At 32.6% G+C, this 132,994-nt stretch overlaps 6 protein-coding genes across 8 annotated transcripts; 3 read left to right on the forward strand and 3 right to left on the reverse strand.

Moving 5' to 3' along the window:
* Positions 1–25,850: 25,850 nt before the first annotated feature.
* Positions 25,851–55,929, reverse strand: LOC134717762 (protein RFT1 homolog). 3 transcript variants are annotated; one of them, XM_063580266.1, is made up of 16 exons: positions 55,790–55,929; positions 52,526–52,639; positions 50,219–50,339; positions 49,549–49,634; positions 44,243–44,359; positions 43,120–43,309; positions 41,171–41,272; positions 38,975–39,109; positions 36,732–36,810; positions 35,562–35,612; positions 34,796–34,926; positions 33,640–33,784; positions 31,579–31,684; positions 30,719–30,847; positions 29,670–29,790; positions 25,851–28,815 (listed from the first exon to the last, which is right to left on the reverse strand). In XM_063580266.1, the coding sequence occupies exons 3-16, from the start codon at positions 50,285–50,287 to the stop codon at positions 28,570–28,572; spliced, it is 1,707 nt and encodes a 568-aa protein (XP_063436336.1). In that variant the 5' UTR covers positions 50,288–50,339; positions 52,526–52,639; positions 55,790–55,929; the 3' UTR covers positions 25,851–28,569. The 3 variants fall into 3 exon arrangements, with proteins under 3 accessions (XP_063436336.1, XP_063436342.1, XP_063436329.1); XM_063580272.1 differs by lacking the exon at positions 55,790–55,929 and adding an exon at positions 55,117–55,216; XM_063580259.1 differs by lacking the exon at positions 55,790–55,929 and adding an exon at positions 54,957–55,210.
* On the forward strand, positions 55,504–75,367 carry LOC134717797 (non-structural maintenance of chromosomes element 3 homolog). The gene is made up of 8 exons (XM_063580292.1): positions 55,504–55,612; positions 67,704–67,887; positions 70,032–70,111; positions 71,128–71,258; positions 71,481–71,563; positions 72,636–72,678; positions 73,323–73,500; positions 75,023–75,367. Exons 1-8 carry the CDS (start codon positions 55,595–55,597, stop codon positions 75,110–75,112), a joined length of 807 nt encoding a protein of 268 aa, XP_063436362.1. The 5' UTR covers positions 55,504–55,594; the 3' UTR covers positions 75,113–75,367.
* LOC134717786 (zinc finger protein 862-like) lies at positions 57,279–62,091 on the forward strand. The gene is made up of 7 exons (XM_063580282.1): positions 57,279–58,398; positions 58,672–58,904; positions 59,452–59,541; positions 59,856–60,021; positions 60,269–60,492; positions 61,697–61,817; positions 61,990–62,091. The coding sequence occupies exons 1-6, from the start codon at positions 57,730–57,732 to the stop codon at positions 61,716–61,718; spliced, it is 1,404 nt and encodes a 467-aa protein (XP_063436352.1). The 5' UTR covers positions 57,279–57,729; the 3' UTR covers positions 61,719–61,817; positions 61,990–62,091.
* Positions 75,368–86,364: 10,997 nt separating the features above from the next.
* Positions 86,365–88,953, reverse strand: LOC134717805 (mitochondrial potassium channel-like). Its single transcript, XM_063580301.1, has 2 exons — positions 88,740–88,953; positions 86,365–87,331 (listed from the first exon to the last, which is right to left on the reverse strand). Exons 1-2 carry the CDS (start codon positions 88,935–88,937, stop codon positions 86,504–86,506), a joined length of 1,026 nt encoding a protein of 341 aa, XP_063436371.1. The 5' UTR covers positions 88,938–88,953; the 3' UTR covers positions 86,365–86,503.
* Positions 88,954–91,049: 2,096 nt separating this feature from the next.
* On the forward strand, positions 91,050–109,375 carry LOC134717813 (calcium-activated chloride channel regulator 1-like). Its single transcript, XM_063580310.1, has 13 exons — positions 91,050–91,322; positions 93,095–93,383; positions 94,405–94,534; positions 94,891–95,047; positions 100,770–100,908; positions 103,466–103,572; positions 103,825–104,052; positions 104,507–104,794; positions 105,338–105,550; positions 105,758–106,028; positions 106,976–107,140; positions 107,447–107,656; positions 108,695–109,375. Exons 1-13 carry the CDS (start codon positions 91,152–91,154, stop codon positions 109,180–109,182), a joined length of 2,856 nt encoding a protein of 951 aa, XP_063436380.1. The 5' UTR covers positions 91,050–91,151; the 3' UTR covers positions 109,183–109,375.
* An 18,978-nt stretch (positions 109,376–128,353) lies between these two features.
* LOC134706936 (uncharacterized) lies at positions 128,354–130,167 on the reverse strand. The gene is made up of 2 exons (XM_063566315.1): positions 129,648–130,167; positions 128,354–128,986 (listed from the first exon to the last, which is right to left on the reverse strand). The coding sequence occupies exons 1-2, from the start codon at positions 130,157–130,159 to the stop codon at positions 128,416–128,418; spliced, it is 1,083 nt and encodes a 360-aa protein (XP_063422385.1). The 5' UTR covers positions 130,160–130,167; the 3' UTR covers positions 128,354–128,415.
* Between the last annotated feature and the right edge of the window lie 2,827 nt (positions 130,168–132,994).

Genomic DNA, 132,994 nt, shown 5'->3' on the forward strand with positions numbered 1-132,994 from the left:
AAATAAGGGGAGACAACTTAAATGCAAGGGCAGATAATTCAGATCGTGTTACTTTTACAATAGAATGTGTTAGGAATTTACCCATGTTGTTATGTAGCAAGAAAACGAGTCCGGTGACCCAATTTTTTCTTCTTCTTATCTGAAAGAATAATATTTGAGCTATCTTCTAATATTTTATCTCAAAAATTCTATGGTGTAGTTTTCGTTTTATGACCGAAAATTGGGTTTTCATGCATACTCTATACAAAATTTGACAATTTTGCACAACCTGTTGTGTGAAAAGAAGTCCGGTGACCCATTCTTTTTATTAATGTTCTTAAACAATCAGGATATAAACTACATTTTGGCAAATTATTAAGAAATGCTATGGATTTTAATTTAGACACCCCGTCTATCTTAAGAATGAACATCCATCAGACCACCAGAGATTAGTGAGTATGTATCGCTTGTAGTCCTTGGTTCTGACAGATGTGAGACTAGTAAGTATGTTCATTCATCAGACCACCAGTAATATTATTAACTAATGAAGTGAGTTTATATCGCCTGTAGCGCTTAATGTTGACCGGCAATATTTACCACCGTAGTGAATATATCGTCTGTTTCCCTTGAAGTTGACAGGGTTTACATGCTTCCCAAATTTAGGTATATAATTTTCAAGTGTTTTAGTACTGTTAAAGACATACAAATAAAATGCGGGGTACGTAAGAAATACAGTTACTAGTATTGTCTTGTATTGATTAGTTCCAAGAAATATTTTATCGGTTTTAGTCTGTAACCCAGATTAATTTTCTCTCAATCGATTTCAAAGTTTGTGGTACCTGTAACCCTATAAAACTAAATATCTTGATTATGTTAAGTTGGGTTCATTGACATCACTATCGTAAGAACAAATAAAATAAGGAACAAGTTTTCAACTGCACACGTACACATGAGCAACATCGTCAATTCAAACACGTCGGAGTTTTTCATTGCAAAATTGAAATCCTTTCTTGTAATAATGTTTCAATTCTGTTCTTATACAGTTCTGTCTTTAACTGGAAATAACCTCATCATAGACACCAGGACTAAAAGTTTTGCCAAAAAGAGTTCTCGAGCTTAAATTATTTTTATGATTGCATTTAGCATGATGTTGAATAAACAGGGATTATTTAAATGAAGATGATTATTAAAGAAAAAAGATTCATTACAGTTACGAAGAAGATAGGAATTCCGATAAGTTAACAGTATACTATTTTACTATAACGAGTGAAAACAGTCAATCCAGAAATTTAAGCATAAATCAAGTCTGTGGACTCATAGTCCAAGGGACCTATATATCGTTTAAGAATAGAAAGACCGTTGATTATCACAACAGATGAAATAATGACTTGAATTCTCGATTCGCGTCCTAACACTTATAAAACGCAACATCAGACAGAACGAAACATTTTTACATACGCTTTTATGAAAACATAAGTAATTTTGGGACCCTTTATAGCTTGCTGATCGGTGTGAGCCAAGGCTCCGTGTTGAAGGTCGTGCCTTGACATATTATGGTTTACTTTTATAAATTGTAAGTTGGATGGAGAGTTGCCTCATTGACACTGATACCACATCTTCCAACATCTATTGTGACGACATGTTAAAATGTTAATATATAATTCTACAATAGTTTGGTTGATTTAACAATTGTATTGAATGAACAATTTTGATCCAAATCATGAGATAGAACAAGTGAAGTTCGAATATTCCCTTTAAACACAAAACGATGTCAAAAGATATTCTGAAAATTTTCGAATATCCCCTTAAAACACAACAAATGTAAAAAAAAATCTGAAATAAGTTGATATATATATTATATAAAACGTCTGGATGGTAGAATAGGAATGCATACATCTTTCGATGACCACTTAAGAGTTTAACAGTTTGAGTATTATATTCCGTTAATGTACTCTAAATTGTACAAAATATGTAAAACAACACGTTTATTGCGTCCAACGCGCTTTTCTATTCGCATAAATTATTTGCGGTTATGAACCGCTTGACCAGTGGTGAAGGATAAACTATATTTTAAAAAAAATCTCAAATCTTCTATGTGACGTCATTTTTATGATTTATTGCGTTGAGGCCTGGCCTGAGTCGGGTATGTCTATTCTGTGTTGGTCTTAGCATTATGTATTCGGGTTTAGTATTCTGTAATTAGTTAATACTTTAGTTTCATTATGTATGTCTCTTTTATATTCATTTGATAAAATTTACTGTTTGCAATAGCATTAATTGTTCTAAATAATAAGGATGTTCTTATCCTTTTTCAACTTTTGATCTTCAGTGCTGAACAACTTTGTACTTTTTTCACTTTCGATCTTTTATATCTGGACGTCACTGGTGAGTCTTATGTGGACAAGGCGCGTTTTGGCGTATTGAATTTTAAACCTGATGCTTTTTGTTATCTATTAATCATGTGTTTCTTTGTCTAATATGTTCTCCTATTTATTTGTATTGTAGTCCTGTAATATTATGTTGTCATTTTAATGTTATATTTAACATTGCCATTAAAGTGCGAGGTTTGGCATGCTACAAAACCAGGTTCAACCCACCATTTTTTCTCTTTAAAAATGTCCTGTACCAAGTCAGGAAGATGGCCATTGTTATATTATTGTTCTTTTCTGTGTGTGTTACATTTTTACGTTGCGTCGTTTGTTTTCTCTTATTTTTTAGTGTAAATTCACATTGCGATATGACGTGTCACGGTATTTGTCTATCCCAAGTTCATGTGTTTGGTTTTGGTGTTATATTTGTTATTCTCGTGGGATTTTGTCTAATGCTTGGTCCGTTCTGTGTGTGTTACATTTCAGTGTTGTGTCGTTGTTCTCCTCTTATATTTAATGCGTTTCCCTCGGTATTAGTTTGTTGCCCCGATTTTTTCTTTTGTCCATGTATTTATGAGTTTTGAACAGCGGTATACTACTGCTGCCTTTATTTATAAATGCCTCAAATATATCTAATAGACTCTTGTTTTACTTTCTCATTATGTTTTTATTATTTCATAAATTATGTAAGTTATAATGGTATGTCCCTGCACCTATGATCGAATATAGTTCTTTATAAAAAAAAATGAAAGGAAAAAATAAGTAGGTGAGAGGTTGATAGATTTATTACTTAACTATTTTAGTATATGTTGTTGTAACTTGATTACCTTAGTTCACGTAAATTTGTGGTATCTTAATTTGTAACCACGAGAAACAATGGTTTATTACTCTAAATAAAATGTCAAGTTTCTCTGTATAGTATCTCCGTTTTCTTATTTTATCGCTGAACGAAAATCTCATTAATCTTTCGTGGTCAGATCGATGCTTCATTCGTGTTGTACACTCACCCATCAGTGTTACTAATCAGACTGATCCTTTATTGCAGTGTCAGTATTTATTTCAATCAAGATAATGACCATTTTTAGATTTTAATAACTCCTAATTTGTGCGTTTTGTCTTTTTGTTTCTGTGTAATGTCTTTTACTGATGAAAAAAAAACTTTTTCAAGATATTTTTATAATTTGCCCTGATATTGTGTTGTTGCATCAATTTCTTATGTAAGGGTTTAAAAGGGAAAATTGCTTACAATCATGTCAAATCCGCAACATTTTGTATGTACCTGGACTGAGCCATGATATTGTCAGACAAATGTTGTCTTAGATTGGCATTACTAATTTGTTTTGTTAATTGTGGCAGTATAAACACAGTCGTTAGTTTTCTCTTCTGAATCGTTACAAATAGCCTTTTTGTGCATGATTCTTTTGAAGATAACTATGTGGTAAATGCTGAGCCTAATGTGGGAGTTCGTACTGTTATCTGTAGGTGTGACTATATTAAAAATGTACACAAATGGTCTGTTTTATAGCCAACTGTACCACTGTTGATTGTTTCCAACATTTCGTTAGTATCATATGTTGTAAACATTTATGGAATGTTTAATATCATTGGTTCCAAAATTACTGAAAAAAACGGTTTTTGCACGTTATGACATTTTGTAAGCAAATACACAAAATTTTTATATTAGTTTGGGGTGGGTTTTTTTTTGGGGGGGGGGAGTGAGGGATCTACACTTACGAAGGTCATTTGGTATTCATTATAAGGCTACTCCATATCATTTAAAAATCCTTCAATATATTACTTTCAGATCAACGACCTATTACCACATCTCTAACACGAGAGAGAGAGAGAGAGAGAGAGAGAGAGAGAGAGATAATATCAAGGCAATTGATACACGATTTTCATCAGTAATAAGACATAACATAGAAACAAGAAACTTAACATAATTAACATTATTGATAATCCATGAACATGAGATCAAGGTTAAATAGACCATGTCAGGCGAATCCTTAAAATTCATAATCATATTCATAAAAGGAGATATTTGGTTAAAAATGTAAAATCACAAAAATACCGAACTTGAAACGGAAAGTCTCTAATAAAATGGGGAAATCAAACGCTCAAACACATCAAACAAATGGATAACAACTGTTATATTCCTGACTTGCTACAGGCATTTTCTTATGTATAAATTTCTTAATGCATCAGTGAAACAACAAATCAACGGAAAAAGCATTATCCACTATATATCTAGATGGCAACATAAAGCCCTCAACTGCTATTATATATTCTAAATGTTCTCATTCCTTCTATGCATACCAACACATAATAATAATAAATTCATTATTTGCGAATCAAACAAAAATCAATTTTGGTCAAAGCAAATACATAGACAAAACAAACATAAGAAATAATTATCAATTTATCAATAGGTTCCAGGATTATAATTAAGTACGCAAGACGCGCGTTTCGTTTACGTAAGACTCATCAGTGACGCTCATATCGAAATATTTATAGGCCAAACAAGAACAAAGTTGAAGAGCATTTGAAATCCAAATCTCCAAAAAGTTGTGCCAAATACGTCTAAGGTCATCTATGCCTGGGATAAGAAAATCCTTAGTTTTTCGAAAAATTCTAAGTTTTATAAACAGGAAATTTATAAAAATGACCACATTGTTGATATCCATGTCAACACCGAAGTGTTGACTACGAGGCAGGTGAAACCCTCGGGGATGAAACGTCCACCAGCTCGGCAATAAAAATCGGCAATAATAGATACATGTTCAAAACAGTTATCGGTCTCCTTTCCTCAGCTCTAAGGATTCTTTGGTAAAAGAAACAACAGCTTTTAATAATAAACAGTAGCTTTTAATAATAAACAACAGTTTTTAATAATAAACAACTGCTTTTGATAATAACTGCTTTTAATACTAATGTCACAAAGTCCCGAAATAATGAAAACATTAAAAATAACATACCACCAGTGATGAAGATATACAAGAGTTAGGAAAGACACATTAAAATTTGACTAAAAATATTTTCTGAGATCTCAACTTTTCCTTTTTAATCTCTATAAGTAGATAAGGAAACCAAATATAAACTAATGACAATAACAACAAATTAAAAAACAAGAGCACAAAAGAAATATGAAAACTTAATGCCCGGAGCTACAGACCGAAAAGTTTACACTAGTTAACCTACTGATGAGAAATCATGGCGTCATATTGTGTCAGTTGCTGTATTTCGTAGAAAGTTTCATTCAGCAACGTCATTAACCGTCCAAGAAGTCCTTTATGCCTTCAATGAAAATTACATCGACAATCAAATCGGACGATTAGCCTTGTTTGTATAGGAAACCGCTAAGTTTTATACGATTTTGTAACAACAACGGTACATGTCTAGTGCATCTGCATGTTCGAACTAGAGGCTCTAAAGAGCCTGTGTCGCTCACCTTGGTCTATGTGAATATTGAACAAAGGAAGCAGATGGATTCATGACAAAATTGTGTTTTGGTGATGGTGATGTGTTTGTAAATCTTACTTTACTAAACAGTCTTGCTGCTTACAATTATTTCTATCTATAATGAACTTGGACCAGTAGTTTCAGTGGAAAATGTTAATAAAAATTTACAAATTTTATGAAAATTATTAAAAATTGACTATAAAGGACAATTACTCCTTAGTGGGTCAATTGACCATTTTCAGATTTGCTCTAATTGCTTTGTTTTTTGAGTTATAAGCCAAAGACTGCATTTTACCCCCATATTCTAATTTTAGCCGTGGCGGCCATCTTGGTTGGTTGACCGGGTCACGGCATACATTTTTTAAACTAGATAACCAAAAGATGATTGTGGCCAAGTTTGGATTTATTTGGCCAAGTAGTTTCAGGGGAGAAGATTTTTGTAAAAGATAACTATAAAGGGCAATAACTCCTAAAGGGGTCAACTGACCATTTCGATCATGTTGACTTATTTGTAAATCTTACTTTGCTGAACATAATTGCTGTTTACAGTTTATCTCTATCTATAATAATATTCAAGATAATAACCAAAAACAGCAAAATTTCCTCAAAATTACAAATTCAGGTGCAGCAACCCAACAACGGATTGTCTGATTCATCTGAAAATTTCAGGGCAGATAGATCTTTTTACCTCATGTCAGATTTCCTCTAAATGCTTTGGTTTTTAAGTTATAAGCCAAAAACTGCATTTTACCCCTATGTTCTATTTTTAGCCGTGGCGGCCATCTTGGTTGGTTGACCGGGTCACGCCACACATTTTTTAAACTAGATACCCCAATGATGATTGTGGCCAAGTTTGGTTCAATTTGGCCCAGTAGTTTCAGAGGAGAAGATTTTTGTAAAAGTTAACAACGACGACGGACGACGGACGACGGACGCCGGACGACGGACACCGGACGACGGACGCAAAGTGATGGGAAAAGCTCACTTGGCCCTTCGGGCCAGGTGAGCTAAAAAGGAATTGTTCATTAAATTAACTAAATATCTGTCCACAATGAAAGAGTGTCTTCAGAAATACTGTGAAACTGTTGACACGCGTGGTGATATTTAACATATTAGGATTCTAAAAAAATTCAGAACCTCTGAATAATTTCAAATTTCGATCTTTCTCTAATTATAAGTTCTATCAAACACTTTGATTTTTTTTTTTCAACCTTTATACCACCATTCCCAATCTGAAAACTAAAAATCGTATACAAGAAATAATCCACAGCAAAATGGTAACATACGCTATATATTTATGACTTTGGGATACCATATGGCAAATTTTATTAATAGGGAACTAAAGAGATAAAAAAAGTGAAATCACAAAAATACTGTGCTTGTTGTTCGGTGTGAGCCAAGGCTCCGTGTTGAAGGCCGTACTTTAACCTATAATGGTTTAATTTTTAAATTGTTATTTGGATGGAGAGTTGTCTCATTGGCACTCACACCACATCTTCCTATATCTATGAACTCCGAGGAAAATAAGACCGGAAAGTCCCTAATCACATGGCAAAATCAAATGACAAAACACATCAAAAACCAATGGACAACAACTGTCGTATTCCTGACTTAGAACATGCATTTTAAATGTAGAAAATTGTGGATTGAACCTGGTTTTATAGCGCTTAACCTCTCACTTTGTACCACAGTCTCATCAAATTCCATTATATTTACAACGGTGCGTGAACTAAACGGTCATAATAAATAAAATAGTCAAAATATAGGTACATCAGTCATCACCGTGTTACAATTTTACATTAAACAAGAAGCAAGAAACATTATACACAGAGAAACTAGTTATCAGGTTTCCGCAGTTTCTCATTGACACAATATTTCTTGAATTTTGAGGTAGACTTTTTCACCAAAGTAAAGTCATTCGTATGGGAACGAATTGTGCTCTTCTCCTTGTCGTCTTTGTTCCATATTAGTCAAGATTTTTTAGACACTTGACACTAATGTAAGATCAGAGAAGCCGGATCATTTAATTTCACATTCAGATCTATTGATGATGTTCTTTCTCCTTTGACGTTGCTCTTTGGGTTTTGTTCTATGTAGAGTATATATTTGTTTTGAAAGTGATTTAGATTATAACACAATGTATTTACTGCTGTACCCCTATTTTGACATGTTAACCAATTATTTCCGTGTGTTTTGTTTACATTGTGTTGTCGAAATGATATTGATGGGACCGACATACAAGTGTGAGGTTAAGATAGCAATAAACCCAGGTTTAATCAAACCGTTTCCTACATAATAACAGTAAAATCACAAAAATACTGAACTGAAAAGAAAATTCAAAACCAAAAGTCCGTAATCAAATGACAAAATCAAAAGACAAAACACATCAAACAAATGGACAACAATTCGTATGTCAATTCACGAATATTGCAATTGTTATCCGTTTGTTTGATGTCTTTCAGCTTTTGATTTTAAGGACTTTTCGATTTTAATTTGTCTCGGAGGTCGATATTTTTGTTATCTTACTTGATTGTGGTATTATTGAAATAGAAACAAGGAATATACTAGAGAGACATCAACCGACTATATCCTTTATTGATAACTGTGCTTGCGGATGTTACTATTTTGTCTAAGAATATCTTCCACTTGTATTTTTGTAAGTGCAAATTAAAAATTTTGGTTTCCCCATCTTTTTTGTATGTCAGATAACACCAACGAAATGCTTAATTTAGCATTGTTGTTATTTCTAACATGGGATTAGGGCAATGTAAAAACATCTGCACAATCGACGGATCATATTGTTCTTAGGCGTATATATCTTGGTCTTTCTAAATGATAGCAATATGTTGGTCAAAAGCAATTCATCATTTTCAATACTGATCTTTGTCGGCTAAAAAAAGTGACAAATAAATGACAATCTTCTCATCAATAGTCTTCAATATTTTGTACTATATATCAGAAGCCGAATGATATTGCTATATCAATGGGTTAAGTAAAAATTAATAAGAGTAAGAACTACTGTTATCCATCAAATCATTTGCCACCATTTTTAAGCGCCAGAAATAATTATTTAATTTGATAAATTGTTTTCAATGTGCATTTTAGATATTTTCATTCGATAGAATGATTTAAAATATGTTACCTTTTGCAACTGAATTTTACAATTTGTTCTTATTTTGTACTGTTTCGCTAATTTTCAACGTTAGTTTATGATTGGTTAGAACTTACAAACATGTGTAACACTATCACATCCTGTATGTGTCTGTCCTAAGTCGGAAGCCTTTAAATCAGTGGACGTCGTTGTTTCATATTTATTTTTCGTAAATTGTATTATTATGAATATACCGTTTGTATTATCGTTTATATTATCGTTTGAATTAGTTAGCATTTTTTCATGTCGGAGCTTTTTATATCAGACTATATGTATTGAACTTTTCTCATTGTTAAAAGTCGTATAGTGAATAATAAATTCAAGCATTCAACATCTCCTTGTGTTTATATTGTATATTTATCTGGATGGTTTGCAATCATGATATGCAAATACTTTTATTGTCATTCATTAATGCCAAGTCGACATATCTCATTTATGTATAAGGTACATATTGTAATATCGTACTTAATAGTTCAGTTATCATTAGCAGTGTCTACGTATGGAGTATATATACATCTGAGTTGTTACAATATCTAAGGTCTTGTTTTTCCTATTATGATATTTTGAAAGAGTTGCTTTTGACAAGTTTGAGATAGTAAAGTTTATTCATCTTTAGAATCATACCGTCCTTTTTTCTACTGCTGTGGTACCCAAAAATGGTACTTTTCAATATATTTTCACTCGCAATAATGACTTAATGACGTCGTGTTAAGATATCTGTCTTGGTTATCAATTACATTTTACTATGCAAAAAGACCATATGTCTTCTGAAGTCGTCATTGCTGTGTTTTACTGTCAACCATCTCATGAAGGGGTGTCTTAAACTTTACCAATTGAAACCTTTTTAAATAGGTTAAATAGCTCCCTTTTTAGCAGCAAACGTCTTTCAAAGAAATCCTTATAGGTAACGCAAGCTCTGATATATCGTACACATTGAGGGCTAAATTCTACATTTGCAGGTCGTGCTTGACATTTGCTACATAGATAAAGGCAACAGTAGTATACCGCTGTTCAGAACTCGTATATCTATAGACAAAAACAAAATTGGGGTAACAAACTAAAACTGAGGAGAACAAGGACACAACATTAAAATGTAACACACACAGAAACGGACTTAGCATTCGACAAAATCCGATGAGAATAACAAATATATAGACAATAACTGTTTATTGTCTTTAAATATCAGCTGTATTTGTACGAAGCTAGGAAACAAGGTGTATGCGAGTTTTTAGCGAGCTACTACACCTGTTTCGAGCCGAGTACAAATACAGCTGATATTAAAAGACACTAATCAGTTATTGTCTTTATCCTGCAATTGATTATGTATATTATTTGTGTTTTGAAAGACACAAAAACTAACATATTTAGCATTTATTTTTCGATTTGTAATCCCTTGGAGGCCCGCGTAGTAATATCAAAATCACACATAACGCTGAAGAACGGTTTTTTATCGACTGTAAATTTTTAAAAGATTTGTGGAATAAAATAACAGAAAAAATGAATATCATAAACTTCTGTAAGAAAATAAACTTAAAAGATATAGTCTTTGGATATAAAATAGGAGACCAACATTATAATGACATAAATCTTATTATAACGTTGATAGGTTTCTCAATTTACAAATCATTTTACACGTCGGAGCAAAGAACAAAATCCGCCGACATATACAATATCTTTAAAAAAGAATTTGAATTATATTTTGAAGTTAACAGATGTGTAAAAAAAAAGTAAAAGTAATTTAATTCGCAAATTTCAAAAAATTCTTTAAACTGTTAGATTATAAAATATAAAAATCGACACCTCAGCGGCCGTAAAGAAAAACCCTTAAATTACACCTATTCTAAAACTTAAATCAAAACACAATAAGGTACAGATTATGTACAAAGATAATAAATTCATATTTCTATAATAATAAACATAAAATATCTCACCTTTTGATAATAATCCAAAAGCGAAAAGATTAACACGTGAAGTATATTATCCCTCAATCACGTCAAGTTACGATTATCTGATCACATTAAGACATCTGCACGATTTTTCTAAACGAGCAATATGTGTCAGGTAGATTGTATTTAATAATAAGGATGTTAAAGTAAGGGTCAAATACGGTACAAAATTACGTAATTATAAATGTGAATGATTTGCAATTATATATGCTTATATTGTATTTTTTTCTATTTGTAATTGACTAACAATCAGTCAGATTATATTATTAATTAAAAAATGTATGTTTCAAACACAAATTAAACTAACAAATACTAACAAAATTTATTATATACTACTAACGGTTAACGAGGCCGGGATAAGGTACCGGTATTTGATGTATCAACTAACAAATGTGAAAAACTATCAATAAAACATGAGAACTTTAAAAAAAAAAAAAAAAAAAAAAAAAAGAACGGTTCGCAAAAAAAGAATCCCGAATGGTCAACAATAATACATCGTTCAAGGTGAATACTTATCTATTTTAACATAACAACTAATTTCAACAGTAAAAACAAATAACAAAACATTGTCAAATTTGAAACAGAAGTGTACGAGTTGTCCTACGCTTCAGACTTGACATTCACTAAACATGCATGCTGAAAATGACATGGTTGATTTTGTAACACAGTCATACACGTTCAAGTTTTGAAATTGACAATTGTCATCGTCATTGAAATAATTACATTAGATGTTTGTTTCATTATAATCTGTTATTCTGATTAGCTAACTGCACATCACATGTTATTCCGTAAACAATTGCATTAGACAATAAAATTTATCATGCATGATGACACGAGGTCCCACAATAAAGTGCACAGGTGAATTAAATAAAACTGGATAAAAATCGTGTTTTCATGATCCTAGCTAAAAAATGTAATTATAAGTATTGAATGCTTCTTTTTGTAACTTTATAGGGGTGTAAAAGCGTTGACCGTGCGTACATTTTTAGAATGAAGCGCTTCCGCTTTCTTAAATGCAACTGGAATACACGTTCTGAGGTCACAGAGGTTCAAACAATACTCAGTCCGGCAGTGGGCAGAGCTTTAAAGCGATATCTGTATAGTATACAGATACAGCATAGCGATATCTGTAGGGCTGTATCTGTATAGTAGGCCATCCAGTTGCAGGATAAAACATAGAAATAGACCGTTCTCAGTTGTTCTCAAACGATTCTCTTTCTTAATTTATTAACAATGTCAAGATATGAGGTAAACTTAACTGTATATCTCGTATTCTTTACTCCAAGTTAAATGGATTGTCTAATTGAAACTCATACCACATCTTCTTACGACGCTTTTACAAGCCTATGAAATTACAAAAAGAAGCATTCAATAATTATGATTACATATTTAGCTAGAATCATTAAAACACGATTTGTATCAAGTTTTTTTTCAATTTACCTGTGCACTGTGGGACCTATTGTCATCATGCATGATAAATTTTATTGTGAAATGAAGTTGAGTAAGGAATAACGCGCAATTGCAATGTAGCCAATCAGATTAAAGTTTTTTTAATGAAACAAACATCTAATGTAATTATTACAATTTGAAAAAAAAAGATAATGATAATTCTTTTAAAACAAGTTTATAACGAAGAGTACTACTATACTAGTGTAAAGGGAAGAACAGTACATATTGTTTTCATGTTTCATATTGCTGTAAGAGGTCTCTAACAGGTCTTTGAAATTTTTTTAATATCCACATGTGATTCACACCTCCTCAGAGTAGGGAGTTTGACAGTTTGATTACTAATAAAAGTGACGTTAACAGTTTTCCGAAGGTTTCATTGAGCATTTTGCACACCAATCATTATGACGTTGTTTGTAAGTAAAGCTATGTATTTGTAGTGGTCTAATTGCTCATTCTTGTGTAATAAGACCTATGCTTGTATAGTGTGACTGTCCCTTTGGTATCTTTCGTCCCTCTTTTGTAAAGGTTTTCTGTTCTGTAATTTTTGAACCATTATATGTTGAGTTTCGTAATAAATTGGCAATGTCTAATTTCCTTTATGAAGCTGTTTACGTAATGTGATTTACACACAAAATATTTTGCTTTGGGCTTTTATTTCGATGATTTTACATTGAGCACAAGCGTCCAAAATCATGGTTTGTGATTTTTCGTACGTTGTTGTGTTTGATAGTTCTAATTGTATCTTCTGCATTTGTCAAGTACAATTTTGATTTTATGTTATCAATATTTGTGGTTAGAAACAACATGTTTGCTTTACCTGCATATTTAATGTTTTACTGTATATATATTTTCTGTTCTGTAATTTTTGAACCATTATATCTTGAGTTTCGTAGTAAATTGGCAATGTCTAATTTCCTTTATGAAGCTGTTTACGTAATGTGATTTACACACAAAATATAAACAAAAGTTGCCTTGAGATTTTATTTCGGAGGCACATCATATTTGTCCTGGAAGTGAGACAGTTAAGGAGCAACTTTTATGTATATTGTAATAGAAGTAACATACGAGTTCATGATATACATATTCAGGTTTTTTTTTAATACTCATTTCAATCCACTCTTTGACAGCCATAACTCATTTGGTAAGAACAACTACGTCTTCTTGTTTGTATTTTGACAATTGCCTGGTATGATTGATGATTTTTCTTTATGATTGATGTATGAGATTTTTTAAGATCTGAACGTCAGTAAGCTACTGGTGTCTAAACAATCTTGTACTGAATCCATTAGTAGTATAAAATTGTGTTTTTCCATTTATGAATATAGCAAGAGCGACCAGCAAGATACGATTTGAGTGGAATCTAGTTCATGTGAAGCCGATGTACACATTCTGGGTATTGCGTTACTATATATTTCCCAATCAATCATCGGTTAAAACTTTACAATTTGCAGTGCCAATATTGAAAATTGACTAAATGTCTTATAGTTTTGCAAAAATTGAACTACTTGTCCCATTGACAATCATACCACATTTATACTACAAAAAAAGTCTTAGGCTATGGGCTTTGCTCAGTGTTTAAGGCCGTACGATGACATATAGTTGTTAATTTCTGTGTCATTTTGGTCTCTTGTGGAGAGTTGTTTGATTGGCAATCATACCACATCTTCTTTTTCATATTCAACAGCAGAAAACAAGAAAAATGTATTTAAAAATATCAACACCGTTTTAAGGTTTCTTTCAATTACCACCTCAGTGCTTTTTGTGCTAATTTGATCATTCCGCCTGTTAAATCCTTGATGATTCATATGTCTTCTAAATGCGACATAATGGGTTGGACTTTACAATTTTTTTACAATTAGGCAGGTTTTCAAAATAGGTCAGACAATACGTAATTGTGATTTATGAATATGTCCTAGTTATTTATCTAACCTATACATGTACACTACTCTCTCCAGACAATAATAAAAATATAATATTTCAGGTATTAATGATCAAAGGATTTCTATAGAGCCCACACTTATTAATGATTGAAATGTATAATACAATCAGATAGCAGACATAAACCTAAATGAAATTAAATATATGTGGTATGATTTAGTTAGACAATTATCCATTTCAGTCCAAAAATGAGGACGTCAACATTAATCTATAAGTCTTCGTATCGCGTTTAACAAAGAGTAAACCCTATACCCGTGTGAGTTATGAGACATGTCGGTTATGAGACAAAAGTACAACGAGTTTTTTCCATTAATATAATTTGTCAATAATTGATTTAGAACGACACTCGCGAATCATAACCAGCTAGTGTTGGCAGAAAAAAACTACGAAAAACCTGGTTCCGTATAGAGGAAGTGGGTATGTTGTAGAAAATACAATTGTCCTCAGTGATCTTTAATCAGATCATGAAAATAGGCGTAAGATTTCAAAATGATATCCAGACTCATGTCGATAAAAAAAAACTGGCAACACTACGACAATAAAGACAAACAACAGTATACAAAACACAATATGGAAAACTAAAGACTGATCAAAACGATCACCCTGAACAAACAGTGATCAGGAATGGTAAGCTGATCCTGAACCATGTGTTGCACCCATTGTGTTACACATGTAAGTACAAACTCTGTGGTAAGTCAAATTCAATGATGTCAAAAACGAGGAAACATAAAATTTCAGCTATGTCTTTACTCGAGGGATATATTGATAAACAATATGTTGACAGTTTCTTGTTATTATCAACGACAATTATAATATAGAACTAGGAAATGTTAGACTATATGTCTATAATTACATTAAATCCTAGAAATATCTTCGTAATGAACACTAATTATCTTCCTGTCAGTGTTTGTCTCTATCTGAAATAAGATAGATACATAATTGAAAAACACAGTAAGAACATCACTATAAGCTTAATGGATTAAGGATAAAATAGGTCTTTATTGTCTCAAAATTGACAATTCAAGAGTTTATCGCCATCCTAGTAGCTCAGGTCTTTGAAAAATACGAATATTGTTTTAAAGGCAGTTGGTTCTATTGTGTGACGACACAATGTTTACTTGCAAGGGTAAAAAGGTCACTATACCAAACTGGTGAGCTAAATTATACAGTTGATAAGTGAAAAATAAATTGAGGAAATCAAAGCACAGAGAGGTGTGTGTGTGTTAAATAAAGCATAATTTAAGAGACGTTTCAATTCATTGTTGAAAGGTGCGTCTGTTAAATTGGTACAGTAAAAATAGTAGTCTACTCAATGTTTCTGTTACATTTTTTTTCCATTCAGATAATAAAAAAATAATTCAGGAAACTCTACTGCCCAAATAGTTATCAAAGGTACCATATTTATAAATATGTACACCCGGCAGACGCGCAAAATCAGGCGACTTACTTCATAAGAAGATGTGGTATAACTCTCCATCCAAGTCGCAATATGTAAAGGTAAAGCATTATATGTCAAAGTACGGTCTTCAACACGGTGCCTTGGCTAACACCAAACATCAAGCTATAAAGGACCTAGAAAATACTAGTGTTAAACCATTCAAACAGGAAAACCAATTGTCTATAGATATAGGAAGATGTGGTGTGAGTGCCAATGAGACAACTCTCCATCCAAATAACAATTTTAAAAAAGTAAACCATAATAGGTCAATGTACGGCCTTCAACACGGAGCCTTGGCTGACAACGAACGACAAGCTATAAAGGGCCCCAAAATTACTAGTGTAAAACCATTCAAACGGGAAAACCAACGGTCTAATCTATATAAAAAAACGAGAAACGAGAAACACGTATATTTAAACGACAACTACTGTACATCAGATTCCTGACTTAGGACAAGAGCAAACATTTGCAGCGGGATTAAACGTTTAACTTTTCATGGATCCAAACCTTCTCCCTTTTTCTGAAACATAACATCACAACAAAGAAAAACACACGATAAAATATCAATTGGCAGACTTAACTCAATTAAAAACGTGAATACCTATATAAAAACGAGAAACACTTATGAACCATATCAACAAACGTCAAACACCGAACTTCAAGTACCTTTTTAGAAAATGCTATCGACAATTGAGATTCAGATAAAAATCATTTTTATTTATTTTTCGAGAAAAACAAAGATTTATATACAATCCAAACCTTTGCGTTTATGAATTCATCCAACTGCCTTGTTGAACAAGTACACAATTTGGTCTTCAAACACAATTCACGAATTATTTTTATTTAGAACAAAGAGTATTGTCGTAATAAAACACTTTTAGTATATGAAATTAATTTTTAATACACGATTTTAAAACTGTCACTTGGTAGAAGAAGAAACATGGTTATAACAAAATTGAATTAATTTGACATATATGAATGAAGATGTAATCATCCATTCGTTAATTTAACAGATGTTTCACGTGTTTGTTGAACATTGCGGAGGTTTCACAGATGTTGTATAAACTACTGTCCCCTTTTCAAAATGTGACCTACAGAATTAGAATTATTACCTCGTGTGTAAGTACAAACATAGGCAACACAACAGGTTCCTCGTGGGGAGTAGGATCTGCTTTACTTTCCAGAGCACCTAAGATCACTTGAAGTTTTGATGTTGTTAGTTTTAATTTAGTCTTTAGTTTTTTCTGTACTGTTGCTTCTCTATTTGGACATCATGTTGTCAGTTTAGTTTCAAACTATCAGTTTGAATGTCCCTCTGATTTCTATTGCCTCTCCATTATAATCATGTTGAAATTTCCATTATTTACAGTTTTCAACTCAAGTATCATGTAAATATAAGAAATACTTCGATGTGGAATGTTAATGTTACTAATATGAAAACAAACTTTTTTGAAAATAAAAATGAATAAAACTCCCTCATGCATAGCTCTAATATTTTTGTCTTCTATTATGCTTTATTAGTTCTTGAATTTCAAATCTGCCTTGGAGTTTTAAGCACCAGGAAGATTTGTACTGTGTATTATATCTATTTATTCTGGTGAAATATTAGTCCCAGTGTCAGTGTGTATGCCATCTGCCCAGTTCTTCTATACTTGCATGAAAATAGACATTTGCTCTTTTGAAGTTTAAGAAATAATTATTATACATTCAGATTAAGTATTTCCCTCAGGAATAGCTCAGATTCGTCTTGAGGAAACGATGATAGTCTGTCAGAAGGGGATGATAAATGGCTGACCCGTGTTAAGAGAGAGCCATATCTCTTGCACGTTAAAGACACCCTTGTAGATTTCGAAAAAGAGTAGGCTAATGCCGCTACAAGGCAGCACTCGCACCTGCAAAGTGGAAAGGGATTAATATAAGTTGCAAAAGTTTTTTCCCAATCCACTATAAATAAATATGTTTAAACTAATTCCTTTTTGATTTTCTTTTTTGATTTGATCAGATCTTCAAAATTAAGAGTTGGTCCTTTTAAATATTCAAATAAATTGGACTGGAATATCACTAAAGATATTTGTTGTTGAAATGTGAATATGTTGCAGTAAAATTGGTACTTTATACCTTTGCTGGTGAACTGTGGTTCCCAATATTTTGATCATTCTAGCATAAAGTTCTTCAGTACTGGTACTAGCATGAAAATACAGATTGTTTTAAGGTAGTTTGTTGTTATAAAAGTTTTGAATTTAATTTAGTTATCAATTTTGCATAGCTCTTTGCCTGTCTTGGTTTGGCTTTGTTTGGTTCTTTTTGAATTTAACAGCTCTTCAAAATTTGTAATAGTTTGCCCAAACCATCAATAAAGAGACATTTTTTAAGAAAAACACCCTGGGCGCAGTGAAGTTATTAATTTTGTTGTTTTTGTAGTTCATTTATCAAAATCTAGTTAATTTTTTCATCTATAACAAAGATAAATCAGCCGATTTGTTATACAGTTGATTATAACCTATTATAAAGGGACAAACTTTACAATGTATTACCTTCACTGGCGGACATTTTATAAAAGATTCATATGGTGTTGAAAGTTACAGTTATTTAAGTTGTTAAAATCAAGAATATGTGAAAGTACGGCAATCTGGGATGATTCAACATGGACGAGACAGGACTTATTATATCCAGAGAATTCTCTGGTTTTGTTCAACACATTCAAACATATGAAAGGAAAATATGAAAACAAGCATGGATAAAACATTTAATTTCATTTATTATACATTGATGGCAAAAATATAGTATAATGCACCTACATAAGTACAAGGTAGTTAATTATTTAGTACTTTCATGTGCTATATTTGTGCAGATCCACATACTAGTTGGTAATTCAATCAAACTATTTTTTCTTTAAGTATTTAAAAGTAAAATTTCGTTGAAATTATTGAACCATAAAATGCACTGATCACACATCATGTATTAATCAAAAGAATTATTTGATTAATCTAAACTATTTTCCATTTAAGACTTTACCTTTCTCTCTTAATCTTTAATTTTTATTTCTGACAACAAATTTGGATTTTCGTGTTTCTTCATTTCAAAAATGGCACTAGGATATCATACAAATTGTTCAACAGTGACAAATATTTCAAATAGGTCTAAAACAAAATAAGACAAAAATGGTAGGCATATGGATAGGATAACTCAAAAATTGTCAAGTCAAAGTAGACAATAAAATTTGTATCTATAAACAATCAAAATAATTTCCTTACATATATACATTCCAGTATGACATCATAAATAAAACACCTTATTCATAACTTGGAAAGAAATATTTCATTTCATCTGGAATGGTCAACAGGGTAAAAAATAAACAACAAACGCTAATAGATAATTACAATAATAGAGCACTCAAAATGATAGATAGCACTCAAAATCATTACAGTTAAAATAGGAAAACCGGTCGAATAAACCTAAAGTCTCTTTTCTCAATCAATTAAAAAAAATGTTTTACTTTGAAATGAATTAAGAAATTGACACTCTGAAATCTTTCATATTCACAACACAGTAGCTAGAAATCTTTTAAGACTAAGGTAAAATGATAAATACTCAGAGGTTGAGGTCAAAGAAAAATACTAACTAAGATTTTTGGCACAGAAATCAAATGGGAAATTTGAAAATAAAATGAAATGAAAAAAAAAAGATGAAACTGACCTGGATAAAAATCTACATAAATAATTTGATTGATGGAATTGGTCACATGGTATACTACAACAAACTGATAAACACAAAGATATGTCTTGCTTGTCTAAACTAATCACAAACCTAAACATGGATATGAAATGTTGTGTACATCTGTAAACCAAACATTATTGACTTACTACTAAAGATTACCCTTAAACTGACTTAATTAATTTTAAAGTTGATACAGCCTGCTCAGTCAAGAAAAGACTTATATTTTGCTTTTAAGACTCGTGCAGGTGAGACAAAATTTCCACACTAAAATTGGAATACAAAATTGTAAAACCAATCAAAATATATTCCTATTACAAATAGGACAATCCTTTAACAAAATACACAAATAATACCAGTTACCTTAAAATAGTTAATACAAGGAAACTATTGTGTTATATATTGCAAAATAAGAAAAGTTTTTAAATGTTATTATCCTGAATCTCAGTTTGCTTCAACTTTATCCACTTTAATATATCAATCAATGTTTCTTTATTGACTGTAATTGTCAAACAATTGTCAAATAAATTTCTACAATAAAATACTAAATGTACAGATAATCAATCATTTTTGTAGAAACTATATCGTCTTGGGATCCAAATTTAAAGACTGAGACTAGAATGACTTATTATTATCATTATTTTGTTAGGGTTTTCAATTCATCAATCTTTTACACATTTGATCAAAGAATAGAATTCAATTAAAACACATTTAATGTTTTTAAAAACTAATATATAGTAATACTGTAATATGACTTTGAACTGCAATATTTTTTTTTTTTTAAAGAATTCTACTATTTTCAGATTCAAAAATATTTGTACATGAAAAGCTTAAAATATTCAAATTTTAAAGTAAATTTGGATTTTATTAGATAAATACTTACCATCATAAATTCTGAGTGTAACCCCAATTGCGTCATAGGTCAGATGGAAAATCCCAACTAAAAATAAACGTATTCTCACTGGTCCGGACATATACCCCTGTTTGCCCATATTCTTCCATTCAATTTCCTCAAGACAGAAAACATAAGGAAAGGGGATGAAGGGGAGGTGGGTGGGACCTTTAATTTATGATGGTAAGTATTTATCTAATAAAATCCAAATTTACTTTAAAATTTGAATATTTTATAGCTATAAATACGTTACCATCATAAATTCTGAGTAACAGAATCTAACGTAAAGCTGAATCCCCTGTAACAGAAGAAACAGGAGGAAAGTTCAATCTTTGTGCTGAAACTATAGGTCCAAGAGAGTATAAACTCTCAGCAAAAGTAGCCATAGATTGGAGGTAGTGAGATATAAAAGAGTTCTCATTTCTCCAGAAACCTGCAGACAGTACCTCTTCCAAAGATGCACTGTTAAACAGAGCCCAGGATGTAGAGATACCCCTAACATCATGAGCTTTAACATTAAAACTATTTAAAAGTTCTGCCTTAGAAGAACCATAAGCTAAAGATATGCATTTGCATATCCAAGTAGAAATAGTTTTAACAGAAAGATCTGAGATTCCTTTTTTAATAGGAATAAAGAGTCTTGAGTTAGAAACAGAACGTAAACTACACGTTCTTTCCAGATAAATAGAAAGGATTCTTACTGGACATAAAAGTACAGAAATAGAATCGCTAGGGAGTGCAGGAATCACAACTGGTTCTGCACCCTTATCTGGAATCTGATTCTTTGCCAAAAAAGCAGGATCCGTTAAAAGAGTAACAGAAGATTTATCCCTGTTAAATCGAAGGCAAGCATCAGAAATAGAGAAGGCATGGATTTCACTCCTTCTCCGTCCAGAAGCCAAAGCTAAAAGAAAACAGCATTTATAGGAAAGAAACCTTAAATCTATTGTTTCTGCTGGTTCAAAAGGAGGAAGTTTTAAAAAGGATAAAACTAGTCCAAGGTCCCACTTAGGAACTAAAGTTTTTTGTCTTGGTCTTTCAAGACTAAAACTACGAACCAAAAGAGAAATATGTTCATTGATTCCAAAATCTGGGCCACCAGAAATATGAATAGTTCTTGAGATAGCTGATCTATATCCCTTAATAGTAGAGGGACATAATCCTTTGGATTCAAAAAGAAAAACTAGAAAGTCTGCTAATTGTTGTACAGTGACTTGGAAAGGATCAATTTCCCGCTCACTACACCAATCTGAGAAGATTGACCATTTTGCATCATAGACAATGCTAGTGGAGTCTCTGACAGACTTTGTGAGATGCTTGGTTGCTCCTTCAGAAAAACCTCTCTTTCTGAGGCTAACCCTGAGAGAAGCCAGGCGTGTAGATGAAGTTTTTCTGGATTTTGATAAAGAACCTTGCCCTTGATTTGAGACAGAAGGTCTGGTCTCAGAGGTAGAACTAGAGGACAAGCACATGATAGGCGCAGAAGGTCTGGAAACCAAGACTGTTTTGGCCATGCTGGAGCAATAACTATGATCTTGCAATTTTCCCCTGCTATTTTCTGAAGTACTGGGGAGAGAAACCTGAAAGGAGGGAAGGCGTACCCGAACATTCCTTTCCAAGATAGGCTCATTGCGTCTACTGCAAAAGATTTTGGATCTGGAACCGGAGACACAAATGTTAGAAGTTTGTGATTGAGACTGGTCGCAAACAGATCTATCTGAGGTGACCCCCAATGAAGAGTCACAGCTTTGAAAACTACTTGAAGTAGTTCCCACTCCGTGTTTACTGGAGCAAGAGATCTGGATAGAGTGTCGGCTAGAATATTGAGGTGCCCCGCAATATGTCTCACCACTAGATGAACCTGGAGTTGAAAACACAGAAGGAGAATGTCTCTGGCTATCTGATAAAGAGAAGGTGAATGAGTTCCTCCCTGATTCTTGAGATAAGCTACAACTGTTGTGTTGTCCGTGTCCAGAATGACAGACTGATTCTTTAGAGACATTTGGAAATGATTCAGTGCAAACAGAACTGCTTTCATTTCCAATACATTGATATGCTCTTCCAAAAGATCTGGACTCCAGACTCCCGAGATTGTAAGCCCCTCCAGATATGCTCCCCAACCGAGGATGGAGGCATCTGTGAATAAAGTTAGACTGGGAACTTGAGGGGACAGACATAGGCCCCTCATTACATTTTCCCGTACTAACCACCATTGAAGGTGTGGAAATAAAGGCTGAGTGATTGGAATCAATGCTTCCCATTCTTGTGAAGCTGCAATCCATAACTTGTGTAGATAAAACTGAAGCGGACGAATGTGAAGTCGTCCCAATGGAATTACATCTGCCAGAGAGTTCAATAGACCCAGAAGTTGCAAGAATTGACGTGCTGTGACTGATTGAACCGTCAGGAATAAATGTATTTTCTGACATAGTTTTGTAAATTTCTCCTCTGGTGGGAGGACTAGGCCTACACTGGTTAGGAAATGTTCTCCCAGGAAAACAAAGTCTTGAGACGGAATTATCTCTGACTTTTTCCAAGAGATAAGGAAGCCTAGGGACAGAAAACAATTGATGACCAAATCTGTCTGAACCCTCAATTTGATTGGGCAAAATTCCTTGAGAAGGGAATCGTCCAGATAGGAATGGATCTGAATAGACAGGGAATGTAGGTGAGCTATAGCAGCCTGCATGATTTTTGTAAAAGCCAAAGGGGCTGTAGACAGGCCAAAAGGGAGAGCCTTGAACTGGAAAACTTTGTTGTTCCAAACGAAGCGAAGGTATTTCCTGTAAGTTTTGGAAATGGGAATGTGGAAATACGCGTCTGAAAGATCCAGAGAAGTAGTCCACATTCCCGGAAGGATTGAAGCTCTGATGGATCTGTTTGTTTCCATTTTGAAGTGGGGAACAATAAGAATTTGTTCAGAATAGATAGGTCTATGACTGGCCTCATTCCTCCTGTCTTCTTTGGAACCAGAAAAAGACGGGAATAAAATCCCGGAGACAGAGTTAAGATCGACACCTCCTCTATTGCAGCTTTTTGTAACATAGTGTCCACTTCTACTGACAGAAGTTGACACTTGACTGGGTCTTGTGTATGAGACAAACTTATTGGAACTGCAGATAGAGGAGGTGGGTTCTTGAACTGAAGTGTTAATCCCCCTCGAATTATTGACAGCACATAACAGTCTGAGGTAATTTTCTTCCACTGATTTAGGAAAAAACTTAACCTCCCCCCTACTGGTATTGATTTTTGAGGAACTTGTTGTAAATTTTCCCCTGGGGAAGCTGTCAATAACGTACGAGGGGGCAAGAACCTAGGTACTAGACCCAGGTTTCTTGGAACCCTTAAAACCACCAGAAGGCTTACCTGAGCTTTTTCCTGAGTTATTGGGTTTGTTCTGCGGTTTGCCGTAGTTATTCTTCCTTTTCTTAGCAGAAGAAGGAGGACCACCTGAAGCAGAAGTACTATTAGAACTAGATGTAGCATTAACCGACCTCTTGCCATTAGTAACTTGTACACTAACTTTGACTGGAGGAGGATTTTTGCTGAGTTCCTCTTGAACCCGCTGTAAGGGTAAACCAAACATCTTGTCAGAGAGTGGAGATTTCAGTAAAGAATCTTTCAAAGGCTCAGCTATAGAAATGTTTTCAAGAAACTCTGCTCTTTTTGATAGGGTGCAATTAGCAATAGAACCCATTAAAAGCAACTGAGATGAACCTAAAGCTTTATCCAGTTGAAGTAAGAAGGATCGTACTTCTGCTGGAACAACCGAATCTTCGCTGTTAAGCAAATGTCCGGTTGCAGCTAGAAAATGTTCGGCTGTGCCAAGAACTTGAGAAGCACTACGAAGGAGATTCTCAGTCTTTGACCAAACAGGTTGAGTGAGACGAAGACCATCTACTGGCTTTTTTCCCAATAAAGATGACATAGATTTGTCACAAATGGGAACAAGTCTACCCAGTGAAGAATCAAAGATATCAAAATCCTTGTACTTAACCTGATCAGTAAAGGATGACATTCCAAATCCTGAGATATTGTTATTAGAAACCTTTTCACTAGCAGAATTAGCGATACCTTCATTAATAAATTGTAAAGCAAAAGCCATATGGCCAGATTCAGGAAAAGAATTGTGAGAAGTCACAGTATCCTGAGAAATACCACAGGAAGCCTCAAAAGTTGAAGAAGGTTTCTTCGGCTTGGAAGGAGAGAGAAAAGGGATATGTGCTTCATCCCTCATCAAGGTATACACCTTATCCCTAAGATCCTTCAAGGAAGGAGGATCCTCAGTCTCCTTGGTGGGAGGTTGTTGAGCTGACTTAGAAGAAGGCTCAGGGGCCGTCTTCGATACCTTGGGAGAAGAAGAACTTTCAACATCCTCATCAGTGAGGAAAGCCCTTTCATGACTCCCAGGGGAAACAGAAAGCTCGTCATCCTCCCTCTCATCACATTCTACAGACTTAGCTGGAGAAGGTTGATGAGAAGAAACTCTATTTTCCAGTAGAGTCATACGACTGGATAGAGTATGGAATTCTGCCTTGAACGACTCACCAAAGTCTAAAAGTAACTTCTGTAAACCATCCAAAGGTGATGCATGATCAGAAACCTGAGTACCATGTGAAGAACTAGAAGCTTGAGAGTCAGGTACCGTGGTAGAAGGAGCTACTGCAGAAGTCAAAGATACTGCTATGGGTAGAGCAGGAGCTAAAGGTGGTGCAGTAGCTACCCCAGAAGGGGGACCATAGAAATTGTCCCTATAAGGCCAAAAACCAGGTTGGTTTGGAATAAACCCACCATAAGGGTAAGACTGTGGCCAAGGTGGCTGAGACCATGAGGGTAAAGGTTGTGTGCCCGTGTTGGGAAGCATATACCCACAATAGGATAATGGGGGTCTAGAACCTGGCAAGTTCAAGCCCATAGCTGTACCTGGGACAGAACTAACAGTACCCGCTGAATTAACAGACCTAGATAAAGTATGAGTCACCGAAGTTGACGTAGGTACCCCCCCAAAATGCATGGCCGAACCTTGTGAAAGGGTCGGATAGGTAGCATTACCAGACACCGTTGTCGAAACTCCGGTCAATGTACTGGTAGTTTGGGGGGGACTTAAAGGTAGTGACCCATCTAAGAGATAGTCCGAACCAGGAATACTTACATACGGACTATTTAAATTAAAGTCCATAATAAATTTTACTTTAGTCAAAAAAAAAAAAACACAAATAATTTGTTTAGAAATTTAAACAAAACAAGGGAATATATTTCCAATAAAATACACAATATATATGAAAAGCAATTAAGCTATTCAAAAAACTAAACACTTCTCTGTTGAATCTGTTTGATGTGCACGTGTGACCTATGTCGCAGATGGAAATTGAATGGAAGAATATGGGCAAACAGGGGTATATGTCCGGACCAGTGAGAATACGTTTATTTTTAGTTGGGATTTTCCATCTGACCTATGACGCAATTGGGGTTACACTCAGAATTTATGATGGTAACGTATTTATAGCTATAAAATACACAAACATTAAAATTATACCTTATTACACAGTCATGGTTCATTTAATATAGAGTATTTTAAGGCATTAATGAAATAATTTATCTTTACTATCAAGGAAAAACTTTAAATGGAAGTTTTAAAAAGAACAATGCATATCAATCCCCCCATAAACAAGAATGTGTCACAAGTACACAGATGTCCCACTTGCACTATCATTTTCTATGTTCAATGGACTGTGAAATTGGAGTAAAAACTCTAATTTGGCATTAAAATAAGAAAGATCATATCATAGGGAACATATGTACTTAGTGTTTCAAGTTGATTGGACTTTAACTTCATCAAAAACTACCTTGACCAAAAACTTAAACCTGAAGCGGGAAGAACGAATGAACAGAAGGACGTACAAACGGACCCACAGACCACGAAACATAATGCCCCTCTACTATCGTAGGTAGGGCATAAAAATAAAATCAACATTAAATTTCCATCAACATATCACATATCTTTTGGGGCCTCTGCGGCCAAGTGGTCTAGATATTTTAACTACAGTATCACTAGCCTGTCAATAGTTAAGTTTTATTTTGAAACCCTGCAGGTGCTTTATACTCTGTCAAAGATTGCCAGATCCCAACCAAAGAAAAGTGAGTCTCTTTAAACACTCCAGCTTCCTCTATTCAATAAAATCTGACCCCTACTAGATGAGCAAGAGTGCTGATATGACATTAACACCAATCAAAATACTTGATCTGTGAGAATAAAAAAAATCAATTTTGGATCAGAAAGTACAGATACAATACCAAACTTTTGATTATGAAAACATCCACATAAACAATTAATATGTATTGGATATTTGATCACATTTAACACACACTTTTTTGTACACAAGTAGACACAAAAAGGGACGGTAAAGCAAAGGTCATTTCCAGAACAAAATATATGTATAACATAAATGGTGTTTACTTATTGAAGTATGGTATTTACTAACAATATGAAAATAATTTTCATCCTTAACTACCCTGTTCTAAAAAATATCAATACCTGTACCTTTATAGTGAAAACTGAAACCTATTTGCAATTGTAACAGCTTTAGAAACAAACATTGAAATCAATTGTCCTTAAAAAAATAATTTGGGTCAAAACTTGGATTAAATCATGTCTATTTTGGTATTTAACACATTTAATTAAATGTAGAAGAATGTACAAGAGTTTTTTTAGTTGAATTTAAAAGGGCTGAATGGTACTATGTATCGAACAGGTAATGTTATTTAGCATTCAGGAGCCAATTAAATTTCCTACAAACTCTAATTTCCTATAAAAGGAAGAGATTCTAAACCAATCTTTACACAACATTTAATTATGATGCCTGAATAAATTGTAACTTTATATCTGTATCATGATGATGCCGAAACTGATTGAAAACTAACATCGGTTTCACAACGAGGAACAGTCATGCAACTTAAATTTTAACTAAATTTGCCAAACTGACTGTTTAAGGTAGCACAATACAAAGATTTTTTTACTTCCAATCACTAACCTTTGAAATGCTGTAACTTTCTAATAAAAGCATAGAAAGTATATAAGAGGTATATATAGATAGATAAAAGAAGAATCTTTTAAAAGAATGCAATATTTTTATTATGCAATCATTATGTTATCAATTATTATGTAATTAGTGGCAAAATCTGGGTAAGCTCACTTGAATGAATTTAGCTCTATCATCTCTTTAACTATACAGAAAATTTAAAAGAAATCTTAATCAACACATCATGGGCTTCAAAGTGGTGTCTCAGATTATCTCTATGGTATTCCATTCTCTCATAAATCTCTAATTAGTGTAAACAACCTAACCACGTAAAAGAAGATAAAGTTTAATTAGGTTTAAAATTTGTTCTATACATTCTATCTGAAATCTAAGACACACTTTTGTAGATAATGGCCATATGAACAACATATAATAAAATCAACCCTCTAGGGATACCTATGCAGAAGCTAATTTCATTTGAATGTGGAAATTTGGGGGAAAATATTTTAGACACAGTTAACATTATAATTGGTTACATAACTGTTGCTTAATATAAACATTGCATTAATTTGAAAGAATCTGTTAGCTATCCAAAGCTACAACTTTTATAAATTTTCAAACATTATTAAGAAAGTTACAGTTTTTTAAGACTTGTGTGTTGGAGTCCTAAAATCTTTGTATTGTGCTACCTTAATCTATTTCACTGAATTAAAAAAAAAAATTAAGATCACCCACTTTCAAAAACCTAAACATTCTTAGAAATCCAAGGATCTAAGAAAGAATTCACAAAAGAAACTTCTCAAATTCATTTAAATATTTATATGCACCAAAAATATCACATGTCTAACTAACATATCCTCTTCCTTTACAAAAATATTTTTTATGTAAGTTTGATTTATCATGTTTATGCCATTTTGTCTATTTAACATCAACATTAACAACTAAAACTGATGAAAAATTGAAAATCACACAAATTACATTTTGTTTATTACCACAACTTATCTTTATAAAACTTAAACACCGTAAGTGCAAGATATAAAATGTAATATGAAGAATGCTTCTTTTTGTAAGCAACATAGAAAAACTTCAAAAAATTTATACCAAACATAAAGACAGCACTTAAAATGTAAATACTATTTTCTATTTAAATGCAAACAACATTCAATAAATTAGAAAAAGTTAATACATTAGAACTACATAAAACTACGAACAACATTATTCTCTTTTTTTGTCTTCTTCAGACTTTTTTCTTTCTTCTTCCCTCTTTTTAGCTTCTTCTGCCTTCTTTCTTTCCTCTGCCTCCCTCTTTTCTGCTTTTGTCTTTCTATAATGCTTTATAACAAAGTCTGAGACATCAGTCTCTGTGAAGTAGATTACTCCTATAACTCCTAGTAGACTTAGACCTCCTATTCCTACATGTACTAATCGGAATATAAGTCCTTGATCACAGCAGAAAAAACTCTGAAAAAAGCAAGTAACATTATACATAGCATGTTTTATAATTGATAAAATTGCTTGTTTCTGAATACATTTTGTATTACTATTTTCTTCTTTTACAAAACACACAATTTTCATTGGCTTGTTAAATATGGTTAAAACTGTAATCTCACATGTCTGAGAAAGCAACTTTTCTAGCTTTTTCATTACAATTTTTTTCATACGTGTCAAGAATAGTTAATGATTGCCTATCAATAAAATAAGCACAAAATAATCAAAGAAACACTTTCTAACATCAAAATTTGAAATAGTAGTCTTTTTCTTTATGGAAACAAACTTTTTTAGATTTAGGAAAATTGCATCTTGAAGACAGCGTTTGGTAGTTTTGTAACAGTCTGCATACACAGCATACAGGTCTGTAGAACATTTTTACTTTGTTGAACATTTAATCCATCAAACTTAGAAACACGAAAATAATAATAATTCAAAATGTCATCCATTAAATCATCAAGATCCAGCTATGAAAGATTTTATCAAACATTATCTTATTGGGGCCTTTTATAACTGACTATGCGGTATGGGCTTTGCTCGTTGATGAAGGCTGTACGGTGACCTATAGTTGTTTATGTTTGTGTCATTTTGGTCTTTTGTGAATAGTTGTCTCATTGGCAATCACACCACATCTTCTTTTTGATATTAAAATCATTAAATGCACATAGTAGCATACTCATAAGTCTATTTAAAAAAAAAAAAAAAAAAAAAAAAAAAAAAAAACCAACATTAATTATAATCATGATACTTTCAAGTTGAAACTTTCGGATTCTGTTTGAAAGATGTTTTTCAATAAATATGCTAAATTAAAGAGAAGATATTCTTACCTCTGACAGTTTCATTATTAAAGATGAAATGATGAGAGATATACAGAATGGTATAGAAGGTATCAGTGATTTCAATGGCCTATATTCTGTCCCATGATAAAACTCTCTGATAAACAGTAAACTGGAAAAGAAGAAATTGGTATTAAATCATAATGTTTCTATTTAATTTGTGGGTAAATTATATCTCTTGATAAATAAATAGCACATTTTCAAAACTGTGAACAAATACAAAGTGTGATGTAATAAATACTGAATGTGAGGAATTCAAATTCGAATTCTATTAATAAGAAGTTAGTATGTTGAAAATAACATACTAAAAGAGATTTTCTTTGTCCATGAAATTGCAATTTTATGGATCCAAAGGACAACAATTAAAGACAGCCTATCAGATCAGTGTTGTCATGAGATTTTCAAGAAATGGAGAAAGTATGACTTTTTTACCAATTAAAACATACGTTTTAAAATATCTAAATGAGAAAGGGAGACAACTCTACCTCAGAAATTATTTTTCCTGAACCAGTAGGTAATGGAGAGATAACACCATTGTGATAACCTATAGATTAGTCTTTGATAAATTGTCATTTTAAAAAATATGTTCAAAATGTATCGTTGTTTCCATTAAAGAAATACTTGGTATGAGTGAATTGTCCAGTGCTACACAACATGTCATGGCATATAAGAAAATTACAGCTGAAGTAAATCAAGTATAAATATTTCATACTTTTTTCTCTTATTTACTTGTTTACAACTATTAATCTTTTTGATGCAATACACATTGAGATCAGTAAAAAAAAAGTGTTTACTACAAATCTAATATTCATTGTATAATTCAAAATCAATACAATACTTAAATTGGCACAAATTACTTTCAAAAATTTCAAATATGATTTTTTAGGAATCATGCAGGATCAGCCACAAATAGCCAAACCCAAATTCTTTCACAGACTAATTGACTATTAAGAAAACAGAATAGAAGTTTAAAACTGATTGATTTTTTCTTCTTTTCTTTAAATATGTCAATATGCTGCAACAAATTATGAGGTATATACCTGTAGAATATCCTAGTCATCATGGTAAGTATATTGGCTATGATAAATCCTGCTCCTCCAAAGTATTGTGGTATAAGTAGAGTGGACACTAGGGACACTATAGAAAATAACAGCATCTTCTTATTGTAGCTGGAAATGAAGTACAGTTGTAATAACAATTTATTTCTGACACAATTACTTGAGTAAAATTCAAATTCTAAAATTTCATATTGACAGTGACTTGAATTTCAAGGTTTATCTCAAATCAAGAGACCCTAAATCACTTATAAGTATGGTGAAGAAGTTATCCTACCAAACAGCTTATTTTGAATATTTAACAGGAGAAAACTATAAAAGAGGGACCAAAGATACCAAAGGGACAGTCAAACTCCTAAATCTAAAACAAACTGACAACGCCATGGCTAAAAATGAAAAAGACAAACAGAAAAACAATAGTACACATGACACAACATAGAAAAAAACTAAAGAATAAACAACACGAACCCCACCAAAAACTAGGGGTGATCTCAGGTGCTCCAGAAGGGTAAGCAGATCCTGCTCCACATGCGGCACCCGTCGTGTTGCTTAAAAAAATCATTCAAAATAGTCAAACTGATATGTACTGATAGTAATGTAGCTTTATATAAAAATGTTATTGTAACACAAAAGAGTGGTAAAAAATACCAGAGGATCATTTAAACTTGAAAGTCTAAATAAACGGACAAAACAATGACCATGGCTTAAAAAAAAGCACATTTTCATCAAGCAATAAGTTTTTTCCTCCTAAATTTCCTAAGGAAAAAAGAGGCATGTGGAAAATGCACCAGTGCAGCCTTGACAAGGTCAAACTAAGGTACACTTAATTTGGATGAAATAGTTACCTGTCTGTTTCTGCTATATTCATTAATGCAAAGTGGAAACATTCCATTATTCCATTAATAGCCAAGATTAACACATAGACACAGAACCACTTCAATATATATGGCCCTAAAATAAAAAAAAATAAAAATATATTCATAAGATTACAAACATTTTTCAATATACATAATTCAGGGACAAAACTTAAAGGGGGCCCAGTCGCCCATGGCTCCTAGATTTTGAGCTGGGCCCCTAAACTTTCAGTTAAATTTCAGTTGAACATATAGAAACTAATTAATATCTGGTCTGGGCTCCTAGCTTGAAATTCCCAAGTTTAGTCCCTGCATGTGGCCCTACAGTAAAAAACAAAATTAACACCTACACACAAAACTAATTCAATATATATAGCTAAGACATGGGAAAATTATCTCATATCTTATATACAGAAATTTTTGCATTAGAAAGGAAAACACTCAAAACAGCAAAATTACTTTTTTTCTTATAAAATATCTTAATATAAATTATGATGGGGTATCATCACCAATGAGACAACTTTCCACCAGAGTTCAAATCAAGTGGATAAAGGAATTATGTTTCATCGTACGGCTTTCAAAAATGAGAAAATCATGGTCAACTATAAACCTAGTTAATAGCTACATAGTGATAATGATGGGAACCCAATTTTGGACAAGACTGTTTTGAACCTTAGCATGTGTGGCTCACTCTTAGTGTTACAATTTAATTATGATATTAATTAATTCACTGTCCTATGGCCATGACAAAAATCAACAATTCACAATGAAATTGATTAATTATATTTCCTTTCAAAGGTGTATGTTTCATAGATTAATTACGTTTCTTTCTAAAGGTGTAAGTTTCCTTGATTAATAAGTAGGTTAAAGTATGGTCTTATTTCTGTATAGATGTCAAGAATGACTAAAACATCACAAACATGTCATAGTCATGATAATTGACCTATTACTGATCTAGTATTAAAAGTGAAGTCTCAATAGTTGACAAATGTCAATTGTGATCATAAACATCTTGTAATTGATCCATTTTTTCCCCCTGGAGTCACTTCATGTCCATGGAGCAAGGTTTTTCGAGCGCACCTTTTTCCTTTTCACATGAAGTGACTCGAGAGAAGAAAAAAAAGTGTATAACCAGTGTAAAATGAGAAAGATGATTCCATGCAGATAACATAAGCATTGATCATAGAAAGATGGGAAACAAAAGTTTTTACATACAAAATCAAAATAAAGTAATTGATCCCTTTGATAATAAACTAGAGGATCTTAAAGCCTGTGTCTCTCACCTTGGTCTATGTGCATATCATAAACGAATAAAAGTTTACAAAATTTATGAAAATTGTAAAAAATTGACTATAAAGGGCAATAACTCCTTAAGGGGTAAATTGACCATTTTGATCATGTTGACTTATTTGTAGGTCTTACTTTGTTGTTCATTATTGCTGTTTACAGTTTACAAATGTATCTCTATCTATAAAATTCAAGATAATAACCAAAAACGGCAAAAATTTCTGAAAATTACCAATTCTGTTTCAGTAACCCAACAACAGGTTGTCGGATTCATCTGAAAATTTCAGGGAAGATAGATCACAATTTTAACCCATGTCAGATTTGCTCTAAATGCTTTGGATTCAGAGATATAAGCCAAAATCTACATTTACCATTATGGCAGCCATCTCGGTTGGTTGTCCAGGTCACCGTACACATTTTAAAAACTAGATACCCCAATAATGATTGTGGCCAAGATTGGTTATATTTGGCGCCCAGTTGTTTTATAGGAGAAGATTTTGTAAAAGTTAACAACGCTGAAGCCGTACGCCAAGTGAAGAGAAAAGCTCACTTGGTCCTTTGGGCCAGGCGAGTTAAAAATGGATATTTTACACAAATAGTCTCATAAAATTAATTTCAAACAACAGCCTAATGATAAAAACATATTTAAAAAAAATTAGAGTCTGTACATACATCAACAGACAAGTCATAAAATTTAATTTGAAACCAATACAAAAGTTACTTGTGGCGAGGAGTGCAGAATTATCAAAATGTTGCAATCATTACCTGAGCCTTCAGATATATGTTCTCCTCCATATAAATCTAATAACAAGAAAGCGTAGTTGTTCCCAAATACTAATATAATACAGCCAATCACTAGCATCACTCTAAGTAGATGTTTCAGTACTTGATAGGCTAAAACAGCTTCATCCTGGAATACAGATAACATGCATGTCATTTACCAAATCAATTATTGACTATGAATTGTGACCAATCAAATTTTGGAGTAATGCAAAATGTTCTTACAATATTATAGCAATAAACTCAATAAACAAGTGAACATGTGAGCTACTACGCACTGATGAAACCCCCACCAAAATACTTGACACTAAACAGGAATTTGTTGAGTGATGAATCTGAAAACGCATCATATGGTATGGCTGCCTTATATGAACCCTAAAACAAAATTTCAGAAATCCTTGTTAAGTTGTTCCTGAGATAAAAGCCTAAAAAGGTAAAGAAAAATATTCATGGGACGGACAGACTGATGGGCGGAAGGATGCACTGATGGATAAAGGAATGGACAGACAGAGGTAAAACAGTATATCCCCCCTTTTTTTTAGGCACATATCAATATTTTGTTATTTTATTTAAGAACTGAATGCTCTTTTTTGTAAATTTATTGGGGTGTAAAAGCGTTGACCGAAGTACATTTTGTATGAAGCGCCGAAGCGCTTCATACTAAAAATGTGCGCACGGTCAACGCTTTTACAACCCTATAAAGTTACAAAAAAAAGCATTCAATACTTATAATTACATTTTTACCTATAGGATCATGAAAACACGCCTTTAATCATGTTTTTATTTCATTTACCTGTACACTTTATTGTGGGACCTCGTGTCATCATGAATGAAAAGTTGCATTGTGTAATGCAATTGATTAAGGAATATCACGAGATTGCTAGTTAGCCAATCAGAATAACGTATTATAATGAAACATACATCTAATGTAATTATTAGCATTTAGATCATGACTTTTAAATGAGCCTGTGAATGAATCATAAGATGACTCAAGCATGACTTTATAAAATGATTGGTGTTTGCTTACAATATGGCATTTGAAGTTTCTAACCCATAATAAACACTTGTTGAAACAACAAAAATATGGGTAATTCACTTAAAATCAATGAGACTAGGATCAATAAATAAAAGTGATGCTTACTTTTGGTTGCTCTACAAATTTCTTTCCTCTGAGAAGTAACTGGGAAAAAAAGACTCGCCCACTTTCTTCCACTGGTTGAAAAACAAATCTTGGAATCATGGATCCTAAATTATTAACAATGCCATACACACCTGTAAGGTAAAATAAAATGTTATGTTACTGTCATAACAAGAATGTGTCCATAATACATGAATGCCCCACTCCCCCACTCATTTTCTATGTTTACTGGACAGTAAAATTGGGGTCAAAACTCTTAATTTGTCGTTAAAATTAGAAAGATCATATCATAGGGCACATGTGTACTAAGTTTCAAGTTGACTGGACTTCAACTTTATCAAAAATCACCTTGACCAAAAACCAACCTCAACGGATGGACGGAAGGACAGACGGACAAACGGACGCACAGACCAGAAAACATAATGCCCCTCTATCGTAGGTGAGGCATAAAAAATATCAAGTTAAAAATATCTTGTTATTGTTATAATCATAAAAGTGCCATAAACACTTACACTAAATAGAGAATGTGTCCATGGGACACACATGCACACAGATGATGCCCCTAGCTTGCATATAACCCTATAAAGGGGCATAACTCAATTTATATGTTATGTTTACAAATTTATGCTACATGTCTATTTTTCTTCATGGTCAGATGCAGTTCAACAATATAAAAATAATGTTTTCATGGCATTTAAAAGGTATGTCTCATATAATTTTATTAACAAATCCATAAAAAATAATGTTTTCATTCAAATAAAATAAATACCTTGGTCTGCTAAACTTAGAACTCCAAATATAGTCATAACATACTTTTCTCCTGAAAAATAAATTAATTGGCAAATTAACATCATTTTAAAACAACCATGAAAACCACATAAGGCTATGAGGTTGCGGTTGGTTATATCGTTTCTAGTTTGAATTGTTTAACATTTTTTATGTTGGGTCTCTCTGAATTTAAACCAGATTATATGGCATAGGGTTGCTCATTGTTGAAGGTTGTACAGAAATTTATATTTGTCATTGAAATTCAAATCATTTGTTATAAGAAAAAAAACAAGTTGTTAAATGTTGAAAAAAAATCTTTTTTCTTCACTTTTTCATGTTCACATGTTTTCTTCACGTTTTTGAGACATAATTTTTAAAGTACATTTCAGCTATATCGACACATACAGCTTTAAATAGTAAACCATCTATTTTAAGCTATAAATCTTTGATTAAAGAGTAACCAAATCATTCTACATATGAACAACAAGTTTTAGCAAATGAATTTGAAGTTTATGCACCTATATATATTCTTTGATAGTGTTGATAGATATTTCTATCTTGATGCAAGCTCAAATATAACAATGTATACAAATGACAAACAAATATTAGCTTTAAAAACCTTATTCATCATGATGCAATGATATACATGTTATCGCTAATGCCGGCTGACCCGGCCGCTTGAACTTATGACGCATACAATAATCACTTTTTTATTGTGGCGTCAGCTATTTTGTTTTATGATGTCATAATTTTGCGGGAACCTGTGTGATATCCAGTAATATCCAGTAATAGGATATATTCCAAAAGAGTATTTAAACAAGGGTGACTAAAGAGCTTGTGAGGCTCAGGTAAATGTATGTGCATTTTCAACATTCAAAACTAGAAAATAATTCAAGACCAAGATCTCTTTTCCCTCAAGTGCAAGAAGGGCTTGAGTTATTTATTAAAAAACTTATTTCTTCATATGCATTGTATGTCAAGAAAATATCTTGCAAACATTGATAACATCTTCAAAATACTAACATGATAAAATCTTTTGAAAATTATCATAAACAAATACTTCATTGACCTAAATTGTTTTCACATTAAAAACATCAGTTAAGATTTAACATAACCTCCAACTACTGTGCCAGTATGAATGAAATATATAGCAATACAGCAATAATCTTACCTTCTGTGAGAAATATCTTCAGCAAAGACTGTCTAAACACAGACTGTGTGAGCATGGCCATTCTTTCATTTAAAAAGGGCTAAAGAAGAAAACAAATAAATGTAAAACAGTTTTCTATTGAAGTTGAATAGGAAATTATTGTATGAATTTACGAATTTTGTATTATTTTTTTCTTTTTTCATAATAGCATTTTATTAAATCATGTTAATAGTGGGCACGGAAAATAAATTATACATATCCATTTTCAATGTTTTTTTTCCAAAAACAACAAATTTATTCCTATAATAAAAAATTACAACTCAAACTTTTTACATCAGGGTTAGAAAACATATACCATGTTACCATTGTATACTTGAAAATCATTTTTTGTTGAATTCCTTAACACTAATACACATAAAATGGGCTTTTAGTGTCCTGGTTTGAATTATTTTATATTTTCCATTTCAGGGCCTTTTACAGCTGAATATGCAGTATGTTCATTGTTGAAGGCTATGTCATTAAATAACCTATAGTTGCTTATTTCTGTGTAATCTGGTCGCTTGTAGAGAGCTGACTCATTGGCAGGTACATCACAACTTCTTATTTATATACTGGTACATACATCAATAATCTACTATCAGAATAGGGTCAACTGATGAAGCACATGTTCTAAAATCACTAACATTAAAATGTGTGAATGAACTATTACCATTGATATCAAAATAAGATTTGGAAAGTTTAGTTGTTTCATAAATTTATAACACTTGTCAAGAAATCAATAAAGCTGCTTAAACTAAATTGATAATGTTCAAGAATATTGTGGTGCAGAATTGGTAGAACTAATAGTTGGTTTATGGAACATGCTTTATTCTAGGTTATTTGGATGTTCCCTACTCTGTTTAAAAATAACAAGCTTTTTAAAAGACTGTTATAAATGGAAAGTATATAAATAAAGAAATTAAAAAAGCAGAAAAAAATGGAGGGTCCGTGTGCTTGTTTTCGAGATATATGCTGTTGAAAATTTGGCGGGAAATAATTCTCTCTAGATTTTTCTTTCACTTAACATTGGCACCTTTTTTGTTTAAAACACTATGAAAAAATAACAAGGATTTCATAAGATTTTGAAATATGGCTTTTGAAATAATATGTAATAAAAAAATGAAAAGAAAAGGAGGGGTTAGTGGGCAATTTTTTTTTTAATGTTAATACATGGATAAAACCAGAGGATTCCAAAAATATGACAAAATTTCAAAAAGTAGAAGAGCAAACATCCTTAAGTCATTTCTTTATTGAACATGTGCAGGCATAAAATATAAGCATTTACAAACATTAGATTATTAGATGATTGGAAAATGTGGGTTATATGTCAATGGGATTAAGTTTCAATTTACAGCTGATTTTTTTTTTAAATCTGTGCCAAAATAATCAACTTAATGGATATTGAAATTTAGAAAAATGTCCACCAGCGTATATAAAGCAAGTATAATAAACTGTACTGTGCAAAGCTACCTTTTGGGATTAATTAAATCTTGTAATTGGTGAAGCAACACACAAAACATGTCTCCTCAGTTAGATTTTTAGGTTTCTAAAATCAAAAGGAATGTTGAAGTCTGACAGCAATTTAAGAGAGATATATTTGCAATTTGTTAGAATAAAATGGTGACAAAAAGTGACTGTAAAAGAGGGACAAATTAACTTTACAACTTTAACTGTCTCAGCAGCTATGAAAATTTTGAGACTTTATATTAAAAAAAAATTGATATTTTGAAAGTTCATAATATTACGGCAAAATCAACATCAACAATCAAAATAAAACAGTCAAATCAGTGTATAAAGGTCATAATTTGGACCTTAAAATAAAAAACCACTGTGCAAGGGTTTATTAGACAGTAAAGATCTTTAAAATAAACCCATAAAAAGGTACAATAAAACTTTAGAAGTGACCTTATTAATTAGATTCAATATGCATATAGGTATCTATACTATATTGGCACAAAAAGGTGGCATGCCAAGACATGTTTTCGCAGAATAGAGACAGCCTTAATCATGTAAATTCAGAAATTATTGCGAGGTTTTTATTATTGCGAATAATGCGACTGAGTTGTAAACGCAATAATTAAAACTGGCATTTTGTAATATTTTAACTGAATTAAGCATGACTTTTCTCAAAATGGTAAAAATTAAAATCGCATTAAAGTGTAAAATGACAAAATCGCAATAATAAATGCACGCAATAATTTCTGAATTTACAGTAATCAACATACCTTAGTTTCAGACCACTTTGGAAAAAAGTCTCTGGTAGATTGAAAGGCAAATTTTTTATCAACTTCATCTCCAGTATTTACGTAAATCCAAAAGAATGTATAATAGGTTATAACATATAAGATCTCTCCTATAATCTGAAATATAAATATTATACATTTAGAAACACAGCAGTGCACTAAAAATCAACTGTAGATCATTTAACAATTCTGTTATTTTTCAGGAATTTTTTCTTCAGTCAAAGGGAGATGATACCATAAAGTTAGTCACCCAAATCATAAAGCAACCTTAATCAGATGTACCCTTATGTATCCTCATTTTTCTCAAGAACTGCAGGTTTTACCAATTGTTGAAAAATCTGGGAGAGTTAATTTTCATGAAACTTTTTTATGTGCACTAATTCCAAAACTTAGACCATTAAAGAAAAACAAACTGTAACAAGATATTTTACACCTGTGACCTATATACCACAAATCACCTCCAGATCTGCTGATATAAAATCAAAACATTACTGTGAAAAAATCAGCTCCAAATCTGCATGAAATTCTTTAATCTGAACAATTTGATGTTTGATCATTCAGGTATCTATAATACTAAAATAACGAGGTCCAATTTGTCAGCCGTCATCGGATAAAAACGACAATCAAAGAATTCAACTTTATATATAGCTAATATAGGACAATGGTGTAGATTAAAAATTACACCACTCCAGGCCCTTTTGTTTTCCACTTAATTAAGATTGAAAATAATTAACAAGTTCCAGGTCGTATCCGGTACCGATACCAATAGTATATTCACCTGTTACCCATTACCTTATCTGTACGTTCCGCATCTGACAAGACGCACCACCAAACGGTGTATTTAGGATTTCACTATATATACACGGGTCATAATCACAGATTATCACAAGGTTGACACTACTAAATTCAATCTTTGTCAAATTGTTCCCTATTGTTGTATTTTAATCAGTAAGACTTTCTAAGATAACAATACAATTACTAAAAATCTGGACTTAAAAGTAAGGTATATAGGTGTTCCAGACCATACGAGTATTTGAACTGTACGCGTACGGTCCAGACTGTATACGTATACTCATACGGTCCGACCATACGCATAAGTCGGACCGTATGAGTATACACGTACGGTCCAGTACGAGCTGACCATACATGTTATTTGATCCTATCGGTTGAATTGAAACAATCTTTATTTTTAGTTTTACAAATTGTTATTGATAATTTATTACAATTAGATAGATAAAATGAACAAACGAACAATTGAAATTAGGTATTTGTTTAATTGTATATCTGAATCCTATATTGGTACTCTTGCCCAAGGTGACACAATTCAAGTAACGTAATATTTTTAGCATTTTCATGTTTGCAGTTCCCATGTATGTTCTTTTGCATTTGCATTTTTTGGTAAAGTTGCTAAATATTCTAAAACAATTGAACTCCCACTTTATGTTTACTTCTGATATCTTCATTTTCAGCGTTCATAATATAATTAATGTATAACTGACCGACATGGTTAATACAAGAGATTTACATATTTAATTAGCGTGAATAAAAAAAGTTAAAATATAAAGTTTTTGTTTCAATTACAATTGAACTTTTTTATATTAATTTGATAGTTAAGTTATGTTGATCTGCTATCTCCATTTGTATCTAATAAACTTGACGAACTTTTTAATATTAGTCAGACATTACGCGCCGTATGACTATTTTGAAAAGGTATGCATACGGTCCAGAACGTACCAGTACGGTCCAAATACTCATACGGTCTGGAACATAGGTACAGTTTTCAATTTGTTAGCGGGCATAACGTAAAACAGCGAATCAAAGAATTTTTAAAACATTATTTATACCTAATATAGGACAATGATGTTGATTAAAAAATATTCCATTCCAGAAGCTTTTGTTTTCCAAAAAATTAATATCACCAATAATTGATAAGTTCCAGGTTGACGGGTTCAAACAGACAGATTTGAAAGCAGAAAAAACTGTGTATCTTATAATCGGCAGATGACAATACCAACACTAAAATAAGGCTTACGCATAGGTATATACTTAAATTAGTAACGCACCCGCAATATCACAGGTGTGTTCTAGTATCTTTATATATTTTTACATAACATGATTGTCATCAGTAATATTTCTCAAACAGGGGGGAAAAAATATGACTTATAAACTATAACTTGCCAGTCCTACTGCAAAACATGTAATTCCCCACTCTGGCCTCGACCATAAAAGTATGACTGCTATCAAAACTTTAAAGGATTCCCCAACAGCTACAGCACCTACCTACAAATAAACAGAAACACATTACTATGCAAAATACACATGCAGAATCATCAATAGCACACTATGTCATGCTCACACTCTCAATCCATGCATCACGACATTCAGTCCGAGAACTCATTATTTCGTAGTGCATTTCTTTTAAAACATAAATGAAAATAAGAAAATCTCACCTGGGCTTTCTCAAAGAAACTTTTACAGTGTGTTGTACTACTTTTGGGACAAATTATATCAAAATTATTGAAAACTTCATCTGCTCTCACTCAAATATGGACAATTTTATGTTTAGGGCGTCTTGAAACCTTTTGACAGCTTCCAAAGTGCTAATTTCAACCTTTTTCAGCTGGACCAAATCACTACTTTCCTTTAAAATTCTGAACCCAAATTTTGTTAAACTGTAATTTCATCCCCCTACTTGCAATATGAGGCATTAAACATGGAGAAAAAATTTGGAAGGGGTATAAAAATTAATGGCAAGTAACCCACTGTCAACATTAGGGACAATATTTGTGAACAACGAAAATCAAGGGACAACAATGGTGGTCTATGACCTAATTTGAGGCTTTTTATTATTAATGCAGACATATCATGTTACATGAATTTATTTTTGTTTTTAATCATTCTATTTTTTTCTTCTTTAATATTGGCAAAATCACGAAAACTATTCCTGTTTTGAATTTCTTCTAATGAAGTGTCAATTCCTTGACGACACATTTTACATTATGTTTGAAAAATATACACAAGTATTCAGTATACAGGAAGTTGATCAGCTATAGCTGTGAAAACACATCACTCTTATAGCTTGCTCAAATTCATGCTCGATACAAGATTTTATGAAGCTTTGATTTGTAAATTCTGAGAAAAAAGTGGTGACAATTTGATTGGATTGACAGATAGCAATAAACCTCCTTCTTCTGAGCAATGGTATAATAATAACACAGCAGAAGAAAACTGGAAATGTACTGTTAAGACAGAAAGCATGATTTTCTTTGAAATCACTTTTTCAAAGTTTATAGCCATCAAACTTTTTTAACAGGAAACATAAGTTTATGGGGGTATTTTTTGGGCAAAAAAATAGTCTGCAATTTTAAATACAACAAAACTTATACAGTGAAACCTGCCCAAACCGAACACCCACGGGAGTCTGCATTTTGATCTGTTTGCACAGGTGTTTGGATTGAAGAGGTAAACGGAAGTCAACACCAAAATAATTTTGGCGCTTACTGACAATGAATAATAGGTGACACAATGGACAACAATTTATTTTCGTGTTGATTTAGATGTAAATGTAAAAATATAAGTAGATGAAAATACTGCTATATTTTTGTTTAAAAACAAATCAAACGCCAGTCTGTCAATCACGCTCATGTGAAACTGTAAATCGTTCAATGATGTCCAAGTGGACCAATTTTGTTTTATATTTATTTTCTCATCCTATAATACACTGACCAATTCAGATTCCCAGTCATTGTCAACCAACGATTCGTAGTTTAGTTGAGATCGTCATTGTACACATGTGTTCTCGGACTAGAATGGCCACGTGCTGACTGATATTTCTCCACAAGATAAGAGTGAAACAACAGCAGGGGTCCAGTTTATTCTCAGACTTTATCTTTCCTAAATAGCTAATGGAAATCTCCAGGAGCACTGAGAACATGGACACAAAACCATGCTAAATAATTTGTAATAACAACTCACCAGTTAAATTCACATACCCTCAGAAATACTCTGTCATCCTGTGTTTGTTTAATTAAATCACGCAAATAATTAAAAATTAAAAATACTTTTCTGTTTTGATTGCGGTTTTGTCAGGGTTTAGTTTACCCAGGTTTCATTGTACTATAACTCACCCGTAGACCTGTAAAGAAATTAGACACTGCTACAGTGAAATGTGGTCTTGCTAACGTTGCTATTACAGCAGCCATTGCATAAGAGATAACACCAACATAGTAGTTTGGAATGATTTCAGGATCTGGACATTTCCACACATACAACCATACCACTATACATATACAACTTAACAGCCATGTCAGTGGAACTCTGAAATGTAGCATTTTAACTATTTTATATCAAGATTACCAACTAAACTTTGACATATAATTCATTTTATGCACTTTCAATACTTTATACATATTTTATACTTACAAGTTATATACATACATTAGGGGCCAGCTGAAGGACGCCTCCAGGTGCAGGAATTTTTCGCTACATTGAAGACCTGTTGGTGACCTTCTGCTGTTGGTTTTTTTATTTGGTCGGGTTGTTGTCTCTTTGACACATTCCCCATTTCCATTCTCAATTTTATTTTCAAAAACAATTTCCTTGAAACAGTTTACAGTAATTGCAACCTCAGCCATTACTGTTTGATGTGAACTTATGTGATTGGTCAATAATCAGTAAAGTAATGGTAGTACACAATACAAATTTTACAAATGAATACATTAGGTTATTTAGTGTCCCATTTTAGGGGGATAGATGAGCACTGAAAAATATGTTTAAACCAGCAACATTCTATAATGGCCTGTCCCAAGTCAGGATCCTGTAGTTCAGTGGTTGTTGTTTCTTGTCTGTCATATTTGTTTTTATGTAAACTGTTTTGTTCTTAATTAAATAGTTAAGCTTTATTGTTGGAAACTTATCACAAATTTTAATGTAAGGACCTATTTATATAGACAATTATACCGATGTGTTTTGAACATTGTTGAAGGCTGTACTGTGCCTGCCTAAAATAGCTTCCTACCACTTTATTTCAACTTTGGTTGATAGGTGTCTTATCCGCAATCATACCCCATCCTTTCCTTCTTATCTATAATTTTTTCTATTTTCTTAATTCAACAGGAGGCTAGAATTTTTCTGTTTATAAATATTATAATAACTGTAAACCCTCAAGGCTGCTTAAACATATTGTTATGAAAAAATTTACAAAAATAGGTATCCTTATAATACTAATAAACCAGGAGTTCCCAGACTTACGTCAGCCACATTAAGTTGATGACCTGCCTCCAAGTCGTTCCCTCTATTTTACTAAGACTAGCATTATCAAATGCTTCTGTACCCAAAAACAATACTGTAGTATATAACAGGTACAATCTACAATTAAAAGGAAAAATATTGAAATAAAATGTATAGATATCAATAAAGATATAAACTAGAGGCTCTAAAGAGCCTGTGTCGCTCACCTTGGTCTATGTGCATATTAAACAAAGGACACAAATGGATTCATGACAAAATTGTATTTTGGTGATGGTGATGTGTTTGAAGTTCTTACTTTACTGAACGATTTTGCTTCTTACAATTATATCTATAATGAACTTTGCCCATTAGTAACAGAAGACTATATTTGGTAAAAATTTACATAAATTTACCAAATTAATGAAAATTGTTAAAAATTGACTATAAAGGGCAATAACTCCTTAAGGGGTCAATTGACCATTTAGGTCATGTTGACTTATTTGTAGATCTTACTTTGCTGAACATTATTGCTGTTTACAGTTTATCGCTATCTATAATAGTATTCAAGATAACCAAAAACGGCAAAACTTCTTTAAAAATTACCAATTGGAGGGCAGCAACCCAACAACCAGTTGTCCAATTCATCTGAAAAATTCAGGGCAGATAGATATTGACTTGATTAACAATTTAACTTCTTGTCAGATTTGCTCTAGATGCTTTGGTTTCATAGTTATAAGCCAAAAACTGCATTTTACCCCTATGTTCTATTTTTAGCCGTGGCGGCCATCTTGGTTGAATGGCCAGGTCATCGGACACATTTTTCAAACTAGATACCCCAAAGATGATTGTGGCCTAGTAGTTTCAGTGGAGATTTTGTAAAAGATTACTTAGATTTATGAAAAATGGTTAAAGATTGACTATAAAGGGCAATAACTCCTAAAGGGGTCAACTGACCATTTTGGTCATGTTGACTTATTTGTAGATCTTACTTTGCTGAACATTATTGCTGTTTACATTTTATCTCTATCTATAATAATATTCAAGATAATAACCAAAAACAGCAAAATTTCCTCAAAATTACCAATTCAGGGGCAGCAACCCAACAACCGATTGACCGATTCATCTGAAAATTTCAGGGCAGATAGATCTTGACCTGATAAACATTTTTATCCCATGTCAGATTTCCTCAAAATGCTTTGGTTTTTGAGTTATAAGCCAAAAACTGCATTTTACCCCTATGTTCTATTTTTAGCGGTGGCGGCCATCTTGGTTGGTTGACCAGGTCACGCCACACATTTTTTAAACTAGATACCCCAAAGATGATTGTGGCCAAGTTTGAATTAATTTGGCCCAGTAGTTTCAGAGGAGAAGATTTTTGTAAAAGATTACTTTAATTTACGAAAAATGGTTAAAAATTGACTATAAAGGGCAATAACTCCTAAACGGGTCAACTGACCATTTTGGTCATGTTGACTTATTTGTAGATCTTACTTTGCTGAACATTATTGCTGTTTACAGTTTATCTCTATCTATAATAATATTCAAGATAATAACCAAAAACAGCAAAATTTCCTCAAAATTACCAATTCAGGGGCAGCAACCCAACAACCGATTGACTGATTCATCTGAAAATTTCAGGGCAGATAGATCTTGACCTGATAAACATTTTTACCCCATGTCAGATTTGCTCTAAATGCTTTGGTTTCTGAGTTATAAGCCAAAAACTGCATTTTACCCCTATGTTCTATTTTTAGCCGTGGCGGCCATCTTGGTTGGTTGACCGGGTCACGCCACACATTTTTTAAACTAGATACCCCAATGATGATTGTGGCCAAGTTTGGTTTGATTTGGCCCAGTAGTTTCAGAGGAGAAGATTTTTGTAAAAGTTAACGACGACGGACGACGACGGACGACGACGGACGACGGACGACGACGACGACGACGGACGCCGGACGCAAAGTGATGGGAATAGCTCACTTGGCCCTTCGGGCCAGGTGAGCTAATAATATGTATAGATAAACTAGCGGCTCTAAAGAGCCTGTGTTGCTCACCTTGGTCTATGTGAATATTAAACAAAACAAGCAGATGGATTCATGACAAAATTGTGTTTTGATGATGGTGATGTTTTTGTAGATCTTACTCTACTGAACATTCTTGTTGCTACAATTATCTCTATCTATAATGAACTTGGCCCAGTAATTACAGTGGAAAATATTTTCTAAAAATCTACAAAAATTTATGAAAAATGTAAAAAATTGACTATAAAGGGAATGCAATAACTCCTTAGGGGGTCAATTGACCATTTCAGTCATGTTGACTTATTTGTAGATTTTACTTTGCTGAACATTATTGCTGTTAACAGTTTATCTCAATCTATAATAGTATTGAAGATAATAACCAACAACATGAACAAGAGGCTGTCACAACGACAGCAAACCGGATTTATTGACATTTATTCGTGTCCTGGCAATATCACAAGAACCATTACTGATGAATGATGAAAGTGAAAATCATCAATATCAAATTTGATCTCCATTTTGTCATCAGTATCAACATATTAAAATTTGAAAAGCTTAGATTGAATGGTTCATGAGTAAATGCAATAAAGTGAATGGAAAGGCCATTTTACGATCTTTCAAGAACCATAACTCCTGAACGGTCAAAGTCAAAATCGTCATTATTGAACTTGACCTCTATTTTGTCATCAGTAACAACATATAAAAATTCCAAAAGCTTTGGTTGAATGGTTCATGAGAAAATGCACGGACACAACTGGAAACACCATTTTTCAATATTTCAAAAACCATAACTCCTGAAGGGTAAAAGTCAAAATCGTCATTATTGAACTTGACCTCCATTTTGTCATCAGTAACAACATACTAAAATTTGGGAAGCTTTCAAAGAACAGTTCATGTGTAAATACACGGACACGACTGGAAACTCCATTTTTCAATCTTTCAAGAACCATAACTCCTGAACGGTAAAAGTCAAAATCGTCATTATTGAACTTGACCTCCATTTTGTCATCAGTAACAACATATTAAAATTTGGGAAGCTTTGGTAGAACAGTTCATGCCTAAAAGCACTGACACGACTGGAAAAAACATTTTTCAATCTTTCAAATACCATAACTCCTGAACGGTAAGAGTCAAAATCGCCATTATTGAACTTGACCTTCATTTAGTTGTCAGTAACAACATATTAATATTTTAAAAGCTTTAGTTGAACAGTTCATGAGTTAATGCACGGACAACATTTGATTGCTGGCAGGCCGCCTGACTGCCCGGTTGCCCTCCGTACATCCCCAAATCAATAACCAACATTTTTGTCACAAAAATCCGGTTAAAAAGTGCAACATTTCTTTAAAATTACCAATTCAGGGGCAGCAACCCAACAACAGGTTTTCCGATTCATCTGAAAATTTCAGGGCAGATAGATCTTGACCTGATAAACAATTTTACCCCACGTCAGATTTGCTCTAAATTCTTTCATTGGTTTTTGAGTTATTAGCCAAAAATTGCATTTTACCCCCATGTTCCATTTTAAGCCGTGGTGGCCATCTTGGTTGGTTGACCGGGTCACCAGACACATTTTTAAAATAAGATATCCCATAGATGATTGTGGCCAAGTTTGGATTAATTTGGCCCAGCAGTTTCAGAGGAGAAGATCTTTGTAAAAGATTACAAAGATTTACGAAAAATGGTTAAAAATTGACTATATAGGGCAATTACTCCTAAAGGGGTCAACTGACCATTTCGGTCATGTTGACTTATTTGTAAATCTTACTTTGCTGAACATTATTGCTATTTACAGTTTATTTCTATCTTTAATAATATTCAAGATAATAACCAAAAACGGTAAAATTTCCTTAAAATCACCAATTCAGGGGCAGCAACCCATCAACAGGTTGTCCGATTCATCTGAAAATTTCAGGGCAGATGGATCTTTACCTGATAAATGATTATACACATGTCAGATTTGCTCTTAATGCTTTGGTTTTTGAGGTATTAGCAAAAACTCCTTTTTACCCCCATGTTCTATTTTTAGCCATGGCGGCCATCTTGATTGGTTGACCGGGTCACCAGACACATTTTTTAAACAAGATACCCCAATGATTATTGTGGCCAAGTTTGGATTAATTTGGCCCAGCAGTTTGAGAGGAGAAGATTTTTGTAAAAGATTACTAAGATTTACGAAAAATGGTTAAAAATTGACTATAAAGGGCAATAACTCCTAAAGGGGTCAACTGACCATTTCGGTCGTGTTGACTTATTTGTAAATCTTACTTAACTGAACATTATTGCTGTTTAAAGTTTATCTCTATCTATAATAATATTCAAGATAATAACCAAAAACAGTAAAATTTCCTTAAACTGTTTCAGAGAAGATTTTTGTAAAAGTTAACAGACGACGGACGCAAAGTGATGGGAAAAGCTCACTTGGCCTTTCGGGTGAGCTAAAAAAGGATCACAATATGAAATATTTTCTGAATTGCCTAATAATTCTATCCTGTACTATAATGTATGATTGTCATGATTGTATGACTAGAATTAAGTATAACATCAATCAATGGTTGCATGGACATTGTAAATAACTCTCTGCATATGTTTACTTGAAACGATTAGTCTCCAAAATGTTTGTTGTATATATATATATATTTAAAGCAGATTTGTTAAATTCAGGTTACATTAGAATAAGGAAATATGTATAATAAACTTACATCAACTATGGTATCAGAACTAACAAAAAAATATATCTGATATGAGAATGATGCAGTTGTCTTTCTTAGGTCAAATTTAGCTGGATTTTTATCTTATAAAAGTTTTTTCCACAAATATTGAACAAGTGTTAGTTAGACACCACAGGATACTTTTTTCTTTGGGTGGTGGAGGTGGAAGGTAATACAATAGAGGGGAGGGGGTAGCAGTAGTTGTCTCTGTGTCTCTTCATACAAGGATGGGTACCTAGGTTGTACTTAATAAATTCAGTCACACTTTATATTTTGGTTAATATATATAGCAGCATTTAACAACTAGTTGAATTTTTTTTCTTCATCAAAACGTTTTCTATTAATTTTGCTCTAAAGAAAAAAGTCCAAGTGTGCAAAATGTAACTGGTTTCTATCTGTTATGTCACTCTTGTGGAACCTGAACTGCAAACCAATAATTGTGTGTGTTTTGAATGAGTTAATGGTACAGTTTCAAATTTTTGTTCGCTCATATTTCTAAAATATTGACCAGAAGGAAAGGAGCATTGAATTAACTTGTATGTAGATCGCACCTGTACTTCCTATAAATTGAGGGTAAAAGATTACTATGTTTTCTTACCGTATATTCACTACACCCAGCATGTCTTTTGAAGCCAGTCTGATCACAATCATGTTCAAAACAAATGAGATCATCTTTAGAAATAACTGGAAAACACATAAAAAGTAAACATGTAAAAGTATTCTACATATTTTTTATTCAATTTTTGTTTATTTGTACTGAACTATTTCAGACTCATTGTGGGGATTGGTATAAAGTCAACATGTACAAGAGTACCGCAAACTTTTCAGTTTCTTTTAAAATTATAGTTGGCATTAAATGTATTGCATCTGTCTATTCTTTAAAACTGTATATTGACCTCTATAATATATGAATGTGTCTTGTTTAATTGTGTATAATGAATGGAATTGCTGTCTCACTTGTGATTACCTGTTGCCTTGTTTTACTCATATGCATGATATAGTAGTACCTAATATTTTATTTATTTTGCATAAATCAAAATTTGATTTATATTTTCCTGTAACCAACATCACCAAGGGGAGGTAAAATGAAGCGCATGTGCAGAAATTTTCCATTTGGCAGTGCAGAATATGTTTTGTGTGAAATGAGAACTACATGTACCTGTTGATTAATTTAACACCTGTATGAAAATTTTAAGCATTGAAATTGCAAAATAACAACCAGCTGAAGTTTTCAACAATAAAAATTTTGATATTCTAAGATGATTTACCTGTAGAACCATATTATATGTTGCTGCATGAGCAGACTTTCTCAACATCTCGAATCGTGTCAACTTCATGGTGAGATTTCTTTACAACCAACAATACAAACAACTGAGTATTTCACTTCGACTGTACAATAAAAAAAAAAGACCATATAAAATAATCATAATAATATTGTCTGTATATCAATTGCCACAAACATAAATGTTAGACATGTTCAAAATATTCAAAATTCTATATTTTTCTCAAAAGACTACAATGAACCATTGGATACTATGTGTGCAGCCATTTTTTGAAGATACATTTTTGTAACATGGTATTCAAAATTGGCTAATCTTGAGTAGTAGTTGTGTGCAGCTGATAATTTGTTTTTTTACTTCTAGACACTTTGAATGCAGAATTGACAGGCAAGGGAGATAAGTACAAAATGCATTAGAAGCAACTTGCACAAACCTTAATATTTTTTGTTTTGACTAATAAATATGATAAAAAAAAAGACTTTCATCAAATTTCTAACAAATAAACGTTCTAATCTGTATATTGAAAAAAGCTTCTATGATGCCTGTTGGGAAATCATTTGTATTATGCAATCTATAACTCTTCAATTCCAAAATCAAACAATGAAATTATCTAATATGTTATCAGCTTTGATGAAATTTCAAAATATTGACAAACAATTTTTCTTTTCAATTTCGTTTTTTATAAATTGCTTTTATCTTTAAACCAAGTCCATAGAATTTTTTCATAAATCAATACCCAACATCACAAATCTGTTATATTATAGCAAAAGTAGTGTGACCTGTTATAGTAAACAAACAGTTGGTTTTCAAGTAAATCTGTTAATCAAAAATTATCGCTATTTTGTGCATTGTTCCTTTGATTTTTTTTGTGATAATTTTCATATCATGCTTCTCGCTTGAGATGGAAAAATTATCGCTAGAAACTAAGGAGACCACGTGGCGTTGCTAACGAAATTGACAACGTCGTCATAGGTAAAATAGCGATAAACAGATTATCATTGGTCATCTCAACGATAATCTATAATTACCAGTGAAAGTTAATTTCATAATTAAGCTATCTTGTAGCTGCAGTATGAAAATGTAACCACAATTGTTATATGGACATTGGTTATTTCTATTTTTCATCATCTCAAATGCAATTTCATGAATTTCGGATTGTTTTTATATTACATATTAAGTTTTACAAAACACCAAATTTTAGTGGCTACATTTTGAAAATTACACTAATCATAGAGAGGATGTTTCCTAGTATCAAATGTGTATCACGTCTTAGCAAATTTACATTGATGCTAAAAAAAATTATATTCAATCAATATTAATACTATGCAAAAAAAAAGATCTTCCTAACGAGTCTTTTGTGTATTTTTACGTTGGGTCAATCATATGATATAACATCCATAATTACTTCTATCATAGAAAAAGTATTTGTAATTACATTTGTATATATTTGTAAAACTATTCATTGCAACATAAAACTTATAGAATTCAGTTATATTGTGGTTTATTCTGGATAATTTCAGAACAATATTGCACACAAATGTATCTGGAAACTTTCCCTTTAGGCATGATAGACCAAGTTATAGTTATTTTAGTATGAAAGAGTTATGCTTGTGATAGTTTCTTATATTTCTGAAGGAAAAATTTTCCACAAAATTTAATGAGAAATATATTCAGTGATTACTCTATAGAGTTATTCACATCACTGATTTTTAATTGAAGAATGTTTGAACTAATCTGCAGATATATACAACGTTAAATATAATTATTGATTAATTCATAGTTTGTCTATAAAAATAGATTTAAATACAACATAATTATGAATACATTTAAAACATTGTCACTTAACACACTGCATGTAAAAATGTGCTTTGCCACTCATGTAAATGATTTTATGTATATTATACTTAAAACCTTGAAAAAAATCAGTGAATTTCAAAGTACTATTAGGAATGTAGGGTTATTTCATACACGAGGGGAAATATTATCATGAATAGATTTTTATTGAAACACCTTGGAGAGCCATTTATATGCTACAAAGGATACTTGTCCATTTTTGTGCAGAAACCCTTTTATTGTATATACCAAAGCTTGATAAACTCTTTCATTGTCTTCTGAAACATATTTTTGTCCAAGATGCCACATTGCTAATTTGAAGCTTTTTGCATTAGTGCAATATAATCATATAATACATCATGTTCAAACAAACTACAAGTAATGTTCTGTATGAAATATGTTCATTTATGTTTTCGCTATAGAATATATAACAATATGAAGACATTTCAATGTACAACAAACCTGCAAAATTTCTGGCTTTTTCAAGTTTATTCTTGTAAAATTAAGGCATTATCCGAAATATTCAACCAATATTTATTCCAGGAATTCCAGCTAATCTAATTTTTATGTCCACAACTGAAAATATAAATTTGATAACATTGTATTCTAATTGAATGAAACTTTGGTTATACATGTATAATTTAATATTCAACTGATCTCAAATTACAAAATATCAGTTTTTCAGGTGTATTTTTTAAAACTTGTTTGTATACCATCTGTTACCCAGTCAATAAAAAGAATACTAATAATATAACATGCAGTTTCCATGTATGGAATGATATTAAATTATAGTAATTCTAGAACATCCAATCCTTTGTTCAGTTTCTATCCAACCTCCTTTGTTCAGTTTCTAGCCAATCTAGGCAACATCTTTCTATCATTGTTTTAATTACCAGCTCAAATATTTGTTCAAAATTGTGGAAATTCACAGATATAGAAAATAGTGCACAGTTGATTATAAATGGGTGACCTTCATGACCTTTGTGATTGTAAACCTATTGTCTGTTATGTTCTGGTATGTATATACATGTAATTTTCTTTAAAAAAAACCAACTTATCTTCCAAAAAAAGAAGTATTATTATAGACTAAAATAAGCCAATAAACTGCAGGGCAGATATTTAGGTGCAAAATACTGTTACAACAGTCACTCACCGAAAGAAGATATTTAAATATTACTTTTAAAATATTTTCTCTTGATAAACTAACCACCTAAACCAATAACATTTGTGATCAGAAAAAATAGCACTGACATTTGTTCTTGTTACCCTCCACCAGCACATTTTTTTTTTTACTGTTTTTTTTTATGTTTGATGTTTGATGATTAGTTTTGTAAATATTGTAAACAAATGCACATGTCTCACGAATGCACAAGATACATGCAAGAACATGTGCTTAATCAATAGAATCAAATGGATAGTTTTATGAACACTGACCCGCTATTTAATTTTAAACAATGATTTAAGTAACAGTAATGGAAAAAGAGGTCAATCAGGGGTTTATCATGTTTATTGCGTGAAAAAAAGATGAATCCAAATGAAAATAAATAAATAGATCTAATTTTTGATACATATGGTGTGCATCTTCTTTATACAATGTATCTATAATTGCATAGAGGAAATGTTCTTTCTGGACATATTATTGATTTACAATACCGAAGTATCCCCATGATACCTATATCTCAAATGTCTGAATTACATTTAGACCATGATCTAAAGACTATACATTTGTAGTATGCAATATCACTATATCCATTATATAGTCTTCATGCTTAACCACAGGTGCTACAGCATTGGCTTGCTAAATTGCTTTTGGGCTATAGACTAATAAGTATAGAACTAAATTGGAAATTAAAATGTATCCATACCAGAGGGAGGGTAGGAGGGGTCCTGATCCCGAAAAATCCTGAGGTTAAAAACACGAAATCCGGGCTTAAAAAACGAAATCCTGAGGTCCCGAAATTCAAAAAAAGATATCCCGGTTCCCCAATGGATCAATCCCGAAATCCCGAGCTTAAAAACACCCGATCCCGTAGTCCCAATACACCTTATCGCTATTTAGTCCATTCCTGGAAAAACAGTCATTTATACAACTTCCTGTTTAGGTCACGCGGGCTGAAAATGGAGGTCATCAGCAGTGAGCTGAGGGAGGAAAACTTTAGAAAGTGATCATCAAGAAACTTTGATATAGTATGATACACTTTTTTCGAAATTAAAATTGAAGTAAAAAAATATTTTGTTTGAAGTACTTACGGTAGTTTAAACAGGTCTCATTAAAAAGTATCATGCATGGTGAATTGTTTAAACAGGGTCCCAGAGATGAAAAAGTTGTGTAATTTTAGAACTTTTCCGGGATGGAATAAATAGCAATTAGGTGTATAAAGGTCCTATCCCTCCTCATACCAATATCATCTCTTGTCATCATTTTTCAAAAACTAATAATTATAAAAATGTGCAAAATAGAAATTTATTTAAACAAATTCCCATTTTACTATGATTTATATAGAAAACCCCCTTAAACATGTTAAAGAAACAAGGACAATGTTAATGGTTATCCAGTATTTGCCAGTTTTGTCCTGTGTAATTGTAAAGCTAAAGGGAAACTTCCTCCTAAAAAGGAGTACCTCATGTAAAAAGTATTTTTCTCAACAAATACAAATACAAAAGTTAACTTATCCTTATAGTAAAAGTATCATAGAAACACATAATGAATAAATATTCACCAAAAGGTAACAGATCATTTATCCTAACTTTAGAAATGTTACATACATTATCATAAAGATAAAGGTAAAATTCCAGTCAAAGCTGCATTTAAATTGTCATTGAATCAAATTTAAATTATTTCCGTCCATAAAATACGGAACACAAAATAAGCTAATAACCGTAAAATTTATACCTCTGGTTTACAAAACACCGAGGCTGTGTGTAGTTTCCAACCTTCAAACAAAAATATCATCAGACGTCATCGTGCTGAACCATGTGGTGGTTTCTTGCAAATAAAATATTGTCCTTTGAGTTTGAGTGTCAAAGTAACATTCCCTGCATGAGGAGAATACCTTAAATTGAAATCTTCCTGGCACGTAGTTGTGTTTCCTTCGAATTATTTTTTAACATACGAACAAGTTATAATATTCTTGAAAATGTGATCCGTATTTGGACTCGTATTTGACTCCTCCGGAAATATAAATTTGTCAGGGTCATCAAAGTGTTTAAATGCTTGGTTACCAACTCGGCCTATAACAGATCGGCCCCACTGTATTTGTATTGTTTGTCAATATGCCGAATCCAAAGTTATGTATAGTAGTCTCAGATAAAAGTAACTGTAGATCTTATTGAAGTCAAAGTGTTTTTATCAAAGACATAATTTTTCTGTCAATTTCTAAAAGGTCAATTTTCTTATTTGTTTCTCCTTAATGTTATGGGCCGAGTTTGCTATGGGCCGAGTTCATCTGTAAAGTACATTCAAACACCAACAACACCTGGAATAAATGGCGCCATTATCTAACAATTAGAAAATTTCTATAACTGAAAAAAATGCCAAGAACAAAAAATGTAAAGTATTATATGGCATATAAACATGCAGAAATATAATTGTTGAATTGAGTAACTTCAAATTGAAATGACTTCCGAGTTGAAAGTTGATTTCTAATTCTACTGTTCAACCAAAAAGACAGTGGCTGTTTACGCTATGAACACTATAAACTACAACATGTACATGCACACACAAACCTGGAAAACTTGAAATGTTGACGTCCTGGCAGCACATAGATAAATAGAACATGAATCCAATCTGTGCTATGAAATGGTCAAACCTTTTTGGGGGGTAATGTGCTACTTTTTCACAACTGAACAAGATTGGCAAAAACCGGTAAAAACTGGTCCATTCTAGGCTAGTGGTGAATACCATCATACTGGCAAATTCTGGTCAATAGTTTATTAACTTGCTAAGTCACCAGTACTTTCATAGTGGATTAGTACCATAATTTGCATAAATCTTAAAAAAATCACAAATATTGTGTTTGTAATTTATGTGGTTGAAAACAAAGTTTCTGCACTACCCTCAAAAGTCTGAAAACAGACAACCATTTTCAGTGGCGGATCCAGAAATTTTCATAAGTGGTGCCTGTTGACTGCCTAAGAAGGGGTTAGGGGGGCAGCTCCGGTCATGCTTCAGTGATTCTCTATATAAGCAACCAAATTTTCCCCAGAAAAGGGGGCCTGGGCAACCCCTCCCCCTAAATTTGCCTCAGATTTTCAACCAATTTCCTGCCAAATTAGAGTTTTTACCCCAATTTCACGGTCCATTAAACATAGAAAATGATAGTGTGAGTGGGGCATCCGTGTACTGGGGACACATTCTTGTTTCATATTTTCTTTGAGTGTAAATGTCTAATTATGAAACCAAAATATTTTTGTTGAAATATTCTGCTGCTTTATGATGTCTTCCTATATGGACCATAATTTGGTATTCAGCCTTTGGTTTCTTTTTGTATCATTTTTAGCTCACCTGGCCCGAAGGGCCAAGTGGGCTTTTCTCATCACTTGGCGTCCGTCGTCGTCGTCCGTCGTCGTCCTGCGTTAACTTTAACAAAAATCTTCTCCTCTGAAACTACTAGGCCAAATTTAACCAAACTTGGCCACAATCATCATTGGGGTATCTAGTTTAAAAATTGTGTCCGGTGACCCTGCCAACTAACCAAGATGGCCGCCATGGCTATAAATAGAACATAGGGGTAAAATGCAGTTTTTGGCTTATAACTCAAAAACCAAAGCATTTAGGGCAAATCTGACATGGGGGTAATATTGTTAATCAGGTTAAGATCTATCTGCTCTCAAATTTTCAGATGAATCTGACATTCCGTTGTTAGGTTGCTGCCCCTGAATTGGTAATTTTAAGGAAATTTTGTTGTTTTTGGTTATTATCTTGAATATTATTTTAGATAGAGATAAACTGTAAAAAGCAATAATGTTCAGCAAAGTAAGATCTACAAATAAGTCAACATGACCAAAATGATCAGTTGACCACTTTAGGAGTTATTGCCCTTTATAGTCAATTTTTAACCATTTTTCGTAAATCTTAGTAATCTTTTAGAAAAATCTTCTCCTCTGAAACTGCTGGACCAAATTATTTGAAACTTGGCCACAATCATCATTGGGGTATCTAGTTTAAAAATTGTGTCCGGTGACCCCGCCAACTAACCAAGATGACCGCCAGGGTTCGACACTAACGGTAGTCCGGTAGTCCGGTGCCTCCCTAAAAACAAGGCGGACTACCCAAAAATTGTAAATCAGTAGTCCTGTGGACACCCTGAATTTTGTGTATGATCTGGTTATTTCAATGCTAAAATAAGATTAAAGCATTCATGTCACGCTTTCAATTAATAAATTTATTTTACTTCACGATTGACAGGATGTTTACACTTATAATCATATATGTGACTCGACAGCTAGCCTTAAGAACGACCCATTATCTCGCCCCAGGTTATTAGGCCGAATGACGCAAATCGGGCGGAACTCTTCGGACTTTTACCTTATGTTGAATCATGAGGGACGTTTGCGTAAAGTGGCGAATGAACGGAATGAACCGCACATCACGATCTTTCAAGCGCTTTTTAATACCGGGTATCGACAAAGTCAAAATCGCGTAAGATCGACATTGAATAAAAGAAATGTCAACATTAGATTCCTATTTCGGGACCCAACCTCCCCTTAAAAGAACCAAAACATCAGAGGAAAAGAAAGACTCACAGAAAAATTATGAAAAAAGTAAAAGAAAAAGGAGTTATTGTGTCGACTGGGAAAAAGATTTCACCTGGCTTCAAAATTCTGATGATGAAGGCATGACATGTAAGACCTGTAAAAAGTATGAAAAAGAGGGGCAGTGGGTAGAGGGGTCATCAAACTTCAGAATTGAAGCTGTTAGAAAGCATGGAAGCTCAGAAACGCATATGAAAAATGTAAAAAAACAAATGGCCACATCAATACCTCCATCAGAATCAACAGCTGAGAAAACACTATTGATGATGAAGAAGGCTGCATTCAACAAATTGACATTGCTCTTTCGTAATGCACATTATATTGGTAAAAACAATCGTCCCTACACAGACTATATTAGCCTCTGTGCATTGGACAAGGCCAAGGACCTGGACATTGGCGACACATACATGACAGACAAATCCTGCCAAATGTTTATTCATGCCATTTCTTCAGCAAGACAGAATGAACAGGATGACATCATAAAAAACAGTAGTTTTATCTCTGTGATTTCTGATGGGTCCACAGACGTCTCATCCAAGGAAGCGGAGATAATTTATGTGCGCTGTTCCGTAAAATGTAGGGTAAGATATCATAATTTTTGAAGTTTTATTTTTATATGACCTTTATTTCTGATTACAATACTTTCAATAATATGATGAAATCCTGCTATTAAAAGTCAAAAGGTACGCATGACAATAACATTTTAAGAGGACTTCGTCTTGACAGTTGATCATATTTAAATGTTTTGAAAAAAAATATGACTATATATTAACCATGTTAACATAAAAATTATGGAGCCGAGGTCCTTTAAAATTTATAACAATAAAATATAATAAATATTTTTCTGTTAATAGGTGTCAACTCTTTTTATTGGTGTGAAGAATGTTGCCAAAGCTGATGGTAATAACATAAGTATTGCCATTAGTACTTTGTTAACAGAGAGATTCCAGCAATCATGGAAAGACAAGCTTATTGCTATGGGCACTGACGGAGCATCAGTGATGTTAGGAAAGTCTAGTGGAGTGGTAAAGAGAATAAGTGACATGACCAGCAAACCAGTTCATGCAATTCATTGTTCAGCACACAGGTACGTACACTAGTCTATGCACACTTGACTATATAAAAAAGAAGATATAGTATGATTGCCAATGAGACTATCCACAAAAGACCAAAATGACAAAACATTAACAACTATAGGTCACTGTATGGCCTTCAACAATGAGCAACCATATACCGCAAAGTCAGCTATAAGACAATGTAAAACAATGTAAACAGGAAAGCTACAATGTATCGGCCTTATTTATGTAAAAAAAATGAACGAAAAGCAAATATGTAACACATAAACAAACAACAACCACTGAATTACAGGCTCCTGACTTGGGACAGGCACATACATAAATAATGTGGCAGGGTTAAACATGTTAGCGGGATCAAAACCCTCCCCTAACCTGGGACATTGGTATAACAGTACAACATAATGTCTTGTTAAGTACATGTACATATTTTATCTAGTTTTCCTGTCCAACCAATATTTCATCTGATCATTCATTACATCAATCAATCATGTATTAATCAATAGGAGTCTTTCATGTGCAGCTGTTCATGTCTATCATGTGTCCATATGTTTTTTATAGGATTGAATTGGCATACAAAGATGCAATCAAGATGGTGAAAATCTGGCAGCGATGTGATGCGCTGATGCTGAACATCTATCTGTTTTACAAGTATGAATTAAATTTCTTTTTACAATTTCCGTGTATTAGTTTTTAGTATGTGTGTTAAAATTCAAAACGTCAAAAATTCTATGACTTTTAGCATAAACTTGGTTTTATTAAGGACAAATTCATTTATTTATTTATTTGCATTTAATGCACAAATGTTGTTCATGTGTGTCCTTGTTACATGAATGTTTTCTTACAAGCTCTATTCTGTAATTTGTTAATCCCCTTTTCTTCATACTTAAAACAAATCTTGCATAGCACTTTATAATGAAATTAAAAGTTATCACACGTTGAAGTATAAATGTCTGATTTTTTAGATACAGTCCACTGAACAGATCTAACTTGCAGGCTAGCTTCAAAAGCTTAGATCAGAAGATGTTAACACCAACCAGAGTCGGTGGGACACGCTGGGTGCCTCACCATGAGAGAGCTTTGACCACAATACTACAAGGGAAAGAAGCCATTACTCAACATCTTGAACAGGTTTGTTGTTAATTGTAAAAATGTTGTATGAAATAATATAATTATTGGCAATATAGGTTTCATATTAAGTTACATATAATATATATGCATATTAAAGCTGGACCAAGTCTAATTTTGTTATTCAAATAAACTGATGTGAACATGTTAATTATTAACTATATATTAAAATGCAGATAATTAGCAGTGTTTGAGTAGTAAATTTTGCACTTAACACAAAACTTTTAAAACTGAAAGCTTTCTTTTGTAGATGCAAGTACCAGGTGAATCCAGGAAAGATTCCAGTGCAAAGGCACGGAACTTTTTAAAAGCTTTGAAAGATAAGAATGTTTCCTTCTGGTTGCATTTCATGCTAGACGTCATTAAAACTTTGAGTACTGTTTCTAGGACAGTCCAAAGTAAAAACAGCACTGTGGGTGATGTTTATAATGAATTAGAGTCGTGCAAAACCATACTGAACAAGTATATGAAAAGGTAGCTAATATGGAAACACAATGAGTTCATTAAATATGCTTTCACGTCCTATAGTAAAAAATTGTAGTTAACACTATATTAACAAATAATTCTGTAGGTTCTATACATGCATTATGCACATATAATATATAACAATATAATCAACATATAGCTGCATGACCATTTAACAATATAATCAACATATAGCTGCATGACCATTTAACAATATAATCAACATATAGCTGCATGACCATTTAACAATATAATCAACATATAGCTGCATGACCATTTAACAATATAATCAACATATAGCTGCATGACCATCAATATAATCAACATAATGGTGATTTTTTGTACATGTACATTGTATGATAAACTAATGGGTTATTGTGTTGATGATGGCCATCAATATTATAATCCATTTATTTTTTCATCATTTTTCATGAAGGAAAATAAACAAAAACAAAAAGTCATCATTTGCAATAGAAAACATTATATTTTTAACTTTGCTTTCATTCTTACAATGTTTTAGAAACAAGAATCTACCAGTCTTTTGGTTTTAATATAAACTTTTCAAAAATGAATGTATGCATAGTGATTCCATCTTGTTTCTGATTCATTAACTGGTGATGGGGCTAATCCAAAATGCTTTGAATGCTTCTTTTTATTTAGTGATGGACCAAATGTAAGAAAGTATTTGAAAGCTTCTACTAATGGTGATGAAAAAATCCTGGAAACTTCAAGAAACTTATTCCTCAGTAGACTAATTCAAGCCATTTCTACTCGCTTTGAAGGAGATTTGCATTTATTCAAGGGTTGTACAGTTCTTTCATTTAATAAGTGGCCATCCAGTCTTGATGAAGACACAGGTATTTAAGGGCACCCATTAAAGATATTTTGATTTGTCTTTTGAAGAATATCATCAATTGCTTATTTCAAATGTTGAAATACAATGAATTCTGAATAATCATATTTTGTTTGCCTTTTTTTAAGGGGATGTTTTAGTATAGATGCACTATTTGGTTTATTTATTGGAACTGATCATTATGAATTCATGGTAGAATGGTTGATTTCCAGCATCTGTGGTTGTCTTACAGTACTAAGAAAATTATTTTGTCTGTTGAAGCACTTTCTCAAGTTCAAATTACCTCTATACTCTAACCCCAAAATAATTATAAATTTGTTTTCAAATAAAAACTTGACTTTTATATCTATTTCTTCCCAGAGTTTGGGGATACACTTATTAGTGAGCTAGTGGATGTGTGCAGCCCAGGGTTTGACGACACAGTTGATGCTGACTCAATTGAATCAGAGTGGACAAGATTTAAATGTGAACTGTATTCCAGGTAATTATAATTCAAAATTTGTTATAAAAATAATCATTCAGAATCTATGTATTTTAATGTACTTTTCTAATTGGACAGTAACTTCTTTTCATGATTTTGTATGGTTACACTACACCATATAGACACCAATTTTGCAATGAATTAATCATACATTATTTTTTATATGTTTAAGCAAAAAGTCACTGCAGATGTATACATGGGAAGCAGCAGCAGATGCATACATGACAAAATATCCCAATTTGTTCACTATGGTGAACTACCTCCTGACGCTGCCATCATGTTCAGTAGATGCTGAACGTGGCTTTTCAAGGTAACAATAAAAATTGATATGTGTCAGCAACAATAATAATATCTATCATTAAAAGATAACTACAAGTCTAAAAAATAAGCATTCATGATTCACATTTAGTTTAAAGTTGTGATGTAAAACCAATGCAAATTTTAACTTTGACTCCACATGGAACTCAACAACTGTTGTATGTTTTTCTCAAGATAATGATTTAAAGTTAGCATGGAAAAATTATTATAGGCTGTGGTGTCGAAGTATAAATGTTACTGTCTTCTCTCAATTGAGTTGAACATATTGATTAATTCAAGAAATACTTGTTTATTTTAAACAGCATGAAGATGATCAAGAATGATTGGCGGTCAAGGCTTAGCGCCAACAACCTGTCTGACTTGATGCTTGTTTCTTTGGAAACAGAAAATGTTGATGCCTTTGACCCAACAAAAGCCATTCACCTCTGGAGTACTGAGGGTGTAAGATCAAGACGACCCTTCTATAAAGACAACCTGAAAAAGGTATCTATGGCCATAGCCTTCTATTAAAGTTAAAACTTTGTAAAAACAAGTCCTTGACAGTTGTGGGTTAATAGGCTGTTGGGTCGACCTTTGTGTCCTCTCATCATGCTTTTTTTATTGTCACACATTTTTCCATCATAAACTTTAAACTAAACCATGTGAAGTATCCCATATAGACTGTCCTTGTTTAACTTTTCATTTAATACTAGAAATTATTTTTATATCTTTCAGAGTTGTACAGATGACATCCTCATTGATGTTGCAACTTCTGCTGAAGTGGAGATGGAGGTCAATGAGGATGAAGAAATTGAAACTGACAATGATTATAATTTGGTACAAAATGTATATCTTGAGGCAGAAAAGTTGGAGGATGAGGATGATAGCATCAGTGATGATGAGGATGAACTATATTATAATAACAAAGACATTCTATCTCTACAACAGAAATCATATAAACTGTTCCAAGAATTAATGGAAAATTAAAATATTAACTGATTGTTATTCTTTTTTCTAAATAATTCTGGAATAAAAGGTTTAATAACCCCATCAAACAAAGCCTTACAAATCGTCTCCAATTGCAGGCATCTCATTTTTTTCAAAATTTCTTCAGGGACCCAGAGGAAGTTCAGGAAGATTTCAATAAATTGCACTAAATATTAGCTTTTATCTAAAAAAAAAACAAAATATTTTCAAAATTCAAATGAACATTTGTGTGCTTTTGAGGTGCTCAGATGGCAGGAAATTGCATCTAATTTTGAAAAAATTTCTTGGGGGGGCATGCCCCCAAACCCCCCTAGAAATTTCGGGCCGCGTTGCGGCCCTCACCGGTGATAGTAATGGCCTACCAGGACTACCAAATATTTTTTCTTGGTGGTCCTGTGGACTACATAGCATATAATGTTAGTGTCTAACCCTGACCGCCATGGCTATAAATAGAACATAGGGGTAAAATGCAGTTTTTGGCTTGTAACTCAAAAACCAAAGCATTTAGAGCAAATCTGACATTGGATAAAATTGTTAATCAGGTGAAGATCTATCTGCCCTGAAATTTTCAGATGAATTGGACAACCTGTTTTTGGGTTGCGGCCCCTGAATTGTTAATTTTAAGGAAATTTTGCTGTTTTTGGTTATTATATTGAATATTATTATAGATATAGGTAAACTGTAAACAGCAATAATGTTCAGCAAGGTCAGAGTTACAAATAAGTCAACATGACCAAAATGGTCAGTTGACCTCTTTAGGAGTTATTGCCCTTTAAAGTCAATTTTTAACCATTTTTCGTAAATTTTAAATATCTTTTACTAAAATCTTCTTCTCTGAAACTGCTGTGCCAAATTAATCCAAACTTGGCCACAATCGTCTTTGGGGTTTCTTGTTTAAAAAATGTGTCCGGTGACCTGGCCATCAAACCAAGATGGCCGCCACGGCTAAAAATAGAACATAGGGGTAAAATGCAGTTTTTGGCTTATAACTCAAAAACCAAATAATTTAGAGAAAATCTGACATGAAGTAAAATTGTTAATCAGGTCAAGATCTATCTGCCCTGAAATTTTCAGATGAATTGGACAACCTGTTTTTGGGTTGCGGCCCCTGAATTGGTAATTTAAAGGACATTTTGCTGTTTTTGGTTATTATATTGAATATTATTATAGATATAGGTAAACTATAAACAGCAATAATTTTCAGCAAAGTAAGATCTACAAATAAGTCAACATGAACGAAATGGTCAATTGACCCCTGTAGGAGTTATTGACCTTTGTAGTCAATTTTCAATCTGCTTCCTTTGTTTAATATTCACATAGACCAAGGTGAGCGACACAGGCTCTTTAGAGCCTCTAGTTTATAAGTTCTAAAATTTTAACTTTTATTTTGTGGGTTGTGTTGGTGTTAGAATAGTATGAATGGAACAATTGAGTTTTTCGAGAAAAAATTAATACATTTTGATTCACCGTTTACGTGACATGAAACCAAACAGGAAACCAATCTTTATTTTCTTTATTTTGCACAATATAATTCAAAAGGCATAAATAAACACCATTACTCGTGTTATTTGCTTCATGTTAATATTTCAAATCTATTTTCAATGTTATATTAGAGTTTTTTTAAAACCTGACAGGAAACCATAAGAAACCGAAAGCATTTTTTTAGTTTTATTTTATTGCAAAATCTGCTTAAAATAATCTGAACAGTATACTTTTTCTTAAAATCCATCTTAAATGTAACAGTATTATAAAACTCCTAAATATGTGCTTGTTTTGAAAACAATTAGTACAATTTATTCAGAATTTTCCATATTTTCTACATTGATATACAGGATACTATAATCGTTGTATCTTGATGTTTAAGCAAAAAAAATGTATTTATATTTGGTTTTGATATTCCAGTTATATACAATTTATTCCAAATCATTGGCAATGTAACATTCTTTAAATCCAGTAAAGAATTTTTTTTTTAACTTGGAATTAAAATCTTTAAAATAGGCACAATGTGATACTTGTGACCTGTACACCATCTACATGGTTTCCACATTTTAACCTACTTTAGTGGGCTAAAATCAATAAAGTACTTCCTTTCAAGTCATGCATGGTAAAAGTTTACTTCTCCTTTGACAAGTTTATTGCGTTTCTGATAAGTGTTTGCAGAACATGAATAAAAAATATTAATTAAAAACTGTGACAGGATTCCAACTTTGTACATTCTAAGTGTAACGGTATATTAACATGTATTTGTTATTAAATTATATTTATTCACCTAAAATATCCAGTAATATTTACTGCTGAAGTTAAATCAATCCAACGAGCATTGATGCAATGCCAATGATAAGAGACGTAATTTCGATTGATTTTTCCAAGGACTCTTCACGTCATTATCGGGAAACGAAGTGTGTTCTAACGTCTGTCAAATATGAAATCGATTTTGTCAAGTCATTGGGCATTTATTTTCACATAGGATCGTATGTAACATTATGCACATAGGAAAAATAACAGACCACCGGCGCAATCTCTTTGACAATTGTATTTTCCTCTTTTAAACAAGACGAAACAAGTCTACAGATTATGTTTGCTAACATCCTGTTGGAAACAAAAACAATATTTAGACCTAGTATTTCGTACATCCGGCCGTAATGGCGTTATCACATGTTAGTCACGTGTTTCACGTATGACCCGAAATGGTTAGAACTTAAGGACAATAACAATTTTAATAAATAACTGGACTTCTGTTTCGTGTGAAATGTAACGCATAACGACAACGTAATTTTCTTACTTAATTATTACGAAGATCAAAACAAGAAAGTAAATCATCTCGGATTTACCTGTTTGAACATCTCGCGAGAGTTCATATTTGCATATTGTTTTTAAGAATTCTATTACAACAAAGCAGATTACATCATCTAAAAATTGCGTTACGAAATCGGACACAAAAATCACGCCACTGTTCTTACATCTGCTACATAAATACTTATAGTTCTCAGCATTTTCTTCTCACTATTCTTATTGGTCGATGTTCTTTGTTATTTGAAAGCAAAAGTTACGAATTTGCCGGTGACGATTATCTATAAATCAGTCAGCATTATGCTCTTCGGAAGCAATAAGTAACGCGAGAAACGACGCAAAAATACGGTTGTAGAATCTTTGAAATTCGTATATTTTAATTTTTTTTCTAGGGAAGAGTAGCATACACTTGTATGTTGATAAAAATAATGGCATCTTTATATGTAGTTGCAACTTTTCTTGCAGTAATTCACATTTTATCACTTTTCTATAGTTATAGGAAACGGAGCCCAATAGCAAATTATGGTCCATATACATGTATATACTTTTTTGTGAACTAATACAAATTTGTTTAGAGGTCAACTGTTCAAGCCCATCTGCATGATTTTCTTGGTGTTTCTGAAGAACCACTGATGGCGTTGGTCTGTTTTTTGCTCTTTGGTCATGTTGGTTGGGTTGATGTCTCTTAAACACTTTCCTAATTACCATTCTCAATTTTATTATAACCTTCTGAGTACAAGATAGTACAACAAAGCATGATAAGATGGGCCTCAATTCAAGTATTTGGGTTTTTATGAGAAAATAGTGTCAAAGAACACAAATCAGGTTGAGATGCAAATTTGTGTACATGTATCAGAAAACTATATCTATTTATTATCTGATATGATAATCAGTCAGGGGACTTACTTTTAAAAACAAGTGATTTTCTAAATCACTGATTCAAGTAACATTATTTCCATAAAGGTTGGAAGTTAGAGTTGTCTTTCTTTAATAATCACCTATTTAAGTAGTAAAAATTAATCACTAGAAGAAGTGATTTAATATAAGTGTAGCTTTAAATATAGAATACTAATGATCCAGGGACTAATTATGTTTCTAAACTTATCAGAACCAACATCTGTGTTGTCTAGGATGACCAGGTCATTTCAGGTGATGACCTTGTACTGAATCTAGGATTATGACATAAAAATCACTTGTTTAAGTATCAGACCTCAATTTTCTTCCCAAAAATCACTTCTTTAAGTATCATTCTTTTAATAACCCCCACTAATTTCAACACCCCCAAACAGTGAAATTTTTATCGCGAACAGTAGAATTTTATTACATAACCTGAAAGATAAAACCTTGAACTTCACAGGAAAAATACTCCCACTGCTGTGAAAAATCTTTTAAGAAAGTGTCAGTTCATTATGTAAAGCCAATATTATAGCATTTTTTCAACTAAAATAGAATTTTCAGGTAAATGATAGCATCAAAGGCATAAACCTTGCTACTTAAAAGAAGCAAAAAGTTCATATTTTTAATTTTACTAATTAAAAGATGTTAATCCCAATTTGTGACAAAACTTTGAATTCGCTACTCAGATAAGTTATTTAAAAATCACTTATTTCAGTAATTCACCTGACTGATAATGTGCTTAGTCAACTTTAGTGATTTGGTGTCAGAAAATTTACAACAATCTCCCCCATGAACAATATAGGGATTAGAAAAACCCATACTGCCTTCAACAGTGAGAAAAAAACACATACTGTATTTTCTGCTATAAAAGTCCCTGACATAGAAATTATTCATTGATATATTTGTTTTCTTCAGCATGTTGACGATGAAATGCCTTCAGGGTCTCAGATGGCAGCCTCTCAATCCATGACACAATCAATGACCCAGGCAGAAAAGGCTGCACAGAACATGGACCCTGCAGAACAAGAGAAGAGATTAAATGACCTGGTGCAGTACCTACTGATCATGGATCAAAAGAAAATTCCAATTAAAAAAATAGGTGAGACTTAATCATAACATCATGAACATGCTACACGCACTTTATAGTATAGAATTACAATCCTTCCTTTTATAGTACATAGTAGTGCACATTAAAACCCACCACCACATGTGGAGTTTAGGTAACACCTATTTATAGTCATCATATAAAGTGTAGAATAGCAAAATGTATGACTTACAAGTAGTTCTTCTCACTCATGATATTAAACCCCACTCTAGGAATAAGGGCAAAATTGCATTTACCTTGTACATTGTTTGTCCTTTCATTCAACAACTATATGCTAATATGACGTCCTTATTACGCTTTGTTAACAAAGCCCTGTTCTATTGAGCACAAAAAATATGTTTGGCACATGCGCACCTTCTTTTAATATTAACGTTATTTCCATCGTTATCCTTTTGAATATTTGCATTTAAGCAGCTAAAATAAACTTTTATTATACATTTTTATCAAACAACATAACTATATTTACCCTGCTCGTAGTTTTTAAACTTATCCAGTGTTCCAGCTAGGCCGTTTTCAGAGGGCGCGGCGCCCGCCCTTTTCCAAGTGGCGCCCTGTGCCCTTTTTACAGTTTCCAGGGCGCCCTGCCTTTTTTGAAGATCGATTGCATATTAATTTGCGTATTGATATGATACGCTAATTACTAAATTTTTCCTGGGGAAAAGTTTATGACTTTGTTTATGACCCCAAGCTAATCAATGGTTACAACTGGTGTCATAATCTGTTGTTATAGGTAATCCGTTTATCGGATGGGTCATTAATGATCATCAACATTAATTCGTTCAAATAGAATCGATCAGTCGGCAATTATCTTTGAAGAAATGTGCATAAGTTCAACTTGGGCACTATTTGCGCTGTTTACCGTAGTTTCATGGAGGAAACGTAATGACAGAAAGTTGGAAAACCATGATAAACTCGTTGAAGACAATGTTTTACTTGTTTTCTGTAAAATAAACAAGAGGGTCTTAGTAGCAGTGTTGGTAGGGTGCATTGGTCATCTTTTTCTGTATTCTTTATTTTTGATACTATTTTTCACTGTTGCTTTATATCCTAAAATTATGAATTTACTGAGCACAGCTGTTTTGTGCTGTATTGCCATCAAGCACAGCAGGGGTAGAAAGGTGAAACTGGTAAAATGTGGTGGACCATAGAAACAGTATGAAACAGGTCTCCTTTCAAAATATACTGCATATAAAGTTCAACTGTGCCAAGCAATGATAAAAAAAAACTTGTGTGACAAACTGCTTGACAAGTTTTTCAGCCTTAAAAGTAGAAAGATAGAGTTCTATATGGGCTAATGATGTTGTTCTTGTATAACCTGTGATTCAACAAATAAACACAAATGTTTGATTAACATCTTTTATTAAAATATGCCCTTTTCATATTATCATATCGCACGTTAAATGCCCTTTTTCAGGATTGGCACCCTGCCCTTTTGAAAACCTAGCTGGAACACTGTTATCAAATATGAAATGTAATATTCAGACTCCTCGGGGAGGAAAGGGGAACAGCCAAACATTCTTACAATATTTTCGTACGCTTCGTCCTTTAAATATATTGTATTTGTCATGTTAGAATCGAAATAATTCCTTCATGTAATGCTCTATGCTCATTTTAACATGGGTAGGCATTATATTTGATCATATTTTACACCTCGCTAATGCTCAGTGTAAAATATCGACAAATATAATGCCTACCCATGTTAAAATGAGCATAGAGCATGACATGAAGGAATTATTTCTTAATTAGTTAAACTTATCTCTGATACTTCTGAACATATTAAGTCAGAAGCTTGTCAATGGAAACTTAACAATGCCACAACAAAAAATGAAAAACAAAAAATTTAAAACCAAAGACTGAGTATTAACATGATGATGAACCCCACGAAAACAGTTGATTTGAGGTGCCCCAGAAGGTAGAGCATTTGCATTGTAATTTGTTTTACTGTATTTACATTTTTATATGCAGATCTGTTTAAGACATTTACTTCCTGTTTTTTTCTGAATCTATAAATTAATCATGGAGTGATGCTTTTGTTTTGTTTTATAGTTATGATAGGCATTCACATAGATCTAGTTAAATACATATATATATTCAAGCGTTTTGTTACATTACCATAATTTTGTTTTGTTTTGGTACAGATATCAATAAGCAGGTACTGAAAGAATTCAGCAAAACATTCCCATACATGATTAAAAAGGCTGGAGAAAAGCTGCTTAAAGTGAGTACATGCTTTATTTAAAGGCACTTTTCACTAAGTGCTATAAATGATTTATTTCACTTGTCCAGCATTCCAGAAAAGGGATATCTCTGTTAATATGCTGTATTTGTTTGTCCAACAACAAATAGGAAAACATGTGTTACATAACTAACATGGTCGTCCATGCCAAAAGTTCTGATTCCTGATTAATTTAGAAAGAATGAGAAATGATTGGACTGCAATTGAGATAATCCACCAAAAATCAAGGTTATAAACAACTACATGGCATTGTATGAACTTACGCAATGAGAATACTCGATAACCCTAAGACAGACAAAATATGGGCATCGGTGGGATATATTGTTAAGCTATTTTATTATCTTCATATTTAATCATATTACTGTTACCAGCCGTGTATTATCTGCATTTGTGTATAGTCCACATCGCCTTTCCATCCCCAAATATCTCGGAAAAAGTCGTTTGCTGGTCAAACCTTGTTCAATATCGTATCCAACACTGGAAAAAATGTCATCAAATCATATAGTACTGCATAGTCTGCACCCCTTCCATCAATTTCGTTCCCAGGGTTAAAAAAGCAAACTATGCAAGCCTTTCTACTGTAAAACTGATATTGTGATATTGAAATCATTGAAGTCAGAATGTTATGCTCTCAACAGACCTCAAATAATGTAATATGCATGTGAGTGTCCTTATAGTTCTTGCCATAGCATTTAAACTGCTCATAAGCCTTGTCTGTATTCAATCATGCCTCCGTGTGCAGGATTTTCTCACTTCAGTAGAGACCAATTGGTGGCATCTGGCTGTTTTCTGTTCTTGACACAATCCCCTTTTCCATTTTCTATTCTACATGTATCTTTATATTTCAAAAATTCACATTCATTTTTCTACATTGCTGCTTGACTTGGGTCTTATACTGGTTGATTGTTACATGGTAAATGATGATAAATTTATCTACTTATGTGATATTTCTAGTACATGTCTGCTGTTGTGGTTGATATGGCAAATCTTCTCTTTAGGTATTTGGTATAGAACTGATACAGTTGGAGGACAAGCTGAAGGGAACCTACATGTTAGTAAATAGAATCGATACAGATGTAGATGAGTTAGAAGAGGCAGGACATGGGCATATCTTAACACCCATGCAATGGTTGGTTTTACTTGTTTTACACTTCCTGTAGTATACTTGGACCTGTTAATTCAAACTTTATATTGTTGGTATTCACAAAAATAAGATTCTTTTCCATTTTCCAACTATTCCAGTATTTTTAAGCTTAAACCATCATATTTATTTTTCTTGCAACAATTTCATATATCAGGATATAAATGTTATAGCTCTTTTGTTCATGTTGTTTCTGATGTTTTTTTACAGGCCAGAAGAAGATAATTCAAAGACTGGATTACTACTGGTGGTGTTAAGCTTGGTTTTTATGAATGGTGAAGTGATGCAAGACAGTAAGTTATGTTCATATGAACATACACATATATCCAAGTGTTGTAAATGCAATATATGTCAGATAAAGAAATTGTAGCAATAACCATAAATTAATTAAATAGAATTTGTTTTCAATCAGGAAAGCCAACCAAAAGTAATCATACTATTTTCAACAGTTGATGGGTGTCCACATAGTATGTCAAAATAGAAAAGACCTAGACAAATCCAATTGCATGCAGACGCTATCTTTCTTATACCCCACGCAACGAGTTGCGGAGGGTATAATGTTTTTGACCCGTCAGTCCGTCCGTCTGTCTGTCAGTCCTGTTTCTTGTCATCTCAACTCCTCTCAAACCACACAACAGAATTTCACGAATCCTTTTCAGATAATAAGGACATACTATGTAGTTGTGCATATCGACGGGAAATTGCGATTCAACTTTTTTTCTAGGAGTTACGCCCCTTTGAACTTATTAACTTTAATGTACTACTGCAACAGTTTGTCATCGCAACTCCTCTCAAACCACACAACAGAATTTCATGAAATTTTGTAGATAATAAGGACATACTATTTAGATGTGCATATTGGCAGGAAATTTTTTTTTCTTATACAATTTTTTTTTCTTACACTTATTTAATTTCTCCAATGACAATGTGGGGACGTGGGGTATGTGAGCGTGCTCACTAAGGTTCTTTAATTTATATTTATTTTGATTCCAGATTATAAGACCATCTGCAGTCTTCAGAGTTCATTTTGATGGAAATTTTAATACATATTATATAGTCCATTGCATTGTTAATTGTTTATATTAGACTTTTTGTAATTCCATTATAATTTTTTATATATTATAAATCAACTATGTGAATTTGACATCTATTGCTCCCTTGAACTGTCTGAAACACAGGAGAGATGTTAAGAAAGATTCATTGAATATGGAAGAGGAGGATACTTACTTCATTACTTTAACAGGTTGTCACTATTTGGTTTGTCTTTTGGGCCAAATGGTCCAAACTTAAAGTGAGTTGTTCTTTTTGTAATTGGTTCATTGGATCACTACAGTTGTATCTTTCATGTTTTTTTCTTCATTTCAGCTCATTTATGGCACACTCTTAGGAAGCTAGGAATTGATCAAGAGTAAGTATATTTATAAATAAGTTCTTTTTCAGTTCAAAGACCCCATACCTAGCTTTTCAATCTTACTAGGGAATCTTGTAAAAATCTACCAGTACAGAAACCAACAGCTAATAAAAAATTTGGAATTTATCAGGGATATTTGGTCAAACTGTTTGTTCAAACTTTTAGCCACCCAGTTACAAACTGAATGTTAACTCTTGAAGGCCAAAGAACAGTTGAAGGAGGGAATCAGATTATTTTATTTTACAATCTTTCTATGCAGAAAAATAACAATGATAACAGTTTCAAAGAATAATACAGATTTTGATTCATCAATAGATGCAGTCTAGACCTTAAAATCAGTTGATCAGTTATGTTACATTTTAAGAATATATCAGACATTGATAATGTTAAGAATTCTGAACTCCATTAGAGTTATCTCCCATTGACCAGTTTGAAGGCAGACAAATTTACAAAATTTGTGTCATTTGTTTGTTTATACACTGAAATCTGACTGCTGATTTGTTACATATATGTACATATATGCTGCATGTGAGAATCAGAAAATTGATTGCACTTGACCTTAAACTGATATAAACCAGTGCTAGGCTAATGGTGGCAGATAGAGTCTTGTAAAGTATATGTATGACATTTTTTGTTTTCAGTATGCCACATGAGGTATTTGGTGACACAAAGAAACTGTTGACACAAGAGTTTGTGAGACAGGGATATATTGAGTACATCAGACAGCCAAACACAGACCCAGCAGTATATGACTTTAGATGGGGACAGAGAGCTAGACATGAAATATCTAAAAGAACATGTTTAAATTTTGTTTGCCAGGTATGTGTTTTGATCCCAGTGATGGATTAATGTTGAAAATGTTTTTCCAAAAAAAAATTTGAAAAATCTGCAATTTCAACAACACATGTGAACAGAAACATAATGGTAGTCTCACATATACTAAATCTGCTCAAAATCTTAAGGCGTTAAAAAAAACATATAACTGAGATTTTCAACAATATCTCGAAAGTCCAAAGTCCGTAATTTTGACAAAAATTAGTGAAGCGCAACTAAACTTAAACTTGATCTGTAACTCATCATGGTTAACTCACATATCAAAAGTCAGTCCAATAGCTGTAAGCGTTTTGAAAAAAAAGTCTGTATAACTGTGATTTTTAACAAATATCATAGTCCAAAGCCCGTAATTTCGACAAAAAACTGGTGAATCAGAATGAAATTCGTACTTGATCTGTAACTCATCATGGTTAACTCACATACCAAAAATCAGTCAATCAATTGCGGGCCAAAAAAAACAAAGTATTAAACAAATTTCAATAATCATGATAATGGTAAGAAATTCACAGTTCCTATATATAAATCAAATAGATAAAGGAAGATGTGGTATGAGTGCCAATGAGACAACTCTCCATCCAAATAACAGTTTATAAAAGTAAACCATTATAGGTCAAGGTATGACCTTCATCATGGAGCCTTGGCTCACATCGAAACAGCAAGCGATAAAGCGAAAAATTAGTTATGTAAAACCATTCAAACGGGAAAACCAACAGTCTAATCTATATAAAAACGAGAAATTAGAAACATGTATGAACTACATAAACAAACAACAACTACTGTACATCAGATTCCTGAATTAGGACAGGTGCAAACATTTGCAGCAGGATTAAACGTTTTGAGAAACAATAGTATAACATCGCAACATAGAGAAACACATAAATCAAAAAACGCAAATTAACACACAATGAAGAATAAATTTGATCTTTGTTACCTGAATGCAAATTCGTAGTTATTTTTTTTTATAAGGGATAAATAAAGTTTATATAATATTACTCTTTCTCATTTGAAGTAAAAGGGTAAGGTAGGATAAACTATTGGTCGCATCTTACTGCCTTCAACAATGAGCAAACCCCATACCCAATAGTATGCTTTAAAAGACCCTAGAATGACAAAATGTTCAAAACAGGTAAACCAACTGCCTTATTTATTCTTAAACAAACAAAAAAAGAAGTTCAATCATACAAATATTTTAACAAATATCTAAACTTTACAATCTTAAATCTAAAACCTAAACTCTTTTTGCAGTGACAAATTATGAATTACAAATGAAAGTTCATGTTAGTATTTAAGTCATATATTTGTTTTTATTTTATTTTTATAATACTTTGAGTAACTTGGAAAGGTGAATATTTAAAAGCACTCTTGCTTCTTCCATCAATAAATACTGGCCACCAGGAAATAACCAATAATGCTGAAAGTGATGTTAAACACCAATCATTATTCACCGTAGATTGAAGTAAATATCAATGTAATATTAGTTATTATTACTGTACTATTTTTATTTCAGTTGTATGATGATAGAGACCCAGAGCAATGGACCTCTCAGTATGCTGCTGTACTAGAAGATGAAGGAGTTCAAAATGGGGGTCAGACATGATAACTCAAAAGTTCAGTATCTCAAGGGAGGTTACTCTGTGATGAAAATTTGTGCCAAAATGGTCAGTCAGACTAAAAACTGTTCAGAAAGCTGTCTGGTTTCATAAGGAGAAGAAAAGAAACAGACTATTTTAATGAAGTTGTAATGACAGTTATTGCTCCATATGGTATTGGAGGAGTTTTTAACATGTTTATTTTCTTGGAGGAGTTTTTAACATGTTTTATATGTTCAGAATAAAGAAGCAAGTTACATTTACTTTATAATTTTTTGTCGAGCCTGCAACTTTTGTTACAGAAAGCTCGACATAGGGATAATGATCCGGCGGCGGCTACGGCGGCATTAGCTAACTTCTTAAAAGCTTTATATTTTAGAAGGTAGAAGACTGAGATGCTTCATACTATGTATATAGATGCCTCATGTCACGAACTTTCCATCGGTCACATGTCAACCTTGACCTCATTTTCATGGTTCAGTGGTTATAGTTAAGTTTTTGTGTTTTGGTCTGTTCTTATACTATATGCAATAGGTCTACTGTATTTGGTTTATGGAATGATTGTAAGGTGTACATGTCCAACTGGCAGGTGTTATCTGACCTTGACCTCATTTTCATGGTTCAGTGGTTATAGTTAAGTTTTTGTGTTTTGGTCTGTTTTTCTCATACTATATGCCATAGGTCAACTATATTTGGTGTATGGAAATATGTTATGATCTATATGTCATTCGCGCAGATTTTATTTCACCTCGACCACATTTTCACGGTTCATTGCTCAGTGTTAAGTTTTTGTGTTTTGGTCTATTTTTCTTAAACTATAAGTAATAGGTCAACTATATTTGTTGTATGGAAGCATTGTTAGCTGTACATGTCTGCCTGGCATGGTTCATCAGACCTTGACCTCATTTTCATGGTTCACTGGTCTTTGTTTAGTTATCTTAGTTAATGTAAGTTTCTGTGACAGTTTTTAATAAAGCTTTATACTTAAGACTATCAACATAATATCAATGATTAGTAAAGAAGGCTAGACATTTCAGCATGTGCACTCTTGTTTTATTACTGAATATTACTATTATTCTAGGCTCTAGATATTTTAGAGTTTGACATCATTGTACAGACTCTTGTCAATTGTTGAAGACTATAAGTGATCATAAGTTGACCTCGAGTTGTCTTTTGGCTTTTCGTTTTGTGTGGTTGGTCAATGATGTTTATTCTGCATCTTTTACTTTTTTTACATTTCGTTTTTGTCGATATACCGGTAGTCAAAATTAATACATATTGTAAATTATAATGTTGAAATAAAGTAGACCCCCTGCATACAAGCATATATACAGTAACGTGTCATAGAAGGAAAGAAGTGTTGTTATTTATTATAACTTCGGTTTAAACGAAAATAAAAATAGTTGCTTTGATTTTAGTAACATTCTTCCTAAATTTAAGTTCTAAAGAAGACGTATTCATCAGCCATCGTAATTTGTAACACTGTGAAATGTCTAATAAGATGAACATTGAAAAGAGAATGTGGAACAATAAATGGGCTCATCAAACTCAATATAACCAAATAAAACATGATGCAATCGTGAATGTTTTGAGGTAATGGATTGGTGTATTACAACCAGTGGCAAATATTACATACATTTGAGAGCCAGTCTTTCCGTGGAAGTTAAATCAGCAATTGAATTAATTTGGGAACAGTTTATATTTTCCTGAATGAATTGACAGATTCAATGAACCAAAAGGAGTAACATTGAATAGCGGTTGTTCCGTCAGAAAGGAAATACTATACCATATGACTTCAAACAAGATTCCACTGCTCAGACTAAATTTGTCGATCATTGTGATTTAGATGCATTTAGTCCCAAAGACTAACCCATCACTGACGTTTTTGGTGAAGATATTTCATATAGTAACCAAAAAAGTCATGAAATAAATGCTAAGTAGTGCTGATTCCTGATAAGTTTTGAATCAAGACAAAATGACAAATCTTCCCTATGTCAGTCAAAACAATCATTTTTTTATGAAGGAAACTCAAATTACGACCGTTTTCAAAGAATACGTGTATTTGAATCTTTAAATTTGATTAAAATGTAGCATCACAGTTTTGAGGAGGCTATTTAAAGTTTAATCAAATTCCCGTAAAAGATATATCAAAACTGAAATAATTGTCGATTTGTCCAATATTTTGAGTGTAAATATTAAATTTTGAATGTTAATTCTAATATTCAATACAAGAACCTTCTAAGTAAACCTAAAATTCTATTTAAAGAAAATTTATGTATTGTTTAACAGATTTATTAAGTAAAAGATGCCCTTTGATAAAAAAAAAAAATAATTTTGAAATGGTATGTAAAAGAAGAGGGACGAAAGATACCAAAGGGACAGGCAAACTCATAAATCTAAAACAAACTGACAACGCCATGGCTAAAAACGAAAAAGACAAACAGAAAAACAATAGTTCACATGACACAACATAGGTGCTCCGGAAGGGTAAGCAGATCCTGCTCCACATTTGGCACCTGTCGGGTTGCTTATGTGATTACAAATCTGGTAAATAGTCTAATTCGGTAGGTCACATTCATGAAAGGGAAGGGGATTGTAGTTACGACGTAAGGAACATATCCGATATCATTTATGAAACGGTTTTTCCATAACGGTCAACCAACTCAACTTCACCATTTGGAACTCTTGGTTTAATAGCTTCCTTGTGAGCAGCAACCCTCTATCAAGAAAATCATGATAGGAAATGCAAGCACGGAAATATAGTATCAATTGGAAGATATATACCACTGTATGTAGGTGCTGCTGGAATGTTGCTACTTAGAAATGGAAAGTTCACAATTGCGGAAAGCTGAAATCATCTCTTTTGTCGTAAAGTTTTGTTTTCAATCGACACTCATTGTCAATTTCTAGATGTAAGTCAAGATATGAAGCCGACCTAGCTGTATCTGTAGTATCCTTTATCTCTAGTTCGATGGGATAGATGCATTCCACATAGTCACCAAATTTTGAATTGTTTAGTGAAAGAACATCATCTATATAGCGGAAAGTAGAGTTAAAAAAGGATATTGCTAACTTCTTATCTTTCTTCCTAAGAAGTTCCTGCATGAAGTCAGCCTCATAATAATAAAGAAACAAGTCGGCAAGTAGAGGGGCACAGTTTGTTCCCATTAGAATGCCGACAGTCTGTTGAAAAACACGTCCTCCGAACGTAACAAATATGTTGTCAATGAAGAAATCAAGCATCTTGATAATATCAGTTTCAGAGAATATTTTGTTTGAATCAGAGCGATTCTTTACAAAGTAGGATTTATCCCTCCCTAAGACAAGATACTTGTATCTACGTTGGCCATTCTTTTTTATGAAGCAAAGTAATACCAACTCTTTCAATTTGTCTTTTAGTTTGGAATGTAAATTTCACATTGTCAAAAGTGTCTTAAAAAGGAAATTTGTCGAATTTAAAGGAAAATTTAGACTCATTATTATTCACATTCAAGTAAGGTTAAGCTACTTACTAGTTTTACTTTGTAAGTGTTACACACATTTTGGTTTAGATGCATTTAAAAATCTAAAGGCTCTTAAGAGCCTGTGTCGCTCACCTTGGTCTTTGTGCATATTAAAAATATGGTAAACAATGACTATAAAGGGGAATTATTCCTTAAGGGGTCAACTGACCCATTTTGATCATGTTGACTTATTTGTAGATCTTACTTTGCTGAACATTATTGCTGTTTACAGTTTATCTCTATTTATAATAATATTCAAGTTAATAACCAAAAACGTCAAAATTTCCTTAACATTGCCAATTCAGGTGCAGTAACCCAACAACCGGTTGTCTGATTCGTCTGAAAATTTAAGGGTAGATAGATGTTGACTTGATGAATAATTCAAACCATGTCAGATTTGCACTTAATATTTTGGTTTCAGAGTTATAAGCCAAAATCTACATTTAACCCTATGTTCCATTTTTAGCCATAGCGGCCATCCTGGTTGATTGACCGGGTCACCGCACTCTTTTTTATAAATTAAATACCTCAATGATGATTGTGGACAAGTTTGGTAAAATTTGGCCGAGTAGTTTCAGAGAAGATTTTTGTATAGGTTAACGACGACGGACGACGGACGCCAAGTGAAGAGAAAAGCTCACTTGGCCTTTTAGGCCAGGTGAGCTAAAAAATGAATCCACGATTGAGTTGCTTGAAAAACACCAAGCACGATAGCTTAAGCAATCTACATACATACCTGATTTGCTTTATTTTGAACATTGGATATTTTCTTCTGTTTGTCAATCCAGTCTTGACCCTTCAGTGATTAACGTCATTAACCATTAAATGAACAGCATCAACAAAAGCACTGTTTCTTAAATAAAAATACATAATGCATGTACATGCACAATACATAATGGCAGATTCAGGATGGGGATCATAGAGTGCTCACGCCCCCTTAGCATTGCCAAAAGATGCCTCGCTGCGTTCTCTGTATTTTTAATTTGTTACCATTTTTGACAATAACAACCCCCTTTCCACCGGACCTTTGAAATGCTCCCTGATGTCTGTCTTCTCACATTAATACATATATATATATATATATATATATATACTTTTCTAAACTTTTGCAAATGTTGCCAGAGATATATAAATGTATTTAAACTAGAATATATGCTATTGAGACCGACAGATATTCAAAAAAGCATATAGAAAGATCTGAGCGTCTTTGTACTAATTGCTCACTTGGTAAAGTTGAAGATGAGCTTCATTTTTTATTAGAATGTCCTTTTTATGATATTCAAAGGGACGATTTTTTTTCAAGACATTTCTAACAATTGTTATAATTTTATAAACTTAAATAAATCTTCTAAATTTTAATGGCTCTTGACCCGGCAAAAAAATATTACCCTTATGGAAAAACTGGGTTGTTATATTTGTGACTGTTTTGAATTAAGGAGATCAGGCATGAACACTGACATTTAGTCAAGTAAATAATTTGAAAATAAATACATATACATGTATAATGTAATTTTATTATTCTTTTATTCACAATATATATGTGGTTTTTAGCTTGATTCTGACCAATGCTTATATTCCAATTATATATGTATATGCCTCTATTATTGCTGTTGTTACTAATTATGTCAATCAATTGTATCTGATTTTATGCCCTTTATGGGCCCTGTAATTTGGGAAATAAAAATATTCTATTCTATTCTATTCTATTCTATTCTATGCTTAAAAGATACTCACCGTCTCGTATATATTTACCATATTCATACCATTACAATCGTTATTTATTGTTAGAGGGCACATGCATTGAAAAACACACGCGTTTTACTTTCTGAGAATTGAATAATAAATACTCTTGTGTCGAAAACTTTCAAATTAGTAAGAAAAGTGTATATTTGGTTTTATTTCAGTTAAAAAAATGTGTTTATATATATCTGCTGAAATTATTCATTTCAACATTATCAATGACCCCATCCCACACCACACCAATTTCGCCTTTAAAGGCCGAACGGACGGTCAATTATAACTTTTGCTGTATCCATGGAATTGATCAAGCCCATTCTATTGTATGGGTGCGAAGTATGGGGCTTTGGTAATAATGATATCCTGGAAAAGATTCATTTAAAATTTTGTAAAATTCTTTTAAACTTGAAATCCTCAACGCCAAATTATATGGTTTACGGGGAACTAGGTCGTCATCCGATCGAAATAGATATTAAAGTTCGAACAGTACTATTCTGGGCAAATCTGATATCCGGTAAACAAGCAAAGTTTTCCTTCATATTATATCAACTTTCTCGTCATATGAACGATCACCATAATAACCAGATAAAATGGATCCTGTTTATACAAAAAATATTTCAAGATTGTGGTTTCTCATACATATGGGAGTCACAAAATTTCGTTAATAAAAAATGGTTAAAAACTGTTATAAAGCAGAGATTGCTAGATCAATATATTCAGAACTGGAATTCCCTCATTCAAAATTCACCAAAAGGTATAAACTACAAAATTTTTAAGAAAAACTTGGAATTCGAAGAATATTTTAATATTTTGGACTTCAAAGACGCTATTGTTTTTTGTCGATTTAGAACGACTAATACTAAGCTGCCGATTGAAACAGGAAGATGGCAAAACGTGATCAGAGAAAACCGCTTTTGCAGTCTATGTAACAATCTACAAATAGGTGACGAATATCATTTTATATTTGAATGCAATTTTTTCCATCAAAAACGAAAAGAGTTTTTAACTGCATATTTTACAAAACGGCAAAATACAGTTAAATTCTCTGAACTTATGTCAAGTACAAGAAAACCAGTTCTGAAGAAGCTTTGTACTTTTATAAAAAATATAAATACTAGTGTTTGTACTCCTGGCTTGTAACTTTTGTAACCTCTCTCGCTTGTTTTGTACATATTGTAAATATTTATTGTTGTATTTGTTATCTCTGTACCGATGTAATGCATTGGCTTTATGAGAATAAAGATATAGAAAAAGTCCCAAATTTCTCATTAGCGAAGCTCGATGCTAATGTGAACGAAAGTGAACCACACTCAAACGTCGTAGAACTGATAAAACAAATAGGGACTAAATATAAACCAAACATTGACGCGGAATCAGAGCTATATTTGTTTTTAAATTCATAAAATTAAGCAAAATAACATTGATGTAGTAAATACAAATACTAACCTTTTTCCTTTTAGATAAATGTTTTTGATTCTCAAATCTGGAATACCATTTAACTTCTCCCGTGGGACAGATTTGCCCTTGTAGTATGGAACACTTTATTTTTTCTATGACGTCATCAAAACGTCATAAAAAATGCATAAACAATGAAGGAACCTCTTTGTTAAATAATGGAAAAAAACGTTTTTCAATATATTAAATAGTTTAGAAGAAAATTACAGTTTAGTGGTTACAATAAATGAAATATGTTACGCGGGACAGCATAAAAATAGCCGTTTTTCGAAACTGAAGCTTGTCGCATGCAGCATAAAACATAGTTTCAACAAATATTTTTCTTTTTTATTAAAAAAAACCACTTTTGTTCAAAATGCGTACAATAGCAATGAATATGATATCACAAAATAAGATATTTTGGACTTGCATTATGTCAACTACACCGATTTTCTAATGAGGTACGAACATCGCGCGTAACGTCTATGCATGAGCTGGGGTGAAACATTCATTAATCCAAAATCCTTACAACATTTTATGACAGCAAATTAAAAAAAAATCCATATGCTCATGCCAGTACCGGAGTTCTTGTTACTGGGCTGGTGATGCCCTTGGAGGCTTATCAAAAGTACATCAGCAAAGGTATTATCATATTCTCATTTCGCCTTACAATGTAGCTGTCAAAATCTTTATGCAAAATTAATCCCATTTTGCCTTAGTACACATTTTCCATGTTTTCAGGTAAAAGATAATTAACGAAGGCGAAATAGGAACTTGTGTAAACAATGGAATTAAGTTATATTTTGTTTGTATTGCAATTACTAAGTCTTGATATTTGTTATTTTAATGTAAAAACCTTCCATTATACTTGTACTTTTTTTCACTTATGTGATATATTTTGTAAATAAAATAAAGTCTTGTTGTTTCTTATTAGAGATGAAAAATCTGTACACAATATTCTATTAACTGAAAAATCTATTAACTGCATTATGGGTACAAGCCAAAACCTTCCAAATGTCATACTAGGAGGAGATTTTAACCTACCACATATCAACTGGCAAACAACCATGCACTGTAAATCCTAACCCACAGTATGGAAAAGCATTAAATGAAAAGCTTATTGAAATCTCTAATAACAACGACATGAACCAAATGGTAAACGAACCAACTAGAGGACAAAACATACTAGACCTACTCATGACAACCAATCCAGGACTTGTAAGTAAAATCGCAGTACATCCTGGAATGAGTGACCACAAGGTAGTCATAGCAAATATAGATATGAAAGCAAAAACATCAAAAAAGAAACCGAGAATGGTGCACCTCTTTAAAAAGGGCAATATGAATGGACTCAAAGAAAACATCCGAGACAACTTTGAAAACAGAATGAACAACATGGAAGAAAACACTGTAGAAGAAAACTGGACATACTTCAAAAACATCATACTACAAGCAACTAAAGAATTCATCCCACAGAAAACCATAGGTAGTAAACAACACGTGCGATGGATATCCACACATATCAAAAGACTGATACGACGCAGACAGCGAAGATACAATACTGCTAAAAAACACAACACTAAGAAAAATTGGAACAAATATAAACAGGTGAGAGACCTTGTAAAGAAGACAATGAACGAGGCCCACGGCAACTACGTTCGACAAATCCTTAATCAAGAGGACGAAGAAAACACTAAACCAAACCTTGGCAAAAAAATCTGGAAATATATAAAATCAAGGAAAAAAGACATGATGGGAATATCACCACTCCAGAACAACCTTGGGGAGCATGTTATCGACAGCAAAGGAAAATCAGAAATATTGAACACTCAATACGATAGTGTATTCACAACAGACGATACCAAAAATATGCCAAATATGGGAACCAGTACAACTCCAAACATCAAGAAGTTGCATATCAGATGGGAAGGGGTTGAGAAACAGCTGAAACTCCTAGACCCAACAAAAGCAAACGGTCCAGATGAAATACCAACAAGAATCCCGACAGAAGCACACTGCGAGATTGCGCAGTTCCTCACAAAAATCTATGAACAGTCCTAAAACAGTGGAGAAGTTCCAGAAGATTGGCGACAAGCAAATATCACAGCAATCTACAAAAAGGGGGACATCTGAAGAACATCAAATCTTATCCGACTTCCAACACGGGTTCAGATGTAATCGATCATGTGAAACACAACTCATCAACACCATCGAAACAGTTGCCAGAGAACTGGACATTCGAGGACAAATAGACATGCTAATCCTTGATTTCTCGAAAGCAATTGATACAGTTCCTCACCAAAGACTCCTAATGAAAATGTCACACTATGGGATAACATACAACACCCTACTATGGATTTCGGCATGGCTCACTCAGCGACACCGGAGAGTATGTCTAGATGGAGAAGCCAGTGAGAACAAACCAGTACGATCAGGAGTTCCACAGGGTACAGTATTGGGACCACTTTGTTTCCTTATATATATTAACGATATGGGAGAAACAATCTCATCAAAATCAACCATATGTCTATTCGCTGACGACTCACTACTATATAGATCCATCAAGAGTAGTGAGGACAGTTTACAACTTCAACACGATCTGACGGAACTTACCAAATGGGCAGAGAAATGGCAGATGACATTCCATCCAGCTAAATGCTACACACTTAGAGTATCGAGAAAGAAAAACCCAACAATATAAGAGTATGAAATGATGGGACAACAACTATCCACAGTCCATCAATATCTATACCTCGGAGTCGAATTATCAGAAGATCTCAGTTGGGATCCTCACATCAAAAAAGTCATCACAAAATCCAACCGAGTTCTTGGATTCCTAAGGCGCAACATCTGGAAGTGTCTGCAAGACATCAAAGCGCAGGCCTTTACATCTCTAGTGCGCCCACATCTTGAGTACGCCTCCACAGTTTGGGACCCATATCGAAAACACCACATTGACTCACTAGAAATGGTCCAAAGAAGAGCTGCCAGATTTGCGACATCAACATACAGTCGGGAACCAGGGACAGTAACAAACATCATGACAACCCTAGAATGGCAAACGCTAGAATCTAGACGGAAATCTAGTAGACTGAGCATGTTCTACAAAGCCACACATGGAAAGTCAACATATCATCATACGTGAGAAGACCATCTACCTCAACTAGACAATACCATCCAGAAAAATTTACTCAGATCAGTACCTCCACAGATGCCTACAAATACAGCTATATACCACGCACAATCACCGACTGAAACAGTCTGCCTCCTGAAGCCTTCCTAGCTACATCTCTGGAATGCTTCAATGAGCAGCTTCGGAGACTACAGCTGTAAACAGAAACCACCTGATTTTATCAATTTTTAATTGCACTTGTAAATACTGAGCACGCAGGTTGACGTTTGCACAGCAGTAACTGCGTTATGGATTTCCACTGCAGATCAATAGTATAGATGTAGATGTCCATATTTCAATAAATAGAATAAAGACAAATATTTCATTTCTGAATCTGCATTGAATTACAAGCACCATTTTAGATTACTGTAAATTCTGAAATTATTGTGTGCCTTTATTATTGCGATTTTGTCATTTTACACTTGAATGCTATTTTAATTTTTACGATTTTTATCTGTTATGTAGAGTGTTTATATCTTGCTTTAGAATGAAGGCATTTTTTGTAGGTGCATTCTCAAGGGTCTAGGTCATGGTGAACCGTAATTGGTAATTTGGGCCAGTCTTGAAGAAATCAAGACATTGTATACTAGTATCATGGATTTTGCTTATTGTCTATAATTAGCACAATTTTAAATATTTCTTTCGTTTTATACATCAAATTTTCTGTTATATATGAAAACTAGACTGTTGGAAAACATATGTTTTGCTCTATTGATTTTTTTGTGTTGCATATATATATCAGGGATAATTGAAATACATAGATTTTTCAAATTGCATACAATTTCTAAAATTGCAAATTTTATTAAATGAAACAAACAATATTTGAAGAGAAGCAACTTTCCTACTGACAATTGATTTTATTGTAGATTTTTTCTGATTTCACAACAGTTACTGTAAATCATAAAAATTGTCACTTTTATTAAAGGAATATAAAAATAAAAATTCAACACTTCCCTAATTACATGACATTTACATTGTTATAAAAACACTGAGGTTTAATTTGTTTATTTAACATTTTTATCAAAATTCACATTTCGCCTTAGTTCAATTCCCATATCGCCTTAGTATTAGTATTTTTTTACTTTTTTTACCTGGAATTCACAACTAAGGCGAAATGGGAACACACCGGCTTATCACCTCAGTGGTATCAATGTTAATTCTTCAGATGCAAAAGTCGACAATTAAATATCTTTTCAGTGATGCGCAAGGCTAACATATTTAAATGTCTGAAATAAGTTCGAAATAGCATGTGTAAACGGTTGACATCTTTAGATCCAACTCTGGATTAATGGGATCCAAAATGTTCAACGTTATACACGAATAAGAAAAGCATGTGATTTCAATGGAAACGATCGATTCTATATTTATTGTTTTATGCATTCTAAGACAAGAATGCTTGTAAAATACAAACTCATTTGAACTAATAAAGAAACTTTATAAATATGGTATGGTTTTATGCAATTTACAAACAAACATACAATCCATACACTCATTTAAAAATGTCTAGGATTTAAAACTTGTGTGGGGAATCTATTTTTATTGGAATTTTATGGTTAACTTCCTTTAAAGAAACTAAGTACAAAAGGCAAAGTTAATGCTAATGCTCCATATAGAAATGTCACAGTAGCTAGGGAATTCAATTTTATCTTCCATTCTAAATTACGTTCCGTCTGAGACAATAACTCCTCCATTTGTGGGCCGACATAAATGACGCTAGAGGTTGATAACGAGGATTCTTTTAGTCCAAGTAATTCCTTCACACCAGCGATTTCTTTAGTTAATTTAATGTCTTGATGTTTCAATAATTCCACAATATCATTAATTTGTGTAGAAGAATACTTCCCAATTGGTTTTGAACTCGGATTATTTTCACCAATGGCAGTCCTAATGTCTCCCAAAAAGTCTTCATATTTACTGTTTTGTGACTTGACAGCGTCACATAGTTGCATTGCGATTTTTCTATAGTCTTCCGTCGTCCCAGCGGACGTTTGAACAATTCCGCGCAATTCTTTCATTCGTAGATAGTTATTTATAGTAGTTCCTGTTATTCCTATTGCAGCACCGATAATTGATCCAATTATTGACCAGTATTTGGTCCTTTCGCCTTGCGCCCGCTCCTTCTCGTGACTGTCCCTCAAAGCAGATGACAGAATAGCAAAATTTGCTCTGACTTGTTCTTCTAAGAGTCTTACTTCTTCTGCTATTTCATTTTCTTCTTTGATTATTGCATTTTCTTTAGTGACTAGCTCTAAGTAGCGGTCAGTGCCACGGTTTGTTTTTTCCAACTCGACTGCTACATTTTTCAGTTTAGAATTTATCACAGTCAAATCTTTATTTGTATTTCTTCTCTTCTCTTGAACTTCCTCAAACTTTGACTCAGCCTGAATTGATATATATTATTTAATGAGCACATTTGTATAGAAGGCATAAAACAAATAATTTTTCATATAATATCGAGTTTCTATTAAATTACAAATCCATAATTTTTTCTCATGTTTATTAAATTCATATAAACTTTACAGTTTTGAGACATATAACAACAACAAAAACAAATGAAGACAATAACTAAGTAACCGTTAATATATATATACAAATTCAGGTAAATATTAAAGGGTTCCCTGTCCTCAGTTCCATTGACTTTTTTTATAAACCGGGATCCTAGTTTATTCGCTTGTGTTGGCGTTGATGGGTTAAGTAAATATATAACTTTGTCATTGTCAGTGAGTTTCTATGTTAATGCAATTGAATTGTGAGAACAATTTATTAAGAAATATTTCTTTTTTTGCAAAGTCTCTCTTCGCGAGGAATTTTAAAATGCCTTCCTTTTTTAATTAATAATGAATAGTCACTGATTCTAAGTTTTGTAATTAATTTTCTATATTCAAAGTTTGAGTTAGTGGTAATGTTTATTGATAGGCATCATGCACATATTTAAACGATCTTTATTTTAATAGTGTTTGGATAAGAGTAAGACCATTTTTTTTTATATCTGAATAAATATATATCAAAACCGAAAATCGCAAAAAAGTATATTGACCCGTTGCTATCCTCACTGACACACAATATCAGTCTGATCATTGCTAACGATTTCGAAAACTTAAAACGTAAATGGTTAAACATTTTAAAATATATACAGTAACTAAAAGTAATATAAACATGACCGAGAAAAAAATGCAAATTTTCACAGAGATGACATACATATTGATCACATTCCCTGATTTGGATTACTTGATTTAACTAAATTCAATATGCTTTTTTAAAAGATAGATCTTCTAGTGGGCTTTGTAAAGAACCTATCAAAATCACAGGTATTTGGGGAATGGACCCCCCTTTTTTTTTTATCCATACGAGCCCCAAGTGATTTTTCACTTGGGGCTCGTATGGATAGTAAAAAAAATATTGTAATCGACTAGCAATGGATTGTTGAGACTTGATATATGTTTATACATTGTAGAAAATTGTAAATGAATAAAAAAACGCCAAAATTTTATTTTAGTGAGGTCCAAAAAAAAAGGGGGGTCCATTCCCCAAATTATACCTGTGATCAAAATATCAGAATTCAGTTTGTTGTGAAATCTAGTGTTCATATAATATAGCTCTATGAAATTTTCACAGTTGGAACATAAAATATCCAATCTTCCCTTCATCCATTTAAAAAAAAAAATATTTTTTGCCATTCTAAAATACTTCTTAAACATCTTTTATCATGTTTATACCGAGTGTTTATATCTTCAGTCAATATTTCGTCATATTTTTGTTCAACCGGTAAGGGGAGATAACAAAACTTACTTGTAAGACTTGTGCTTGTGCTTCTCGAACCTCTGTAAGCCCCACAAAATCTTCATACTTCTTAATCCATGAATCCAACAATCCTTTGGTAGAGGGTCCAATATAACTGTCTAACGTCTTCTGAGAAAAAGTCTTTTTAGAGCAGGAAAATACAGCAGGAAAACTGCTTTTAAAACGGGACCTTCCCAGTTTGATCATTGTTGTTGTAAGGGAGATAACTCCATCTAGTCATGTTACGGAAATAGATTGATTTTTTTCCACCAATTTTATTTTTAAAGCATATTTTTAATTATGATAAAGTCTATCTAACTGAATACCATCATTAATCTATTTTCAATTAAAAGTATTGATTATACAAACCAATGACCATTTTGTAATTTAAAAAAGGGATGAAATATACTGTTTTGTAGATTAATTACTGAGTAACGTGAGTACTATACATTTTAGACATTTAGACATTATTTTATTAAACCAATCAATGCATGGGCCCTTGTCGGGCAAGATACAAAAACATCATAATACAATGATTATATAAACATTAGTGACAATGATTATATAAACATCTATGTCTCGGGGTAGAGTAATAAATCCCATAATCATATATGATAAGACTTCGTAGGTTCATACCATCTGCGTCCGACAATTGTTGGGGCAAACACTATATTTCACGGAGCGGAGAGATAATCAGACAAAATTAAAAAAAAACACCTTTTGTTTGCCATCATGGCCATATATTGTTATTTTATTAATGTATAAATGTATGTCAATTTTGAGGTGAGACTCTAATAAAGTATTTGTCTTGTCTTGTCTTGTCTTATCTTGTCTTGTCTATATTTTGCTGTTGGGTTAATTTTACTGTAGAGTGATGTTTTGCCTCAAATTTATACTTGTGAGCGTTTTGCTTGATTTCACTGTTTTGGAGAAAAAAAATCAAAGACATCAAAGATACCAAGCTTATAACTTAATCCGGCAGACTGTGTTTCTTCTATACAAGACTCGAAACATTTGGCAGTCAAATCAAATATGAAATTAGGGAAGTTAAATCAAACAAAAACGAAAATTCCTTAAAATTGTGTCAATTACGACTTAAACAATCTATGCCTTTGAATTGACAAGTATAGTCCATAATGTGGACCGTGTATTACTATACGGCAAATGAAATATGTAAACACCTTCCAAATTACTTTCTTTATATTTTATGCATGAAATAGTACGGAAAGGGAAGAGGAAACATGCAAAGAAAAATTTCGGTCATGAATTTTTTAATGTAAAGTAGTGATTCATTCGAGTTGAAAGAGTAAAAAATTAGTAATGTCAAAATGAATTATATCCCTATTACACAATATTGTCCATCTTTTCGGAGTAATAACTTTAAGATTTGTTATAGTTTAGATATAATTTTCCCAAAATGTAGTGTACCACACTGGAAAGGTATTATTGTTAAATGGTAGGTTCGATTTCTGTAATTTGCATGTATTGTTCTACAGTAATGCACTACAAAAAAACTGTGTTATCGGGCGACAAAGAGAATCTTTACCGTGAAGTTATAAGTGTAAACCAAATAACAAATGCATGCATATATATTTTGGCTAAGCATAATTTCCAAATGTACTGTGACCATCTCGTAGCATTCGTTACTGCTAGAATAATAGCTCTGTCTATATAATACTCATAGTTCTTAGTTTTCTTACACGTGATAAGTATGACTGAAATGATAAATCACACAGTTTTATATACATGTTTATATATTCATCAAAACATCTAAATATTATTAAATTTTCACTGTTATTATTCTTATTTGGTATTGAAGAGAAATTGCCCATAAATTCTACATAAACATACTCGTAAAATTTACACCATAAAGGTCTACATACAAAGTTGATATAAAAGTGTGACCAGTTATTGTAATTACACTAAAAAACAGCTCTCAGATTTTTTAATTTCTTCTCTTGAAATTTGAGATACACGATAATGACACGATAAAACTCAGCCACGACATTGTAACTTGTATTTAAATTAAATATACTAAATGCCAACAATTGTTATTTTTATGTGGGTGTCCAGATTGTATGAATTTTACTTTTAGTTTTATGTTGCTTTCGAAACAGTGGTCTGGATCACGCACTGATATAAACTTAATACTTTAATGTATATACAGACGACCTTTTAACCCTGTTTGGTTTTGAAATTTTAATTTTCTTAAGGAGCTTTGTCATACACATTGTACTGATACTTATGGTCTTTACATAAGGGGTATTATATCACAGTTATTTACTTGAGAATTTAAATATCTAAACAATTACACTAAAAAGACAGTTGAAACTAATTAAATGTCCAAGCTTCCCTCTTCTTTGTAGTGGTGGCAAAAAGAATGTTTAAGTTGTTTGTTGACCCAAACTGATACTTTTCAAAATGAGAATTACGATTCAAGGAATTCTAATTTTGATTTCAGTTTTACTTATGTTTGATACAACTGTTGCAACACAACTGCCGATTTCTGTAAGTCAGAACGGATATAGTGGACTAACTGTGGCAATTAGCAATAAAATCGCAGAAAATGTCGCACTAATTCAAAAATTAAAGGTAAGTTTTTTTCTTTTTGCAAATGTAATTGTTTTAAGCTAACATATTGAGAAAGAGCAAAAAGAATTATTTTGAAGATCAATTTCGTAATCTGCTTTATTTATCAATATCAGTTTAAATTTTAAATCGTTTTAGGCCCCCCGAACGATTTTCCAAGTCTAGAAAATGGAAGTTATATCAAATAACTAAATATATAGATATAAGAAGATGTGATATGAGTGCCAATGAGACGACTCTCCGTACATGTTTCTCTATCATATCTTGCTCATCTGCTTTCAAATTGACAATAATTGAAAAAGCCCTACCAATTTTGAAAATGATTCAGGGGCATGTCCGTTCAGATTTTTGTCAGTTACTGTTTACACTACCATGTGAAAAAGTAACACAAAAACAAAATGTTTTGTATATATAAATAAAAGAGATGTGAAGTATATGCAACTTGACCCCCACCACCACCCGGAAAACATTAGATAAAATAAAATCCAACAACAGCTAAACAAACAAAACAAACAAACAAGCAAACAAATAACAAAAAAACAAACAAATTTAATTACAAGAATAAGATAAATGATTAACAGTACATATAAAGTGAACAAATGATAGGTCGACAATAGGCAGGTGTTCATTTAAGTAAACTCACGATTAATATAAGGAATATTAATTAAATGAGAGATGTTGGATATAAGTCCACGAGATAGCAACTCAACGATAAAAATAGCAGCATGACATCTAGATGCAGCATAAGACAACATAGACACGCCACATATATACACAAAATAGTGTGGTGTGACACACTTAAAAACCACTCAGACTGAGCAGCCAAATAGGGCCGATATTATCAAAGAATGGTCCTATTTAACCGAAGAATTATATATTTATATCATAAGACCAATTACCAACGAAAGCGAGCTGTGTCTATAAGAGACATATGGAAATATCAAAGCATATTGGTACTCGACTGTATATTATAGGAGAGAGACTGTGTTTAAGAACTACTATTGTTCGTCCATTTAGTCCATGATGCTCACCAGTATTCAGAGGCGGATTTAGGGGGGGGGGGCAGGGGGCCCGGGCCCCACTTATTGAGAAAAAATTGTTTGCTTATATAGGGAATCATTGAAGCGTGACTGGATCGGGCCCCCTCTTATGTCAGTCAGTGGGCCCCCACTTATGAAAATTTCTGGATCCGCCATTGGTATTGAGCATAGTTTAAAGAGTACCTTGTCAGAAATAATATGGTAAAATCCAAAATATTTTAGATCAGTTCAATATTGATAATTTTTCCCAATTTTATTATCACCGCCCTAAAAGCAAGATAGTTTTGTCTATTAAAAAGTATAACTTAATTCTTTCCTTTTTTTTTTTATCAGTTTTGAACACCTTAAAGTTTGTTTTATTTGTTTAAATGATAATGTTAACGGTCAATACGTTATAAAATAGAGCATAAGACTACAGCTACATTATCACCAATGTAAGCAGGTATGTAAGCAACCTCTTTATTTCAAATGTCTTTACTGAATTGAAAAGTATGTTTTGACATGCATGTTTACCCTTCCGGAGCACCTGCGATCACCCCTAGTTTTTGGTGGGGTTCGTGTTGTTTATTCTTTGGTTATTTTCTATGTTGTGTCATGTGTACTATTGTTTGTCTGTTTGTCTTTTTCATTTTTAGCCATGGCGTTGTCAGTTTTTTTTAGATTTATGAGTTTGACTGTCCCTTTGGTATATTTCGTCCCTCTTTCTCTGACATACTGTTTATCTGTTCACCCTAGGATTGGTTAACTGCAGCATCAAGAGTACTATACAAAGCTTCAAAATATCAATTATATTATAAAGATGTCACCATTGTTTTACCGAAAACATGGTCAATTCAAAGCAGTTACAAAAAGATATCGGGTCTAAAGTTCAACAGGGCGCACGTTAGAATTGACGAAGAAAATCCAGTTGTTGGAAAAGTGCCTTATGTCTTTGGACAAACAGAATGTGGAAAACCAGGACAATATATGCATTTGACGACATACCTTTTATTCGCTGGAGAATTTGCTGGCTTTGGAGAAATTGGTAAGACAATTAGTGATACTATACAAATGTGAAAACATCATGCATGTAACTCAATATGTATTCCGTTTTTGTGATTTGTATACCTGTTATTGGGTTAAGGCATATGGAATAACAGACAATTGAACAATATGAAGAAAAAAAAAAAAAAACAGGAAACATATATTAAGTCTGAATATAAATCTTGCAGGTGTATCTTGTATTTGGTTACTGTATTCGATATTTGTTTTTTTGTTTATAGGTTTAAGATTATTACATCATTCTTTGGAACTAATTCGCATTTTTCTGCCATTTAACGCCCCTTAAATCTCTTCATTGCTTATATTTTTAAGGCCTTCCAGTGTTCCTTATTTATTTACATCCTCTGATGGATAGATGTCCAACTGGCAGTGATATTGTTGGCTTTTTTAAAAACTACCTCTACCCTTTTTTATTGGGAAAATATGCGTCATTTTCATCAAATTGGGAAATTTAAAAAAAAAACATGAATTTGACTGAAACTTTAATTTGCAGACCCATTTTCAAGAGTCAAACCTTGCTTTAAAATAAGACCCCATTTTGTCAGTGATGATACATAAATAGACCCTCAAATGTGCACATATAGTCATTTTAGGCAAGAAAATTGTTTAAATGAGTGGTTTTCAGTTTGTATTCATGCACAATTACTACTGAGACTGCACTGTTTGGGAAAAAAGTTGTCTTTTTGGGAATAATTTTAAGTCATTTTTTTTTCAAATTGGGATTCTTCTCCAGGGGAAAAAGCCTTTATTCTCCGCTAATTTAAGGCAAACAATATCACTGACTGGCAACAATTCCACATCTTCTTTTTACTGTTTCACTATAAGTATATTAAAACCGAATTCAGACGTCATATCCACAATGCTTTTAATAATGTTATCTGTTAATTGTAGGTGTGTATCATTATAATGATGATCTACAATTCTATATATGTATACATGTTGTCAATTAATACAAGCCGTTCGGGTTATTGTCCCATCTAATTCAAAATAAAATAAATTGACAGGCGATGTATTTCTCCATGAATGGGGTCATCTCAGATGGGGACTATTTGACGAGTATGCATCTTTTGAGGAGGCGGGATTAGAATCACCATCAGCATTTTACTTAGACGAAGGAACATGGAAACCAACAAGGTAAGAACATCAACAACAAGACCATCATCACCATTATATTCATACATGTTTTTGATAAATATTTGTAGCCTGTTAGAAAGCAACTATAAATTCAACAAGACAATCATATTAAAACAAATAGATATAAAGCGAAAGACAAAAGAGCTAAATAACACCCGCTGAAACGTCTGTTAACACGATGAAAGGAGGAATTATGCAGCATGTAACCATCTCGGAATTCGTCAAAACCTTTTAAAAAATACAATTAAGGAGCCATATTTAAGAGTTTATAATATAGATTCATATTTCAACTAAAGACATTTTCATTGTTGTTAGTGTCTCAATGTATTCTATTGGAGCCATAATTCTTTTGATAGATGTACAGAAGAAGTGACTGGAAGAAGCATCAATATGTTTACCGGTGCTCCATGTACAGTTACAGAAGATGGTATCCCAGAGAAAGATTGTGTTTTTATTGCTGACAAAGATTCTTCCGCGACAGCTTCATTGATGGGTCAACAGAATGTTCTTAAGGTATATGTAATATACATATTCTAATAATTTTGATATACTAGTAGTGAGAAAGACTCTTCCAGCATAAAGTCATTATTTTTTTTTACATAATTTGATCTTAGTCATTCAAAACAAGGACTACTTGGAATTACGTTAAAAGCAGAACTGCAGAACTCATAGCAGGACCATTTGCATTAAGAACCCTCAACTCCTAGTATTTACCTCGGTATTTAAAAATTAAAAATATGGTTTATTCATAAACATAAATGCCTGATGATAGCCCAGATTCTTAATTTTGACATTTTGTAGCTGTTTAGTAGTATTCCCCTCGAGGAGTGTCGTTATTCAAAGCAGAATTTCTGTTAGAAGTAAAGCTATTCATTGTCCTTCAAATACATATATATATATTCAATTTAGTAATAGGTGTCTGTCGATGCTAATTTTTACGTTTGAATTACCCTGCCTTTAAGTTCAACAGGAAGTTGAATATGTAGATTTTATAACGTATTGCGTGATAAAAGGATTTTTGGTTTATTGAAAACGTGTTATGGTGACCTATAGTTGTTAATGTATGTGACATTTTGGTCTTTTGTGGATAGTTGTCTCATTGACAATCATACCATATGTATAAAGTATAACAATTTTAATATTTAATTTCTAGTAGGATTTGACAACTATTTCAAGAGGAAAATGACACAATCTTGTTTTATTCTACTAACATATCATCTTACTGTTGAAAGAAATTCCTTTCTTCAGTAAAAACATATGTTCGTATTGTCTTTGTCATGTATCTTTTTTATGCCCCACCTACGATAGTAGAGAGGCATTATGTTTTCTGGTCTGTGCGTCCGTTCGTCTGTCCGTCCGTCAGTTCGTCTGTCCGTCCGTCTGTTCGTCCGTCTGTCCCGCTTCAGGTTAAAGTTTTTGGTCAAGGTAGTTTTTGATGAAGTTGAAGTCCAATCAACTTGAAACTTAGTATACATGTTCCCTTTGATACGATCATTCTAATTTTAATGCCAAATTAGAGAATTTATTCCAATCTCACGGTCCACTAAACATAGAAAATAATAGTGCGAGTGGGGCATCCGTGTACTGTGGACACATTCTTGTTCCAAGATTCAAGATTCTTTATTTCTTAAACACCATAAAGATACAATGGTACGAAGAAGTTCATCAAACGTCATATAACATAACACAAACACACATGACAAGATGAGATGAAAATATCAAATAATACATGATAAACAGTATAGTAAAGAGGAGTGGTGATTAACCAGGAAGACTCACTTGAAAAGTTATAACCCTGATAAATTTGCACAGCTTTTTCAACTTATTTTTAATTTTTAACTGAAATAGTTTTTCAAATTTTAGTATGTTACATCTGTGCAAGAAAAACGTATCCAAATATTGTGCTCGAAAATTTGCCAAAGAACTACACTGCAAAGTGTAATGAAATTCATCACCAATCTCGTTACAATGACATAAGTTACAATATCTAAGGTTTCGCTCAATCTTATTCCATCTACCAGTTTCGATGGGTAACTTATGGTTACCCGTACGAAATCTACAATATGTTATTCTATCTTTATCATTTAAAAAATTCAGATATTCCTCAAATTCAAAATTTTGTTTATACAATTTGTAGGCCAAACCTTTTGGCGAACAGTCAATATCAGCTCTCCATTTCTGTTGAAACTGATCAAATAACTTTTGTTTTAAACTAATACCCAACCACTTAGAATTAAAATTTCCTTGTGACAACCATATATTGCTGTATCCACATTTATCTAATATATCTTTAATGCATTTCAACCAATCTGACCTAAATTGGTTGTCCGAATTTTTCAAGAACACGTATTTGTATAGTATTTTAGCAATCCTGTTATCATCCCCATTAACCATTTTTGACCAAAAATTAGCCATACGCAGCTGTATATATAAAGACATGGGATAAATACCAAGTTCACCATAAATCATAAAATTGGGTGTCGACTTCTTAAGGTTTAATAATAATTTACAAAATTTTAGGTGCACTTTTTCTATAATATCAGTATTACTGAAACCCCAAATCTCACACCCATACAGGAGAATTGGCTTCACAATTTTATCAAAAAGATCATATTGTGATTTCACTGACAAGTTGTGCAACCTCCCCTTTTTCAATACTTCATACATTGCTTTATTTGCTTTTCTAACTAAAATCTTCTTAGCACTCATAAAGCTACCTGTTCTTGAAAAATTCAACCCAAGATATGTCAATTCATTGACTATCTCCAATGCATTTCCGTCATATATAAAGTTAATATTTTGGGGTAATCTACCACCAGAAAAAATTATAATCTTAGTTTTACTTGTGTTAACTTTTAATTTCCAGGTACTGCAATATTCAAAGAACATATCTAATTGCAACTGTAGATCGGATGCATTATCCGAAAATAACACTGTATCATCTGCGTATAATAACACAAACAGTTTTAAGTAGATATCAAACTCATTCTCTATTTCATCAGTAATGCAATTTAAACCACATACATTTTTTTCTTCAATAAACTGTTGAAGGTCGTTCAAATACAATGAAAATAAAAAAGGAGACATATTTTCACCCTGTCTTACACCAATATTGCATGAAAAGTATTCTGACATTTCACCATTATACATAATACGAGATTTAATACCAGTGTACATATTAAAAATTACATTATACATTTTACCGTTAATATCATTCACAAGTAATTTATGCCAAAGACCCTTTCTCCAAACAGTATCAAAGGCTTTAGCAAAATCTACGAATGCACAGAATAGTTTCTTTTTCTTATTTTTCATGATACTAATAAGCATGTAGATAACAAATAAATTATCTGTAGTAGAATAACCTTCTCTGAAACCAGCTTGATTCTGACATAGTAAACAAAAATCATCAGAAAATTTATTCAAACGTGAATTCAAAATAGAAGTAAATAATTTCCCAAAGCAGCTTATAACTGTTATAGGTCTAAAATTGCTAGGATCATGTTTGTTACCTTTATTTTTAAATAAAGGTATAATATTTCCAGAAAGCCAATTTTCAGGGATAGTTCCACTGTCAAATATAATATTAAAAAGTTTCACAAACACCTGTGACATAACACTAAAAGAGTTTTTTAAATATTCATTTACAATCATATCATCACCAGAGGATTTATTATTTTTTAACTTTCTCAAAGATTTTTCAATTTCCTCTTCTGTAATAGGTGAATTTAATGTAACATTTAAATCTTTTACATTGTTCAAATTTTCTAAAACAATCTCTTCATCTTCAGAATTTCCTAAATTTAAGTTCTTAAAATAATCAAACAAAATATTAATAGGTACACATGGATTGTTTCCCCTTTTACCACCGTTCAAAATCTTCCAGTATTCTTTCGGGTTAATCGATCTTAAGTTTTCTATCTTGTGTCTAATTTTCTTTCTATGTTTACGAATGCTCTTATCCATTACTCGCTTATAACTCTTTTCTAGTTTCTTTGTTTCATTCACTCTGTCGTCAGTATTGTTTCGCTTAAGTTTTCGTCTACTAGACCGAAACTTTTTTCTAGCTTCCTTACATTCGCTATCGAACCATGGTTTTGATTTTTTTATATTTTGTGTATGCTTACGTCTTTTAGTAAATGTGCCGAATGTAGACTTTGCCGCATTTGTAAGTAAATGACATACATCCTCAACAACTTTATTTATAATTGAGTTTTCACTTGTATTTTCAACCATTTCCGTTAATTGAGCTAGTATTTCATTTACTTTAAGTCTATCAATGTTACTAATAAAGGTGTCTAATTGCTCATTTTCCCATCTCTTAATCTTCTCCTCAGGCATTTCATCATCATGACTGACGTCGTTTTGTTTTTCATAACAAGTAATCTTTAACGACAGTGGATTATGAATATCCGAAAATAAAACGCTAGAATTTAATACTGAAAAATTTTGAACCAGCTTAAGAAAATTTGGGGAAGCAATATTGTAATCCACTACACTAGTGTTTTTACATGTAAAACTACCCAGACCTTTGTCTTCACACATTCTTCCATTTAGGATAAACATATTGTTATTCTTACAAAATTCAAGAAGCAAGTTACCAAAATTGTTTTTTTTGTGATCCATACTTTTCCTTAATCGATTTATATTTAACTCATCTAAAGTACAAACACCCTCATTTTCAATGTCTAACATTCCTGAAAATTCTTCAAAATTTACGACGTCAAAGTCTGGCTCTTCTGCAGTTCGAGCATTAAAATCTCCAAAAAGACATATATTGTCATGACTTGTACTAAAATTCAAAAATTCACTTTCAATTTCGCTAAATGGATCACCAACACAATATACAGAATTTTCAGGCGGAATATACACAATACCACACAAAATATCTTGTTGTAGTTTAACTATATGTTTGTCAATTTTAAACCATAAAATATATTTACTGTCTGTTTCAACAACAGAAATATGATCAGATAATGATTCTTTAAAACCAAGTACAATTCCACCTGATTTTACTCTGTTTAAGTGAGATCTATTTTTCATTACAAATTTATAACCTGGCAAATCTATAACGTCTAAATCATCAGTTTTTGTTTCTACAAAACACAAAATACTAAATTCATTTAACAATTCTAAAAATTCTGGGTATTGTATACGCCTCTTTAAACCACAAACATTAAGGGTAATTATATTTGTTTTGTCTACTAAACATTTATTTACATTATACAAATCATTATCGATTGGTTTATTAATACACTTATGTCTTCCATGGTTATCCTATGAACCGTCTCGTTCAGGAGTAGAGTTCACCCGTGGACGTTTATTCGGTCTGGTGGTTGACCTTTGAGGCTCTTTATGCTCGGTATCGTCTGCGATTTCATCTGGCTTAACAAGTTTGTCGTTAATGTAAAGTTTGTCTCTTTTCATTACAACTTTTAATTTCTCTTTTCTCGCCTGTTTCGCTATTGGATATAGCTTTCGTCGTTGTTCTTCTATTTCTGGTGGAAACTGCTCGTTTACACCGTAAAATGTACCTCTTAGATTTCGTCCTGCTTTTTTCACCATATCAAGGTCAGAATAATACAGGAATCTTGCAATAATTGGTCTCGGTTTCCCTGGCTCACTTTTACCAAATCTGTGAATGTTTCCAAATTCTAACGGTTTTTGGATCTTCATTTCATTGTAAATAAACTGTCTAATCTTCATTTCACAGTTTTCATCCCTTTGCTCTTGAAGTCCCGTGAAAATGAGATTATATTTCATAGACCTACATTGCATGTCCAGTAGTTTTCCTTTTAGCTTCTCACTATAACTTTCTAATTTTCTAAGTTCATCTTTAATACTCTGAGAATCATTACCATCTCCGTTATTTCTCTTAAGTTGTTCGATATCTTTTTCTAAAGGCATTGCAGTTGTTTTAAATAATAACATAACATTGAGTCATTTGCACTATATCTATTTAGACCAATATTATTACCAGTTAAGAATTCTTCTACCTTAGCTGTATTTGTCAAAAACATCTAGAAGTTTGGGTGTTCAGAGGTCTTCAACGTCGTACTGCATTTTGCCTGTTTAACTTTTTTTTATTTGAGCGTCACTAACGAGACTTTTGTAGACGAAACGGGTACCGAATTTTAAGCTGTGTATCTATTTTTATCCCAATTTATTGCCTGATTGTAAAATGCCTATGATTTTACAGTTTGCCACATTTTTAACTGATAAAAAATGATTTTAGATGGAAGAGTTTTGTGATACGGATGAATCAGGTACTGACAGTAAACTGCGTCATAACAGTCAAGCACCGAATAACCAGAATATCAAATGTAACTCTAGAAGTGCATGGGAAGTCATGCATGAACATGATGATTTCAAAGGTTAGATATACAGTTTGCTATGTATTGTGACCAAATTGAAATCGTGAAAATTTGCATAAAATTTGTGTTTAACCCATCAGAAATGAAAACGAACTTTACGAAAATTATGGCCAAATTGACAATAAAACTCAAGACATTTCTACATCTTATGGTATCTATTTACTAATAAAAATCGCTCCGCCATTGGTTTTATTTGTTTAAAAAATACCGATTTATCGATTTTAGTTGAAATGATAGAACATTTTTTGAGTGAGAACTCACTTTTGTCCTATGAGTGTACACATCATTGCATACAACTGCTTTAGGGGGGGGGGGGGGTTGTTGTTAAATGATATCCTGGTGATTTCAAAGGAAAAACATTTATATACATCTGCACATACGCTGGTGATAACATGGATAACACCGGGTACCATTTATATGTTTTCAAAAATGAAACTACAAAAAAAAAAAAATCACAAATTCTCAAGCAATTATACAAACGTCAGAACAGAACTATTTACAATTCAAATTTGTCAAAAGTCTGATGAAGATGATGTGAATCGTGGCTGGTAATTCAAACTACAAGTGAAAACTTTCATTTAATCACAGCAATTATATTTTGTTCTGTACGCGTCAAAGGGCAGCCATTTTTAACCGAATTTGTTTTCATTATTCCGTTCTCAATCAAATTTTAATCCGATTAGTAAAAAAATGACAGAGTCTGTCCACACAGCGTGCCTATTATACTGAATGTGATCTGGCAGAGACCAGACAGTTTCCCCACGCTGACGGAAGATATAATTAGAAAACTGTCAATATATTTGGGATGACCACAAACTGTCACTGACGCAATTCTATCACAGTCTGCTGTACTGTATTGCAAACGGATTTGTCTGGACTCAGTCGTATTGTGTTCTGTAATTGTCGGAACTCCGAAATGGGAATCATTCGCGAATTTCTTATCCATAACGGTTTGGCAACGACAGTTCGCATTCGTCATGATCTGGGTGCAATCTGGACTTACTGTAAAAAAAAAACAGCAATGAAAAATTTCTCCAGATCATACAGTTCCACATGACACCGTCCAGAAATCACAGACCATTGTAACGATTTTGATCCGATGCACCAAAATCTGTCCCAACATGGTCACGATTTTAATACGATTTAGACAAAATCGGATTAGTTTCCTCGTTTGTTACTGTACGCATCTAATGCAGCATTCACACAGTGCCGGTTATGGCTCTGGTTTGAGACCAGACAGCGTTAAGATTTGAAAAGGTAAAAAGTAGGATTACTATCCTTATTTATCTGGAATGTCCTATCATTGTCTTAACGAAGTCGTATTCGTTCGTAACATATTCCTACGGATCGGTAATTGTCCGGAGTGGTCGGATAATCATACCTGACAGTTAGGTGCGTCCCGTAACATTCGGGGAAACTCAACAGATTTTGTTAAGTCGGATTTAAATCGTGAATATGTCGAAACAGATTCTGATGTGTCGGATCGAATCGTAACAAATGTACCTGATCATTTCGATTATGGCGACAGTACTTGTTTTCTCACGGATATCTTTTGTCAGCGTCGGTTAACTGTCTGGTCATTGTCTGATCTCTGTCAGACCATATTTGGTAAACTATGGACGCTGTCAAGATAGATTCAGTCGTTTGCCCAATCCGAAATAAAACACATAGGATTAGAATCGGATTGAGAACGGGATAATCGGGACAAATTCGGTTGGAAACAGCTGAACTTGGACACTTCCTGAACAATATCTGATTGTTGTCGTGATTCAATAAACATTTTAACAAATTTGAATTTCCTGCCACGATTCAGAGGATCTTGATCAGAATTTTGACAAATTGCAACCGGGAATGGTCCTGTAAATAAACTCATCATAGATACAAGGACTAACATTTTATATTTAAGCCAGACGCGCGTTTCGTCTAAAAAAAAGACTCATCAGTGACGTTCAAATCAAAAATTATTTAAAAGGCCATATACATTACGATGTTGAAGAGCATTGATGACCAAAAATTCCTAAGCTAAGGTAATCTATTCCTGAGGTAGAAAAGCCTTATATTTCAAAAATTCAAAGTTTTGTTAACTGTAAATTTATTATTATGAACATATCAATGATAACTCCAGTCAACACAGAAGTGCTGACTACTGGGCTTATGATAACCTCGGGGAAATAAATCTCCACCAGCAGTGGCATCGACCCAGTGGTTGTAAATAAACTCATCCTAGATACCAGGTTGAAAATTTTACACTGACGCCAGACGCGCGTTTCGTCTAAAAAAAAAAGGACTTCAGTAAAAATTGTGAATGTGTGACCCCAGCTTAACTGTCAGGGGTGCTTGGTCGATATTTCCGGACCATTATCGATACATAGCTATCTAATACGAACGTATGCGACTATGATTAGACAATGCATTTTAGGCATTGTTTGAATGCCACATAAAGCAAGTTTTGAATGGAATTTATGATATTTTGCTTATCATCTGTGTCACAATAATTTCACCGTGTCACATTCGTTCTAACAAATAAAAATCACGTTATTTTTTGTTTATCGAACAGGTAATACCCCTGGATCTCCAAGTATTGATACAACACCGGATTTCACAATAGAAGTAGAGACTGACCAACGAATATGTCTGCTTCTTGATATTTCCGGCAGCATGAAAGTTTGTAAATTTTATTATTTCTTATGGTTTTCTTAAATTTACGTAACACGCTTTCATTATACATGTAAATATTTTGTAATATTTGGACTAAGATTTAATTAACCGTGCTTTACGTGAACTTATCAACAATTAGATAGTGTCTGTTTATTTTTATTTGCGAGTAACTCTTCATTTTGCGGAAAATGAAATGTTTTCATTCTTTGAAAAATAAATGCGTTTATAAATTATTGGAACGTTAATTTTGTTTTACAGAAAAACGAAAGAAGTTCTAAAATGTATACAGCAGCATCGAATTTTCTATTAAATATGGTAGCAGACGGAACCTCAGTTGCTGTTGCTACTTTTAATAATAAAGGAAGGATTGTTCATCAAATGTTGACAATATCAAGCCAGTCTGATCGTCAACAACTCGTTGCTAGTTTACCAACAACAACCGGAGGTACTACATCTATTGGTGCAGGACTGTTGGCTTGTATTACGGTCAGTTTTGTCAAGATTATATATACAAACAAAACAACATAATATTTTTATACATGTCATATATATTTTCAGGGTGATTCCTAACTAATATTTTTTTCAGGAAGTAGTAATTGAAATAAATGTACATGAAATCTTTAAACTCAATCTGTTGAATGTGAAGTGATGGTTATTTTAGTCAGGTATTTTTTGTGATTCTGCATTTTTCTATTGTACATTTATTGCATCACAATTTTAATTTGTTACCAAACAGATGCAACACATGCTCAAAATGAGATAAGATGTAAAATAAAAAGGGATGTTTCGTAAATCTTCCTCTCTGATGAAAGATACGAGGAGAGAAAACAGCAAACATTCATTAAAACAAACCAGAAAAAGAACTAAATAAATATCAAAACACATCTCAAATTTATTTTCCTTTTTTGGGAATCAACATAATTATTTTTTTATATAACAGGCCTTAAACTCTACTAGTGATGGTTTAGAAGGCTCGATGATTTATCTTGTTACGGATGGAGAGGAAAGTCGTGCGCCTTTCATTGCTGATGTCCAGCCAGACATCACGACCAATGGAGTTATTGTTAATACATTAGCACTGGGGAATGAGTCAGACACACATTTAGGAGGGATATCACGGGCATCAGGAGGGCAGAGTTTCTACTATTCTGAAGATGAAGACAGTACAGTTCTCACAGACGTGTTTGCTGCTGCAGTTGTAGATACCAGCACTGACATGCTAATTCAGGTCAGAACAGAGTTGTAAAAACACCCAACATTTGAAATGTCAAATTCTATATCTAACATGGATTCGACTTATTGAAAAAATATAGACTTAGATTCCGAGTTTCAATATTATGCAATTTCTGTTATCTCAATCTCAAGAAAAAAATCGCAACAGTATTCGAGACATAAATATATAGGTTTTAATATTTTAATGAATTTGATGCGCTAAAATTATACTGGAATTGACTAATATGATAAAAAGAGGTTTGTTTTCAACAAAAATAATAATGAAGCTATTAGAACGTTAGAAAGACTCTTAATTTCATTTATTTAGAGATGAGCATACAGTAAAACATTATGATACTTTTTGTTAACAGTAAACTTTAGAAAAGAAACCTACATATGTTTGCTCATAGATAGAAGGAGTGAGAAACTCCGGGACCACCTACTGAATCTACCAAAATTAATATTAAGTGAAAGTTATACATATGGTTTTGTTCTATGTTGACTTTAAGTTATTTCATGTTCTTTGTTGACGTCTCTGACAAGTATATACTTTCTACAGATTGAAAGCAAGAGTTGTTCTCTGTCATCAACACAGCCGTTTGAACATTATATAACCATAGATGCAACAGTTGGAAGAGACACTATAGTGCAAATATCTTCAAGTGAAAGTTATGATATTGATCTATCAGTAACCGGCCCGGATCAAACAATATACACAGAAACAAATTCAACTTTTGGAATTACTACCATCAGAATACCTAATATAGCACAGGTAATATATTCAAACAGTTTTTGAGACTTTTAATTAGTCTTTGATTGGTTATATTTCTGCTGCAGTTGATTTTGATTCAGAAAAATAAATGAAAAAAGATATAAATGATAACTAGTAAATGAGAAACAGAGCCAATCAAAAATAGAAAATCTGAAAAACTAATTTTGTTTTCATTAAAAACACTTATTCTAATTTTAACAATTTCAGAGTGGAAGTTATAAAGTTTCTGTAACAACTACATCCAATAGTATGATTCCTGCTGTTTTAAACATACAGTCGAAGGTTAAAGTTCCAGGAGAAACAACAGCCAAACTAAGTGTTTGGTTGTCTGATGATACGCATGTGTACGGTTCAGATGCTACTACTGTTGTTTATGTTGCAGTTTTGAAAGGGATGGCACCCGTATTGAAATGTGATGTAACAGCGAGCGTAGAGGGATATAATGCTAGCTCCATACAGCTCTATGATAATGGAATTGGTACATCATCCTTCTTAATTTCTTTTCATGTAAACTGATTTATTTATACATTCATGTGTCATGTGTGATTCATGTGACCTTTCTGTTTTATGTCTTGCCTTTACGAATTCGTTTAGGCGAGACTGAGAAGTGCTGTGTAATGTGATGGCTTAGGCGGAGGAAAGTTTTTAACAATGCATTAGTTTATGATTGATTTAGGTCAGTTTAAGGGGAACCACTGGTGATATAGTATTTGATATACAGTTTTGTAAGCATTGACAGAATTTGAAACATCTTATTTTCATTGAGACGATTTTGCCCCGTCCCATCAATTGATAATTGATCTATTGACGTTAAGACCTTTGCTTAAGTTACATGTTTAATTTTGAGATTAGACAAGTTTACTTTTATAAAGCACTGGGGTAAGTCGATGGTATTTACCCTGTAGTTCCACTATAAGGTCCAGGTTCATTTTATTGAAATTATATGGCTCTGTCTCCTCATCATGGTTTATTGACTTTGAAACTTTTGCATAGCTAACATGTTAAAGTATTGCTAGTTTAATTTTAACATTTACGTTTTGCTTCAAAATCATACCTGGTCCTTGTACAACAGATTTCAATACTATTGTGTCTACAATAACCATCAGGAATTTAGGCGGAAAAGGTCTTACATAATTCGGAGGACTATTGAACAATACGAGTTGGCCTTTTCGTGCGGTCTATCTTAAAATTAGTACATTCATGTATAACAGTATGAAGAAGTCATGACCTGTTCAGCATTTAAACGATGAATTAAGAGAATAGACGGTAGGGCAAAGTGGTGCCTACACAATTTCTTATTGATTTTTTATGATGGGTTAAATTTATTTAGTTTCATATAAGTCAAAGGTTAACCAATTTTTATATGTGTTAACCAAATCAGTTACTTTTAACTATTGATGTATCTTTTTTTTTTGTTAATTATAGGTTCTGATTCACGAGAAAACGATGGAATATATTCAGCTTATGTATTTTCTAATAATTTTGAACGAAATGGGCGCCACACTCTCAAAATATCTGGCCAAAATACAAACAACAGAGCAGAAATACTAAAATCAAAGCAAAAGAGTAATACATTGCCATATTACTCAGGTAACAATACATTCTATATATAAAGAAAATGTGATATTTGTTGACATAATATTTCTACAGAACTTCTGGAATTTTTCTAACAAACCAAAAATTTTAACGGACTTTTATCATTATATCAAACGTCATTGAAAACATATTAAGAATTTTTTATTTTTGTTTCAAACATCAATAGAAGCGAAATATTGAAATGATATTTCACTAGCAGTCAATTGGCTTTAGTTTTGTCTGAAGTTTATAATTCCACCTTATTTAAATCCGTATTCATTCGTCTTTTGATCAATCTCTGTGCACGTTTTCTGTTTACAGGTTTGACTACCGAATTAGTTGGGAATTTCCAGAGAGTAATTCTATCCAGTGAAATAAGTGTAACCAACTATAGTACTACTCCGTTGACAGATAATATAAAACCATCAAAAGTAACCACGCTTAAGTTAAAGTCTGTTCAGTTAATGGGAGATAAGTTACACATTAATTTACTTTGGAAGGCTATTGGTGATGATCTGGACGTTGGTACAGGTATGCATTTACAAAATCATCGTTTCAACATCTAATACATTCTGGTTAATTTTTTGCAAAAGTGTTCACACATACCTTGTGAAATCGTGATGGTACAAACTATGTGGTCAAAACTGATCAAATATTAATAACTTGATCGTAGATTTTCAAGCAGCATACGAAATTATGCTTTAGCGATAATAAAATATCTAAGCTTTTTGTTTTCTAAGCTTATATGCATTAAATGTTTTCTTTTTGTTGTTTACCTTACTACGTTATAATGAGCTATTATCTTTTCTGAGCTGAGTGTTACGCCTAAAGTGTGTCATGCCTATGGACACATTTATTTTTTTCTATGTGTGTTGTTTTGAAATCAAACATTTTGTTTTGAAAAATCATAGAACACATACAGTAATTTCAATTTTAATTTTCCTATAGTCAACTTTCCATTTCTGGGTAGCAACATTCCAGAGGCACCAGCATATGGAGTATATGTGTCTCAATTGATACGTTAATATAGAGCTATCTCACAGTACGTTGGTTTTTGTTGAACGAGTAAAACTGCATTCTCAAAAGTTGCTAAGACAGGGCTATGAACCAATGAAATAAGGTCATCACTGAAGAAATTTTACGTCGCCATCACGAGCTGTTTGGCGATTATGACAAAAGTGTATCAGAAATCATATATGATATTCCTTCTCAGTCATAATAACCTTCCACTATTACCGAACCGAACAAAAAATAACACGACGGATGCCGTATACGGTACAGGAAATGCTAACCCATCCGGACCACCTGATTTCCCTCCCGGTTTGTAGTGGAGTTCGTATTTTTTCTTGATTATTATTTATAACTGTTTATGTAAATGTCCTTTGGTTTTGTGAGTCTTTGTACATTCATTGGTTTTGATTGTTATTGTCTTCAAAAAGCAGGAAAAACAATAACTGCTCTATATGAGATTTGTTCAACGATACCAATAAAGACATACTCTCAATGATATTATTAACGAAATGTCTTATAGTTTAAACTGACCTATTTAATATTTTTTTTATATTTCAGCATCTGAATATGACTTAAGAATATCAGACAGTTTCTCTAAAATTAAACAACAACCTGAACAGTGTACCAAATTAACTAACAACATTCCAATCCCAAAGTTAGCGGGAAGTACTGAACAACATTTGATTACATTAGACGATGACTCGCTTACTAAATATATAGTTGTCAGAGCTATAGATGACGAAGGAAACAAGGGAGATTATTCTAACATTGTTTCTGTTTCAAAGCTTACCGATCCGGCTTGGAATAGAGAAACTATAAACACAGTTAATCTAACTGGAACATTCGTTTCTGGGGGTTTAGCGATAGCGATATTGTTGGTAATGTTGATATTAGGGCTTTGTTTAAAAGTTAGATTGTCAAAGACAAACGATCAGAAAAGGCTAATTAATGAAAAGAGAAATCAAAAACAGAAATCTGGTAAAAGAGGTTCTTCAAAAAAACACCATAACCGATATGAATACGAGAATAGAAACAATATTGTATAATAGAAGCAATAAAAACAACTTTGAAAAACTTAATCAAACTCATTCATATCAGTGATTGCATATAAGCTTTTTGATGTGAAAGAAAGTCGGTATCAATTAAGTGTTTAATTTGTACAGTTTATGTAAACAAGAATGAATGTCGAGAATTGAGCATGCTTCTTATCACATTTTTATTTATAAAAATAACCGAAAATCAGACGTATCAGAAAAAGAAGTCTTGGTTATTTCATTGTTAAATGAGACATTTTAAAAAGAAAATTCAATTTCAAAATGAATCACACAGTTTCAGTCTGCATGCTCCTAATCATAGCTAGTTCTATAAACAAATAAAAAATAATGAATACAACCAACCACATTAAACAATGATCAAACACAGTAAAGATTAACTTGATGCTGCTCACAAGAAAGCTGTCAAACCAAGAATTCCAAATGGTAAAATTGAAATTATCCCTTCGTAAATTTTACGGACACCATCACGAGTTAGTTGACCGTTATGAAATAACCGTTTTACAGATGATATCGGATATGTTCCTTATGTCTTAACTACAATACCCTTCCCTTTTCACAATTCTGACCTACCGAATAAGACTTTTTAACGGATTTGTAATAAAATAAGCAATACCACGGGTGTCACATGTGGAGCAGAACTGCTAACCCTTCCGGAGCACCTGAGATTACTCCCAGTTTTTGGTGGGGTTCATGTTGTTTATAATAGTCCTTTTTTGTCTTCTCTCCTTTTATTTGTCTGTTTATCTTTTTATTTTTATCCATGGCGTTGTTTATTTTATTTTTAATGTCTGAGTTTGACTGTCCTTCTGGTATCGTGTGTCCCTCCTTGATGATTATCTATTCTTGTTTTTACAGTAAAAAAAAATCCCTCAATTTTCATTTATATAGTATTTGTAATTGGGAAGTAATCACGATTACAATCGGTTGTATTTGTATAGAAATTACCATTACTTGAAATCAGAAAATGCATGATAACTGACTATACGGGAGTAAATTGCGAACTGTAACCAATACCATATGATTTTGAATACTGATCACGATTAACTCATATCTGGTTCCAACATCTTACTTTAGCTTATACCCTCTAGTATATACTTTTCTTCTTTTTTACTCCACATAACTAGTTTCAACAAAAGGACGATGTGTCATTCAATATACATTGTTAACTTCTTGCTGAACTGTAGAAAAACAGTAATATAGCAAAGATACCGAACTCCAAGTGAAATGACAAACGAAAAGCTCAAACATATTAAACTAATAGAAATCTACTGTCGTTTCGTGACTTGTATAGGAAGATGTCTATTTGCCTATACATGTAGATATCTACTCATGTTGCCTCTCATGATTCTGAATATTGTTTTGTTTACCAAAAACTGATTGAAAATCTAAACGGAGTCGTTTTTTCTAGAATCATATTGTTTCGTTTCTTGAATTAATTGACAGAATCTATACAAATGCCTACGTGAACGGCAACGGTGATTCCATTGTGGTTTCGACACAAATGATTTCAAAAGTTCATTCATTGATTTCGTGATTTCATAACTGAACAAGTTTTGATAGCAGAATTTAAAATGTCAGACAAAGAACCAAGTTTTGAGAGTTAACATGACATGGTTTTCAATTTGTGTTCCAAAATGTTTATCTTCAAACGTTTATCATGAGTAATTGTACACTCATTATCAATAAATGAAGTCACGATGTTGCTTTAAACACACTTACTATAAGTCAATTTTTCAACTCTGTGGAGAACATAGACTTATAGTAGTTATAAAAAGTACCAGGATTATAATTCAGTAAGCCAGACGCGCTTTATAGGCTTGGAGGTAGAATAATCTGTGCGAGCTGGATACTAATTTTCGTGGATTTTAAAAAACTTACATGTTCGTGTTAATTGATTTTGTTGTGTTTCCGGAGCCTGTTTACAAAACTTTGAATTTTTCGAAAAACTAATGACTTTTTTATCCCAGGCATAGATTACCTTAGCCGTATTTGGCACATTTTTTAGAATTTTGAATTCGCAATGCTCCTCAACTTTGTACATGTTTGGCTTATTTATAAATACTAGAACACACCCGTGATATCGCGGATCTGTGACTGAATTAAAGAATATAACTATGCGTAAGGCCGTAAGCCTTATTTTAGTATTGGTAATGTCATCTGATCAAGTCATGCCGATTATAAGATGCACAGTTTTCTCTGCTTTCAACATCTTTCTGTTTGAACCCGTTGACCTTGAACTTATCAATTATTGGCATTGTTAATTTTATTGCGAAAACAAAAGGGCCTGCATGAAAGGAGTACTTTTTAATCAACAGCATTGTCCTGTATGAGTTATAAATAAAGTTGAATTCTTTGATTCGCTGTTTTACGTCATTCCGGCTAACAAATTGAAAACTGTACATACTGTACTACCTATACGCCTTATTTTAAGTCCAGATTTTTATTATTCGTATTGTCATCTTAGAAAGTCATACTGATTAAAATACTACATTCGGGAACAATGTGACAATGATTGAATTTAGTAGTGATTACGACACGTGTAAATAGCAAAATCCTAAATACAGCGTTTGGTGGTGCGCCTGTCCGATGCGGAACGTACTGATAAGATAATAGGTAACAGGTGAATATACTATTGGTATCGGTAGCGGATTCGACCCGGAACTTCTTAATTATTGGCAATATTAATTATGTGGAAAACAAAAGGGTCTGGAGTGGTGTAATTTTTAATCAACAGCATTGTACTATATTAGTTATATATAAAGTTGAATTCCTCGTTTTTACGTGATGACGGCTGACAAATTGGACCTCGTAATTTTAGTATTATAGATTTTGATATGAGCGTCACTGATGAGTTTTATGTAGACGAAACGCGCTTACTAAATTATAATCCTGGTACCTTTGATAACTCTTTACACCTTTGGGTCGATGCCACTGCTGGTGGACGTTTCGTCACCGAGGGTATCACCAACCCAGTACTCAACACTTCGATGTTGACATGAATATCCATAATGTGGTCATTTTCATAAATTTCATGTTTACAAAACTTTGAATTTTTCGAAAAACTAAGGATTTTCGTATCACAGGCATAGATTACCTTAGCCGTATATGGCCAAACTTTTCGGAATTTTGAATTCGCAATGCTTCTTAACTTTGTACATGTTTGGCTTTATAAATTTTTTACAAAACTTGGAATTTTTCGAAAAACTAAGGGTTTTCTTAGCCCAGGCATAGATTACCTTAGTCGTATTTGGCACAACTATTTGGAATTTTGAATTCGCAATGCTCTTCAACTTTGTACATGTTTGGCTGTATAAATATTTTAATATGAGCGTCACTGATGTGTCGTATGTAAATGAAATGCGCGTCTGGCGTACTAAATTATAATCGTGGTACATTTGATGCACGGTATTACAAATAATAAAATTGAGAATGGCAATGGGGAATGTGTCAAAGAGACAACAACCCGACCATAGAGCAGACACCAGCAGAAGGTCATACTCATTTTGCATCAAAATATTATCAAAATATTATTTTGCTGAATTATTTGTCGTTGAACTTTAAACACTCATTCATCATCATCATGAAAATTCACTGATGTTGTTATAAACATGTTCTCTTCTAGTTGTCAGTCTATAAAGGTTTTATTTTACATTAATTGTACTAGCAACCATTCTTATAAATCCTGTTGTTCGTTATACACGTGTTGTGCTAGTCATGTTGTTAAATTTACATACGTTTTGTTCTAGTTGTCAGCGCATGTTTTTCCCTGTTTTTGTTGTTTCATACATGTTGTTTTAGTCCTCCTAATTTTGTTTTATATATACTGAATATACTAGTTATTAACACCCATTCTCTGTAACCGTCAACCAAAGTTGGGCACGGATGGTCACCGATTTTGTTGAAACTTTCTGACAACAAACATTTATATAAAATATGAAAAAAAGTCTGTACATGCCACCCTCAATTATGTATGGTTACCATGGCAACGGGCTTTAAAATGTTGAAAATAGCTGATTTTTGCTATTCTCGACTTACAGTGACTTATATACAGCATAATATGTTTGATGAAGTTTATTTCATATCAGTTTCTTTTAAATACTTGTTCAGGGACATTTTTTTCACTTTTTCTGATATTAAACTCAAATTGAAATTTTTAATCTAGGTTATTAGTATGAATTTTGGCATATTCTAATGCAATTATGAACCAATTTTCCTCCTAATTTATGTAAAAACGCATCCATTCCTGAAAAAACTAAAAAATAGCTTTTATTCCAAAAGATTTATATTTCTCATTTCTGCAAAAACATTTTTGGGGCTCATTAGATTTTATTTATAAAAATTGGATAAAAATGCCAAAAATTGCCTGAAATCTACAAGAGTTATTTCCCTTTTTAGAACTCACCAAAGTTTGAAAATAGAAAAAGTCATTTGTTTATCTACAGAAAAATGGATACAGACGTCTGCAACATGTTTTGCTTGTTTAAATCAGCATATTTTACACTTTACATCTAATATAAATATATCTGTATACATTCCTCATAATGGCTGGTCAGTTTCATAACAATGATAAGCATTTACTATGACAATGTATGTTCAGAGGACATAAAAGTCATAGCAAACTTGAGAGAACATCAACATGTTAAAATCGTGATGAAGACCATGATGAACAGGATGCTGTTTGTACAGAATGTGATTTGCTCCCGCCACCTCCATCAAATTCACAAATATGTTCAAGCCATTGTTCAATGTACGTGGACACAATGAAAAAAGAAAAAAGGGGGAAACTAATGTGAAGTTCTGTTTTTATCAACACCTGTGACATGAACAGTCTGCTGCTACAAAAATGACTGTCACTGTCTAATGTGGAAACTATACATACACTTCATGGATTATTCCGTCAACTTGAAACAGGTAAACATATTTTAAACTAAATTATAAATTTCTATTTTTTGCAAAGACATGTGTTCCTTTAGGAATAAGGGGGCTGTCCCATTTTTTTGCATGTACACTGGACCAAAAGTGTGGAATGCTCTTCCTAATTCAATACAGAAATCAAATACAGTATCTGAATTTAAACATAAATACAAATCTATGTACTTTTAACTTTACCATCATATTTGTACTGTAATGCTATATATCGTAATTGTTTATTGTACTTTAAATTGTATTTAATTTTTATTTATCATTATTATTGATGAATTGTTTATTTTTAATGTAATTATCATTGTATTAAGAGAGCCTTATTGAAAATTGGTGTAATCCAAATGAGTTACTCTCTCTAAATAGATATTATTATTATTATTATTATTATTATTATTGAAATATGAAGATAGGTAAATAGATTTCTTTGTTCAAATTGTATAGACCTTGCTCATGATCTAGGAAAGTTGTAAAAAGCTTGTTTTAATACCAGGTGGAAATGATGACCAACTTTGTCAGTTACTTTTAATCTATTTCCATGACCAAAATTATTTTATTCAAAGTGTATGTTTGCTTTGTATACAGTTCCAAGAAAGAACATTTTATCTAATATCTAACAGCCACAAGTTTAAAATTCTAAAAGAATCTTTATGTCAGAGTGGGGTTTAAGTCGCTTTCTTTAAGAAGGCAAATGTGAAAAGTGTCTACATATGGAGCACATTTATACATGATACTTTTATAATTCCAGGTACATGTATTTGCAGAGACTGTAGTCTAGACATGGTAGACAAATGTTACTAGATTGCCAAAGCAAAGCAATGCAACATTAAAAAAAATAATGTAAATAAGGTTTGTATTAAATACAGTAAGATAGGGTAATGATTTTACATTTGATGCATGTATGTTTATTTCTTAAAAAAAAAATCTGAAGAAGACATACAAATGAATTAATTTTGTTTAAATCTATGCAACTGAACAACAGTGTATCTCCTTAGTTGCATACATGTACATGCATGTTGTCTTTTAAATATTTAAAGTTAGAAAAAAAGTTCTGATATAAATGTGGCTTGTGCATGCTTATTTTAGGCACATACATGTATACTAGTTTTGGTAATTAATTTTTTTAGGATTTTAATAAGAAATACAGACTAATTTATAATTATGATCTTCACTGTCCAAATATGCATTTTATGTTTTAATTCCTGACATTTTATATTTTTGTGTTCTACTCTTGTGGTTATTTTGTACTCTCGCTGTAGTAGTTTTCAATCAGAATGATGTATAATACCCTTGACCTTTTCCTAGTAGATAGTTCATTAAACAATGATAAATTCTGTTAACCCGTCCCGCGAATTCTTTTTTTATAACTACTTGTTGAAAACGTTATTTTCTGACATGCTGACGGTGACTGCCGTATTGTAATTGGAGTCTTCTAATCGTTTGATTTAACTGTCTCTATTTATGGTATATATATCTATGGTATCTATGATGAGTTTGTTTCCAGCGTTTGTGTAACTTGTGTTCCGGACGGAGCTATATAATTGCTTCTCTTTCCTGATTGGATAAAACGCTAAACCATCGGCAACCCCGCTTGTGCTGCCTATTATTGTTATCAGGATATGAACCCAGTTAGGTGGTGTTGCGATGGCTCGCCATATTCCGGATAATATGAAGACTCCAAATTGAAAGAATATTGATATAAAAAGTGATGATTGCTTTGCAATAGATAATATTCTATTCTTTGCTTATGATTCCTGTTTGGTAATAATTTCAAATTTTTTAGATTGTTTATACATGTTATATGTCTTTCATTCTCCATCTTTATCTCTAACAAAAATTTATAAACCTGTGTGTTTTTACATTGTTATCCACGGAATTAAATAATAAGCATCAATAAGAGGTTCATGTCAGAGAGTTTTATGTAGAGTATGTATGTGTCAAGTCAGTACGAGTAAGTACATGCACATGTCATTATTATAATTAATTTTTATCACATTCGTTTTCTATACGAATTTCCATAGTAACGAGTGAAAATGACATAACACTTTTTAGTGACTAATACCAATGTTTTAACTAATTAGATATAAGCAGATGTGGTATGAGTGCCAATGAGACACATCTCCATCCAAGTCACAATTTGTGAAAGTAAACCATTATCGGTCAAAGTACGGTCTTGAACATGGATCATTGACTCACATCGAACAGCAAGCTATAAAAGGGCCCCAAAAATGACAAGTGTAAAACCTTCTTATAGGTCAACCAGAGGTCTTATCTATATAGAAAAGCAAGAAAACGAGAAACACTCATGAACCACACATAAAAAAGAACAGAAACTGAACATCAGGTTTGTGCAAACAAAAACAGCGGGATTAAAGGTTTTAATATGTACCAACCGTAACCTTTACCTGAAACATTAGCGTAACATCACAATTGACAAAGAACGACATATTATTTGCAATAATTATTTACAAAATTATAATGGGTTATGACTGCTGGCTGCCTGCCTGCTTTTTTTATTTTTTTTTACAGGCAGCATATAAGATGATATGTTTATTATTGTAATATCAAAACAATCGAATTGCTGCTTGAAATCATCAATAAACATAACAAATATGAAACATTTCTTTTATATAAGCTTTGGATTTCAAATATTTTGGCCACGAGCATCACTGAAGAGACATGTATTGTCGAAATGCGCATCTGGTGCAAGGAAATTGGCACCATTAATTTTATTTTTTAGTTTTAAACATATTTGTTTATAGTGGATTGGGAAACAAGTTTTACAACTTATATTAATCCCTTTCCACTGTGCGGGTGCGAGTGCTGCCTTGTAGCGGCATTAGCCTACTCTTTTTCGAAATCTACAAGGGTGTCTTTAACGTGCAAGAGATATGGCACTCTCTTAACACGGGTCAGCCATTTATCGTCCCCGTCCGACGGACTATCATCGTTTCCTCAAGACCATACTCGCAAATGGTGTCAAGGGAGAGCCGAAAATTGAGTTCCTGAAATTTTCATCCCAAACGGGAATCGAACCAGGAACCTTTGTGTTAGTAGTCCGATGCACTAACCACTACACCACGGCTCTCTGTTATATATTAATTTTATTGTAAAAACGAAAGCAAACAAAATAAATCTATGTATGTAAATAGTTGTGGTATGAGTGCCAATTAGACTACTCCCCTCAAGAGACTAAATGACACAGAAATTAATTACTATATGTCACCGTACGGCCTTTAACAATGCAGAGCTCATACCGCATAGTCAGTTATGAAAGGTCTCATAAGTTTGTTTTTTTCTTTATTTTATAAATGCTTGACAACATTCCACTCCTCAAATTAGCTTATAGTATTATATGAATAACCACAAAATTAATAAATGATGCTAACATTGGTTTACATATTTGTTAACATATAAGGTAAAACTGAATACAAACAAATCAATACAAAACCATAAAGTAAAATCATTAGTTCACGAACAACTACTTCTGATATTTCTGTAAAAAAAAAAAAAAAATAACTGAACTGCGAGGAATAAATTAAAACGGAAAGTTCGTTATCAAATGGCAAAATTATATTTTCAAAACCTAAAACAAATGGATATCAACTGTCGTCATTACTGACTTGGTTCAGGTATTTTATGTGTTAAAAATGGTGGATTAATCCTAGTTTTACAGCTAGGTAAACCTCTCACTTGTATGACAGTCATAAATTGACAACGATGTGTGAACAAAACAAACAGACATAAAAGGTAAAACTGTCAAAAATTGGGATACAGCCGTTAACATTATGTTATTCCAATTTATTGACATCTATGTGTTATCTCACATGTGTCGTTTATCATTATAAACAATATACTCTTTACAAGAAAACAATTGGTTGAAATTAGACTAGAAATATTGTCTTTTAATATTTCATTCTAAAGTTATTGAGAAATGCACACGTTATTGTTAAACGGCATGCATTATCCTCCTTTAATATATATAAGGGGTAGATTCTACTAAAACAATGATTTATTATAGCTAACATGCTCTATTTTAGTATTAATTTTCTATAAGTTCTTAATTTATTTTCATTAATCGAATTGTCATTCCTATTTAAATAATGTATTGTCTTTTTCTTTAGCTTCTTTTTTGTTTAAAACAAACATAAAACTGTGGGTGATCTCATGTGCTCCAGAAGGTTAAGCAGATGTGGAACCTCGCGTGTTGCTCATGTTAGTTCAAACCCAGTAAAAAGTATAAGTTGATAGGTTACATTAGGGAAAAGTAGACGGAATTATTGTTACGACATTTGGAACATATCCATTATTATCTGTGACCAGTACAAAAAAGAAGCCTTTGAGTTTAAATATGCAGTTCGAATACTATAGGAGATTTTGGAGCCTAAACAATAACAGTGAACTTTTATTCAGCGCTAATACAAATCGAGTATTTTTCTCTCTTCATCATGTATTTTAACTTCTTTTGTATTAAAATATATTTAGAGGTAATGTTACTGCTGAGAATTTGGAAATAGATAATTTGGAAGTTGAGAATTATCCCGTCGTCCTTCTGCGTCAATATTGTGGAAAAGATTTAGGTATGTAGCAGTCCTTCTGAAAGTGTCCGAATAAGTATATTGAGAGATCTGAATAATGAAAGTAGAGGATATGAAAACAGTACAGGTAATTTTAATGGGTTGTGGTCTCTTTGACAAATTCCCCATTTCCATTTTTAATTCTATTAAAAATATAATCAACGTACTCAAGTGAGAGAAAAAATGTTAGCAATGATAATACCGATGCGATTGTTCGGAGTCTTCCTTTGGTCATCTGATGAAATCATATATTTGGATAAAAGTTTACAGCAATGCAAACTTTTTATGTCTGTTTGTTTTGTTCACACCTTGTTGTCAATATAATGAAATTTTATGCGACTATCATACAGGTACTAGTTTAAGATAACTATACAAACAGCTCTAATCCAACATTTTCTGCATTAGGAAACCTGCACCAAGTCAATAATATGACACTTGATTTTCATTTGTTTGGTGTGTTTGAACTTTTGATTTTGCCATTTGATTAGGGACTATCTGTTTTTTTTACCTTTGGATTTAAGTATTTTTGAATTATGTGAAATTGGTATCATTACCGTTATGGAACAGAATTATCACTAGGTCGCTTACACAATGAAATAGACTTTTAACATATACGCTGGGTGTTTTTCCATAACAGTACTACTTGAATATAACCATATAAGTTTTTTTTAATCTAGTCTTGAAAAGGTTTTGTAGTAAACAAAAACAAAAAAAAACCTCTTGACGTTGAAATGAAGATATAACACGTTTCAATTGATTTAAGTTCGTCAATTGGCAAGTCTGATTTTCTGACAAAAAGAAAAAAAAAGATGTAAGACTATTACGCATCGAAGACTAAAGTCGGATGATGTAAGCACAAGGTAACCATACGGTATTCCACAATAAACAAACCATATACAATCTGATCTTTACAAGAATTACTTTGAATATCAAAATAACACGTTGCCTGATCTTTTACGATATTTTATGAAGAAAACATCAATACTTATTTCAATCATAGATTTTCAAAGTGATCCATGCTTCCATGTTACTACACTATCTGACACACAAAAGTTTTAAATACAAATATATACATTGATTCATTGAAATAGTTAAAGGTACCAGGCTTATGTGATCATTATAGATTCAAAATGTGTTTTCTTTCTTTGAAGGGAAACTGGCTACGAGATATATAAAAAATCTAATATATTATTTGTTTTGCTCAATCATTAATGAAATGCAAATTGTGAAATAATAATTCGCTTTTAGCTGCCAGTATGGTTCAATTTTGTCAAATAAGCGAAAAAAAAACCCATTCATTATGGATTATTAGTTATTCACTTTCAATTGAATTCGTATTCATGTGAACTTCAATTCAACCCCTTAGTTTGAGATGGATAACACATCAATTGTATGTGTAGAGCTATTTAAAGGAAATAATGTCATTAATTAAAGTGAAACAAAGGTAAATCATTTGCTTGACTGATTCGATCAACAGATCGATCATTCTTATACAGGTAAAAACGATGATAAACATTTATTTTTCATTTATAATATGAAATTATATAGACCTTGAAAAGTCCAACAGCGCGAGTTTGCTTAACCTATTTAAAACTATATTTATGTTTACATCGCTTATATGGTCATCGGATGACTTTAGAGGTCAACTCGATAGTTAATTAGATGGCGTTTAGAGTAAGATACACACGAAACAAAGCTACGTATTTCTATGTATGTGCCCTGTAAATCAAAATTGAGAATGGAAATTGGGAATGTGTCAAAGAGACAACAATCCGATCATAGAACAGTTCTGGACTTTTAAAAGTTTTGAGAAATGTTTAACATTGTTATAAATACAATATGAGCATTTGATAAAAATCGATGATCATGAATTTGACAGCTAGTGCCCTTAAATGATTCGCATAGAGTTATTTTCCCGCCTTTTTTGTTTTGGGTTTTCTTAAAATTTACTGCATTTTGTTTTTGGACCTTGGTGCATAGCATTACTGAGGAAGTGTGAATCATTTTATGGACATACTTGTTTTTCGTCTATTGATAATAAAAAAAGATTATTTTACAGATTTTGAAGTTGAATTGTATTTTAAAACAAGATCTTGTACGATCATATTTCAAATTATACACGATGTTTGTGTTACTTACTGATAGATAAACATGTAAATAGTTATTAACATGCTGTTTTTGTTAAAGCCTCGGTCACACCTTACCGGATAAGACGAACGGACGCCTAACGGATGAAAATAAAAGTTGTCCGTTGACAAAATTGTTATCCGTTGAGCGTCCGTTGATGTACTGACCAACTAAAACGGACGCCTAACGAATTCATAACGGACATGCAACGGATATGCAACGGACGAGAAACGGAGACGTAACGGACATAACGGATGTCGAACGTACATCCAACGGACGAGTACCGCATAAAACGGACACCTAACGGAAGCGTTCCGGATAAAACGGATAAACAAGATATACGAAAAAATAAAGGCGACAATAATAATACATGTAAATCGCATTAATATTGAAAATGTTCTAGTTAAGAAATTAAGTAAGTAGTTTTTATTCAGAGTCGGCATATATATACATAATAACAGACAAATCATGAGCTCTGATGAGCTTTAAACCGACTTTCACATAAAAAATCATACAAATGCTACCAAATAAAACTGAAAAAAATCTATTTGATTTGTGAGCCTCCAGAGTCAAAGTTCTGTGTAACTGGTTTTTGTTTGTTCTTCAAAATGCCGCTTAAGGGCAGTGTCTGGCCTGAATAAGTTTAACAGCTGCTTAATTGCGAAGATGTGCCCTTACTCTAAGATCGATTATGAATAATAAGAATTCATGAACCTTAAGAAATCTTTTTTGGCATTTCTGAAGAGAAATTTTCAATTGGCATTAATTTTATCCGCTTTAGATCCGTTCATCATCCGTTTTGTCCGGTAGAAGTCCGTTTCTCATCCGTTCAACATCCTTTTTATCCGTTAGACGTCCGTTAGAAGTCCGTTAGCGAATTTATCTGCCAGACCTCCAACGGATGTATAACGGACACGTAACGGATACAAAACGGAAGCGAAACGGACGAGTACCGTACAAAACGGACGCCTAACGGACGTCTAACGGACGTTCAACGGACATTTTATCCGTTAGACGTCCGTTCAAAGTTTTGAACATGCTCAAAATTTTCCACCGGACAGAACGGACGTCGACGGATAAAACGGACGCTTAACGGACATGCAACGGATAAAACGGACGCTTAACGGATATGCAACGGATATGGACGGACGTCTAACGGACTTGGACTAACCCTTTGTCGACTACTGTTCCCTTATTTTGAACATATTTACATATTATGTCTGTTTCTTTTGTTCACACATTGTTTTTAATATAAGGAAATGTTATGCGACTGACATATGAGTGAGAGGTGTACCTAGCTATAAAACCAGGTTTAATCCACCATTTCCTACTGAAGAAAAATGCATGTAACAAGTAAGGAATACGACAGTTAGGTTGTTATCATATTCGCTTGATATGTTTGAGTTTTTGATTTTACCATTCGATTATGTACTTTCCGTTATGAATTTTCCTCGGAGTTCAGTCGTTTTGTGGTTTTACTTTTTGGTATCTCTCGTCACTTCTGCTGATCTTTCTAGTTGCACAAATATCGACTTTTAAATTAATATTTATACTATGTTTATTAAACGCATGATTTTAAATTGTGGTATATCATTAATATTTTGACTAATGGATCTAAATTATTGTCATGTTTAATATTTATGCTTTTTTTCCTGCTCTCACAATTTTGTCAATATGACTGTTCTATATACAAGTGTCAAGCAAGTGGTTTATTTATCTACAAAACCAGGTCTAACCCTCAACATTCTCCGAAAAAAAAATTGCACCAACTCAGGAATATGACATTTGTTTTTACTGTTGTTTTTTTATTGCCACTAGAACACACCCGCGAAATCGCGGGCATTCAGAGCATAGTTTAAAGTATGTAAAGTGTTGTTGGAAGAATTTTGTAAAATATTGAATGACTGGAAAATTTCAGCAAAAGTATTATAAGTCATAGGTTATTAGGGACAGGAAAATGCTTCTTTTTTTTTTATCCCTCCTCCTTTATTTCCAATATTCCCATTTTCTGGTTCTCTATCAATTTCAATATGAACATACATTTAGTATGTTATGAACATTCAAGTAAGGAGCCTGTAATTCAGTGGTTGTTGTTTGTTTATGTGTTACATATTTGTTTGTCGTTCATTTTTTTGTATATAAATCAGGCCGCTTGTTTTCTGGTTTGAATTGTTTTACATTGTCAGTTCGGGGCCTTTTAAAACTGAGTATGCGGTATGGGCTTTGCTCGTTGTTGAAGGTCGTACGGTAGCCGATAGTTGTTAATATCTGTGTCATATTGGTCTCTTGTGGAGAGTTGTCTCAACATGGCAATCATACCACATCTTCTTTTTTTTGTAATCAATGAATTTTGTAAAATTTTCAGAAAAGGTATCAAAAGTTCAAATGAATAATTGTAGCGCTTATCTGTATATTATGAACATTCATTACTATATAAATATAGTGTATTTACTTTCAATTCGAAGTTTACTAATCGATCCATAGTGGTCATTGATAAAGTATACAGACCCTCTCTATTTAATAAACTCTGTGAATGCCATGGATAGTTAACTTGAAAATGATAGCAGATAGAATTTTGAAAATACACTTTATTCTTTGTATATGTATGTTCAAAGTATACAGAAAAGTATACAGACCCTCTCTATTTAATAAACTCTGTGACTGCCTTGGATAGTTAACTTGAAAATGATAGCAGATAGAATTTTGAAAATACACTTTATTCTTTGTATATTCGAAGTTTACAAATCGATCCATAGTGGTCATCGATAAAGTATACAGACCCTCTCTATTTAATAAACTCTGTGAGTGCCGTGGATAGTTAACTTGAAAATGATAGCAGATAGAATTTTGAAAATACACTTTATTCTGTGTATATGTATGTTCAAAGTATACAGAAAAGTATACAGACCCTCTCTATTTAATAAACTCTGTGACTGCCGTGGATAGTTAACTTAAAAGAAAATGATAGCAGATAGAATTTTGAAAATACACTTTATTCTTTGTATATGTATGTTCAAAGTATTCGGAAAAAACGCAAACCGGAAGTCTAATCTTACTTATAATCTCGTCCAATGACGGAACAATATCCGGATGCCTTTTGGTTTCTCGGTTTTCTCCAAAAATAACTCAATCTGAATAATTATATGGATAGATGACAAATGCCACTATGCACTCTACCTATAGGACACAGAGGCGTGTTGATTAATTTATTGTGGAAAGAAGAGAAGCGACACCAAAAATGAGGTCTTCTCGTTTAATAGTATAGATAGTTCAATGTTTGGTTTTGTCTGGTTAAATGGACTTTAATGGAAAAAAAATAGGAGTACTATATCTTGTTAATACATTATGTTATGTGCACGTTATGGGAATATCATATATAGAACAAAAGAGAGTTTGAAAATTTCTAATTCCGTGTTAATAAGGAATGAAATCATTTAGAAGTTTATAAGGAAAACGTTATTCTGCCATAATATGTAACAATTCTAGCATTTTCTAGATTGATCACTTTATACTCAGTTTATAATAAAAACCTGGACAAAACAGTTATTAAAGTGTGGCATTAGTACTTAATTATTTTGTTTTAAAGATATTGTAGTCAAATCGAATCATGACCATCTTCCAACGGAGCTTGTTTATCTTATCCATGTCTTCCGTCAAGTCTTTTCGAATAATTCTCATGAAAATAATTCAATGGGTTTCAAAATGTATATTGTATATAATCACATTGCAATAATCTTATAGCTATATATTCGTCGCGAATTTTGATGAAATTTCTACCGCTCAGATTTTGTGGTTTCGTCATTTGACTGGATTATGGCATGGCGTTGTAAGTTTCTCTTCCATATTGATGGTTTGGATGTCTCCTAATTATCTTTCGCCTTTAAAATACATACCCTTTAAAACAAAACATATTATAAATAGTAAGATATACAACCGTTGTCAGAGGGTCCGTGTAACACTTATCAATTCAAAGTTTTAAAAAGTTTTGAAATTAAAAATTTTTGGAATTTTGATCAAAGTTTTAAAATATCAAAATTTCAAATTGTGTTAAAGTTTTGAAATTTTGAAATTTTAACCAAATTATTAAAATATCAAAATTCTAAATATCGTTTATAAATTTGATATTTTAGAAACTTGATCAAACTTTTAAAATACTAAACCTAATGTGCAATTTTGATTATTTCACTTTTTGAAAGTTTAATTTTTTAAATGTTTGCTTAAAATATCAAAAATATAAAGGGGTGACAAGAGGGGTACCTGTAATCACTGATGTAAACACGGCTCTGATAAGAACTATTCTTAGTTATAAATAAATAGCATGAAATATATCAAATCATTCTTAATAACAAAATAAATAATGAAAAGAAGAAGTCGGGATTTTTTTTATGAAACATATTAGACATCACATGGGATAACAGTATCCTGAAATTTTAAGGTTGTGCATCTATCAAAAAAAAAATATAATTAAACCTATTTAAACCGGAATCAACTACGTTGATTTAAATCTCTTATATAAGGTTAGCGTTTGAGATAAATAATTCAAAGCTATTTTGTGTTCCCAGTGCCCAACATTTAGAAGTATCAGTAAAAAATTACCAACTCGCCGTAAACCATATAGTATTATTCGCCTTTTTGACGTTCCTGATGAAGATAGATCCAGAAAAGCCGCCTCGGTGGGCTGGCATACAACTTAAAACGTTTTCCTTTCTTGTTTATCGATTGCATGATGATAATATATTGCCTTTTATGATGTATTTCAGTTCCAAGAAATGATACGAAAGGAATACTTAAATATAGCGTCGCAATAAAAGTTGTTCTAGGCGAATTGCAGCTGGCCCCTAGACCAAAAAGTGTACTGGTTCAGCGATTATAGACGTAATACTAAACTCCGAAACATAACAATGAACTCAAATCAAAATCATACAAGACTTAGAAGGACAGAAGCTCCTGGATTGTGACAGGCGCACAAATGCGGCGGGGTTTAACATGTTTCGTGAGATCACAACCCTCCCCTATACCTCTAGCCAATAAAGAATGAAAAACACACAGTGATACCTACAGTAAAACGCACTTCAATAGGAAATACAAGTCCTATGTCAGAATAGGAAACAAACTAAGAAACTAATTAACATGCATGACAATGATAATAAAATAACAAAGAACTACTATACATAAGGCTATCAGTTACTGTCATACGCCAGCTCCAGACCTCAATTAAACTAATTGAAAGGTTTTATATGTCCTCATTATGCACACTCTCTCCCTGTTGCATTTATTGCTAATTTGTTCCAGAACATTCATGAAATATTTGTCACTGGCAACAACAAAAAAAACGATAATTTAAAATAGGTTGTTTACATACAAATTACGAAGAAACGTAAGATTCAACTTCCGAGGACAAAGTTGCCCTTGATGGATGGAGAGTTGTCTCATTGGCACTCACACCACATCTTCCTATATCTACTTATAGATGGATTTAAATATGTTTTAACTTCACTGTGGTCAAACACCTCTTTAATTGTTTCGTTCTTATTTGCTTGAATTTCAAATTTCAGTTTCAGCGTTCCGTATGTGATTTCTTTACTTCAAATTCTGCGTTTAACATTGTACTGGTTTTTCGAGAGTGACATTGGTGTACGGCCAAAAATGGGAAAAATCCATCATGCAGCTGACAATGTGGTTTCTCTTTGCACGCCCCATTCTGACCATTCTGAGCTACGTGTATGATAACCAGTCCAAACGTTGTCTTTAAGGTAGCAACCATGTAACTTTAAAAGTGGGGTGAGGTTGTTTTGTCGAAGCGCTAACAATTTTCTTAAGTTTTCATCGCCATTAATCAACTTGTTTGGTTCAAAATTCAACACTAAAAGGCATGGATAATTTTTCTTTTGTCCTCGTATGGCACAGAATATTATATCATCAAATTAGGGATCAGAATATTTTAATGTACCATTATCGAAGGCCCTAGTGGTAGTATCAAGTAAAAAACAGGGACTATCTAAATATTGGTTCCCCAGACGATTACCATTTATCGCTGATAAAAACTTTTGAACACAATTTTCAACTTTCAAAATGCCGACACCTACAACTGGATAGATGGGTGCTTAATGTAGTACAGCGGCAACTATTACATAAACATAAATGCAAGTTGGGTGCTTAATGTAGTACAGCGGTAATTATTACATAAATATGAATGCTCGTGAAAATAATGTTTATGGTATACGTTTATATATGATATGAAAGGTTTTAACTTTTACAAAACCAGAGCTATACGTTGGATTTAAAAGTTTACTTTATTTGGCCTTTTCAATTTCATTTGACTTTATTTGCCTTTTTAACTTAATTTGGTTCGAGTGTCAATGATAAGTCTTTTGTAAACGAAACGCGCGTCTGGCGCAAAAACCGGCAAAATTTATATTCCGGTATCCATCTATGATGAGTTTTTGTAGATACCTTGTAACAGTATCTTGGCTCCAATTTGCTGATATTGGATCCTATTACCGTCTTAATTTCAGCGTAAAAAAGTTTATATTAAAAACCTCTCATACTGTGGACTAGCACAACCTTAAACCATGCATTCAGTATCATGAAGCGCTTTTCTTGATCGACCTCCTTACGGAACGCTGAAAGCTGAATATTTAGGGCAAACAACTTACAAAGAACAACAACTTACAAAGAACAGATAAAAACGTTTAAGATGATCTTTCATTCTGTACATGAAATGATATATTCTTTAGCCAACATGATTGCAGAAAGTAAGAACTCGTAAAGCAAAACAGAAAAAAAAATGATGAAATCAAAAGAGATAATACATCGTGTATTGGGCCTTTTTATGGCTTAGAGTTTAGTAGAAAATGTATATATATACATGCTCAACATAACCATACTATTTGACCTACTGCGAGTTGTTCAGTTTTTACTGTTACTCCTGTTTCTCCTAAAATATGGGTGCTAGAAAAACCAGCAGGTAAAATGGTCAATATCAGAGCCGTACGTCTGGTTTTTAAATGAATTATCTTCTTTTAAGAAATATTAATTTTGTCATCAAATTTTTCACCGCTTTCAACTGTCCGTTTTATTTCATACATACACTTTTAAGTATCAGTATGTTTTTAATTCATATTGTTTCGTTTCGTTCCGCTTTTATTTCGTTTCGCTTTTTCGGGTATCCCTCTTATTGCCCCTTTTCTATTTTGATATTTTAAGCAAACATTTAAAAAATCAAACTTTCAAAAAGTGAAATAATCAAAATTGCGCGTTAGGTTTAGTATTTTAAAAGTTTGGTCAAATTTCTAAACTATCAAATTTATAAACAATATTTAGAATTTTGATATTTTAATAATTTGGTTAAAATTTCAAAATTTCAAAACTTTAACACAATTTGAAATTTTGATATTTTAAAACTTTGATCAAAATTCCAAAAATCTAAAATTTCAAAACTTTTTAAAACTTTGAATTGATAAGTGTTACACGGACCTCAGAGAAAGTATTGGTTGTTAGATACTGATATGACAACAATATGATATCATAATTTCATCTGTAAAACAACTGGGTTTTATTTTTGATGTCGCGTTTCGGAAATGTCAATAAAATGGATGTTTTATAAACTTGAAAGAGTTTCACATTCTTTAAGTCTAGATGACAAAGATTGAGGGTTGTTTGTTCGTTTTCCAGTTACTAAAATGTGAGTGATTGTTGGATATGTCGTGCTTGGTACTTTTGAATCTGGTTTCTTTGTGGTCCCAGCAGATCTTGTATCGTTTGATTGTCCTGATTGCGTTACGATCGGAGAAACAGATTTGTTTTGTTCTTTTCTTATTACACAAAACACTATACTATTGACAATGCCACCTGAACTACTCATTATTGTTGTAAGGAAATAAACCCAGTTAGGTGGTGTTTCTATAGCTCGCCATATTCCGTCTAATATAAAGACTCCAAATTGAAAGAAGAACGCTGTTATAAGAAGTGATGCATGCTTTGCAATGGCCAGTGTTCTTTTCTTTGCTAACGATTTCTTTTTGGAAACTGCATCAATCTTCTTTGATTGTTTGTAAGCCTTAATGCAGATCAGTATATAGAGGACTATAGTACTTAATATGATCAAAGTAAAACCAATAGACACAATCACCAAATGGGAAATGCTGCCTTTCACAGCATCGTAGTTACAACTGAAATAAAAGAAAACGAGAAAACTTAAGCTTATTATTAATATAGAAATTGAATACAACAGGTAAAACTGAAAAAGTAAATATATATTTTAAGCAATGACGCTATCTTATTATATTTGTTGGTTGATCAGAAATTATTTCACGTAATGCGATTTTCATTCACGATACAGTAGTACGTTTTTCTTAGCATGGCCTTAATGGTATACTAATAGATAATTTCGTTTAACCATATATAATTGCAAGTTTGTTAGCACAGTGCTCGACTTTGTTCTTTCATCATATCTATATTATTAAGGGGATATATCATCACATTTCAAATATTTGGAGGCAAGTTAGTTTTAAAGATTTCGAATGAATCAGAGGTGTTAAAATGTTCATTCAAACCACCATTTAAGTTTGAAAACAAAACATTTTTAAAACGGTGCTTTACAGCCCAGGAAAAAACAGATATTTTATTTGGTGCAGTCTTCATATTAAATAAGATTGACATGATATAAAGCACTCCTTTCGATTATCGAAAGGTCATAGTTGCTAAAAGAAAAGAACGCGTAAATGAAAATTGTTTGGTCGCAAAAACGCGGATACATCTTTCGCATAAACGAAGGAATTATTCACGTAATCGATAATCGCTGATTATAAGGATAAGTTAAAATTGACTTACAAATAACCATTTGGTCCAAGTTGTTTGAATATGCCTAATACTGTAAACATAGCTGCTGGAATAAATAAGACTATTATATACAAGTAACAGTCTCTTGGTCCCATAGTCAGTTGCTTGTTAAAGTAAACCAAAACAAAAGCTGTGACCGCTACTGTGACTGTCATCAAGGCTTGTGATGATCCAAACACATTAGATATAATAGCATACATTGTACAGAAAGCTGATACCGGATAGTTGACTTTTTCTAATGTCACATGGACTAAATAGCATATAGGAAAGAAATAATACACCATATCATTTAGTGCTTTATACAATATAAAACGATCCACATATCTCCATTTCATAAAACGCTTCTTGTTGTATTTAAACGAAAATTGTACTGTGACAAGTCCTCCTATACAACTTGCTATCATAAAAAAGAAGTTCAAAATTCCAATATAAAAACCTGTGATAGTCTCGTCACTGACAAATGGTATATCATAACCATTCTCTATAACAGTTCTATTTTCCATCAGAACACAATCTGTTGGATTGTTTTGATGTTTTGAAATGTAGCTACTTCACAGTGTGATTAAACAGACCTTTGCGTCTTTTTATAGTGTATTGCGCCAAGTGTTTTTGTACCAATCACATACGTCATTATCTCAATTAATTCTTAACACATGAAGTTTCTATTCAATTATATTTACGTGCAAACGAAGGACAAACAATGACATAAACATAATACCGGCATTGACCAGTTTTGTTATAGCAAAGTTGATTGAGTTGCAATTGTAAACACACACATTGTTACATATAATCAAAACAGTAATGATTAGATTGATTATTGTTACTTTGCCTGCAAGGATATCATAATTTGTCCTGATACGGATATACTATGGACTGTACAGGGTAAACCTGCATCGGATGAAAGCTACATATAGTATCACGACAAGTATATACTCAATATGTCGTAATGGAGTATACATTTCTCAAGTCATACGATATTGAAGAGCTTGCTGCTGCTACTTAGAATTTTTGATTCGTGATCGGCGTCTATGCAAAAATCAAATGAGCCATGGTTTTGTCAAGGAAGTTACCACTTTTAGAGTGTAACGAATGCTAGGTTCAAAATGAAGTATAAAAGTATGGATTTCCATATATTCTACAAGTACGGTGCAGTCCGGTTTATCCGCGCACATTAGACTTATGACTTCACTGCATTCAACTAATAAAGATAATAATTGGATAATATTGTGTAATAAATATAAAGTTACGACTTTAAAACTATTTGAACGATCCACATATCTCCATTTCATAAAACGCTTCTTGTTGTATTTAAACGAAAATTTTACTGTGACAAGTCCTCCTATACAACTTGCTATCATAAAAAAGAAGTTCAAAATTCCAATATAAAAACCTGTGATAGTCTCGTCACTGACAAATGGTATATCATAACCATTCTCTATAACAGTTCTATTTTCCATCAGAACACAATCTGTTGGATTGTTTTGATGTTTTGAAATGTAGCTACTTCACAGTGTGATTAAACAGACCTTTGCGTCTTTTTATAGTGTATTGCGCCAAGTGTTTTTGTACCAATCACATACGTCATTATCTCAATTAATTCTTAACACATGAAGTTTCTATTCAATTATATTTACGTGCAAACGAAGGACAAACAATGACATAAACATAATACCGGCATTGACCAGTTTTGTTATAGCAAAGTTGATTGAGTTGCAATTGTAAACACACACATTGTTACATATAATCAAAACAGTAATGATTAGATTGATTATTGTTACTTTGCCTGCAAGGATATCATAATTTGTCCTGATACGGATATACTATGGACTGTACAGGGTAAACCTGCATCGGATGAAAGCTACATATAGTATCACGACAAGTATATACTCAATATGTCGTAATGGAGTATACATTTCTCAAGTCATACGATATTGAAGAACTTGCTGCTGCTACTTAGAATTTTTGATTCGTGATCGGCGTCTATGCAAAAATCAAATGAGCCATGGTTTTGTCAAGGAAGTCTCGCCTTTTTCTAAAAAAAATCCTCGAAAGGTTCTTAGACCTAATAGATTATATTCAGAGTCTACATCACCAATAAAACAAGATAATCTTTAGGTACAAATTTTAGTTGCAGAAGTTGTGTATCTTTCCGTCTATTCTACATGTTACCCCTTATTTATCTTCATGCTATTGTGTTTCTCTTGGTTGTAAGAAGTTTGACGTGATACGCCACCCGCTAACTTGTTTTTGACTCAATGATGCGGAATATTTAGTTAAAATTATGTTTACAGTTTTGTTTCGATTTTGTTAACCCTTGTATTTATATTTACTGAATTTATGCTTTATCATTTATAGCGGACAAGTATATTCTATATATGACATGTGCTGTCAACTACAAACCCCTTTTCGTAAGACTAAATGGTCAATGTACTATTTACTGACAAATTTGCATTGTCTAATTTACTAATATCTACACAACTCTTGTTTGTGCCTCTGTTAGATTTATTTGCTTGTTTTTTAGTTCCATCATATTTACAAATTTCTTCATTCACCTCAAAAGCTTACCAAACCTTAAAACATATTTATTCAGAAGGGAGACAGATACAATCCTGTTTTTTAAATTGACATTGATTCACCTTTAGCTTAGCTTAGCTGTATTTGGCAAAACCATGTGACATTTTGGTGCTCTCCAGGCCAACTTCGTTCCTTATTTGGCTTTTTTACCTGACGTATGCAATTTGAAAACTGATGCGTTTTTTTTCTTTTGGTAGACTCCTAGTAGTTATTTGTCTTTTTGCTCCGATTAACATCAAATTTAAGTGAGTTTAGTTTGATGCTACAAAGCTGACTGTTCTTAAATTACCACTTTTAGAGTGTAACGAATGCTAGGTTCAAAATGAAGTATAAAAGTATGGATTTCCATATATTCTACAAGTACGGTGCAGTCCGGTTTATCCGCGCACATTAGACTTATGACTTCACTGCATTCAACTAATAAAGATAATAATTGGATAATATTGTGTAATAAATATAAAGTTACGACTTTAAAACTATTTGAATACTTAATTGTTTTGAAAATTCTGTTTGATATTTTTATATCACGGTTGTCAATATTAATTTGTTCTTGTTGACATTTGTTTATTTTGTGCATACCGATGGAAGTAGGTTCTTAAAATTGAACACTGGAACACTTTAATATAAAAATAAGAAAATGTGGTATGATTGCAAATGAGACAACTCTAGTCTAAATTCAACAAATAAATATAGCCGGTATGATAAATTCGTTACCTAGTGTGCTGGTGACATATAACGAAATATATGGGGTCAGAAAATTCCAT

This window comes from Mytilus trossulus, chromosome 1 (assembly GCF_036588685.1).
Source record: "Mytilus trossulus isolate FHL-02 chromosome 1, PNRI_Mtr1.1.1.hap1, whole genome shotgun sequence".
NCBI lineage: Eukaryota > Metazoa > Mollusca > Bivalvia > Mytilida > Mytilidae > Mytilus > Mytilus trossulus.

Coding starts and splice junctions, on each gene's coding strand:
- LOC134717762 (XM_063580266.1), bottom strand. CDS start 50,287: ATGAAGTTGACACGATTCGAGATGTTGAGAAAGTCTGCTCATGCAGCA. Junction 31,685..33,639: donor ACATATATCTGAAGGCTCAG/GTAATGATTGCA, acceptor TTTTTATTTTAG/GGCCATATATATTGAAGTGG. Junction 28,816..29,669: donor TAATAATGAAACTGTCAGAG/GTAAGAATATCT, acceptor TGCTTTTTTCAG/AGTTTTTTCTGCTGTGATCA.
- LOC134717797 (XM_063580292.1), top strand. Junction 67,888..70,031: donor AATTCCAATTAAAAAAATAG/GTGAGACTTAAT, acceptor GTTTTGGTACAG/ATATCAATAAGCAGGTACTG. Junction 72,679..73,322: donor AAGCTAGGAATTGATCAAGA/GTAAGTATATTT, acceptor TTTTGTTTTCAG/TATGCCACATGAGGTATTTG.
- LOC134717786 (XM_063580282.1), top strand. CDS start 57,730: ATGTCAACATTAGATTCCTATTTCGGGACCCAACCTCCCCTTAAAAGA. Junction 58,399..58,671: donor GCTGTTCCGTAAAATGTAGG/GTAAGATATCAT, acceptor TTCTGTTAATAG/GTGTCAACTCTTTTTATTGG. Junction 60,022..60,268: donor TTACTCAACATCTTGAACAG/GTTTGTTGTTAA, acceptor TTTCTTTTGTAG/ATGCAAGTACCAGGTGAATC.
- LOC134717805 (XM_063580301.1), bottom strand. CDS start 88,937: ATGATCAAACTGGGAAGGTCCCGTTTTAAAAGCAGTTTTCCTGCTGTA. Junction 87,332..88,739: donor CACAAGCACAAGTCTTACAA/GTAAGTTTTGTT, acceptor ATATCAATTCAG/GCTGAGTCAAAGTTTGAGGA.
- LOC134717813 (XM_063580310.1), top strand. CDS start 91,152: ATGAGAATTACGATTCAAGGAATTCTAATTTTGATTTCAGTTTTACTT. Junction 94,535..94,890: donor GGAACATGGAAACCAACAAG/GTAAGAACATCA, acceptor TTCTTTTGATAG/ATGTACAGAAGAAGTGACTG. Junction 95,048..100,769: donor GTCAACAGAATGTTCTTAAG/GTATATGTAATA, acceptor AAATGATTTTAG/ATGGAAGAGTTTTGTGATAC.
- LOC134706936 (XM_063566315.1), bottom strand. CDS start 130,159: ATGGAAAATAGAACTGTTATAGAGAATGGTTATGATATACCATTTGTC. Junction 128,987..129,647: donor CTTGGACCAAATGGTTATTT/GTAAGTCAATTT, acceptor CTTTTATTTCAG/TTGTAACTACGATGCTGTGA.